Source organism: Nyctereutes procyonoides, unplaced genomic scaffold (assembly GCF_905146905.1).
Source record: "Nyctereutes procyonoides isolate TBG_1078 unplaced genomic scaffold, NYPRO_anot_genome, whole genome shotgun sequence".
Taxonomy (NCBI): Eukaryota; Metazoa; Chordata; class Mammalia; order Carnivora; family Canidae; genus Nyctereutes; species Nyctereutes procyonoides.
In genome coordinates, this window is record NW_026575155.1 from 8,087,381 (window position 1) to 8,209,276 (window position 121,896).

At 45.6% G+C, this 121,896-nt stretch overlaps 1 protein-coding gene across 3 annotated transcripts; it reads right to left on the minus strand.

Annotated features, from left to right (window-relative positions):
- Nucleotides 1-16,643: 16,643 nt before the first annotated feature.
- RCAN1 (regulator of calcineurin 1) lies at nt 16,644-110,082 on the minus strand. Of its 3 annotated transcripts, none has more exons than XM_055313506.1 (4): nt 109,825-110,082; nt 24,400-24,573; nt 21,270-21,429; nt 16,644-18,439 (listed from the first exon to the last, which is right to left on the minus strand). In XM_055313506.1, exons 1-4 carry the CDS (start codon nt 110,065-110,067, stop codon nt 18,267-18,269), a joined length of 750 nt encoding a protein of 249 aa, XP_055169481.1. In that variant the 5' UTR covers nt 110,068-110,082; the 3' UTR covers nt 16,644-18,266. The 3 variants fall into 3 exon arrangements, with proteins under 3 accessions (XP_055169481.1, XP_055169483.1, XP_055169482.1); XM_055313508.1 differs by lacking the exon at nt 109,825-110,082 and adding an exon at nt 109,298-109,320; XM_055313507.1 differs by lacking the exon at nt 109,825-110,082 and adding an exon at nt 27,375-27,547.
- Between the last annotated feature and the right edge of the window lie 11,814 nt (nt 110,083-121,896).

A 121,896-nucleotide genomic window follows, 5' to 3' on the forward strand; every position in this document is an offset into this window, starting at 1 on the left:
TCTAAAAGAAAGAAAGTGTTAGGTTTTTTCCAAAATGAATGGTGGAGAAATAAAAAAAAAAAAAAAAAAAAAAACAATGGCAGAGCCAGGCAGTAGGTTCGAGAGTGCTTTAATGGGGAGCACTCCTGGGCGAGGTTCCATGACTTGGAGAGGTGGCCCGAGTCAGGTGGCCCGAGTCAGGTTCCATGACTCAGAGATGTGGCCCGAGTCAGGCCTGGGGTTGGGGAGTGTGGGGGTTTTTAAGCCTTATTGGTTCCGGGTCTGGATCCAGTTGAGGATCCAAATTAGGCAAGGGAACACCGTGTCCCTAGGTGATTGGCTGGAGGTGGGGATAGTACAGATGATGGGGAGGTGGTCCCTGGCTAGAAAGTCCTGGATGGAAAGTTTCGGTTTCCCATCTAGGCTTCGATTTACTGGAGATGACGTGGTGGTCATGGCTGCTTTGGGGGGAAGATCAGCCATTTTGACCCAATTTGAGATGTCTGCCATTTTGGGTGCCCCTGTCTCTCAGCCAGGCCGAAAGAAAGAAAGAAAGAAAGAAAGAAAGAAAGAAAGAAAGAAAGATCTTTTGAAAACTTCCCTTTTCCTTACCTCCCCCAACTCCCAAGTATCAGCCACCCCTCACAACCGTGGGGCAGCAGCCATTCCTGCCCACAGATTCTGTCCTCATACTTTAATAAAACCACCATTTTGCACCAAAGATGTCTCAGGAATTCTTTCTTGGCTGTCAGCTCCAGACCTCACCCCACCAAACCTGACTTATGTTCCGAAACTACATGACGCTCTCTCCTGAGAGCTTCTTCTGTATCCTTGCTTAATAAAACTCTTTCGTTTTTCTCCCTCTCCTTCAGCTGCGAGATTCATTCTTCGACTCCCTGAGACAAGAACCTTGCTCCTCCACTTCATCATCATGAATTTGATTTTCTTCTACTTGAGTAATAAAACTGCATTATGAGCATTTGTAAGACCGAGAGTAGATAATAGTTATCCAGAGCCTTTCCTTCCATGGCCCCACTAGAGTGACCTTACACTTGAATTCATCTTGGATGAGTGACAGAAGCAAATGTTTCTGTCCCTTCATGGGGGACATTGCTTCACTTCTTGGTGCAAACACTAGCTTATGTTCTTCTGGAAACTGACTTGAAGACTGCAGGAATCTGAGAGGAAGAAAAAGTGGAAACGGATGACCTTGAGCCATGGTGAGCAAGGTCAGAGGTAGACTCCTTTCACAGACTCTTTCCTTTCTTCCTATCCTGTAGCCCCTGCCCTGGCCTGGCCAGACGGCCCTCACTTGCATCACCAGGTGATCTCCTTGGTCTGCTGGCTGTGGTCTCCCGTCCACCCTCCATGCAACTGCCCAAGTGACATGGGAAACAAAGGCAGAAGAGAAATTATTAAATATCCTTAATACTTGCAGCCCATGGACAAGTCCCTGAGACTGGGCAGAGTGACATTCTTCTAGGGACACAAGTGCATGGATGGTGACACTTTGCTTAGAGCAAAAGGCAATCTTAGCCAGACCCCCAGGATCCTGTGAGTCTACTTTAACATATAAAAATCCCTGGGGTGCCTGGGTGGCTCTGTGGTTGAGCATCCACCTTTGGCTCAAGTCGTGTGCCTGGGGTCCTGGGATCAAGTCCCACATCAGGCTTCCCTCAGAGAGCCTGCATCTCCTACATATGTCCCTGCCTGTCTCTATGTGTGTCTCTCATGAATAAATAAATAAAATCTTTAAAAAATTCCTTTGGAAACTTCTTTTATCTTTAATCCCCTCCCCAAACATACATGTTGGCAATCATCTCCTAAGCATATGACCTACCAATGTACATCTAAAGGTCTCATTGAGGAAGGGACAGGCAGGGTTAAGGAGGGACAGATAGGTAGGAAGGTATGTGATCAGGCTCACAGAAATCCCAGAAATGCTGAGATGTCAGGAAACCAGACATAAAGGAACAAATCAGACCACCCTGCCCTGGGCGTCAGAAGTGGGGTCTTTTTATGGCAGTCACATTGTAACCAGCAAATAACCAGATCTCAAAGAAGAAGCAAGCCATTAAAGGTGCTATCACCAATCCTTACTTGTACCAAGACAACACAAGAATGATAAGGCCACAAGCTCCCTGGTCAGTCCTAAATAAAAGACTTGTCAGTAGAGGCCTATGTGGCCAACCCTGTTGGGTCCCCTCTCACTCCTGAGAACTTTTTCTGTATCCTTGCTTAATAAAACTCTATTGTTTCCTCACTCTCATTTGTCCAAGAGATTCATTCTTTGACTCCATAAGACAAGAACCTCACTCTCCCACTTCAGGAGGATCATTCAAAATCCCCAATCTCACTATCCCTTTTCCCTAACAAGGTTTCAAAGGCCTCCGCTAGTTCAAAGACTCTGATCTGGGCTCCTTAGTGATCTGCAAAAGATCCCTCCACATTCTGCCCCCTGCTGGTGGTTTTCATCCTTAGGTACCCCTGAGAATCCAGGGAAACTTTAATTATGGCCAGGTGGTTCTGGTTTAATCAGACAGGTAGCATGTAGTGGGGGGTGGGTCCCAGGTACCCAGATTTTTGGTTCAGTTCTTCAGGACCTGATGATGCCTCTGTGAACCATTTGCAGATTCTAGTGCCTTCAAAATAAGGAGGCCTTTTGTGGTTCCAAGTTCACCCCACTGCAGCACACAGATTTCAGACAGAGAGATAGGTGGGTTTGTGGGTGGGAATGAGGGAAGGAAATGTGGGAACCTGCATCCCAGAGGTGCCTGTGAGAGCTCAGGAGGCAGCAGCGCCAGGACTGGCCAATGGTAAATCTGTGGAACAGCCAGCCAACAGGGAAACGAGGGCCGGTCCCCGTGGACTGTGTGGGATCTTCTAGCAGTGGGCCTGGGATCATTCTCCCAGGTGGTATAAAGGTGACTACAAGCCAAAAGAAAGAGGATTTTCCCTGGGGTCAAAGGGAAAGAGAAGTCCCTCTCTCCCTTTTCTTTTCTCTTCTTTTCTTTTTTAAAGATTTTATTTATTTATTCATGGGAGACACACAGAAAGGCAGAGACATAGGCAGAGAGAGAAGCAGACTCCCTGTGGGGGGACTGATGTGGGACTCGATCCCAGGACCCCAGGGTCATGCCCTGAGCTGAAGACAAACTCTCAACCCCTGAGCCACCTGGGTGCCCCCTCCCTCCCTTTCCTTGAAGCATTTCCTTTAGAGGTGTAAAACTTTCAAAAAACAGGAAAAAGAAAAAGAATTAGGCCCCTTACCCATTTGGCTTCTCAGGAATGTCTTTCTTGGGGGCCTTGGGGCACCTCTTTGGACCGTGAGCATGGAGTTAGAAGGTGCCCTGTCTGCCTGTTTCTCTGGGAGGTCAGCCTACGTACCCCCTTCAGGTTGTACCCACTCCTCCTTCTTGAAAAGGTAGGAGAAGATTTGTGTTCCTTAAAATTAGGTGCTTTGACTGCCTGCCAACTTCCACTCTGGGGCAGATGAGGGAGGTAAGGTTTTGGGGGAGCATCACCCCAGAGTCAGCCATGCTGCCTGGAAGGCACAAGATTTGTTCTGACCACCACTGCTATTTCCTGGGTTAGCAAAGGCGGGATCAGAGATGCTTGGGTGACTCAGTGATTGATCATCTGCCTTTGGCTCAGGTCATGATCCCGGGGTCCTAGAATGGAGTCCCACATCGGGCTCCCCACAGGGAGTACTTCACCCTTTGCCTGTGTCTCTGCCTCTCTCTGCGTGTCTCTCATGACTAAACTAATAAAATTTTTTTAGAAAGTGGGCTCAAGCATGTGTAAGTGCCAGGAGAGGACCTAGATGACTGCCCAAGAGGCACAAAGGAGCTGATCAGAGGAAGGCCATTCCCAGTCTTGTGGAAGGGGGATTGTGTACAGGTCACAGCAGAGAATAGAACTGGGCAAGCCAAGGCCATCCGCTCTGATTAGTTACTGTCCAGAGAAAAACTGGAAAGTGGGCCCCCACATTCTTGAACACTGAAACAGTCTGCTCCAGGCAGAGGATGAGAGCAACTCGCTGGGTGGTATTTGTCCTGGAGGTAGATACTCAATTGTCTGAGAAAGAATATGACCTCATCTTATTGGTTTCAGGGCCTATAAACAGCATCTCAGGCTCCTGAGGGCAGGGTAGAGGCAAGTGTGAAGGTTGACAGTTTCTGGGTCTCACAGGCATGGTTGGTAAGCTAATGGGAACATTCCAGAACCAGCAGAGCCTGGGAGTGTTAAGGGTTGGTAGACAGAAGAAAGTTTTATGTACTCAGGCCAGTGCTGGTGTCCCAGGAGCCAACCCAGACACAGGAACCCACCCTGAACCACGATCTCTTCCCTAGCAGGCCTCCCAGTCTGCAGCTGGAGTGTCCGTAGCTTCTGTAGGCTAAAGACGGCATCTATTAACCTCTGGTCAAGGCACACTTCTCTTACATTCTAGGCCCCAGAAACAACGAACCCTAAAATAACCCCAGACCTCTGTAAGCCCCAGGGGATTACTTGATCTCAAGGTGGGCTTTGAACTTGGCATCATCACCAACCAGTGGATCTGGAAGTTTCAAGCCTCGGGAAGAGTAGGAATGTTGATGCCCTGGGAACTGGAGACACAAGAGATGGACTCTATTTCTACATGTATTTGCTGTTGTGCCAACCATCTCAAATGCCTTTCCTTTTTTGATTCTTGTGTCAGAATCTTTCTCATCTGTCAAGAATCAACATCAGCATCACAATGCCGAAGGAACCTCTCTTGGGCTGCCTCAGGTAGAAAGGCCCAACCCTTCCTCTCATATTCTGTTCTGGACAAAGATAAAAGATTTTGACTCATCTCTACCTCCAACATTTAGCCTTGTTGGGGGCATCTAGCTGGTACCTAATAACTGTTCAGAGATGAATGAATGAATTCAAGAAGTGAAGAAATTTGGCCTGAGGATGATTTGCATATCTGACCAAGTCACTCAACTTGTTCATTTTTCATCTTTTTGCACCAAATATGAATAAAGGACAATACCCAGATTAGATTTTTTTTTTTTAAATACTGGGGCATGTCCTGTCTTTTTTGTGGTGAACACTTATCTTGGAGTTCTTATTAGTCGCTCCTAATACCCTCTCATGTTTACCTGGATGGAGCTCACCTTGTACTCTGATTGGGAAGGCCCATCCTCACCCACCCTCACCCTATGGCCTCCCACATCTGACTCCACCTGAGGACTTGGCCTACTGATCCCTCCATCTGTCAACAAGAATACATGGAAGGCCCATCGTGGATGGTTCTCTACTGACACATGTGAAGTGCAAACAGATGCTCAGCACACTGCCTGAGACTGGAATTCAGCCAAGACTGGTAATGATGCACGATCAGAGGTCACAATACTCCTTATCAAGCCACAGTAGCTTCCTTTAAGAAGCATGGCTTTCGAACTTCTTTCTGTTTTTTGGCTCTCGAATTTCTGAGCTTCCATACAAATCTCATCATGGCTACCATCAGGCGTGGATGAATTTCTCATCTTCCAAAGGCACTTTCTTCTTCCAAAAACCATATTTTACTTTAAGGGAAGTAGATCTTTACAAAAAGTGGGCTGCTGAGGGGTCCAGAATTTTCAACATATGCCACCAAATCCTTTCCTTCCCTCTGAATTTTTGGAGAAGCTCCTCATCTTGTGAATTTGTAGCACTTTGAAGCAGGAACACATACTTTCAAACCCATGTAAATACTAATAGCTATCCCCTAGGAGGGCCCTCCCATGTGCCAGCACTTATTGTCTAAGCAGCTGGTGTGAGAAGTCTTGCCTTTGTCAGGCAAGCCCACTGTGGCACACCCTGAGCCCCTGTATTGACTGGCACTGGGCCGTCAGAGGAAGGAGAGTGAAAAATGGGGACCTGGCTGTGAGTTTGGGTTGGGTGGGCTTCAGGAGGGTAGAAGATGAGGAGGGGAAGGAGAATGAGACAATGGAATGTTCTGCAAGGTGTAACCCCTCCTCTCAACTCCAAACCAGTGGCCAATTAGGCACAGGAAAGGGTGCTTTACATCACTTATCATAGGCAACTGCAAATGCACAATACAGTGAGACACCACCCCATACCCACTAGGTGATCAGAATGAAAAAGTCAGATAGCAATAAGCATCGGTAAGGAGGTGGAGAAACTGAAGCTCTCATATGCTCCTGGTGGCCATGTAAAGTGGTTCAGCCAGCTTGGAAAACAGTTGGGCAGTTTCTCAAGTGACTGAACGTAGAGTTGCAATTCCGCTTCTAGGTATAGACCCAAGAGAAACAAAAGTGATATATCCGCACAGAAACTTATGCAAATGCTCATAGCAGCATTACTGATAATAGCCAAAAGGAGAAGCTGCCAAAAACCCATCAACTAATCAATGGATAAACAAAATGTGCTAAAGTACACAGTAGAATATTATTCCATCATAAAAAGGAATGAAGTACTGACCCATGATGGAGCATGAATGAACCATATAATAGTTATGATGCATGAAAGCAATGAAGTATAGTCAGAAGAAAAGCAGGCAGGGACCAGAGGCCCCTCACCTTATGAGGAAACCACCCTTAAAAGGATCCTGGAAGGAGCCCTCCACCCTTTCCCCATGGGCCAGGTAGATCACCTGATTGGGTGATAGGTACACGGAGGGTTAATCAGATTAAAACAGCCCCCAAACAAGCCCATAAAACCCCCTAGATCTAATTGCCAAAGAGGCAACCATCTCAGTTCCCCTCCCTTTACAGGAGCTTTATTCTATGGCCCAATAAACTTTGCTTTGCTACCCACCACTCTTCATCTGGTCTGTCTCTTCATTCTTCAAAGTGACCAACAGCTGAGGGCAGTAAAGGCAGAGAAATCCTATTACAAAAGAAGCCACTCACAAAAGATCCCAGAGTATATGACTCCATTCACATGAGAGCCCAGGATGGGGGAATCTAGAATCAAAGTAGATTCATGGTTGCTGAGGGCTGGGCTGGGCTGGGGCTGGGGGATAGGGAAAGGATGGGGAATATGAGCCATATTAGCTAACAGATTTGGGGTTTCTTTGTGAGGAGGCAAAAATGCTCTAAAATGGACAGTGGTGCTGGTTGCACACATCTGTGGATACACCCAAATGCTGAGTTATACACATCAAATGGGTGAATTGTATGTGAATGTATGTCAACAAAGCTATTTAACCTGAAACAAGCTAAATGAAACCAAAGATCTTCTGTCTTTTTGGTTTCTTGTGGACACCAGTGATGGAGACACACTTTGTGGCCTGGATGGTGTGGCCAGAAGACAGGCAGAGGCTGGTGGGGAGAGTGTAAGGAGTCATCACAGGAGGCTTGGGCTTCCCTGAGCTACTGACCTCACCCGGGGCCGAGAGACCCAGCAGGACCCACTGACATTAGGGTCGCACATGAACTTCTCCAAGCCATAGCACAATCCCTAGGAGCTAGGAGCATGTGTGGCTCCCTGTTCTAGCTCTGACCATGTGTCCTGAGTGTCACAGGTATCACCATACAGATTTCTCCATCCTCCGTTACTTGTAAAAAGCACAACCAAGTGAGTGCCAATGCTCTCACTGGCTCCTCCAGCTCCAGGGAGCTCGGACTAAGTCCCCAGAAAAGACCTGGCTTGGGGTGCCTGCTACGGTCACTGCCACCTCTCAGGACACAGAGTGGCCATCTCCAAGTTGCTGGAAATTCCCGTGTATGGAGCTGCTTTGTGAGACAGGAAAGAGGATTCTGAAAAGAAAAAAAAAAAGTTCTTAACTACAGTATTTTTTTTAAGATTTTATTTATTTATTTCTGAGAGAGAATGAAAGAGCACAAGCAGAGCAGGGGGAGGGGTGGAGGGAGAGGGAGAAGCAGACTCCCTCCTGAGCAGGGAGCCTGATGTGAGGCTCGATCCCAGGATGCTAGGATCATGACCTGAGCCAAAGGCAGATGCTCAATCAACTGAGCCACTCAGGTGCCCCCACAGTATTTTTTTTAAAGAAGACATTGTTTAGGGGCCCCTGAGTAGGTGGCTTAATTGGTTAAGTGCCTACCTTTGGCTCAGGTCTCAGGGTTCTGTGATCTCAGATCTCAGGGTTCTGGGATCAAGCCCCAGATTGGGTTCCCTGCTCAGCGGGGAGTCTCCTTCTCCCTCTGCCCCTCTCCTCTGTTGGTGATCTCTTCTCTCTCTGTCAAATAAATAAATAAAATCTTTTAAAAAAATTGTTAAGCAGTGATTTCAACCTACAATCTTTGTTAGTTGAGCTGTGTGAGCACCTGGATGTCAAACGACTTCCATTAGGGGATTGTTTTGTTCTCAGGCCCTATAGGGAATTTCTGACAAATGCATTGTTGCTGTGCCTTCAGAATCAAGCTGCTGTGCTGTTCCACATTGTAGGTCAAGGTCAGCAATTCAGGAATGTCCCCTCTGCCACAGCTCTTGGAGCTGGGCCCTGCAGATCCCAAAGGGACAACCTCTCAGAATACTGTGCTGTGTCCAGTCTATCGTGTCTTTGAAATATTTTCCCATCAATCAACGATTTCTTGCTTTCTAACTCCTCTGGCCAGATAGATGGGGGAAGACAGGGACATGATACGGACACGGCTGGCGGGGCAAGAAGATGAGAACCAGCCCCTCCTGGAAGCACCTGGGGAAAAGCCAAGGCTAAGTTTCCATGTCGGGTGCATTGCTTCCACCGAGAAAATACTCCCTGGGAAATATTTTTGTTCACGCACTTTGCCTGGGACTCCACCACCCACACAGACACTGCAGGCTCAGGAGTGTTGGAGGACAATCTGTATCTTTACGGAGCTCAAGAAAAACGACTCAGGTAGGGTTGGAAGCAACTGATTGGGCACATGTTTATTGAACGACTAGCTCATTCCAAGCATTCTGCAGGGGCTGAGAAATCAGAGACAAATAAATGGAACTCATTGGCAAACTGGTCCAGGGATGGAAAGGAAGCCAATCAGTGTGGTCCAGGCCAGGGTGTGTTCAGACCTGTGCTGGGGGCACGATGGCTTTGCAGGAGCCCAAGGCAGGGACACACTGTCCTGTTTAGGGGGCCTCGTGGGCTTCCCAGACAGCATGATGCTTGAGCAGCATCCTGGAGAATGACGAGAAGATGGAAAGCCAGAGAAAGGCGTTGTGGGTGAAGAAATAGAGGACGGGAGGCATGGCCCAGAGATGTGCAGATGCCCCATTGCGTCCCAGTCTCTGCAGAGCAGAGAAAGAAGTTCCAGAATGGATGGATGTGTGTCAGGACACAGTTTGGGCTGAGCATGAAGGTGAAGAGAAGTATGTAGATCAGACGTGCGCATTAGAAAGCTCACTCTGGCAGTGATGTGACAGTGGACGGGGAGGCTTCCTCAGGGAGCCCCGAGGAAGGCCTGAGAGAGTGAAGCAGGGGACAAGGAGATGGGATGGCTCCCACCGCCCTACCTTGAGTCACTAGGGCAGGGCCCCCCATCATGGAGCTGGGGAAACACGGAGGATACCCAACTGTGGAGTCGCTGGGAGCGGGTTGGGCGGCAGTGGTCTGGACAACAAGGGTCTGGGCCCCCACGAGTGTGTCAAGACTTCTCTCTGATGCCAGAGAAGCTCATCTTTTATGGTGACAGGAACACACATCTGTGAGTCAGCCTTGAGTATCTTTCTTGGGGATGAAAGGAGGGGTGGAGTGTCCAAGGCCTATGTCAGCCATGATGAGAAGCTTTGAGCAGGCCATCAGCGGCCTAACGCAATGCCTGGCTTAAACCTCCACTGTATCATGAGCCCCGTGACAGGCGGGAGGGCCCGCGGTGACCTAGCAGCCAAGGCATGCGGCTGAAACATTTTAATGACACCCACTCTGGCTTTTAGAATATCAGTAAGAACAGGGACTGCGTATAATGACACCACTACTTGGAGTTACGTGTCATCTTTGGAGTCGGACAAACAGCCTAAGCCATTACCTCACGTCAAAGTTAGCTGACCTGTGTAACTCATGCTTTCGGTGTTTCTGGAAGAACATGGGGGAAGGAACTCTCTCGAAAGCCTTCGGAATGACCAAGCATTTTGACAGAATGTGCTTTTTAAAACACGGAAATTGGCAAGCGTGAGGAAGCAGATATTAGACGCCTTTATTAAAAAAAAAAATAATAGTCCGGGGCACCTAGGTGGCTCAATGGTTAAACATCTGTCTTTGGCTCAGATCATGATCCCGGGGTCCTGGGATCGAGTCCCACATTGGGCTCCCTGCAGGGAGCCTGCTTCTCCCTCTGCCTGGGTCTCTGCCTCTCTCTGTGTCCCAAATAAATAAATAAATAAATAAAATCTAAAAAAAGAAAAGAAAAGAAAAGAAAAGAAAAATCCTTGGAAGGGAATAGAAATGATTAAAAAAAAAAAAAAAGCTGTACAACTAGAGGTCTTTCTTCAACCCTTTTGATCAGCCAGTAAGTATATTCACCTTCACCCAAGTGTTCTCACACACATAGAGAGAGTTGGGCCATTTTCTTTACCACGGCACTTGTTTGAGGTATTGATGTTTCACTAATGGTGCAAACTTAGGTACAAAAAGATTTAAATCAGAGTTTTACTTATCTGTTGGGGTAACAAATCACCCCGAAGTCGTGGCTCACAGCCACCACGACTGCACTCTTTCACACTATGCTGTGCATTGACTGGCGTCAGCTGCCACTCTCTCTGCTCTCCGTGAAGCAGGATGAGGCTGCAGCCTCTGAGGGCTCCATTTTGCTAGAACATTCCATGGTGGCTTCTTTGCTTCCATGGCCGATAACTTGGTGCTCCTTCCTGTGGCCTCTCCCTCCGTGGAGGGGTCTCACGCCCCAGGGCCTTGTGACGTCTCCCAATAGGAACTAGTTGGACTCCTCACATGGCTGGTGGATGCCAAGGCGACAGAAGCAGAAGCTGCCAGCTCTTCAGAGGCCCCAGAACAAGTATGGTGCCTCTTTCACCATGTTCTATTGGTTAAATTGAGTCTTAGGGCCAACCCAGACTCAATGTGGGAGGACACATCGCCAGGACCTGTGTGCTGGCGGATGGGGCTCCTTGGGGACCGTCTTGCGTCTTTGCACACAGACTGTCACAACCCACAGTGCGATTGAGGCCGTGTGGTGTGGCAGTTAGAGCAACAGCCCTGGAGTCAAATAGGGCCTGAAATATTGTGTCATCCACCTCCTTGAAATATGATGTAGTATATGATTTTTTTTTAATTAGTACTATCGTACTGTAGTACGAAATATGGCCTTGGGTGTAAGACACAAAACAAGACTCAATGGCATGTGCCACCTTGATGCCTGGTGCAACCCGAGGGATGTGAAGCTGCCACAGGTCCTTGTCTCAGGGCCTTCCTCTCATAACCTGGCAGCTCACCCCTTCCTGCCGGCAGGAGAGCCCTGCTGCGGCTCCTGGTCCACTTTACGGCCTCCCCTGATTAGGTCTGGCCCACCCACCCAGCACAAATTTCCTTTTGATTAACTCAAAGTCCAGGAGTCGGGCCTTGAGCTCCATCCACCTGCAAAATCCCTTTTGCCACATAAAATAATATAATCATGGGAGTGGCATCCCATCATAGGCACAGGACCTGGTCAAGCCAACTCCCTGCTGAGCACAGAACCCAACTTGGGGCTCCATCTCAAGATCTTGAGATTGTGACCTGAGCCAAAATCAAGAGTCGGATGCCTAACCGACTGAGCCACCCAGGCAACCCATGATAAGAGTGAGTGTGTGTGTGTTTTAAAGATTTTATTTATTTATTTATTTATTTATTTATTTATTTATTTATATAAAGTTTTTTTTTAAAGATTTTATTTATTTATTCACGAGAAACACACACAGAGAGAGGCAGAGACACAGGCAGAGGGAGAACCAGGCTCCCTGCAGGGAACCCGATGTGGGACTCGATCCCAGGACCCCCGGATCACACCCTGAGCCAAAGGCAGATGCTCAACTGCTGAGCCACCCAGGCATCCCATATGAGTGTGTCTTAAGAAAATTCTCACTATTCCCCAATCGATACCCCTACAAAGTCCATTTTTTGCTTTTTCAGAAAAGACTTGCTACAGGGACCAAATCTGGAACTATTTTTACCATATACAAATAGTGAATTTAACTCAATTAAAAGAGGATATTTGGCAACTGAGCCTATAATAAAACCACCTAAAAAATACTAGAATTTGGAAGCCATAAATATGTGTATGTGATACAAGCTATTATTTTGTAATGGTTACTGATGATCCTCTGTGGCTTTTCAAAATTATTTCTCCAACATTCATGGTACTTAAATTTCTTTTATTTCTAGGAGAAAAAGAATGATGCACATTTTGCATAATTTGCAAGAAAAATGCTTTAGAAGCTTCAAAAGTAAAAGTGATCTTGCAGAAAAGTGTTTTTTTTTTTTTTTCTTTCTTTTCCCAATAGTTCATTCATTCCAAATGCATCAGGGCAAGTACATTTACTGATCTGATATGTCACTGCTGCCTGAGGTCTCATGAGAGTGTGGGTTGACATTAAAGACACTAAAGTTATTGCCATTTACCACTGATTATAAGGGGGTATGTATTCAAGTATCAAGAATACTTGAATTAGCAACGTGTTGGTTCTGAACATATAAAAAAATTAGTCCTATACAATAAACTTTAAGGAAGTAAATATGATCCAAGTTGATTTTTAAAGTTTTTTTTTTTTTAAGATTTATTTATTTATGATAGAGAGAGAAGCAGAGAGAGGCAGAGAGAGAAGCAGGCTCCAGGCCGGGAGCTTGACGTGGGACTCGATCCTGGGACTCCAGGGTCACACCCTGGGCCAAAGGCAGGTGCTAAACCGCTGAGCCACCCAGGTATCCCCGATTTTTAAAGTTTAATTGCCATGGACACACTGAGTTCTAGAAAGCTATTAGAATGTTCATACTCTAATTTGGGATGCTGCTTTGCCTTGCTGTATAATATTGTTTTAAGAATGTTATTAAAGGGGCACCCGCCTTCAGCTCAGGCCATGATCCCTGGGTCCTGGGATCGAGTCCCGCATCGGGCTCCCTGCAGGGAGCCTGCTTCTCCCTCTGCCTATGTCTCTGCCTCTTTCTCTGTGTCTCTCAGGAATAAATAAATAAAATCGTTAAAAAAAAAAGAACGTTATGGAAGCATTATATACTCGGAAAATATTTGTACTAGGGATATGGAGAAGGAAGGCCTTCCTTCAACTGCTGTCCACTGAACAAGATTTGAAAAAAATTATTATCCTGATTTTTAAAAATTATGTCAACTTTATTGAGGTGAACTTTACATATAACAAAATGCACCCTGTGATGAGTGTGGGGCAAATGCATACTTGCTGGTGCTACTGTGTTGCTCAGTCAAGGCACAGAGCATTTCCACCATCTACAAAGTTCTTTTCTGCCCTTCCCAGTCATTCACCCTTTGGTCAACCACTCTGTTTGAGAAGAGAAATGTAAAAACAAAATTTTTCTTTTCTCACCTCTTGCCCTACTCCAACACGATTATGTCTCTTTTTCTCCGTCTTTTGTTCTTGCTGTCCGAGCAGCCTGGCAATTTGTTGACTTAAAGCACTGAGCTGCCTATGGGCCCTATCCACTAAGAGAGGAAAACATGCCTCCTTATTTTCCTATTCTTTCTCAATGACTTCTCACTCCTCTGTATCTGAAATCTGCATCCATCCATTGATCCATCCATCCATCCATCCATGCATCCATCCAACTTGTGTTGAATGTCTATTCCCAAGGCTGCCACAAATCCTGCCTCCACTTGACTTAGGTTCCAACAGGGAAGACAAACAATTTTAACGATTATGCTAAAAAGTCCATGCATATTACAAAGAGGAAATATGGCACACAATGGGAGACTCAGCAGGAGTGGCTGGGAATGATTCTCAGGGGGGAAGAGACATCGATGATGCAGAACTGTAGGATAAATATCAGTGAGTCAGTTAATTACTTCAGGAATATTTATCGGTTGCCGCAGGCTGGGCACAGTGGTAGCTGCTAGTGATTCGGAGAGGCGGGTAGGAAAGACGTGGGCCTGCTCGCACAGGGTGCCCATCATTATGGAGTGAGCCCAGGCTGGGCTGGGGCAGTGGAATAATGGTCTAGACACAGGGAACACATGTGATGGTGCATAGAAAAGAGACAATATGGTGAGTGAGTTAGAAACATTGAAAATTCCACGTGACCGGAGCTTGAATGTCAGCCAGGAGGGGTCCCTGGACAGAGCTGTGAGCAGAGGCAACCAGCAACCCGTTGGCTCTCATTTGCTGTGTAGAACAGCCACTGAATCCCTAATCAGAATCTTGAAAGCAAAAGAAACATTGAATGTAGACACCACAGTTCAATCACTTTCAAATAATTTCCTTCTGCCTTTCATAAACATAGCTGTGATTAAAATGACCTTTCACGAACAGCACAGAGGCAGTGCTGGAGAAAAAATGAGGTATGGGAGGATAAAATCCATCTACCTGATTGCCATGTAACTTCGGTGAGTCACGAGAGTGGGGGATTTCAGATGCGAATGAAGGATTGCCAAGAGCGCCAAGAGCGTTGGCATACTTGAAAAAAAAAATCCCCACGTGTCTTTAGAATCAGAAGACCAGAGAATTGGGGAAGAAAGGATCTATTTCTTAATGTACATTCTAACTCCTTCCTAAATAATTTTCAAGTTATTTATAGTCTCCATCTGACTTGTGACCTTTAGGTGACTGTTACGTGATAGGCACTTAACATACTGAGGCAAATATTCCACAGGGTTCTGCAAACGTATGACATACATTTTGAGTTTGACATGCCCCAGCTGCTGACTCATTTTGGGCCAGAATATGTCCATACGGTGGTGTATTTAATCTTTTGCAATTTAATATTTGATAAAATCTGTTTACTTTCTAATAAATGCTGTACATTCCACCAAAAACTAAGGCTCTCTGAAAACCCACATCTCCGATGGGTACTAATTCACAGGACATTCTGGAAATATAAAATCCTAAATGCTTGCTGACTGTAAATCAATCTTCAAAACCCAAATATTAATAGCTGCATGAAATGTTACTACTTCTCCATCGATTACCACCCTTCACTGGGATTTACCATACATTTCGGGGGGGGGGGCTGGGTTTCTTTTCTTGGATGACTCTACGCTGGTTATCACCAGATCAGAAATATATTCTATCAACATCTATTTAAGGAACACATTCAATCAATGGCAATAGGATATATTCTGCATGGTTCTGCCCATCTTGTGTCTGCTGCTTTGCGTTTTTTTAAATTTATTTATTTATTTATTTATTTATTTATTTATTTATTTATTTTTTTAATTTTTTTTTGCTGCTTTGCATTTTACAGAGGCCTTTGATGAGAAGGGCCAGACAAAAGATGCCTAAGTCCTGAGCGTGCTTATGAGGCTCTTCGTATCCTCCAGCCTGGTAACCAGCAAATGCAGGATTGAAACCAGTCCTGGTTTCAGGATTCCAGCTCAGGCTGCCACAGGACTACTCATCAGACTTCGTCATCTCGAGTGAAGATGTTCAGTGACTTGTGATTTCTACTCCAGGCTTTGTCATCTTCATGGGCAGTGAGGCCATCTGCTTATATTTTCCCAGGTGTGCGAGGGCACCAAGTGGAAATCTGAGTACACTGACAACACATCTTGATTTTATTCCGGGATTCTTGATGAAAAAGGATCCTGGGCCAGCACCCTGTGTGATTCACCTGTGCTCATTGGTGGGCTCCTTACTAGTCAACATGATGGTAAATGTCAGTCCCCTCCCTTGCTAGGTGGTCAGTGAGTGAGTCTGCTCAATAATCAGATTGAGCCCTCTGATTGAAAAGTGGGTTTTTGAGGCACCTGGGTGGCTCAGTGGTTGAGCATCTGCCTTGGCTCAGGTGGTGGTGATCCCGGGGTCCTGGGATTGAGTCCCACATCAGGCTCCCCTGCTTCTCCCTCTGCCTATGTCCCTGCCTCTCTCTCTGTGTCTCTCATGAATAAATAAATAAATAAATAAATCTTTTTTTTTTAAAGTGGATTTTGCAACATGTTTAAACATCGAGCATCTATGGGTTTAAAATACATCAGTTCTCCTGGACACTACAGGATGAGGCTATTCATAAGAGGAAAAAAAGAAGAGCATGTGAATTTTCATGGAGAAATGCCAAGTGTTAATCTAGATGGAGATGAATGTCATTTGTGAGAGTTTGGCAAATAAACCCTGGGTGGTTCGGGCTTCTGTGGGCTAGCACAGCAGGCTCACCACCCCGTGTAATCAGGGCTCCAGGGAAAGGCCGCTTAGGATTCAAACAGAAGGTGCAGAAACAGACCTTCCGAACATAACCGACCTTTGTGATTTGGTATCTTGCGTGGACATCTTTCCTAACAGGAAAGACAACTCCTCAAATTAACAATCAGAAACACTGTTGTTTGTTTAGCGGGGCTGCTGGTCTTGTTGGTGAGTGGTGTTTTTCTCATGGTATCATCTCAGCACATACTCAGACTCCCGATTCGGTTTTATCTATTGGCCTCTGGTTTTATCTATTCTCCTCTTTACGTTTACCCTCCGCCATCCGCGGCAAAGAACTGGAAGTTTCTAAACAGAAACTCAGGGAGGAATGTGTCTCCTTTTGAGACTGCAGGCTTCAAAGAGTTCCCAGACGGAGCTATAGAAATAAAACGGCACAAACACGAACCTTTCCGTAAAGAGCATATTGTGCTGATTTATTATTATAGACTGCAGTTAAAAAAAATAGTTTGAGGTTAGCCTCTCCAGTTTAAAAGCACTTAACCAGGAACACTTGAACAGCTGGGCAATGATCTCTCCCTCACCTGCCCCCCACCTCACTGAGTACTGTAAACAGGGTTTTGAGAACATTCAGTCAGTTTCTTGATATGAACAATCAAATACGTATTTGCTTCTTAAAGGGAACCATCTTCCAAATTTCCAAAGCATGCACTGGTACTTGGCATTAGGTATTTTCAAAACGATGCATCTTGTTACGGTATCGTAAGGCCAAAATAGGATACCTATTTACCAGACAGACACGTTACAACTAGAAAAAAAAATTACAGACTTTAACCGACTGTAACGATTCCATCGGGAATGAATGGGGAAAGGCACTGCATCTCTTGCATTCCACCACACGTGTACGATATCCACTTCACATGCTTTGAATTCAAGTCCTGTCCAACGTTTAACAGCGTTTTCTACGACATACAAGTCACAGGTAGGGTAATAATCTGACACCACTCTTCCACTGCCATATTTTTCACCCAAGTGTACAATAGGTATGAATATATGCTATCAGCTTTATTTACAAGTTTATCTTGATGTTTTAGTGGAGTAAAAAAAAAAATCAACTATCTCAGCCAACAGCTCCCCAAAAAGGTTTCTTTTTGGGCTATGATTCATGTGGATAAACCACCACGTAAAAGAAATCAATGGAACAGATGTCTGACCCAATACACCTAAACTAAAATTTCTCACCCATTGAAAGTTGGCAGTGACACTGCTATTCTCTGAATTTTATAAAGCGAAACTCTACGCAGGAATTTGAGCTCGACTTCTCTTGCCAAAGCACAGGGTGGATGTTGCGGGGGGTTAGGATGCGGGGCGGCCGTGTGGCCGGTGAGATTCCCCGCGTGACTGCAGTTGCGAAAAGAGTCAGGAATCTGGAAAGGTGATGACAGATCTTTCAAATGCTCTCCCGTCTTCCCAAAAGATGTAAAACTAACAGTGGCGTAACTCTATACACGAACAAAGGTTAGTTCTGAAAATCAGTAAGTATACATGCACAAACATTAGAACATGAGGGGGGAGAAAATGAAACACTACAAATCCCACATTGCCTCGTTCTCGTTTTCACAACGTTTCTGCCCCAGACACTTGGTGGCACCGCGGTGCCTCTGCCTAACAGGAGAGAGAGCCTACCCCTCAGGCTGGCTGGAAACAGAAGGCTCTCCCCACACCCAGGGATGAAGCTGCCCTTGACGAAAACAGAACCTACTGGAAAAGAACAAGTAGGGAACGCTACCATTATCAGTCTTCCCGAGATGTGCCCAAATGTCCTTGTGCGATCACCTCAAACTCAGTGATGGGCTCAGGACATTCCCGGAAGCCACGGACACCGGCAGAGGCGCAGCATCAGGACCATGAGACGGAGCCCCGATTCTCTTCTGAGCAACGTGAACTGGAGTTTCTGCCACCGGGATCACGGCTGTCACCTCCCGGGTCGTGAGCGGCCACTTCCACAGTACAAGATTCCTCCCCGTGGGTGTGATTCAGAATACTTCTTCCCCCCTGGGGGAAGGGCCAGTTCAGCTTAAGTGGAGAGGCGCGTACTCCGGCCTTCTGGTCTGGATGATTTTGGGCTTGGGTCTCTTCATCCTCTCTGCCTCGTCGTCTTCTTCGTTCTCCTGATCGCTCTCGCAGACGTGGACCACCACGCTGGGGGTGGTGTCGGTCGCTGCGTGCAATTCATACTTTTCCCCTGGGGGAGGAGGACAAATGACAGGGTAAGGAAGGCAGGGGCCTGAGGGTCAGAGGGCATGAGCAAAATGGGGAAAAAAGCATGGAGGGGTCTGACTGGCCAAGATGCTGCGGCTATTCAGTGGGGATTGAGGAACACGGCCAGATCCACTCTGGATTGGCATTCCTTAGGTGGCTTTAGCAGAAAAAAAAAAAAAATATATATATATATATACATATATATGTACATATATATATATACATATATATGTAGATAGATACACACAAATATAATATAAAAATTTATATATATAAATATAATAAATTTTAAATAGATATAGATATAGTCACCATTACGTAGTACTCTGCTTTTAAACACTGTGAACAGAGGTGTATGGAAAGGGGCGCCTGGGTGGCTCAGCGGTTGAGCATCTGCCTTGGGCTCAGGTCGTGATCTTGGAGACCCGGGATCGAGTCCCACATCGGGCTCCCTGCATGGAGCCTGCTTCTCCCTCTACCTCTCTCTCTGTGTCTCTCATGAATAAATAAATAAAATATTTTCTAAAAAAGGGGAGTATGGAAAGAGTGTATTTTATTTATTTATCTATTTATTTGAATGTGAGAGGCAGGCAGAGAGAAAGGAAGAAACAGAATCCCAAGCAGGCTCCACGCCCAGCATGGAGCCCAACTTGGGGCTCATCTCCCCATCCTGAGACAGTGACCTGGGTGGAAGTCAAGAGTCAGACACTTAGCTGATTGAGCCACTCAAGTGCTCCAAGGGCTGTATTTTTAATTACACTTAACCTGTTCACCTGGCCTCCTAAAATTATCCAGATGACTCCCCAGCGAGGTGCGAGGAGTGAGCATTCAGGCAAAGACAGTGCATGGATAAAACACGTTAGGAAGGGCCACCTCAAGCCTCCCCCTCTCAAGGCTCCGGGGGGGCAGCACACACTGGGGACAGGAGGTGTAATTATGGCTGGTCTGAACCAGGCACTCCGAAAACATTTCTGACTGCAGTATCCCTTCTCAGAGGACAACTTTCACCCCCGGGAGCCGGGAGTGTCCTGCAGTTCTGTGTCAGCCTGAGTTTGGCCAGGTTTGGTCCAGTTCAGGCCGCTCTGGCCCAGCAAGGGTGGGACGGAGGAGTCTTCTGTAACTAACTGAGAAGCAATCTATGGTGCGGGTCTGGCTGCATCTTAAGGGCTGAGGGAGGCAGTTGGCCAACCTGTGGGCTGTGAGCACTCAGGAGCCGGAGCCCATGGGCACACTCTTTCATATCCCCGTGACCTTCCGATGATGGTGACTCTGACCTCACCAAGTTGATTACCTGAGTGCAAGGCAAGTTATTGACCTAGTGCACAGGACATAGGCCCGACGAGTGTCACCTAGTTTTACTAATGTTTACAAATAGAGCGGGGATCATTACTGGTGGGAAGTTGGGTGTAGTAGAAATGCTATGATTTAAACAGGTAGGGGGACGAGGGTTTGCTTCAGTTGGCTCTACCCCCCCTGGGGGTGCTGGGGTGGGTTTACCTCCAGCCCGATTCTGGACCTGCCTCATGCTACTCTGGGGACTCTTGGGAGCACGCAAAGTTTTTTCTCTGTCTGGAATATCAGTGCAAGTGGCTTTGAAAAGGTGGGCGAGTCTCAGCTCTCTCAGAGAGGGAATGAAGGTGGAGGGTCACAAGATCACGTTGGTCAGGATCCTTATCTACCTACGAACTGGCCACAATCCAGAAAGCTTTGGCATCGGGCCACATTCGCAAAATCGTTGCCAAGTACAGCCAAATAAGAATGTGGTTCTAGCTCACCGTTAAGCAAATGAAGGGTGAGTGGGTTTTATTATGTCTAGTTTCTGAAGAGGCTTCTCAAATTAGCCTTCTGTAAAGGAGTGGTAGATTCTGGAATGTGAAGAATTGTCCCTAGCAGCACTTCTTGGCTCTGGAGCAGTTTGTCATCTCCCCAGGTGGAGGTCCCATTTCTTCTCTCTAGAATCCAGGTGGACTCCACCCGTCAGCTCTGCTAATGTGCCTGAGCCAGGAGCTGCTGGGAGGAGCTCCCGTTTCCTCAGATTGGCCATCCTGACCCTGACCTTCACGCCACTATTACCAGTAAGTAACGTGATTCTTGCTCACTCCCACAGAGGGAATTTCCGCCGGGGCAGTGTGTTCAGAAATGTAATCTTTTCAACATGAAACTGCTGATGGTCCAAGAAATAAAACCCTCAATCCAACATGCTCAGATTGCCGGTCAAGGAGAAAGAAGCTGATGGCCTCAGCATTTATTACATTTGCTCTATGGATAGGGCAGGAGGGTGCGCTCGAACCACCTGACGCCCCTCGCATCTGCCCACTCACCCACACCCTAGCAGGTAAGACAGGAACCACCCACATTTTATTGCTTCCAAAAATCATGTACTGGGCACTGCCCATGGGCCAGGCACTGTTTGAAGTGCTTTCTACCTCTACTGCTCACCACTCCACTGGGTAATACCCATTCTGTGGAGAAGACTGAGGCCAGGGCACCTGTTATCTCCCTGAATACTCACACCTGATGTCGCATCAGAGGACTGGAACCTCTACTTTTCTCTGGCAAGTCAGCAGGGGAGCACCCCAATGGGGCCAAGTGGGGGCATGCATGACCAGGGCTCTTCTCTCCTCTCTATGGTTCTCTTGAACATTTAAAAGGGCCGGTGAGAATCAGATCAATGGATGAAACCACCTTGACCAGAAATGAAATTCCTAGCCACGAGGATATGGCTGCTCCCTGCGGCAGGTGAGCATCTGTCTCGGCGCTCCAGCAGTTTCCCACCATCTCCTTCCCTGCTCCCACCCAAGGGCACAGCTTACCTGGCCCTAGCTTGGAGATAGCGTATAACAGATCATAATTTATGACGGGAGTGGCATCTTCCACTTGTTTCCAACCAACTGGCGGCGAGGCAGGAGGAGAGATCAGAAACTGCTTGTCTGGATTTGGGGGAGCCAGGTGGGAACTTCCTATGTGTAAAGTCTGAGGAGAGAAAGAAACACAGGTGGATGTTTCTTGAGGAAAGAACCCAAGCGATGCAACGGCACCTAGGGATACCTTGTGGAGGGCAGGTGAGAAAGGACAAGCCCAAGTCTGGGCAGCAGAACGTGTGCCCAGGACGTGTGCTCAAGGATGGCTCGTGATACGGTCTATATGGAGAAGGTGACGGGTTATGGTGCTAACCTGATTAGAGCCCCCTCCCAGGACTGGGACCCACAGGCACAGGGGTGGCAAGGGATTACCACTGACCCAGACTGATGGAAAAATAGTACAGTTTTAGTAGAAATGGAAAAATAAAGCACTGTTGTTGAGGTCAGAGGGATTTCAGAATCCATTTCTTCCAGCTCCTCATATCAGAGACATAACAGAAGCTCCAAAAAGCTAAGCAACAGCCCCAAGATAATAGAGTTTCTCAGGGACATCAGGGTGGCTCAGTCGGTTAAACATCTGCTTTTGGCTCGGGTCATGATCTCAGGGTCCTAGAATCGAGCCCTGTGTCAGGCTCCCTGCTCAGTGAGGAGTCAGCTTGTCTCTCTCCTTCTGTCCTTCCTCCCTGGCTCGTGCTCTCACTCTCTCAAATAAATAAAATCTTAAAAAAAAAAAAAAAGAGTTTCTCGGGGGCCAAAGCAGGAATGGGGACCCCTGGACTCCTGCCCATCCAGTGGTACACCACAATTCCTTCCCTCTGGGCTTCCAAATCAGATGCCATAACGAGGAAGGGGAAAAAAGATCCACCTTCCAGGAGATTAAAAAAAAAATAAAAATAACATGAAACAATAACCCATGATGCTAGTTTGGGCTTAGAAGTTCTATCAGTGGTTAGAGGGGAATCCAGAAAGGTACTACATCTTTCTTACCAGTTGGGGTTTTCTTTGTATTTTAATTTTCACGAGGAGCATGCATTCACTTGAGTAAATCAGAAAAAGCTGCGGAGGGACTAAGTAATTATCCAGAACCTGACCAAATGCAGAAAGGGGTGTACTCACAAGGAAGAATCCGAGGTCAGAACCCGTGCCTCCCATAGGCCACCAGGGGGCAGCGCATCCCAGCTCTAATTTACCCCTCAGGGAGCCAGGGAGCCGTCCTCCTCCCAGTCAGGAAGCCTCCCTACCAGGTCTGTTCCTACACAGGCCGGGGAGCTCAGAACCCCAACGGGCAGCTTTAATCAGAAAGCAGCATCCAAGAGGCTCCTTCCCCTTGGACCCTGGATCACCGTTCTATCATCCTACAGGACTTTGTGAGCTGCCTTGACAATGGGTCACCTATCATTGAAGATTGGAGGGAGGGGCCTGGGTGGCTCAGTGGTTGAGCATCTATCTGGCTTTGGCTCAGGGCGTGATCCCGGGTCCTGGGATGAAGTCTCTCATCGGGCTCCCCGCAGGAAGCCTGTTTCTTTGCCTCTCTGTGAAGAAAGAAAGAAAGAAAGAAAGAAAGAAAGAAAGAAAGAAAGAAAGAAAGAAAGAAAGAAAAGAAAAGAAAGAAAGAAAGAAAGAAAGAAAGAAAGAAAGAAAGAAAGAAGGAAGGGTTGGAAGGAGGAGGACAAGTGAGGGGAGAGCTGGACATGTGGCGAGCAAGAGAAAAAAAACCCTTCACAGCCCTTGAGGGCCCTGGGGCCAGGACTCCTGCTACCAGGAGGATCTCTTAGCCTATGCTCCCTGTCTGGTTAACTCATTTTTTCCTTTCCAGCCAGGCCTGGCAGCCTGCGCTGAAGCACATGCCCCCACTTGCAAACTGCTGATTCTCCACGGAGCGGAGCTCGGCGCTGCTCAGAACCTGTACAGAGTGGGGACCCACTCAGGTCTGCTCTCCGTCTGGGACATGTCATTAGCCCCGACCCTTGAGCAAATCCCTGGGAACCTGCTGCACAGGATCTTGGAGTGCTAGAGTCTCCAGGCCCACAGCCTTGCACACCACCAACCACCTTCTGGATGAGCAGGAAAGGTTCACCCAGTGTTACTCAGACCAAGGTCAGGGACCATTTCTGAGGTCGCTTGCTTTCAACCATATGCTGATGTTTTCTTAAGATAGGGGAGGCACTGAAGATTTAGAGTATGAACTTAGCCTTTTTCAAAATGAATTCTTCGAGTTTTAAATCAATGCATGAGGGCAGCCCTGGTGGCTGAGCGGTTTAGCGCCACCTTCAGCCCAGGGTGTGATCCTGGAGACCCGTTATCGAGTCCCACGTCAGGCTCCCTGCATGGAGCCTGTTTCTCCCTCTGCCTGTGTCTCTGCCTCCCTCTCTCTCTCTATCTCGCTCATGAATAAATAAATTAAAAAAAATAAATCAATGCATGAGGTACACATTGACTGGGAAGGTTGTCCATCATACGTGGCTACGTAAAAGAGAAGGCTGTAGTAACCCCACTGTTTTGTGCAAGAAAATGAACTACTCTGTGTGTTTGCATATGTGAAGGAGAAAGTGTGCAAGGGTTCACACTAGATTTTCAAAAGTGGTTACATTAGGGGGCAGGCTTTGGAGGGAGGGTGGGGAAATGTTATTTATTTAACTTTAGGGACTTTTGTGTTATACTTGGGTTGTTTCAATATCTCGTGTTGCTTTTGTCACTCAAATGACAACATAGACATGCTTTAAAAAAGGGAGTAGAAGAGTGTTCGTTGCAGCATTACCTGTGACAGTGAAAAATTGGAAAACAAGATAAACGTCTAGTAAAGACTGGCTAAATGTGTCCTGAAGTATCTACATGGGAGACTATTATGTGCCTGTTATAAGGATCTTTTTTTAAAAAATTTTAATGTTGCAGTAAAATGATCATGAATGACGATACATGGTGAAAAAAAAGAACGAATGGAATAGGAGATGCTTTGTAATTTCAATATTGCAGCCAAAATGCATATCGTAAAAAGGTCAATGTTATAACATAATCGATGTATAAAAGCTACATTTCAAAGGGGGGAGAGGGAGAAGCATGCGTGTCCATGGATCCAACTCACCTGGGCAAAATATAATTTCATTTCCTTTCCGAGAAATTCAGTCTTATGCAGCTGGAGCCTGGCATCTGCTGCAGATAAGGGGTTGCTGAAGTTTATTCGGACTCGTTTGAAGCTCTTAAAATACTGAAAGGTGATATCCTTGTCGTATGTCCTAAAGAGGGATTCAAATTTGGCCTGAAAAGTAAAAGCAAAAATAAAAGGAGTTAGAACATCCCGGCGTAGGAGTCTTGTCGACTCCCATTACATTTCTTCTTGAGGAAGTGGACTGCTATCATTTCGAGAACACTCCCCAAGTTCTTTCTTAGAGAAATCAGAGACCCAGCCTTTCCCCTCTGAGGAAGATTTGCTCTTTCTGCCCTTTTAATTCCAGGATGGGTGATTTCAGAAGAAAGTAAGAATGTATGATTCATTAAATTCATTTAATCAGCAGAACAAGTACCAATACTTAAACACCTCTTAGAGTCACAGAAACAGTCTTTTTAAAGCAGAGACAAGACGAAAATAAATAAAATAAAATAATAAAATAAAATAAATAAAAAAAGTAGAGACAGATGACATTCCAGGGAAGTCGGCTTGGTGATTTGTCACCTCCCACCCCCATCTCGGGGCCGGCAGTTCCTAATGTCCGACAACCTTCCCCAGCCCCGTGAATTCCCATCCCACTGCTCTGTTTGGGGTGTTGCAGTGTGCATTGGATATTCTTTAGGGCTTAAGAACACTGAAGGCTCATTTGCAAACGAAAAATTCTATTGCACTGGGAAACAGTGAAGTTAATAAGAAACCTTGTGTTTCTTCATGTACAGGAAGAGGTTTAAGAAGAAATCTCCCTATTGTTTTCCCACTTGGTCTGTTACTTTTTAACCCACTAAAATAATACTAGCTTAAAAAATTTAAAAAAAAATTTTTTTTACTAGCTTAAAAATTAAGGTTCTGCAAATGGACCCATTTCTGCAGGCTGGCTTTCACATGTGTTCGTTTCTAGCTCCAGTGTTACAAAGGCCAGTGAAAATCATGAAACAGCGTGAGCTCTCAGAATGGAAATGCCCAAGTTCAAGGGTGTCAGGCTTTGATTCAGGAGGGAGCTCAGTAGCCTTCTGGGAAAAGCTCTTTGGAGAGCCCCCTGCCGTGCTGGGTCCTGGGAGGGGGTGTCAGCAGGAGGCGGTGGGGGGAGCTGGGAGGGAGTTGACAGGCTGTCGAAACTTCCAGAGAGACTGTATGGGCTTGGAGGCATTGTGCTTTCTGAGTCTCTTTTTCCAGACTGAGGACAGGTTGTGGGAACTCTGTGAAAGGCAGAAAGGGCTGGCTGAGGGTCCGCTGGGAGCAGCGTGCCTTCTACAAAGGGAATCCACGCAGAAGAGGAGGTGGATGGGGCCCATCAAGTTCTCTGCAAACCTGTGGAAAGCACGGTGTCTGCAGAGGGGCCAGAGGATGGCTTATAAGAGGGGAGAACATTTTCAAGAATATTCAGTGCTAGAGAGAGGTGAGGGAATGGGATCTCCAGGTGCCAGCCGTTGCACAGGCAGGACAGGACCTGGGCTCCAGCCTGTCTCCACTGGGCAGGTTGGGGGGGGGGGCGGGAACAACTCACAGACTTCCCCTCTTTGGATTCCACGGCTTTTCTTTAGTTTATGAGAATTTCCGAGGGGTTTTGCAGAGGGGCGAAGAATGGGAACAATGCGCAGCAGATGCTTCGCGGAGGATTTTATCTGGCTGCATGTGACTTTTTCTCCACCTCTCCCGAGCATGAGGACGGGCAAGTTTCTGGCACAGAGTATGGGCATAAATTTGGAATTTTGCATGACCTCATCAATAGGCATTGTGACCAACTGCTTCGTTTTGAAGTTATGATTCAGAATTTAGGGGGGATGACTTTGAGGAATATTTTTAGAATACAAGTCAGGGCTCAGGACCAGAACACAAGGCAAGGCACAGTATCTGCTAAATCCGTATTACTGTGATACTGTTCTCCTATAACATAATCATATTTGTTCCAATAACCGATACCTGGTTATTACAGTTGTTGGATGGTATCGCTCTTTGATTAATTAAATAAATAATGAGTTTTGACTCACACAAGGCTAATATGAAATACATGGGCTCTGTAGGCTTTTCATACCTACAGTGTGCTCTGATATCTAGTTCAAACACCACAGTCCCAGCTCACAGGCGTCATACACAATTATGGAATTAGATTTAACTTAAAAAAAAAACCAGCAACAATGACACAAAACCTTCACAGGCTTCAATATGGTGCTGAGTATAAAGCATGGAACACGAAGACCATCCCCAAACAGAACACAAAGAATTCATTCATATACGATACTGTTAAAGATCAATTAGACAGCTGGGTAGCTACTGATGGAAATCTTACATCTTAATCAAATGAAGAAGAAAAGCATAGTAATTAAAACGACTAATTATACTAATTACCATCAATGGGAGCTGCTTCCCAGGAGGTACACTTATCCCCGCACTTAAGTTATTTATCCAGTTTTATTATTTGCTATGGCTGCATTTTCTCTGCGAAAGACTTGAAAACTTGAGGACAGGCCCTTGTAATTACTACAAACATACAAACATCTTTATGCTACTTACTTCCTAAGATAAAACTAAATTATTCTGATCTCTGGATGTCAAAGTGAACCGCTCTATCCGCTGTCAGAAAAAGCTTCCCTCCAAAAGTTTACTTACAGCCTACGGAGGATGAAAAACGCAGCATTAGGACTAGTTGCATTACTAGTCGATCAAGGGACCTGGATGTTTTCAAATATTGAGAGCTTTAAAAATTCCTTCGCAGTTAATTCCTCAGGCAACAGCTTTTGACTGATAAAGCTCCAAGTATTCTGGACTTATCTCCAAACCCCCAAACCCACAAGACAGCCACATCACACCCCTGCAAATATTTCAGTTAATAGTCTCAATTAACAGAAGGCTTTGCAAACCCTCAAAAATCACATTAGATTTAGAAGCCTTACCCTGGTTTCACTTTCGCTGAAGATATCACTGTTTGCAACACAGGCAATCAGAGAACTAAAACTGTAGTTAAAATTTCTAAAGTGCATCTTGCTTTCCTACAATGAAAGCGCTAAGCGGTTCAGGCAGTCAAGCCCCAAGTGAGGTTCCTTTGCAAGAGGCTGTAAGTTCTTTCTCCAGCCAGCCCTTATAAAAGCACCGAAAGTCCAGCCCCCTGGGATTCAAAAAAAAAAAAAAAAAAGGCACAGCTTTCAGAGCATCCTGTTTGGACAGCAAATTCCTGAGTCAAGTCCTGCATGCTTTCAGGCAGACAGAGACAGAGTCTAAGTTTCTACTGGAAAGAGGTGACGTCAACACCTTAGTCATTTTCCCTATGCTAATTAACTTTGCTTGGGGAGGGGATGGAAAAAACAGCCAAGGTTTGCCTTGCAGCTGCTTTATCAACCCCTCTTGGAGCATAGTTTCCATTGGTAGTAATTCCATTCAGCCACTCAGACACCATGCTCCTCAGCTGAATGGGACGATCCTTCTTAAGATGGAAAATGTTACAGAAGAAAAATGAGGAAGGTCCCAGCAGTAAACAGTCATTAGCCTCTAGGGGAGTTTCGGGCCTTTGGGAGACCTGGAAACCCAAGTCCTGACTAGTTGTTTGATCCCTATAATTCCCTAAAACCTCAAAGTTTCATGTTGGGGTATTAGGGAAAACATTTTGAAATCTTTCTTGGTCAGTGAACCCTGTTTTTAAAGAAAAAGTGGAATTCATTTTGAAATATGGCTTTTTTTTTTTTCCTTTTTTCCTAATTGAACTTTACTGGATGAATGTCCCAATTCCCGCTTGTATTCCGCGGTGGGAATGTGGGAAGAGATCCTCAAGCAATCCTGGGATTTTTTTCACTGGAAAAACCTTATTATTGTAATTTGGGAACTAGGAATAGGCAATGCTTTGATCATTTTTCTAACAGCTATAGGATTCAGAAAAAGATACAAAAGCATTTTAGAGAATCTAGGCTGTGAAGCTGAGAAAAGAAACATTGCGGGTAGTTGTCTTGCTTTGAGACACATAGACAAAGTTTTGCTGTTGTTGCTGTTGTTGTTGTCCTTGTTGTTTAATAGGAAAGGAAGAAGAAATGGAGAGAATGTATGCTATGTTGAAAAGTTAGTTCAGGGGTGCCTGGGTGGCTCAGTGGTAAAGTGTCTGACTTGAGCTCAGGTCATGATCTTGGGGTCCTGGGATGGAACCCTGAGGTTCCATGCTCACCAGGGAGACTGCTTCTCCCTCTGCCTGCTGCTCCCACCCTGCTTCTGCTCTGTGTGAAAGAAAGAAAGAAAGAAAGAAAGAAAGAAAGAAAGAAAGAAAGAAAATCTAAGTAAGTAAATAAATAAATAAAGTTCAGCTGGCCACTTTTTCAGGTAAGATGTCCAGCGTGGAGAAGCATACTGGGATGGCACGATGCCAGTTCTTTCCAAAGGCTGGAACTCTGAAGTTCTAAGCACTTTCTCAGTTTAGATCCCTTGGCAGCCTGTGTCCTATGTCCTTTCCAATCTCCCCAATTTCATTATCACCTAAAGGCACTCAATTTACTTACAAAAGCACTCTCCAGTCTAGAGGCACACAGAGACACCTCGTAAGCTTCCCAAAGTTAAACAGAACCCGGCCATTCACATGTAAAAATGAACTTCAGAGGATCATTAAAGTCAGCCAATAATAAAAAGAATATACACGATGGAGAAAAAACAAACCAGAGCATTTATCCCTCCAAAAAAGGAAAAGCAAAGTCTTCTCGGATGAATGAGTGTTGCTTAATTTCAATGCACGCTGCCTTGCTGCCAACTGCAGTTATGTAAGAAACCAGTTATGGTGTTTGCTTTGCCAAATTACCCATAACGCCCAACCTGAAAAGATCTAAATGCAAAAATTCTAAAAAAGTTTGGGACACTGTGAATAGTACCGGTATGCATCAAACATCGAGGGGAAGTGGTCACGTGAGCTGGTGCTTGTGCTCGGGTGTGCTGCTTGTTCAGCGTGGTCTGCAATGGGCCTCATGACACCTACGGGCTCTGGTGGTGGTAGTGTGGGTATGCCAGGTGTCGGTGGAGGGTGGGGGTGCTGAGTGGAAAGAGAGAGGGGGGGAGGTAGGAGACACAGAACCACCTTCCCCTCCTCCAGAGAGGCTGGGGATGGCTCTGAAGTGCACCTTCCCCCAGCACCCCGCCAGCTCCAACCCCTGGCCTCTCCTTTTCTCTTTCTCCGGGAGTCCTTCGCAAATAGAGTTACAATGTGATCAGAGGAGGAAGAAGAGGCTAATTTCTCCGTCTTCATCATCATTTTCTTATTTATTTATTTATTTATTTATTTATTTATTTATTTATTTATTTAGATTTTATTTATTTATTCATGAGAGACAGAGAGAGAGAGAGAGAGAGAGGCAGAGACACAGGCAGAGGGAGAAGCAGGCTCCATGTAGGGAGCCCGATGTGGGACTCGATCCCGGGACTCCAGGATCATGCTCTGGGCCGAAGGCAGGCACCAAACCGCTGAGCCACCCAGGGATCCCATCTTCTTTTTTTAAAATCATGAGATGAGGTTCCAGATCAGTTTGTGTGGGCAGATCTGAAACATTTGTATTCCTCTGAGACCAGAGTCCTGTGCTCCCCGGATATATAATTTTTGTTTCATTATATGGATGAAAACAACAACAACAAAAGAATAGTGTTGAAGACTGTTCATCTGTCTTTGCTCAAAGCAATAGACGATCCATGATCGATCTTTCAGTAGGCTGCCCCACCAGAAGCCTCATAAAATGTGTAATTCCGTATCTGCCTTTGAATTGATTTCAAGCTCATTTGAACCCAATTTTGAACCCGAGGGCTCCCATTTTTACATCAAGAAGGGGAGCTCAAAATGGTGGCCAACTGTCTGGAGGTTGAAAAGAATGCTCTCTGGCAAAACTCACCGGGTCACAAGAGTGACCAGGGCATTGGACCAGGAGAAGGGCGCCTAGGGCCCACCAGCACAGGCTTCCTGGGCTCCAGCCTTGGCTGGCCAAGTGGAGAGACACCTGTCGCTGCCCCCAGAGGTAACACTGCTGCAAGCTCATCTCGGTTTCCCTTCCTCTGCTAATCTGACAGCTCTCCTTAGGAATGTCTGCCCTTCTACTGCGTGTCTATTATACGTGAACTTGGATTTCTGGATGTCCTATGCCAAAGAATTACGTTGTCAATAGTGATTTTCCTCATGGAGGATAAAAATTCTTCCAAAACAAGTATTAAAAGGGTTGACTTTTTTCCCAAATGTACCTCCCTTGCCATTTGGGAGACAAGTACATTCTTGATTCTTGTTTGCTAGTCGGATATAAGTGATTTGAAGACAGCAGTGCCTAATGTCTCATTAGAGCTCTTGAAAAGCATACTAAAACTTGCACTTAAAATAGTAACACTGACACCAGAAGTTAAAGAAGAAATGAAATGCTTTAGTCAACTGAAAGCCTTAGATGGTTTGCATTTCTTCCATTCGTATCATAAAAATCCTAAATGAATCTATTTAACTTGCATTTGCTTGCTCTGGCTCCACGCACTTAGAGCATATTTTCACTAAGAAGTTTTCTATTTTCAGTGGGGGAAAAATGGAGATTTATGTTGAATTCCACTACTCCTATTGCAGCATTCCTCAGGCAAGAGTTAGGATGACCTCAGCCCGTCCTTATAAACCCCAAGGAGTTTACAACTATGCCAAGAATGTGCCACCGGGGAAACTTTCTACAAACCGACCAGCAAGGGAAACTGAGTTTGGACTTTGATGTGCAAACCAAAGCAGAGCAAAGAATGAGGCAATCTGCGAAAGATTGAGGGGTGGGGTGGGGGGTGTGGGGAATGACACACCTGGCTGAGATAAAAGGTGTCATTTTAAAGAGCATTTATCTTGAATGCTAGTAGAACTTGCGGTTTAGCTGACTTTTTAGCTTCTGAGATAATGGAATTCTTTGTCACTTTATATTGGTAGCCCTTCTCTCTATAATGTGGAGCTTTGTTCTTCCAACGTACGCTACTATACAATGGAAAAACACAGGGGCTCACTCTGATCCCTCTGTATCATTTTCCGGCCTAAAAGATGTTATTAACTAAGGGGAGTGTCCTTGTCCTCAGCTTGTAAACCGCATTAATATCAAATTCAGTGTTGTGGTAGGATCAAACAATGTGATGTAAGGCGGAGTGCCTAGCACAGCGCCTGAAACACAACTGGTAGTTGTGTGTTAGCTGTAATTCTATTTCCTACTTCACCTCTAATGATGCTGAGGTTGAGAAGGGCACACTTTAAGACGGGCCAGGACTCACCCTGGTCTTTTGATTGCAGATTCCAGGCTTGTTCTGTGGAACCAAAGAACCATGCCCACCTAGCTGCAGTGCCTTCTGGTATCGTGGCTCATTTTCCCCTCTCTTTTCTCTCGGTCCCTCTGGATGGACTGTCTAGGGCATTTTAGGATGTCTTCCTCTTCTAAGTGTCCCACTTGCACGTTGGTGGAGAGTTCTGTGGATTCTCTGTGCCAACCTCCACTTTGCACTCCCAGCACACCACTTCAGACAGCTCCTGCAGTTGCAATACCTTTCAACTGGCCTCGCTCCAATATTGTATGTGATTCCCACTAAACATAAAATTTCCTGAAGCTGAGCTTGATGACATTCCTCTCCCATTGGAAAAACTTCAGTGATTTCCCATTGTTCCTTTGGTTGTAGATGAAGATTTTCACTTAGTATTCGTCCATGTACTCATCTATGCACACATGCATCCATCTATCCATTCTACCTATCCACCCATGCATCCAATCATGCATCCATCTTTCCATCCATCCATCCACTCATCTAACCATGCATCCATCCATGCACGCATCCATCTGTTCGTCTGTCTGTCCACCCATCCATGCATCCATCCACCCATCCAACCATGCATTCATCCATGCATGCATCCATCTGTCAGTCCATCTGTCCATCCATGCATCCATGCATCCATCCATCCACCCATCCATGAATCTGTTCTTTCACCCAAGGAGTTTTAAGTGTTGGGGATTCAAGGGCGAACAAAACAGACAAAACACTCTGCCTTCATGGAGCTTACATTCTAGACAGGAAGAAAAGAAAAAGGAGAGAAACAAGATAAATGGGTAAAATACGCAGTGTTTTTAGACAGTGCTATGTGCTGGGGGAAAGGCACAGAGGAGAGATAGGAAGTCCTGGGAAAAGGAGATGTTGAGTGAGAGACTAGCCAGGAAAGGCATCCCTGAGAAGATGACATGTGAACGCATCAGATCTGAAGGAAGTAGAGGAGTGAACCACGGGATGTTGGGGAATAATATTCCAGTTCTGGGAACAGAATACACAAAGGCGCCAAAGCACTGTGGCACATTAAAGGCCCAGGAGGAAGCTTCAAGTGGCTGCAGGAGGGAGACATAGAGAAAGTGGTTGGGAACAAGGCCATGTGAGCCTTTTAGTCCTGAAAGAACTCTGGTTTATATTCTGTCTATGATGGCAGCCAGGGTCTGGAACATGACCTGACTTCCTTTTTTTTTTTTTTAAATTTTTTTTTTTAAATTTTTATTTATTTATGATAGTCACAGAGAGAGAGAGAGGCAGAGACACAGGCAGAGGGAGAAGCAGGCTCCATGCACTGGAAGCCCGACGTGGGATTTGATCCTGGGTCTCCAGGATCGCGCCCTGGGCCAAAGGCAGGCGCCAAACCACTGCGCCACCCAGGGATCCCATGACCTGACTTCCATACAACAGAGCCCATCCAGTACCTTAGTTCAGAATCAAGCAAACAGCAGAGTGGAAGCAAGATGCCCAGGGAGGCATGAGGCCTTCCCCAGCCATGGAGCTCACAGCTCTTAGGTACACCCTCGGCCATGCTTGCTCTCCTCACTTCCCTCAGCCAGAGACTCTCTTTGTCTCTCCTCTGCCCATCAAACCTCTATTCACCCTTTAAAGCCCACCACAGACACTGCTTCTCCAGGAGATGCCCCTCCTGACTAAATGTCCTCTCCCTCCTTTAACCCCGGCGACCCCCCTGGGCTCTCATGGTTGTCTGCCTGGCATCCCAGTTCTGTTCTTCTCTGGCGCTCTCCTGATTGCAGTGTAAGCCACGCGGGGGCCATGCCACTCATCCTGCGCTTCCTGGAGATGCAGATAACTGTTTGTGACATTCAGAGATGCCCTAGGGTGGGCCCATCTGAGGCAGGTAAATTGCATCAAAGAGCATCCACAGGGCATCAAAGGGCCATGGCCCTCAGTGCTCCTGACTGAGGGGTGTCCCGTGTCTTTGTTTTGAGCAAAGGCCACGCTCTTCCTTTCCATCACAGGACACAGTGGGACACCCATAAAGGCACATGTGTGTTCAGAGCATGCCGGCCCGTTCCTGAGTGTACCTTCTCTGTTCTCGTTCTGGGTGACCCCACAGGACACCCAGGCACCGGGGACTGAGTCATCAACCCTAGACTCAGATGTCCCACCCATGGGACACTACTAGAATCCAGTGATTCTTATGGCCACAGCAGTAGTCTCAACAATCCTCTACATGTGGGAAGAACATATTCAACTTAATACACTTCCACCTCTTTCAATGCTTTTTTATATCTTTTTAAAATACCTATTTTTATGGTATGTTCTATAAGGTACCCAGTGTGGGACTAAAGTTGTGTAGAATTTACGAAGAAGAATGTTTTTACTGGTAGATGGACTCAAAAATCTTTTGCCAATGAGATTCATGATCAACACCCATGGAGCCCATTTGTCTACACAGTAGTGTGATTAAATTCCCCATTGTCTTTGAGCTTTGCCATAACCATCAAGCGTAAGAAAGAGAGCAGGAAAAATGTTCTTTTTGCTCTGCAAAGGAATTTCCATTCTTGTTCTTTTAGGAGTAATCAGGGAACCGGCTCTGAGAGGCCAGATTTGGGTTCAGGAATTTATTGCTTTTAGCATGGCTTTATTACTGGTAAAATCTGCTTGGTCATAGGGAGAGGCCTCCATTTCAATGAAAATGTAAAACAAAGCAGGTCACCTTTCTGCGGATGGGCTTTGAGATTCCAACTAGAACCCCCTAGAAAAAAAACGGGCAAGTGGTGGTTCTCCCATGACAGGGGATGATGCCTAAAAAGAAAACCATCTTAAATGAAGATCACCTTTATGTTTAAGAAGCATTAATCTTCTGGATCTATAGGATAATACAGAAGAAATGATATTAATACTAAACTTCCGCCTGGCACATTTCTGATAATTTGAAAAATAGAAGAGCCTGAAGGATCTGATGCCTTGCTTGCATGGATTCGTACAAGACAGTGTACACATAGTTTGTATTTCTGGGATAATACAGAACCGTAAAAGGCTTAAATAAATAATATGGGTGGCTTATTGATGCCAGTGCCAAAAAGGATGGATACAATGTTGAAACTGCTAGGGGCACCTGGGTGGCTAAGTCAGTTAAGTGGCTGCCTTCAGCTCAGGTCATGATCCCTTGGGGTCCTGGGATCGAGTCCTGCTTAGGGTTCTGCACTCGGCGGGGGGGGGGTTTGCTTCTCCCTCTCCCCCCATCCTTCCCTCTGCTCATGCTCTCCCTCTCAAATAAATAAAATCTTAAAAAAAAAAAAAAAAAAAAAAACCAACCCAGTGGTGAGGCTGCTGACCACGTATTTAAGCAGAAGGGCAAGCATGCTTTTTTAAAACTTACAGTGGAGATTTTTTTTTTAAATTGCGATCATAAAAAAAAAAAGAAAAGAAATAAAGTGAAATAATCAGTTGATTAGGAAAAAGTAGGGAGAAGAGCATGTTCAAATTTCTACCTTAAAAAAAGGGGTCAGAGTTCATACAAGATTTCACCTTGGTTGTTAAATTCCACATGTGCTCAAAATCCCATTAACTTTTGTTTCCGGATTACCTCACTCTTTCCTTAGTACATAAAGGTTAACCACCCCTCTGTAACTTCTTGGAAACGCACTGCTTACAGGGTTTAAGATGGAGAAACAGCCATAGGCAAATCAGAACTTTACTTAATGAATGACCTGGAGACCAGCAGACAGGGATTAAGGGAGGTAACGTTTATTTAGAGATGACTGGGGCCCAAGCCACCCTAATTAATCATCCCTTATTTGCTCTCTGTAATCTCTGCCTTTCCAGACCCACCTTGCTTTAATTACAGATTTTAACTTCTGCCTTGATGCCTCCCTCAGCAAAGGCATGATCCTGCAGGGAGAAATCTCCGGAGGGAGGAAGTGTATGGGGCAGGAAGTATATGGGAGCCGGCTGGCCACAGTCTGTGCCCTTGCTCACTCCCCAGGACCTGGTCATCTCTCATTCCAGCGTGCAACAGCTTTCCAGGACCTGCACTCATTCATTCCCATCAAGTAAATCCCTTACCCCTTAAAGTATGATCTCTCCTTCCTAGTGTGAGCACTGACTTGGAAGAGCTCTGATCCTTTCGTTGCTATATTCCACACTCATCTGGGAAGAATTTACACAACTGAACCCTGGCCAGGATGTGTGCTGCCGGGAGGCAGAGGCCAGGTGTCCTTCCAGTAGCTTCTCCCAGGGAACCTGGCACAGTGCTGGGGCCCTGCAACACCCTATCGATCCCCAGGGGAACAGCTGGCTACATTAGTAGAAGATGGGAAGGGGAGAAGGTTTTGGAAGACAGGGGAGAGCGGGAAGCAAGATCAAAATCCGTCAATCTGTAAAACCGAATGTAAAACACAGTTTTCCAGAACTTGGCTATGCAGAGTTCATAGCCACGCCCACCCGAAAAACTCAGGAGTCAGCTCAGAAACAGTTTTTCACCAAATGCAGGAGAAAAGTGTGTCATGTGTGTGCTTTCCTGCTATTTCCATCCCCACCCCCAGGCCCCTGTTTCCGTGTCTGTAGCTGAGAAGTTACCAGAGCATATGCTGTCTTTTCATACTGATGTTGCCTTCTTTGCTGATTATTTAAAAGTCTGATAATAAGTTGCAGGAGGAAGTGTATCCTGTCTTCATGAGGATGACGTGAAGATTTAAAATACACTTAAAAAAATAAAGTAGCAACACAGAATAAACAAGACCCACTGCCACCACCACCACAACTTGGGTATCAGCACTCATCACCAAAAAAGAGAACAACCAAGCCAACTTTGTTCATTAGGGAAATTTGGGTGTTCTCGTCAGGTGACTAGAAGTTGGCCACACACACCTTTGCACCACAGTGTCTGGGATGGAAGAGCTGTCCCTTCGGAACAGGGGAACTGGCAGGTCAGTTTGCTGGTTGTGATTTGGCAGCTCCCCAACATTTAAGAAAAAAATTAGTTGTCAATATTTAAAAGCTGGGAGGTTTCATATAGAAGTAGAATACCTGGCTTCTTTGGAGGTAAAGAAGATATACCAATTTAGGGCCCAGAAGGCCACAGGGCTATGGCTGGAGTGACGGCTAAACTCTGTGCCTCTCCAGCAATGTCCCCATTGCTCCCGACCCCAAAGGCATCTGAGCTTTTGGCCTCTGGCTTAATTTAGTAGTCATCAAAAATAGATTAGTCCGTTGCTGTGAGCCAGACATTGAGGGCTAGGGGTACACATGAAGCTGCTCACCCGGCCCATCCCCATGGCTCAGAATGTTCTATGTCACATAATCTCCTTCAAATAATATACTTAGGGAGCATGCCTGTCACTCCTCACATGGCAATTCTTTATTTTATTTTTTTCTGGCCGTTCGCAGGCGCAACACATTGTCATAAGTGACTCCCTGGACATTTGCTGAATGTTTTCTTCCATCCCTGTAATTATACAGTAACGCCAGTGAATGGCAGAGACATTATTATAGGTTATTATAGATTATGCTCAAACATCTACAAACTACAGTTGGTTTCTTTAGAAATTGTTAGTAAGATGTGACTGGGTCATACCAGAGAGGCAGACAGAGTGGCTAAGAATAAGAACCTTAACACACTTAGAGATTTCTACAGAACTAGCTTATGATTGATGGTGGGAGAAAGGTTTTGTCATGAGTGCCTTAGAAGATGGGGTTAGAGACGATCTGAAAGTAGAGTCCAGGTATTTTCAGAGTAAGGCTTTTAAGACAGTTCTTTAAAAGACCATTCAAAGGGCCCCTGGGTGGCTCAGTTGGTTAAGCGTCTGCCTTTGGCTCAGGTCATGATCTCAGGGTCCTGGGATGGAGCCTGCGTGGGGCTCCCTGCTCAGCAGGGAATCTGCTTCTCTCTCTCCCTCTGCCCCTCTCCTTGTTCTTGCTCTCTCTCTCTCCCTAATAATAAGTAAAAAAAAAAAAAAAAAAAAAATCTTAAAAAAAAAAGACCATTTAAGCTGCCTTTGTAAAAATCTAGGATACAGTTTGATCAATTTTCTTATGTTGAAATACCTCCTAGGAAGATTGTGCCTGACTTCATCCTTTAAAGAAACCCTCCCCAAGAGTCTAAGCTGCCCTGGCTATTTCATGCTGAAGGAGATCATGATGGTACTACTATCCTCTGTAGAGGTGAATACGTAGCATATACAGTAATCAATCACTGGGGTCTGCTGAGCCCCCACCCCCCACAACCCCTCAAACCAACCAATAAATTTAACAGGCTGCTTCTAGAGTCTGAGACAGATGTTCTTGTGCAGGAGGTTTATTTGGGGGGTGCTCCTGGGCTCAATACCCAGGGAAAGGAGGGTGGGGGGGGGACAGGGAGAAACAGAGACTGAGCAGAGGAAGACTAAAATTACAATGTCGCAATGGGATCCTTGGTGATCCTGTGGGGAGTTCTGAAGATGGCACAACCCCAGCTGAGAAGAGCTACCCCAAGGGGGCAATTGCCCAGGGCAGCTGGGGTGGGGGGGCTCAATTCCTTTATTACTGAAGGGTCTTGGAGTGTATTACTATGTCCACCAACCGACCAAACAACCAACCAACCAACTACCCATCACTTCCAAGATCAAGGAACCAACAAGTTCCAAGGTCAAAGAGTTGTACACTAAGTTAATCATCTGAAATATCTCACAAATAGGACAAACTTTGAACAGAACAGCATGAGAATACTACAGGTTCCCTTCCAAATCATTAGCTCATCTATCCATGTTAAGGAACTTAAAAAAAAAATATATATATATATATGGTTAAAAAAAAGCAGTAAACTCAACAGTTTTAGACTTTTAGTATTAACCACATCAATTGAAAACCCAACAAGTTTACTCATATGAATTCATTCTGAGGAAATCCATATAGCTGTGGGTAAAAGAGTCAGATGCAAACATATTTCCAGCAATGCTGCTTATGCAAATAACATACCCCAAGCAACCTCAAGATTCAATCAGTGACCAGCTAAGTAATATGCCAAATCCATTCCATAGACTACAGAGCCTCCCATACTACGGAGGTGAAAACTAACCAATGACACCATAAAGATGTTCACAACTTGCTGTTAAGAGAAAAAAAGCAGGTTACAAAGCAATGTCTACTGCTGTGATCCATTTTGGTGAAAAGAAAAAAATACATGTGTTAGTATAAGATTGTGATGTTTTCCTTTTTTGCCTATTTGAACTTAATTGTATTTCACAGTGAACATTTATATAACTTTTGTAAAAACCAAAAGGCTTCTCTCCCCCCCTCACCCAAGCCCCCATTATCTGTTGTATATCAATGGTCTCAGAAACCGTGGTTAACAGATAAGCTATTCAAGGTTAAACGTTAGGGAGAGGAAATCTGCCTCTTTTTTGTTTTTTTTTTAGGCATAATAGTATGGTATGTGGCTTGAATTTGTCTGCGCGGTGAGTATTTGTTACACACAATTCCCAAACCTGGTGTTTTTAACCCCTTAATATTTGGGGGTGCCAACTGTTGAAACAATTTCACTTCTTACCTAAATATCTTTAAAAAGGAGGGATTTCACCGGAAAATATTTTTTTCTTTGGTAACCTCTCTTGCCAACCACTTTTATCTGGTGAGGTGCCCAACGAATCAGCTGTGTTGCCTGGGTCATTCTCGCTAGAGCCAGGGCCACTACTGCCTGCCAGGGGACAGTGATGTGGCTGTCCTGCTCCCCAGTGCTGAGCTCCGCATGAGTGTGCACAAGTCTCCTGTGCCACACTCTGCAGGCTCCAGGCTGTGGCTGGCAGAAAACATGGGATTCTGGAAAATCTCCTCTGTAGGCCTTGCAGAGGACCCCCAGCACGATGCCTTCTCTGAGCAAGAACTATCAAATTCTTTTTTGTCACTGCCATGTCCCCACACCTACCCCCTCCTCATTTGCGCTTTCTCTACTCTTCTTGCTGTCCCAGAATCACATCCAGATCTCTCTTTCTCCTTGGGACGGCCCTGCCCGCTGCATCGTCCTTCTAACAAGACTGGAAGTTTACCTAATGAATTCTCTCTCTTTTTTTTTTTTCTCATTACAGCATTAATGATGACAGCTGTCCAAGTATAAGACCTCCCAGGGAAGATGTATTTAATCAGCAAATTATGGAGCTCAAAGTCTCATCCCCAAAGGAATAAACACATTGCTAAGAGGAAAATTCTAGGCAGCAAATCAGTTATGGGGGTTACACTCCCCTAGACAGGTGGGCTTTTCTGGGGCTGGGTTCTATCTACCTGGAGGTGAAGCACATACATTTGGAGCACCTACATTGAGCAACTCTTTTTTTTTTTTTTAAAGGTTTTACTTATTTTTTTTTAAGATTGTATTTATTTATTCATGAGAGACACACACAGAGAGAGGGACAGAGGCACAGGCTGAGGGAGAAGCAGGCTCCATGCAGGAAGCCCGACATGGGACTCAATCCCAGGTCTCCAGGATTATGCCCTGGGTGGAAGGCGGCGCTAAACCACTAAGCCACCCCAGGCTGCCCAAGGTTTTACTTATTTATTCATGAGAGACACAGAGAGAGGGGCAGAGACACAGGCAGAGGGAGAAGCAGGCTCCAGGACTCGATCCCAGGACCCCGGGATCATGACTTGAGCCACAGGCAGATGCTCAACCACTGAGCCACCCAGCTGCCCCATCACTTCTAGCTTTTTCTGACTAGTGTGAGCATGGTTTATCTTTCTCTGCCCATTTATTTTTAATCTCTATGTGCCTTTATATTGATTTTTAAAAAGACTTTATTTAAGAGAGAGACAGAGAGAGAGCATAGGAAGAGGGAGAAGTGTCTTTATATTTACAATGGGTTTCCTGTTGATGACATCTGATGGGGGTCTCGTTTTTTTGATCCCCTCTGACAATCTCTGTCAGATCTAAATGGGTGCATTTAGATCACTGACATTCAAGGTGATCTCACTTAGGTGGATTTCATAGCTACCATATTTGTTACAGCTTCTGACTCTTTTTTAAAATCCCTGCCTGTTTCTTTTCCCCTTCCTCCTTTCCATCTCTCTGGCTCATTCCTGGGTGGTTGTGGGTACCATTCCATAGGCTTAGGGCAGGCCTGTTTATAGGAACAGACATCTGGAAGCCTGCACCTGGGTCTCTGCAGGCTACTTGACAGCAACAGGACCTGGCACTCAGGGCGGAAGACATGTCTTGGGAGCATTCTGTGCCTCAGATCATGATCCCAGGATCCTGGGATCAAGTCTTGCATCAGGCTCCCTGGCTCCCCAGAGGGAGCCTGCTTCTCCCTCTGCCTATGTCTCTGCCTCTCTCTCTGTCTCTCATGAATAAATAAACCAAATCTTTAAGATAGATAGATAGATAAATAAATACTTAAAAAAAACCCACTTGTAAATTTCCATCATCTAGCACTCCTTTCTCTATTCACTCAACAAACATTATCTGAGCATCCACACCAACCCCTGTGAGATCAGGGCATTGTGACATGGCCCTGCTCTCAGGAAGCACCCACCCAGGTCGGAGTAAAGGGCCTGGATACAGACCTGTCCTTCAAGCCTTAGCAAGCACTGGTAGGAGCCATGCTCGTCAAAGAACAGGGAGCGATGAGTGCCACTGAGGGCAGAGCCACAGGTCAGGAAGCAGTCAGATAGATGGAGGTATTCTATATGTGACTTTATGTTGACAAAACTGAACAGAATTCTCTGGTCCCACCGGACCAGCTGCTGGGACAGCCCCTCCTGAGCCCCATGCCTGCAATTGGGGCTGGGGCGGGGGCGGGGGGGGGGCGCGGAAGGCTGGGCTGGCCTTCTTGGTTCAACAGCTGTACATGCTGCTCAGTGGTTCGCATGATCCCTCAGAGAAACCAGATCAGAAAGCAAAAGCCAAGCAAAGTCAAAAAAGTAGCAACACTTGCCCCCCACCCCAGCCTTGTTTCAAGGTCATCACCTCAAGTGTGCGCCTTGCCCATGTGGGAGATAAAAGCATTGCACCTGCAGGTCGGCACGTGTTACCCAGGCTTCCAGAACCCAGCCAGAGGACAATCTCAACACTGCCTGGTATTTCCTCACGAAAGCTTGTGTTGGTGGAGTCCTTGAGCAATGGTTCCCCCCCACAGAAACGTGATGGGAGCCATGACCAAAAAAGTCACTTTACAAATGAGGAAGTAGATCTCGAGCTCCTTGTGGCTTCTGATGAAAACTGCAGCAATGTGGGGCAGAGGTAAAAGGAAACCCTAAAAAAAGCAGATGTGTTTGCTCTTGTGGAGAATGAGGGAGATGAGCCCTGTGTGGGAGGCTATTTCTCCCAGCACTTCCCAGCACTTACACATCAAGTTTTAGATGAAATCACATTTCCTCATGTGGCCCTGTGCTTTGCATTCTAGACTATCACCCCTTGGGTCCCCACCACCACCCTCACCCCAAGTGCCAGCAGCTGTCCCGCCACTGCTGTACCCCCCCATGTCTCCTCTGGCTTTTCAACCACCCCTGGGAGGTCAACCCTGGGATCTAAGATGAACCAGGTTTCTTCTAACCTGCTAAAAATAGCCCCAGCACACCAACACATCCACACATTCATTTAATTTCTTGGTCAAAAGGAAAGGATGGCCTCTTTTCATACAGGGCTCCTTTAAGACGTGTCCTTTCAAATGGGTCCAAAGAAGATATCATCTGAATCTCAACTGCTTGGCTGAAAAACACGTGCAGAAACGCTGAACAATTTCAGAGGATCCTGAATAAAATGAAATTCCTCAGAGACACAGCATGCTCTTTGATCATCCGAAGGACGGCAGAAGAAAGTGATTTACAGAAATATAATGGCTAACAGCAAATGTTTCAGTGACTCAGAAAATGGTTAGCAATCACATGAGGCGAAAGTTCATTTTTTTCCATGAAAAAAACCCCAAAAATCAAAATACTGCCTATTAGCAATCTCCTGCTCCAAACATTTACCAGCAGACTTACTCAACATTGGCTCTAAGAACTTTTACAATTTACTGAATGTTGGCTCTAAGAAATGACATAAAAATACTGACTCCACGTACTTGTTCGCTGTTTCTTCCTTATCATTAATATTTTTTTAATGTAGAAACCGTTTTCTTTGTTTCAAAATAAAGAGCTTTTAACTCAAAGCCACTGACAGGTATAATTGAGCATTAAGTTATTTGAAAATTGTAGCTGAAGAGCAAAACTGTCTTTGTAGTTTGCAGATAAGCACGGCACTTGCACATAAGTCATGACAGCCCTTCAGATCAGAAAGTAGAAGTCACAAGGCCTGGCAACAGCGCAACATCCACCGTAGCAGGAACTGAAGAATAGGAGGAAGCAAGCTGAGAATAGCGATGGGTTTCCCCTGAGATGTATATTTTACAAGAAACATTCAATTCCATTTGAGATATGGAAAGACAGTATGTTTTTTCCCATGAAAGGGGGAAACAGGAAAGGTATAAGTAGCTTGACCCATTACTATGTCGTATTTGGAAAATGGAAAAGGTTGAGAAAATGATTAGTCATAAGTACATGACTTGTTAAAAATGACTTTCTGGGTAGTAGGGACATATCTACACGGATGAACACTTCTCAAAAGCTCTATCTTGGGGTCCATGCTTTTCAAAGTTTTACACAGTTAACAAGATAGTGGATTTTGGGGGGAGGGTGTTTTCTTTAGAACCCAAAGGGTCACAGAAAGATTCTCAAAGGCTGCAGCCATGTTGCCCCCACAATCAAGGAGCAGTGGGGTCAGGGAATGCCCCTAGCACCCAGGAGCATCAGGAGCCTGAGCCAAGCACAGGGGACCCCCTCACCCCAACACACTCCAGACAGAGGGGCATTTCCAGGGGAGTCAAGAGGAGAGCTTTCATGGGCAACCAAGTGGTCACTCAGGCCTACTGCTCTGGATATGGATATGTCACACATCCCCTTCTCCGTATCCCCTAATCTACTCCTGCCATGTAGGCAAACCACCCCTCAGAGGTAGAGAATTTGGAAAAAATACAACAGAAAAAGAAAGGCCAAGAAAATGAGATAAATTAAGTATCTTGCCCACTGCTTTGGACTGAATTGTCTTCCCCACATTCATATGGTGAAGCTCAAACTCCCACTGTGGTGGCCTTAGGAGGTGGGGTGTTTGGGAGGTAATTAGGTTTAGATGAGGTCCTGAGGGTGGGACCCTCACGATGGGATTGGTGTTCTTACAATGAGAGGAGGAGAGGCCAGGGCTCGCTCACTTGCTGCCACATGAGTACACAGAGAGAAGGCAGCCATCCTCAAGCTTCACTAAAAAGGTGCAAATGGTTCTCACCAGAACCAACCATGCCGGCACCCTGATCTCAGACCTCGGGGAATCTAGACCTTGAGAAGCCACCCAGTCTATACAGAATTTTGTTACAGCAGCCCAAACTAATACACCTCCTTACCACTCAAGCTTTAGAAACAGGATTTTGAACCGGAGGCTATGGATTCTCAGCCCACGTCCTCAAGAACTGCGCTTTACTGCTTTTTAGAAGCCCTAAATCAAGACACTCAGTGTACTTTTGGCCTTCAAAGCTACATACGGAATTTGCTTTATTTTTATTTATTTACTTTTTAAGGATTATTTATTTATTCATGAGAGACATACAAAAAGAGGCAGAGACACAGAGGGAGAAGCAGGCTCCATGCAGGGAGCCTGATGCGGGACTTGATCCTAGGACCCCGGGATCATGACCTGAGCCCAAGGCAGATACTCAACCACTGAGGCACCCAGGTGTCCCTCAAATTTGTTTTATATGCTTAAGTATGTACTCAATGATTAAGAATTTGGAAATTAGCATAGCAATGCTTTAGAGGTTAATAGGTACAAATGTCAAGTCATAAAATAAATTAAGTCACAGAGACATAAAGTACAGGATAGGGAGTAGAGCCAAAAATGTCATAATAGCTATGTATGGTGACAGGTGGTACTGGGAACATTTGTGCTGTATGTAAATGTGGATTCACTATGTTGTACACCTGAAACTATGAAGATTGTATGCCAACTATACTTCAATTACAAATTTTTTAAAGGGGGATCCCTGGGTGGCTCAGCGGTTTAGCGCCTGCCTTCGGCCAAGGGCGTGATCCTGGAGTCCTTGGATCGAGTCCCACATCGGGCTCCTTGCATGGAGCCTGCTTCTCCCTCTGCCTGTGTCTCTGCCTCTCTCTCTCTCTCTGTGACTATCATAAATAAATAAAAATTTTAAAAAAATTAAAAAATTTTTTTAAATAATCAAATTAGTTCTCTTAATAAAATGACATATCTTTGATATCTGCAAAAGCTCCCTGACCATCTCTTAAACTGGAGAAGCTGGGTTTTCAGATTTAAATGGGGAAAGCATGGGTGCCTGGGTGGCCCAGTCTGTTAAGCGTGATCTCTTGATTCAGCTCAGGTCGTGATCTCAGGGTCTTGAGATTGAGCCCTGCAATGTCAATGGGCTCTGCGCTCAAAGTGGAGTCTGCTTCAGATTCTCTCTCTCCCACTTCTCCTGCCCCCTGCCTCCCATACTTTCTTGCTAAACAAACAAACAAACAGGGAAAATAGGGTTTTCAAAAGGGTAAAAATGATTTAAAAAAAATGTCAAGTCAGTACATGCTTAGGATTTAAATTCTCTACAATATCAAAATTTTTCAAATATGAGTATGGTACTTTTTAAATAGCCTTTTTTGATACATAATTTAAATATCATCAAAATACTTTGAAAACCTGTCTTTAAATTGTGATAAACCGATATTTTGCTTAACATCATAAGAAATATTGGTATAGCTGAAAAACATTGCTCATGATCACTTCAAGAGCTATTATTAACTTCTATATCTACCAGTAAATCTACTAACATCTGGTGCCAAACATGCTGGCAGGAGAATATTGAATTTTGTCTTAACACCATCTAAATAAAATGTTATTTCTTCTAGGTTGTATTGCAAACCCATGTGAAGGACTATAACAGTATAGTTAATTATATATATTATATTATATTATATTATATTAAAGTATTATGTAAAGTAATTACAAAGAAATGTATGTGTGTTTGTTTCTTATTTTGTGTAGTTTGGATGATTTTGCTAAATTGTGCCACCAACAAACTGGCCTGTCACCCACTCATGAGGAATGGTGAAGGCTTTGTTTGCTGGATGCTGAGATATGACCAGTCATATCTGAAGTTCTCCTTCATCTGACTGCTGTTACTCCTGTTCTCTGTTGTCTCCATCCCCTGTGAAGATGGGACGCTGTCTGTACCTGGGATGGAGTCCTGTGGGGAGCCTGCTTCTCCCTCTGCCTGTGTCTCTGCCTCTCTGTGTCTCTCATGAATAATAACATCTTTAAAAAAAATAAAATATAAAATGGGACTGCACCATACCTGCCTTGTTTCTATATGTAAAGCAAATGGGGTTTAACTTCACCAGTGGCATCTACCCCAGAGGTCCCTCCCTAAAGGACTACGCAGGAAGAATGAGGATAAGGGACTTGGCAAGGGGGCCATAGCCTCCACGGCTGGGCCACATGCAGGTGGGTGTGAATCAGTTTGCTGATGACATCAATTCATTCCTTTGCTCAGTTCATCTACCATTTATTACGTACTACAGGCCAGGCACTGGCTGTGCCAGGTGCAAAGGCCCAGAAGAGACTCCATCAGGGCTCTCTGAAGAGCCCATGTGCCCACAGGGGACATCTGGCCACCCAAACTGAACCCAGGAGCTCCTGAACACAGAATCCAGGTGTCACCCTGAGCGTGTCCCTCATCCCAATGTTCCTACAGGTGGTAGCAGCTGCAGGACAGCACTTTGAGAGTAAGGAGGAGCAAGTCAAAATAGAAGGAGCACAACCAAGACTCCTAAGTGGCCAAGGTATACCCTGTTGTCTGCAGAACACCCAGCTGTACTTCTACAGAAGTCTTCTCACAGAGTAAAGCCATCTCCAGTGGCCTAAACTACCATGTAAAGATGTATGTGACTGTTGTTGCAATTCTCACTTTTTAAAAAAATATTTTATTTATTTATTCATGAGAGACACAGAGAGAGACAGAGGCAGAGACACAGGCAGAGGGAGAAGCAGGCTCCATGCAGGGAGCCTGATGTGGGACTCGATCCCGGGTCTCCAGGATCATGCCCTGGGCTGAAGGCAGCGCTAAACCACTGAGCCACCCAGGCTGCCCCAATCTCACTTTTTTTTTTTTTAAGTAGGTTCCACACCCAGCGTGGAGCCCATTGGGGGGCTCGAACTCAAACCCTTGAGATCAAGACCTGAGCTGAGATCAAGAGTCAGATGCTTAACCCACTGAGCCCCCCAGGCGTCCTGCAATTCTTACTTCTGTGCTATGATTCCAGACCCACACACACAGAGGAAAGGCCACATGACGATGCAGTGAGAGAGCAGAGAAAGCAGTCCTTCCCAAGCCAGGGAGAGAGGGGCCTCAGAAGAAACCAACGCTGCCGACACCCTGAACTTGGACTTACAGCCTCCTGAACTGTGAGAGAATAAATGTCTACTGTTTAAGACCCTCATGGGAAACCTTAAGAGTATGTGACCATATAAAGCGCACCCATCTCGATTTACCACTCTTCCGACAGCATAATCATATAGGGTACTCTGCAGAGCACAGATTCCTGCCTACAGTTTGCCTCAATGGTTTCAAGGAAAGCTCCCTGAAAGAAAATGATTAGGTAGGAATGTAAGGAGAGCTCCAGTCCAGCACCGGAACACAGGCACAGCTGCCTCCATGCAGGTTCAGGTGGTGGTGGGTGCAGAGCTTTATCTTGCATCTGCTGGGATTTGCATCCTGCCTTTTCATCCAACAGCCAGTTGTAAGCCAGTTCTTCAAATGTGCAAAACCACAACTCAGATGTTGATAAAGACAAGCCACTCTATGACAATGATTAAACTCACCTTTTCAAATGCCACATTCTTGGCAATCATGGGGCCTTTCTCCCTGCCTCTAAACAAAGAAAACAGTGGAAAGGCTTTTGGAGGCACCCACCACACTATGGGAAACCATCAAGGATGTGTGCAGGCCAGTGGTAACTATTTTTACTCCTCCATTCTGAACACTGTTTCTTTTCAACTAGAGTTTACGAAAGGTTGACCGGCCAGCTTCTAACTGGAAAAGTCACAGAAATTTACCCTCGCAGAAAATATCTATACCAGTTTCTTCCTTGGAAAAACGAATGACGAATCCTGAATCATATTTCCTAGGATCTTAAAATAATGATGTCGATCTGCTGGTTTATTTGAAAATTCCATGGTAATAAAATAACCAGTTAAAGATTTAACCTACTTCCATCAGGGCAGTTGGGGAAAAAAGGCAGCGGAAATCAGTTCTGTCACTTTGGCTTAAGGATTCTTCAGCCGGTCCAAACCCGCCTTCTGACTATGGGTGGCTCTGACATCCAGCATCAGCTCAAATTTCTGGGCTGGGATACTCCCCTTGTGAACATTCTTTCTTGAATCTTTCTTTAAATCAGCCTTAAGGAATTCATAAACCTCTCAGACCTTTTTCACAGGATGTCTAGCATTGCTCCTGCGGTCAGTGAAGCTGAAATCCCTTATTGTCTTTCTGAACTTTCTGAGCCCTTTCTCTGCATGACAGAGGATAAAAGCAAGGGGTGTGTCACAAATGTTTAGAATGAAAGCTTAAGAGTAGGTCTCCGTGGGTCCCACAAGGAGAGTTGGGTGACCAATAGTCGTAGAAACTATCCCTTACTGAGAAAGAGACTAACCAATGGAGAAAGGGAGGAGATTACCAGAACTTTCCAAGGCTTTGGCAGAGTTTGGGGCACACAGCCATGTGCTCAGAGGATGCAATAGGTTTGAGATGCTGGGTGGGAAGGCCAGAAGGGGACTCATGCCATGTGCCTCTGAAGGTTCCTCCATCCTGGAGAGTTTCCTGCGGGCAGTGGTGTTAGTGTGATGTAAAGGGAACTGAGGTTGAGGTTGCCAGCACACAAGGGCTCTGAACACATTAGCCTCAGGCAGCCAGCTTCACCCTTTAGGGTTTGGTTTCTTGCTGACTCTGCAGACCTAGCTCATTTATACAGCATATGGTGGCCCTGAGCCAGCAGCACTGGCAATACCTGAGCTTGTGAGAAATGCAGAGCCTTGGCCTCACCTGAGATCTACCAAAGTACAGTTAGCATTTTAACAAGATTCCCAGGTCACCTACGCACCCTATCTGGTGGCTAATAAACAACAGACGTTTATTTTGTACAGCTCTGGAGGCTGGGAAGCCCAAGATCAAGGTACTAGCAGATCTAGTATCTGGTGGGGTGCAGATGGCTGTCTTCTTACCGTGTTGTCACATGGTGGAACGGGACAGGTAACTTTCCGGGGTCTCTTAAATAGGTCACGAATTCCATTCATGAGGTCTCTGTCCTCTTAACTTAATTACCTCCCAAAGGCCCTGCCTCCTAGTACCATCACCCTGGGGGCTAGGATTTCTTTCTTTCATTTTTTTTTTTAAGGATTTAATTTATTTATTCATGAGAGACACACAGAAAGAGGCAGAGACACAGGCAGAGGGAGAAGTAGGGGCTCTGTGCGGGGAGCCCAATGCAGGACTCGAACCCAGGACCCCAGGATCACAGCCTGAGCCAAAAGCAGATGTTCAACCACTGAGCCACCCACGTGTTTTGGGGCTAGGATTTGAACACGTGAATTTCGGGGCAACACAAACATTTCATCCATGGCACATGGTAGGGTTTGAGAAGCACTGGCCTAGGATAGAAGGGGAGGACGATTTTGCTGATTACCGTCTGATTGCTAAGTGATACCGTGTGACAAGAACATCAAACCATCCTCAGACAACTTGTAGACCAATAATCCTCCATAGGAATCTTGCCAGAGTACCACATCTGGCAAACAAGGCAAACCTGGTTTACTGGATTCTTTCCAGGAGAATGTTTACTGGGTTGCCAAGGACATCACAGTCAACTAGAATGTGATCGATGCTGAATGGGGAGTGTGAACGCTCACAGAGGAGGCCACTCTTAATTGAATTATCACATTAGCTATGCTCTTAAAAAAAAAAAAATATATATATATGTATATACACACATATATATAAATATCAAATCTATCTCCCAAACTATCATGATCGAATGCTCTATTTACCTATCAAGCATAACAGATAGGGAAGACGTGACTCGATTACTTGACTTGCGTTTTCAATAAAACTCAACGTCCTCACCTCTGTACGCAGTTTTAAGGGGTAACCATATATTTTCAGCATTTTCCTCTTGCGTTTACAGCGTTACGTGACTCAGACTTTTAACCCACCACATTTCCACAAGGTTTTCTTTTCTCTTTAGTGGGATGACAGAAGAGTGGATGGAACACATTGCAATATTCTGAATTTCAGAGTGCCTTTTCTGAAGGCACAGACGATGCAGGGAGAAGCAACCCTGTTGCAGACTATAAACCACGTAGTTGTATAAGGTGTGAGACCTGGGGTTTGCAAGAAGGTACTAGAAACAAAAGGAAGAGACATGTTGCTCCCTTTGTAAAAAATGAGTCTGTCGAGGTCAATCGCCTTTTCGCACTTGACCCAACAACCCCAAAGGGCTGTGGGGGTTAATGTCCTTCTGCCCCCTGGAGCGGGAATGGGTGGAAATCCACTCAAGTTGACAGCAGGGATGGCCAATTACTGAAAGGAATGTGGCGCTCCCTAGGACTTTCCAATTTTATCTCAAAAATTATGATTGAAAAAGGAAAAAAAAAAAAGACTCCAGGTGTCTGGAGCATTATGCCACATGATTTACAGTACATAAAATCATGGAAAGTCACGCCACTTCCTGATAGCACACAGCTCATGCTGGCCACTGAAACCCTTCTTCTGACTAATTAATTCCATGCTGTAGCTTTCCAGGTCTGACTCATGACCGTATCCTACTTTTCTCATTTCCTGAAATGATTCCGATGAAGGTTATTCCACATAAAAAGTGGAAGGATATATAAAAACCAAGAAACCTAGGTATGATTTTAAAGTCTTGAGCATAGGTCCCAAATAAACTTTTGGCCATAAATTCATAAGATGGACCAATATTTCTGGATTCCAAAGGATGTCATATATTCCAGTAGATGAGCCTGGAGCACAGTGCTGGGCTCATGATCAAATCTTAGTAAATTCAGCTCCAGAATCAGGTCTACTTATGACACACAACAAACTGTATCTCTTTTTTATTTAAGATTTTATTTATTGGGATCCCTGGGTGGCGCAGCGGTTTAGCGCCTGCCTTTGGCCAGGGCGCGATCCTGGAGACCCGGGATCGAATCCCACGTCAGGCTCCCGGTGCATGGAGCCTGCTTCTCCCTCTGCCTGTGTCTCTGCCTCTCTCTCTCTCTCTCTGTGTGTGTGACTATCATAAATAAATAAAAAAATTAAAAAAAAACTAAAAAAAAAAAGATTTTATTTTTTTATTTATTTATTTATGAGAGACAGAGAGAGAGAGAGAGAGAGAGAGAGAGAGAGAGAGGCAGAGACACAGGCAGAGGGAGAAGCAGGCTCCCTGCAGGGAGCCCGAGTGGGACTCGATGTGGGACTCGAACCCAGGGTCTCCAGGATCACGCCCTGGGCCAAAGGTGGCGCTAAACCACTGAGCCACCCAGGGATCCCCACAACAAACTGTAAAGTAAAAGTCTTTTCAGACCAAAGGGAAGTCTGAAATCAGGAATATGATTAGCATACAAAGGGGATTAGAAGCAGTATAGACACACCTGCTCTGTGAGATGGTTCATCATTATGCTTTATTTAAAGGGGCATTTCAATATTTAACCACTTTCTTTTCTTCTTCTTCTCCTTCTTCTTTTACATTATTAGCAAAAGGAATGTGGAGCACTTTAAATTGCCTTGAATTGTTTGTGTTTTAAGGGGGAAAAATGCTTTAAAATCCCTGTGTTGTCTTAAAAAACATTCTTGGAAACAATGCACATTTCAAATCTTCAGGCGGGATTTATGAGAAGGGAGTACAGAGGCCAAACCATGACTAATTACTTCTCATACCTATCTTCTTTTCTTTGAGAGTTAGAATTATTTTTACTTTTCTAGTTAGAATCCTGAAAAGTGCCTGTTTCTATATAAAAATGTGAAAACATTTTGAATCGTGCTATTGCCTGAATGAATGAATTCACCTGAAAATCATGATTTCATTAGAAATCACTCAGTATTTCTAAGACCCTCTCAGGAATTTTGGAAAAAAAAAATCTTTCAAAATGAGTTATGCACTGGATGCTGAAACCATCAGATGAAGAGCTGATGAGGAATTGTATCAACTGGATCAGAATGACCACCCCTAATCCAGGGAAGGATCAACCTGACACTTAAAAGGAGAGAATCAATCATCATGCACCCCTTGGCATATAGCAGTATCAATAACAGGACATCTTACGTAAAAAACGTCACAAACAAAAACACTCCCTGCTGAGCAGAGAGACCCACACCAGGCTCCATCTCAGGACCCTGATCATGACCTGAACTGAAGGGAGATGCTTAACCGACTGAGTCACCCAGGCGCCACTGATAAGAAGTTCCATACTGACACTAAAAGTATATAACAGACTTCTCTTGGACTTGGTTTCTTTTCATCATTATTGGCAATACAGTCAGTAGGGAAAATTTTGACTTTTCAAAATGCTGGAAACAGGAGCAAGGGAACATCTCAGCCCACCTTTCAGAGGAGGACCAACTATTATGGAATTTTTTTTTTAACTTCTTCTTTAAAGATTTTATTTATTTATTTATTTATTTATTTATTTATTTATTTATTTATTTATGAGACACACACACACAGAGAGAGAGAGGCAGAGACACAGGCAGAGGGAGGAGAAGCAGGCTCCATGCAAGGAGCCCAACGTGGGACTCGATTCTGGGATCCAGGATCATGCCCTGGGCTGAAGGCAGATCTCAACCTCTGAGCCACCCAAGCATCCCATTAGGGAAGTTTTTGTTTCTCACTGTTGATGAAATACTGAGACACTTTATGCAATTTAACATAAAGCTGTGAAGACCATAGCAGTGCCACAGAAAGGCAATGCCCATTGGACCAGATGCTTCGTGCATGTAAGGCTCGTTCTGGTCACCTGTTTCAGAAGCAGCAGCTCCTGACTCCCTCAACAACCCACCCAGGTGTGGAGGGGGTGACCTGTGTGTTCTCATTTCAGCTATGAAAAGACTGGTGCAGATTACATAAAGGTTCGAGGCAGGGAGAGACTCAAGAGGAAGGCCAGGGATAAAACCCAACCCAATACAGCGAAATCCCTGTACCATTCCAACCATCACAGTGTACTCTTCTCAGGCCCCTGGGGAGATGCAAGGCTGAATGACATAAGATGCATGCTAGTGAGTACACGTGGCGGGTTTTCAAATTTCCAGAAAATTCAAAACAGTAACAGACGCTGAAAAAACTTTCTCTTTTATTTTAATTTTTTAAGACCTTATTTATTTATTCCTGAGAGACACAAAGAGAGAGGTAGAGACCCAGGCAGAGGGAGAAGCAGACTCCCTGGTGAGCCTGGAGCCCGACGTGGGACTTGATCCCAGGACCCCGCGATCACGACCTGAGCCAAAGGCAGACGCTCAACCACTGAGCCACCCAGGTGCCCCCAACTTTCACCTTTAACCATACTAAAAAAGATGAGGAATGTAGTATCCATTTTTCACATGAGACCCTACAAGGCAGAGCAGCAAATAATGACAATGACAGTGATACAGATGACGGCACGCAGCAGCTATCATAATGTGACAGTTCACTGTCTCCCAGGTTCTAGGGCAGGCACTCTGCATACACTCCCTCTCTTCATCCTCAGCCTAGTCGGTGAGATAGGCACTATTTCTTTTCTACAGATGGGGAACTAAGGCTACCCATCATGCTTAATTCTCTCGGATGTTTGACTCAGAATCAGAATCTGAAGCAAGGCGACAATGAAACTATACCCAGCCTAACACAAATTCTTAAAATAGTGAAGAATGATCCATCATACCCAGTGGCAAACTATGTTGACAAGTTCAAGCTGTCAAGGAGGTTCCTATGGTCCCATGTTCAACTGGTGGAAAAGGCACAGGTCTCTTATTGCTGCTGACAATTTGCAAGACATTTGGCCACTCTATGGAAGTGTCCGCCCTGCGTAGGTGTCCTGTGCGGACAAACCAACAAAGTGACACAGCGGAGAAAAGCAAAGATCGAGAGGTTTGCAAGGCCAGCTGCCTTTTCTAAGAAAGCAGGCCTCAGGGTCAGGGCCAGGCCCAGACTGTTTTTCACCCTATATACCACACCACCACCGCCTCTAGCAATACACGGTGACTGAGGCTTAGGGTGATTGAGGACCTGGAATGATCTAGGAAAGGCATCCTCAAGAATTTCCAAAAAAAGGGGCATCTGGGTGGCCCAGTGATTGAGCCTCTGCCTTGGGCTCAGGTCATGATCCTGGGGTGCTGGGATCGAGTCCTACATCGGGCTCCCTACAGGGACCCTGCTTATCCCTCTGCCTATGTCTCTGCCTCTCTCTCTGTGTCTCTCATGAATGAAAAAATAAAATCTTAAAAAAAAATTTACCAAGGAAAGATATTGTCAAGGAAAAGCCTTTCCCCTATGTAAAAAGGCAGGTCTAAACTGTTCGTTTTATTTTATTTTTTTAATAGTATTTTTTTTTCTTTACATTCTATTTATTTATGATAGTCACACAGAGAGAGAGAGAGAGAGAGAGAGAGAGAGAGAGAGAGGCAGAGACACAGGCAGAGGGAGAAGCAGGCTCCACGCACCGGGAGCCTGATGTGGGATTCGATCCCGGGTCTCCAGGATTGTGCCCTGGGTCAAAGGCAGGCGCCAAACCGCTGCGCCACCCAGGGATCCCTAAACTGTTCGTTTTAGACGCTGATCTCAAAATGGCCAAATGTTAAACTTCTAACAATCAAACTGTTATATACCCTTCTCTACAGAAAACCTGGCTGTTTAAGAATTTTTGAATAACAGAGGTCCTACTCTGGATCTCCAAGGAGCCAGGGCATCTTAGAAAGGACACTGGTCCAGGCGTCAGGTTTGGTCTCTAACCTCAGCTTTACTCAAAACAAACTGACCTACACTGGGTGGAACATTCCACCTCCCGGGATCAGGTGGTCAGTCCCATTTGTTGCAAAGCCAGTGGTAAAGGATCCTTCAGCTCCAACTCTCTGAATCCAGAGCATCCAAAAGGACAACAGCAGAGAGGGGAAAGATTATAATCCCAAAGAATATGATTCAGTTTATATAATGGAATGAAGTTCGGGAAAGCAGGCAAGGATAGTAACACTCAAATGTATTTACTATCTATGCTAATGGAGCATTATAAAGCGACATAAAGATATTTCTCCTGAACACCAAAAACAGGCTTCCAAGTAATAATAATAATAACAACCACAATAATAATAATAATATCATAAATCGCTGTCAACCCAGCTGCATGAAACTCCCATCCGAGTCACTGGAAATTGTGAGAAGGCAAAGATGGATAAATGTAGCCTACTTATTCCAGGAATCGTTGGAAAATTCTGAACAAGGCCAGGGCTGGGGAAAAAAAAAAAGAGAGAAACTTGTCTGACAAATTAAGTAGTGTCAGGAAGTTTAATACCCACTGTGTTTGATTCACGGCACAGGATTCCTTCTGTAAGAACTTTCATTAAACCCTGTTTGTTCTGGATAAAGACGGACACGCTCATAAATGAGTTCAGACAAGCACAAGCTCCATGATGAATCCTATTATGTAGGTGTTTCTCTAAGTTTCACAGGCAAGCAAGAAGATAAAGGACTTGTTTGTGAGGTGCACAAATGTCCTGCTGGTAATGATCTAATCAGCCTAATGCTTTAAATGCCAGGCTCTCAAATATCCCCTTGTTCCAGTGGATTAAGTCCTTAGAAATATACGGAACTGGGTCCCACAGAGGGTCCTGATGTTCTTCTGAGAATGTGCTTCGTGTTTTCCAGTTTATTATGCAGGCTTTGACTAATAATTCTGGGTTACATTCAACCTACTTTCTGCAGTGTACCAGGTCTTTTCAAATGCGTGAACTCATCTGAGTTTCCTGAAACCCTTGAGAGGACAAAGGGACAGCATTCTTATCTTTCTTTACGTTAGCAGAAATGAGGCTTGGCGAGCTCAGATTACTTGCTCAAGCAAGGTCATGTAGCTGGTGCAGACAAGCACACGGGTGCCTTCTCACTGTGACCCAGGACTGTACCCAAATAGGCCTTCTTGTAAATCCCCAAGATAGTACCGAAAAAGAGACAGTTTGGGTACATGGATGTGCCCTCAAGATAATGGTGGTGAGTCAGTAAAATACTACTTAAAGGGAACACTGGTGAGTTCATTCAGGTCTCAGGCTCTCAAGTGAGATGGGGTTAAGAGCACTGAAAAAAACTTTTCCCCCAGATTTATCTTTTAATACAAGAAGCCAGATTCTAGGTTTTTAAAAAAGTTTTTAAATTTAAATTTTTTTTTAATTATTTATTTATGATAGTCACACAGAGAGAGAGAGAGAGGCAGAGACACAGGCAGAGGGAGAAGCAGGCTCCATGCACCGGGAGCCCGACGTGGGATTCGATCCCGGGTCTCCAGGATCGCGCCCTGGGCCAAAGGCAGGCGCCAAACCGCTGCGCCACCCAGGGATCCCAGTTTTTAAATTTAAAATCGACTAAAAAAATTTAAAATTGACTTAGCTAATATACAGTGTATTATTAGTTTCAGGGGTAGAATTTAGGGACTCATCAGTCACTTATAACATATAACACCCAGTACTCATTACATCATGCGTCCTCCTTAACGCCCATCACCAGTTACCCCATCCACCCACTCTCCTCCCCTCCAGCAACCCTGTTTGTTTCCTACAGTTAAGAGTCTCTTATGGTTTGCCTCCCTGTTTTTATTTTACCATATTTTTTTCCCTTTCCCTATGTTTCATCTGTTGTTTTTTAAATTCCGTCTATGAGTGAAATCATCTGAAACTTGTCTTTCTCTGACTGACTTATTTTACTTAGCATAATACCCTCTAGTTCCATCCACGTCATTGCAAATGGCAAGATTTCATTTTTTTTGGATGGCTGAGTAATAGCCTATTGTCTGTATATATATATATATATACCACCTCTTTATCCATTCATCTGTTGATGGACATTGAGGCTCTTTCCATAATTTGGCTATTGTGGACACTGCTGCTATAAACACTGGGGTGCAGGTGCCCTTTTGGATCACTACATTTGTATCTTTTGGATAAATACCTAGTAGTGTAACTGTTGGGTCATAGGGTAGCTCTATTTTTGACTTTTGAGGAACCTCCTCCATACTGTTTTCCAGAGTGGCTGCACCAGTTTGCATTCCCACCAACAGTGTAAGAGGGTTTCCCTTTCTCTGCATCCTTGCCAACATCTGCTGTTTCCTGAGTTGTTCATGTTAGCCATTCTGACTGATATGAGGTGGTTTTGATTTGTATTTCCCTGATGCTGAGTGACGTGGAGCATTTTTTCATGTGTCTTTTGGCCATTTGTATATCTTCTTTGGAGAAATGTCTGTTCGTGTCCTCCACGCATTTCTTGACTGGATTATTTGTTTTTTGGGTGTTGAGTTTGATAAGTTCTTTATAGATCTTGAATACTAGCCCTTTATCTGATATGTCGTTTTCAAATATCTTCTTCCATTCTGTAGGTTGCCTTTTGGTTTTGTTGGGTGTTTCCTTTGCTGTGCAGAAGCTTTTTATTCTGATGGAGTCCCAATAGTTCATTTCCGCTTTTGTTTTGCTTGCCTTTGGAGATGTGTCTATCAAGGGGTTGCTGCGGTTGAGGTCAAAGAGGTTGCTACCTGTGTGCTCTAGGATTTTGATGGATTCCTGACCCACATTTAGGTCTTTCATCCATTTTGAGTTTATCTTTGTGCATCGTGTAAGAAAGTGGTCCAGTTTCATTCTTCTGCATCTGACTGTCCAATTTCCCCAATATCATTTGTCGAAGAGACCGTCTTTTTTCCATTGGATATTCTTTCTTGCTTTGTTGTGCACTCTGATACAAAGTAAGTAATAGGGGTTGTATGATTTATGACTCTAACAAGCTTTGCTCTAGTCTGAACCTGTGGCTGGCCAAAGGCATATTTTGGCACAGATGCGAGCAATCCATGAAGGTGCCAGTGAGGAAGAGCTTACTTACATTGGAAAAGGCTGTAAGTTTCTGTGAGATGGCAAATTTTAAAACTCCTCCTGTGAACTGCTCCACATCAGGTGACCCACCTCGACTTCTGTAAGAATTTAAAAGCAGGATCTCCCTATATCATTTCTCCATATTCTACACGTATAACAAACAGGTAATGGAGAATAAGAACGAGAATTGAGGAAAAAGAACAGAAGCAAATGATGAATATCCGGACTGATACTCATCTCAAGGTTATGGACTTTTACGAGACATCTAGTTACTGGAAAATATCGTTACAAGAGGATTGTTGTAAAGTTTTAAATGATGAAAATAGGGTTTTTATAATGGAAACTATTTTGCAATTCTTTAATAATTTTAATACTTAGTAGAATAACTTGAAATGTGCCAGAAGAACATTTGGTTGAAGTGGCAACAAAAAGAAAATAATGTGTTAAAAACTGGAAATATTGACATGATTTCACAAAGACATCAGAAGAATGATACATGTTTGGGAAATGCAGTGAGAGCCTGGGGGAAGCTAAATGGAGACTTGGTGGTGAAATAAAAGAACGAAGAAGAGTAATGCTGGGCAAAGCGGTTCTGGCAATACAGGTATACCCCACTTTTTGAAAGTTCTCATTATGGTCCTTGGTTTTAACTGAAGGCCTGTATTAGTACCCATTTTTTCTTAACTGAAGGAAATCCAAAGAGGACTTTTGCTCCTATGAAAAAAGGGCAAAAAGAGAAAATAGTATTCGGTGTTGGTTTTTCAGTGAGTTATGGGGAGTGTGCAGCCCAGCAGCAAGGGTGGTACCCCCCTGAGCCTTCCCCAGGAACTACATTCAGCATCTCTGCAACCAGCCCCCCTTTGAACTGTGTTGTGAGCACCTGGGCTCCATCTTGATTGATTTTGTTCATCTTTTAGCAAGATGCAGTCTAAGAAAAGCCCAAGAAGAGTGACTTTGGGGGTCTGGAAACACTCACAAATTTTTTTCATATAAATTAATGATGATTGCTTTTTCACTTTACACCATTTCGGCTGATGAAAGTTTTCATGGGAACACTCTACTTTTCGATAGTGGGGGAAACCTGCCCTTACAAATTAATGCTGTGTTGAAATCATGATCAGTGTAAATACAGGATAAAAGTTCCCAATCTATGCCCTTTTCTCCAGCATCAAGAAACTCTTTTTGGCAAGTGGCTATTTTAAAACTTTTATTTTTAGTACAAAGAAAAATAATCCCCAGAGGACATTTGTAAGGCTTGGTTGGACTATTTGCAATGTCAGAAATAGTGATCTGCCTGCCTACCCTGTTTATTTTAAATACTGTTCTAATGCTCTGTATGTGACCAAAAATACATTTGAATAGTTTTATCTTCCTCCAAGAGTTAAAAATATTGTTGTTAGTTTTACTTGGCTGGTTTGGATACTTGAAAGTAGGATTGCAAGAACTAGCACTTTCTGGAGAATGTTTAGCTCTTTCTGAATTATTTTACCTAGGAGTTGGTTACCCGGGTAATCTGTTTATGAAAGGAAGAGAAGCTAATACACAGTGTCCATGCCAATAAAATCTGAATCGCAACACGGCAATATTCTGTCAATATTGGCTCCATGTCAAGGGGCCACAGTAGTCCTACTGTTCAGAATAGTTGAAGCACACAGAGTCAGCTCCTGCTTGACTGCATTTTCCATGGGCACATAGGATTCGGGGATTTGGCTCCTTAAAAGGCCCAAGATCCTATCTTTTCCAATGTAGGAATCTGCCCAGAAAATTCCAGGTTGTTTATCACTCCAGTGTCTTAGTGCTGCACTCAACTACATTTTCTTTAATGCGAGTGCATTGACTGAAGTGGGGCACTCCTCGATCAGCCTCATATTTTCTGTGAGGTCATGCAGAACAAGCACTTCAAGGAAATCTGACCGAATGTTTTGTGAATTCCATTATGAAAGCACATAAAACAATCATCTTTCTCCAGGTCCCTCAGGGGTAATCTCTTAAAGTCATATTTTGGCTGAAAATCAATAAAGACTTTATGGAGCGCTGATTTACTCTAGAGTGACATCACCTGGGGTACATTCTTATGCTCCTGGAAAGTCAAATTCCTCTATATTCCCGAATTTCCCCCAAGTGTCCTGCTTCACTCGGTCCTCATGGGTTGCATACCTACTATGTGCCAGACATTCCTAAGAACGTATATTTCTAGGAGGGGGTCAGACCCACAGTGGCACGTGAAGTCACATGACAAGTGCCCTGGGGAGTAACTTCCAAAGGGCCTGCAGGGTTACACCTGAGGGAGAGCAGAAGGGAAGGGTAGTGGCACCAGGTGAGCCTACCTGAAATGTCTAGGACACTCACCAAAGAACGCTCTTGCAAAACAACTTAACACTACTGAACTGTCCACTTAAAAATGGTTAAGATGGTAAATTTATGTCATAAAAAGATGCACAATTAAAAAAAAAAAAGATGCACAATCTCCATCTAATCATGGGGAAACATTAGACAAACCCAGACTGAAAGGCATTCTACCAAATGATGGGCCTGTAGCCCTCAAAAAGTGTCCAGGTGAGGAGAATGCAGGAAAGACCAGCGTTGTTCTAGGCTGAAGGACACTCAAGAGATAAGACACCCATTGCAACATGCAAACCTCAACTGGATCCTTTCATTACAGTTCTCCCTGAGACAAATGGGGAACTCTAAATGGAGCCTCGGGGTTGCAAGGCAGTATTATATCAGTGTTAACATCTGGATCCTCATAGTCTTATTGTGATCATCTAGAAGCATGTCCTCGATTTGAGGAGATATTCTATTGGATTCAGGCATCAGGTTGGTAACTACTTGCAGATGGCCCAGAAAAAAGTTATTTGTATTGAATTTGCAACTTCTCTTTAGTAATAATAACCATCACAATAACAACTGCCAAAATGGACACTGAAAAGTGGCTCAACCTTTCTGGAAGACAAGTTGGCATCATGTAACAATGTTTATATAGGGTCCATAATCTTGGACTTTCTAACTGCATTCAGGGGAAATAATTCCTATGTTTAAAAAAAAGGTTGTAGAAAAGTGTTTTAAGTCGGTGCTGTTCTAGAAAACTATCTGGAGAAATGCAGCAAAATGTGGAGTTCTCCAGCAGAACAAACAGCTTCCGTTCACTGAGTGCTGGTGCAGAGGGTGGTTTATTGATGCCCCAGGCAGGGAGGCATGAAAAGGCAGGAACCTTCCAGAATGGCATGGAGCTCAGTGGCTGATGCACACGGTGTAGGGTGGGAAGGGTCACAGCAGAGGAAATCAATAAGAAATGAAGCTGGAGAGGCAAGTGGGGGGCCAGGTCAGGCCATGGAGGAACACAGACATCATCCTATAAGGTGTGAAATGCTGGAAGGAAGGGCTCTGGAAGACACCCGGGCACCTCAGAGGGCTTTCCCTGAACGGGAAACAGAGGTGAGAGGGGAGAACAGTGTGCAAGCTGGGACAGCCACCAGGTGACCAGGTGGCAGGTGACAAGGCTGGGACCCCGGAAGGGGCTCTCTGGATGTAGGTGTGAGAAAAGGGCCAGTGAGTAAAAGCAGAATAGAAACAAGCCTAAGGACTATAGCTACGTAAAATGTGTGCTTGTTAACCTGAAAAGATTTAAAAACAGATGAAGAGTAATGCAAATTGAACATGATGTGCATTGATTTTTTTCCCTGAAAATTTCATGAAAGCGTCATCATCAGAAACATACATTTTTATACTTTTAAATCCAAGCTTTGACCTCTGCTCATCATTTAGGATAGTCCTGCCCAAGTATGGTCTGTGATGGGGGCTGGTCTGCCAGGTCAGAAGAGAAATAGGGAGGAAGGCATTTAAACTTCGAAAGCAATTTATCAGAAAAACTGCATGTCTGTTGCATCTAATAAGAAGTTAAGGCTTGTGTGTTGTACATCTTCCTGTTCCACTTTATTCTTCTCGTAATTTACTTTTATTATGTTGTATTTATTCGTTGGCAAGAGGTTGGAAATTGAAACAAAGCAGGTCATCCCCACAGACAGTTTGGGAGGCAGTGATGGAAGGCCCCGCAGAGCGGCCGCGCTCCGCCAGGCTCGGTCCACACAGAAACACCTGCTCCTGCAGGTGGGGCTCTGTGGACGCGGCGGACACATGCGTGCTTAGCGCCAAGCAGGTGCACAGAATGAGCGCTCCCACCTCGCCTTTGAACGGCACGTGAATTTAAGGCCATTTCCCACACCCCTTCTCCTGCACTCCAGGCGGGTTGCTGTGCCCACTCGGGAACACTTTCGCCTCCCTGCCTCAACTGCCAGCTTTTTGGACGGTACTAGACGATGCCACAGTGGAAATGGGGATACTTTTGGCTGCAGAGAAGAAGGAAATATTTCAGAGCCATATAAGGATGGAATGGGTGGCTTGGGGACGGATGAAGGTGCCCTTTCCTGAGGCAGAGGGAGGGAAACCGCGTGGCAGGTGTGCATGTGCAAGGCGAGGCACCCCCTCCCCCGGCCTCCCCGATCCCTTGCTCCCCCCAGCCCCCAACACACACTGAGGCCCTCTGGGCCTGAAAAGTCTGTTCCCAACCCCGGGTCTCCAATTCCTGTGTGGAGGGGTCCACGCCCACTCACTAGCACAGCACTGGGGTTTATAGCCGGCCGCCTTTCACGAACAAATGCAGGTCTGCCTATCCTGTACCTAAATGGTTAAAAATATACATCAGTAATGAGTTTAAAATAAAATATGTTCTATCTTCCTACCTTGAGAAAAAAAAAAAAGATAGTTACTGTAATAGACTGAATGTATCCTGCCCTTTGTCTCCCAAATTCATATGTGGAAGTCCTAATTGCCCACTGTGGTGGTACCTGGAGGTGGGGCCTTTAGGAGGCAACTAGGTCTTGAGGGTGGACCCTTCTAGAATGGGTGGGTATTTTTACAAGAAGAGGGACTAGAGCTCCCCCACTCTTTCAGCCATGTGAGGAGAGGAGAGGTTGGCCATGTGCATGCCAGAAGAGGGCTCTCTCCAAACCCCAAGCATGTTGACACCCGATCTCAAGACTTCCAGCCTCCAGAACTGTAAGAAACACATTTCTGTTGTTTAGAAGCCACCCAGTCTGTGGTACTTTGTCAAAGCACCTCAAGCTGACAGACACTCATAGCGACCTGCAAGGCCAGGCACAACTTTAGGATTCTCAGACTCCCTGGAGTCCCTCACTGGAGTGTGACAAGAGAATAGGGAACTAACCTCTTCTCTTCCTACCCCTACTCTGGGGTCACACATGTAGGTACGAAACATAGATGCGGCCCAATCACTTGCTCCCCAGGTCACATGGAGTGGGGCTGACCCCTGAAGACACACAGGACCTGTAAGGCTCAAACCTTACCCGAAGAGGGGGCCAATGGTAGGTCAGATTCATGCTTATCACCTTCACTTCAATGTTGTTTCACCTGATGGCTTTCAACGAAATATCTGATCCATGGTATTGCTTTGTCTTCCACCCACCCCCACACCCCCAAAGCCCATTATGGTTCTAAATGTTTCTGTAGTTCCAGGCTGTGTAGGCACCACCTAAATGCTTTCAAGTAAGAAAGGTGCAGATCATTTCCACTAAAATAGAAACTTGGAATATTCGAGCTCTAAGAGGCATCCCTCTGTTAGTTAGCAAAAGGAGGTAACAAACCATTTAGATTTTCAAATCAACTTCAAAACTTACAACTTCGGCCTAGTTACGGACAGGAAAAATGCTTGGGGGAAGTCTTTGTAAGGTTTAATGAACAACCAAGGAATTCTCTAGCAAGTCTGGGCTTCATTAGAATTTCCTACTTGGGATGCCTGGGTGGCTCAGTGGTTGAGCATCTGCCTCTGGCTCAGGTCGTAATCCTGGGGTCCTGGGATCGAGTCCCACATCAGGCTTCCTGTCTCTGCCCCTCTCTCTGTGTCTCTCATGAATAAATAAATAAAATCTTAAAAAAAAAAAAAGAGTTTCTTACTTGTTGCTGCTGGTGTAATGAAATAGGAATGTAAGAGGAAAAATGGGAAGGGACCATGTGCTTCTCTTTTTTCCAGTTATAGTCCCGAGTTCTATCTGCTGCTACGTGGACAGAAGATAATCAGAGTGAAACAGATATTGTCCTATATCTCTGATGCCTTTGGTTGGTTGTTCTCACAGTCAGGACCAAATTCCACTTGATGGACAGCTACATGGAAGAGCTTAGCTCTGAGAACAGTGGACGTGTTGGCAGATTCGGGTGGCACTGCACTTGAAGCAGCTTCCAGGGGGACGTTAGCCCTCTGCTCACAACCTGAGCTCCAGCTTTGAAAGCCCACCATGGTCCCATTACTAGGAAGTTCAATGTGCCCACTGAAAGCCAACCTCCTGCTTCAGCGCTTCAGCTGGCTACTGAAGGCTTGGCTGGTGCCTCATCGGCCCCTCAAGCCAGAATTCCACCTGGGAATCTAGACACTTTTTTGCAGTCACATTGGGTGGGAGAAAGGGCAAACTAAAGACATTCTTTATTTGATGCGATGCTTTCCCCCTCAAAAGACCTTGCTAATATAATTTGATTGGCTGTTAAGAGCTTGACCTCCAATGTACGTGTGTGTGTGTGTGTGTGTGTTTAAAGATTTTATTCATTTGTTTGAAAGAGAGAGATTATGTGCAGTGGGAAGGGGCAGAAGGGGAGAGTGAGAAGTAGATTCTGCTGAGCTGGGAGCCCCACGTGGGACTTGATCCCAGGACCCTGAGATCATGACCTGAGCTGAAGGCAGACACTTAACTGATGGAGCAACCCAGGCACCCCTTAAATGTGTTCTAACCTTTTGGTTAACTTTGAGAATTCAGGTTTCCAGCTTCGCAATAATGTGAAGCTGTAACTGAGTCTAAAAAGTGTGTTTGCTGGTGAGAGACGACAATGCTGCTGGGGAGCCAAGGTGAGTGGGGGCCTATTGGTTCCTTGACATTTATAGTAGATTGGCTCCTTCGGGGGTCTCCTTACATCAATGAGGGTGTTCTCTGTGGATCATATGTTAAGGACAGGGGCTCTAAGAGAGTTTTGTTTCTCTAAGTTTCTGTACTCAGGGACAACTGGGGCAGAACCAGCAAAAAAGGATACATTTAGACCTGCCTTTTCACCTGCCTTTCAGTATTAAATGGCAGCTCACGGGGAGATTTTGTGGAATAAATCTTATTGTTGAAGTTGGGGGAACTGCTGTGCAGAAGCTGCCAAAAAATCCTGAAAGACCGAGCCATTTCCTTTCAGGTATTTAAAATAATGTAATAAGAATTCTAACGAATGAATGGTATCTTCCTTCTATGGTGATTCTTTCCATGTTAGCATGTCTTAGTTTAGAGACCCATTTTTGACTGTTATCCAATGGGAAAGACTGTCCAGAGCTGCAGACAGAAGGCAGGAGCCTCTCCATCCTGGAAAGCACTGTGGAGCTTGCGGGGCTCAGGTGGAAAAGCCGGGGCAGAGCTTCCAGAATGGAGGGGTGAGGGGTGGGTATGGAGAGATAACTGGACAGAGATAACTGGAGCCAGAGGTCACTGGGCTCAGGGCAAGATTTAAGGAGCCTCGGGGCACCTGGGTGTCTCAGTGGTTGAGCAACTGCCTTTGGCTCAGGGCATGACCTCTGGGTCCTGGGATCGAGTCCTGCATCGGGCTGCCCACAGGAGCCTGCTTCTCCCTCTGCCTGTGTCTCTGTCACTCTCGCTGTGTCTCTCATGAATAAATAAATAAATAAAATCTTAAAAAAAAGAAAAAGGATTTAAGGAACCTCAGGAGGACAGAGGCCCTCGGGGCTGGGGGAGAGGAAAGAAGTGGAGGTGAACACGGAGGCATTCCCATTGCTTCTCCTGGAAGTCCAACCACAGACTGGAGTGGAGGGGCAGAGGACAGGGAAGGGGGGGGCACTGAAGCCCATGGCTGCCAGCACCCTGTACGAGGAGCCCAGGCCCCTGAGTTGAATTTTCAATAGTGTGATGCCTGTAGACACTTTTAAAGAAAACCAGTCAATTTTCAGCAATGAAAAATGCCCTTTCTAAAAATTCAGAGTAAAAAATAACAAAAAAAAATTGTTGCAGTTAAAATATACTCCAGAGAAAATAAGAGAAATCAAGTAAGGAAACAATAATTGTAAAAAGAATAAAGGTGAGGGGCTCCTGGGTGGCTCCGTTGGTTAAGCGTCCGACTCTTGATTTTGGCTCAGGTCACAATCTCAGGGTCATGAGATCAAGCCCTCGAGTAGGGCCCTGTGCTGGGCACGGAGCCTGCTTGAGACTCTCTCTCTCTCCCTCTGCCTCTGCCCCCCCTCTGCTCACACACATGCTCGCTTGCGCTCTCTGAACAAACAAATAAATAAATAATAAAATCTTTACTTCTCAAAAAAGACATATTATGTCAAAACATGAATGTCCTTTTAAATAATGAAATTAAATTTCCCTAATAATGCCAATCAATTCATTTAAAATTAAAATGCTATAGACAATAGGGATAAAAAATTTAAATGACTTCACAGTTAATTATGAAGACTTGGTAAATTACTGCAAACCGCTTTTATTTGCTTGCCTCTCAGAGAAGTAATTTAATTATCACTAACATTAATAGGTGACCAAGACAAGGCAGAGAATGGGCATCCCAGTGCAAGAAGGGCCCTGTTCATTGCTAGGGAGGCACAGTGCACAGCGATGCCAAGGATGTAGGCTGGGAAATCTACAGAATCCACCTGCACTTTGTCTGGAGGGCTCACATGCATCTGTGGGACTAGAACATGAGCAGTTAGCTCCCTTATGAGATCCTGAGGGATTTCATAAGAGCCAAAGGTAAAAAAAAGAAGAGAAAAAAAGCCTCAGATTAAAACTCTCCTGAGACAGCTCCTTTCTTCCCTGTGAGGAGCTAGAATGTCACAGTCTGGCTTCATAAACAGCCCTTCCCTGTCCAGGATCCGCTGCCTCTTGGTGGCAGCAAGAAGAGCACAGCAAACAGAACACATGGAGCCAGAGTATAGTTCTGACCCCGCCTGCCCTCATCTGGACTCTGTGTCATCGATTATGAAAGAAGGGGAAATCCTAGGAGCGTGTGGAAGTGAAGGGGAACTCTGTGTGGGGCTCCAGGGCAGACCGCTACTCCACAACGGGGGAGTGACTCTTTGCCTCACTTATGTGTTGGGTTCAGTGGAAGAGTTCATTTTAGAACAGTATTTATTTCATTAAAAACAACAAAATCCCAAAATGAGACCGTTTCGAAACCACTTGGCTTGATCTCTGAGGTCCCTTTCAGTTTCGACATTCTCAAGTCAATGAAAGTGAGTGAACTTGGCTTATCTGGTAATCTGCTCCTAGATCCCAGCCAATGTCAGCTGGAAATTCTGGTGCAAGATGAAATTACTCTCTTGGGTGAGACTTTGCTTTTACGATGGCAATCCAAGGATAATGTCTGAGGGCAGACCCGATGTATATGGAAAGACGTAAGCAGAGACCCTCAAATTTGGGGGACTGAATGCTTCCGATTCCTTTTTGTCTCAATTCTTCCTGGGACAAACGTTGGCATGGTGATGGACACTGAGGGAGCAGCGAGGGACACAGGGAAAACATTAAATCACAGACTGGGATAAAGTCAAGATTATGTAGCTAATCTCTCATACAAACACCACTGATGAGAATATTTTGCCTTGGTTGAGTTCCTTTGTCAATATCCTGTTATCGTGCTTGTCTTGTTCAATTTCCAACCCACTCCTGTTCACAGGTTCCAGGTATTGGACATAAAGCCAACTGGTCAACGGGTCCCCCTACAAATACATCCTATTTAACTTCAGGCTCATCTTCATGGCTTCCAGGTCAGACTCCCACTCACCACTTGCTGCTTCCTCAGGGGTTTCATACCTTCTTATACCCAAGTCTTTGGCCTCAGTCAATGACCTCAATTTCTACTTTTCAAGACTACCAAAGCCAAGAAACTCAAATTAACATCTCCCTTTTAACTATGACATTTTTCTGTATTTCAACTCACTCTTGGCTCCTTCTCTTCTTTGTCAATAAGAACCATCCCTCTTGCCTCCTCTAAGACCTTCCTGTATCTCATAAACACTCCGACTTACAATGTTTGTTATTGTCGTAACAGACATTGCCTCTAGGTTAGTAGAACACTACCAAAATGACTTGTGTCACAAAAACACAGAAAGATAGTAAATACAAGAGATAGAGAGTACCAGTTCAGGAGGCCCAACATTCAGTCAAATACTAAGGTTCCAGAAAGAAGAGAAATAAATGAAAGGGAAGAGATTAGGGATGCTTACAAAAAAAAAATTCTCAGTTCTAATGGAGATGAGTCTTCAGATGGAAATAAGTCATCAAATGAAGACTATAATGAGTAAGACTCATACGTTCACATACCCGCAAAGCATTTCAGAATATAAAAGATGAAGAAAAATGTTTTAAGAGAAAAAAAAAACCCACAAATTACCTACAAAACTGTGTTAGTCAGACTGACATCAGCGTTCACATCAGCCAAACTGGACTCTAGAAGACAAGCTGTCTTCTCTAAAAGCTCTGGGAGAGAACAGCATTTCACTGGAGAGTTCTACATGCAGAGAAAAACCAGCAATTGAGTGGGACGTGTATTTTAAGCTATTTCAAGAAATCAGACAATTCACTTTTCATTCTCTCTTGGGGAAGAGAGGGGAGTTAAAGTGAATGTAGTCCAGCAAAATGAAGGCATGAACCACAAAGGATGAAGACACAGGATCTTGGAAACACTGGATCCAGTTCGGGGAAGGAGTGCAGAGAAGTACCCCGGTGGCAGGAAAGCCTCAGATCTTGAGAAGAGCCAGTCCAGAATGCAAAGATGGAAATAATAGAAAGTTTCCCATCATTGAGAAGATGCAAAAACTTCAGACTATGGTAAAGAGCGTGACACACATAGGAACTCTAAGGAAAATAAAAATGCTATTCAACTAAGTTAAGGTCCAAATATGAAGTAAAGCATAACATGACATGATTTTAAACTGGCAGATTTTGGAGTGTATAAAGGGGTATCCATTTGCCTTTGATCTTAATACATTCTCTTCAAGTGCCTCCTGGGTCATGAAGTTGGACCTACTTCGAAGGAGATATAATCCTAACCAACTGGTTGGCCCAGGTCTAAAAGAATATTTTTACAGCTATAACGGCGTAAACTCTCCTTACCGATATTCAGGTTTTAGAATTAACGTATGAATAAAACATGGGCAACGGTCACAGCACAGAGTGTAAATATTAACCATCTGAATGCAAAAGCATGGCCGCTAGAAGGTGGAACTGGACAGATGGAGAATCAAGAAGAAAAGAGAGGCAAAGAAAGGTGGCCGCTCTCAATGCAAAATTTGAGGGCATCTGCTAAAATGGGTTGCTTTCCATCAAGTGAGTTTTTGAGCAGTGTCATGGGTCCCTCTTTACCAAACCTGGTTCTGGGGCCTTTGCAGAGATATGGTCCGAACGAGCCTGGGAGATCCTCCATGGCCCAGGCCTACCCTTAGGAGGGGTAACGACAGGCCACAGGAAAACACACAGTTCTTTGCCTTGTCCCTGCCTGGAACTACCACGCTTAGCTTGCTAAAGAGATCATTTCCTTCTTCCAGCCTCTCCTCTCCCCTCTCTCCTCCTGACCATGGAGCTTCTTGTGCATGCCCAGCATGATGGCTGAGGTGGTCCTGCTCTTGAGATGAGCCCATCTTAAAGGAAATAAAGCCTAGAGCCTGGGGAATCTATGTCTGGAGGTGACGAAGCAGAAGACGTAGAGTCAAGGTGTTTTCTAAAAGGCATTTAACACAGGAAGATCCGTGATTAGGACTTCCTCAGCAGGAATCCACTAATTGGAAGGACCCATGCAAAAACTCTGCTAACCGGAGCACAGGAGAACAGATGAGGCAGCAGTTTGCAGAGGGACCCCTGTGTGACCCTCAAACACATCATTTAATTTTGTCCCCAGCATAGCTCTTTGAGGTAGGAGTCATTTTACTGATGAGGACACAAACTCAAACAAATTGAGTTGGTCCAACCTGTGCAGAGCCAGAGCCAGAGCCTGGGCTCCTTCCATCACACTGTCCAGGATGGTTAACTCTCGGTCACTCTGAGTGGGTGAGCAAGCCAGGGTCCAATGAAGTCTCCAAAATGCTGCGCCCCAGATATGATGGTCAGTGGAGAAGAAGTACAGCATGAGGGGGAACTTGGGGAAGATTCTGATTTGAGTCCAAGAGCTCAGTGATGTCGCTTACTGGAGATGGTCCCTAGCTCCTCTTCAATGATAAAATTCCACGATTCCCTAACTGGCCTTCTAGTTCTTCCTTCTGTTTTCCGACACCAGGACAGGGGTTTGCACTTTGTCAGATCAGCGCAATCATTGAGGCCGTGAGCTCGATGGGCTCACACACCTGTACCCTCCCAGCCCCAGGGCCTGTGCCCTCTCCCTGACCCATGCTTTCCTGAGAACTGAGGGCTCCCCCAGGACGGGCCTATGGACAGCTTCCAGAGGAGCCTGTGAGTAGGAGAAGAGAGCCCCCGGGACACCATCCAATTCAGACACAGTGAGCTGCTGTGGAGTGGGCGGCCGTTGGGAGTTCCAGGCTTGGAGGAGTCCTCCTCTTACTAGTATGAAATAATCTATGGGTGCCTTGCATGCTCTTAAACTCAACCTCTCTTTTTAAGGAAGGATGATGAATTTTATTAAAAATAAAACCAAAAACCAGCCAGGAAGTAGAGTCTTCAGAAGAAAGGAATTATAGCAGGTTGAGGATAAAGCACAGACACTGCAGAAGTCCATACATTTTGGTAAACAGACAGGATGTTTTAACGATGAAATTGGGCAGATTTCCAGGGGGTCTAATTGCTGCTTGGCAGGAAATCTACTGCAGTCACATGAATTTTATAATACAAATGATCAAGCAGGAGAAGACCCAAAGGTACCCAATGAATCATGCTTTCCCCTTTGGTTCAATTAGGACTTGGTTTTTAAATGTATGGTCAATTCATTCATTCATTCATTCATTCATTCATTCATTCATTCATCAAACACTTATTGACAACATATGACATGACAAGCTTGTAACGTGCTAGAAACCAGTAGGGCAAGACCAAGACAGTTTCTTCATTGGGAGGAGCAGAGGTTAGCTGGGAAGAATCAGCATCTACTAATAAGACTGTCTGGGATCAACAGGCAGTGCACAGAGGACTTTGAGGGCAGTGAAAATACTCCAGATACTGTAATTGTGGATACATGTCATTATACATTTGCCCAGACCCCCGGGAAGTACCACACAATACCAGGAGTGAGTCCTCATGCAAACTATGGACTTTGGGTGATGAGGATGCATCCCCGCAGATCACTAATCTGGTGTGGGATGTGGATAACAGGAAGATTGTGCATGTGGGGGGAGGGTGGAGTAGGGCCATATGGGGAATCTCTGCATCATTCCACAATTTTGCTGTGAACATAAAACTGCTCTAAAACATGAAGTCTCTTTAAAAAACTACTTTAAGAATAGGGGTGCCTGGGTGGCTCAGTTGGTTAAGCATCTGCCTTCAGCTCACTCACAGGTCATGATCTCAGGGTTCTGGGATTGAGCCTCAAGTCAGGCTCCATGTTCACGGGGGAGTCTGCTTCTCCCTCTTCCTCTGCCCTTACCCCTACTCGTTCTCTCTCTTTCTCTCTCTCTCAAATAAATAAAAATTTAAACAACATAAAAAAAATCCCCAAAACAATTTTACAAGGTGACCAGAAGGAACAGCAGGGGCCAACTGGATGCAGGACTGGGGTGAGGCATCCCAGGCAGAACTACTGCCAGCTTTACCACCCAAGAAGCCTGCACCTTGCGGATCCTGGCGGGTCCCCATCCCTGTACTAATGAGCCATGCTAGGGAAAGGCAGGGGGAGGGGAGCAGAGATGAGAGCTGGTGCCAAACAAAAGGCCTGATTTGCCAAGTAAAGATTTTGAACTTTATCTTATAGACAGTGGATAAGTGGGAAATTGTTCAAAGCAGAGCAGTAAGATGATTGAATAGATCTTTGGAAAGATCCTGCAGGGAGCAGGCTGGAGGTGGATCAGAGGCTGCCAGGGAGGACAGCAAAGCTAGGTAGCGGGGCGGCTGCAGTCACCTAGGTAAGGGACAGTCTCAGAGACAGTGTCTAGTGAGGACAAGGAAGTGGAAACTGAGGGAAAGCGTGTTTAGATGTGAAATCTACAAAACTTTTTTGCTGAATCAATGAGGATGAGAGAGACGGTGGCAACACCATCTCTCCTGTTTCTGGCCCCAACAACTCTGTGGATGGGAGAGAACAAAAGAGGGGTGGTGAGTTCAGGAGCAGAGCCCGTGGCCCAGGTTTGGACACACACAGCTTGAGAGGCCTGTGAGCATTCGAGCAGAAGTCCCACTGAATAGGTAGGTGGCTGGCCCGATGTGGAGTCTGCACATAAGTCTGAATGTCAGTCTGCAGACTACTGCAAGGGGTTGAATAGGACAAGGTCGAGCCTGCTAAGGTCAGAGCCTAGGGGGCCACCAATCTGGAGGTGCTGATTCAAACGTGTGAAAGGGTAAGATGAATGCAGTGGAAACATAAGACGCTGTATTGTCCTAGACCCTTGTATCTGTCTGACTACTTACCTCATGATTTTTACCCCCAGAATATATAATTTGGGTAAGCAAATGAGGACATCCTGCTGGACTCCATGTTAAATAAGTACCAAGGATGAGCACAATCTAGAAAATGAATTTCTACTTATCTGATCCGGAAAGAAGTTAGAATATTACACTGAAAAACTCCAGGAAGGGGTGATATAGAATAAAAGATATCAGGATCATCTTGCAGGAGGAAATTAAGAGAAGTATTATATCAAAGGTCAGTAGTCTCCTGCTGTGAGTGGCAATTAACAGAACCCCTAGAAATCTGAGACAGACCAAAGTACATATTCTCACCATCTCTCCACTGAGCCAAGTGATAACTAGGGTGCATCCAAAGCCTAGTGGGCAATCACTTTTATTTTTTTAGTTTTTAAAGATTTTACTTATTTATTTGAGAGAGAGAGGGAGGGAGAGAGCACAAGCTGGGAAGCAGCAGGCAGAGGCAGAGGGAGAAGCTGACTCCCCACTGAGCAGAGAGCCCGATGTGGGACTCGATCCCAGGACCCTGGAATCATGACCTGATAGGAAGGCAGATGCTCAACTGACTGGGCCACCCAGGCGCCCCAGACAATCATTTTTAAATGGGCCATTTGGCTGAAGCCATCCATGGCAGACATTCATTGTCACAGACAAGCAAACCGGTTGCCTAAGGTAGGCAGGATTCCTAAGCAGGCTGCTGTCACAGGGCAGCAGGTAGACTGGACAGACTGGCTCTATTCTGGGGCCAAGCCCAGCATCTGCCCTGGTCCTGGTGGTCCCCTCTCTGGATCCTAGGGAGTGGGAGAGAAGACTTTGTAGACAGCCCTAAAAGTAACCCTTCCTAAGGGTTGGAGAAGAATTTGCTGAACTTAGTGGGTCCTCTGAGTGCTGCCTCGTGGCCAGAGCGACTTCGCAGGGGCCTCGGTCACACTACAGAATATCACCACGAGGGGTCTGTGTGGCTCTGCATACAGTGCATTGGCCACCAGCCTCTGCTGGCCACCCTGTCGGGCTCTGATCACACCGAAGCCCCGGGAAGAGCAGGCCTGGGTTGCCAGTCCCAAGTCAACACTCATGAGTTGTATGACCCCTGGCAAGGTCACCCAGCATCTCAGCCACTCACCTGAAGAACAAGAAAAGCAAGCAAACGAACAGAACAAAACAAAACAAAAAACTCAAGGAAATGAAAAAAGGATTTGGACTCTGTGATTTCCAAATGTGGACCCCTTAGAGCTGTTTAGGCTGGCTGTTTAGGAACTGCCCCCGGGGAGCTTGCTAAAATCACAGTGCTGAAGATAGAGTCCAGATCGTTGACCCTGGGCCTGGGGTAAAGACCAGGACATCTGAATTTTTAATAAGCCCTCTAGGTGATTCCGATAAACAGCCAGATTTGGGAGCCGCTGGATACAATGATAACCGAAGCCCCTCCCAGCTTTAATAATTCACGAGTCAATGCATGTACTTGATAAATGCTCAGGACGGATTCAGTAATCATGACACCCCTGATCCCGACACAGTGGAGTCGCATCGCTCAGACGTTACTTCTCCCTGCTGATGAATAATGCTCTTTGCTTTACAGAAAACAGAATAAAATGAATTAGCCAAGGGTCCTAAAATAGACCCATCTCTCATTTCCCTGGAATGAGTTTTCTAAAACTGAAACCGAGTGTCAGCAACGTCCCAGGGCTCGGGGAAGGGAGCTGGTGGGTTGGCAGGTTTCGGGGCCACGGGCTCCAACTCCAATTCCATCTGGGCCACCGGTTTTCAGTAATGACCCTGAGCAGAAGAATTTTGTTTTGTTTTCTTTGAAATCGCCTATCCATTCTATCAAATAGAAATACACCCCCCCACCCCCGTCCAATCTCTCTCCCAGGGAAGAATTCACACGGGATTTGCTATCAATCTGATTCTTTACAATTTACAGGAGGCATCAGGGAACAGGGTCGGGGGAGATGCCACACTGCATTAATTTCAGACCCAAAGGCTCGGCCCTGCACTTACTTCAGTGGCTCAAAATACAAGTGAATTGGCCACAGCCTCCCAAGCAGGGAGGAGGTGGCCTGTCCGTCTTGCTTTCCCAGGTAAGGTGAGTCCAGCGTGAGAATGCCCAGAGTCATCTTATCTACCCTCACGTGTGCTGGAAACGGAAGCCGGCCTGCGCAGCCTGGTCAGCACTTGGCAGCCTCCTCGAGCTAAACGTGCTGGCACTCAGGCCTGATAGCGAGCCGGGTCAGCCCGAATGGAAAGAATGACTGTCCTTCCATCTTCCTGAGGCTCTGGCTGATATGGAAACCGGCTGGCGCAGGCAGCAGTGGAAAGTATGAATCCATTCTTGCCTGGGGTTGAATGACCGAAGAATAATCAGATCGGGGCTCATGTTCAAAGATCACTGTGGCTCACTTGACAGGCCATTATGCTGTCACGTCCTTGGGGCTGCAGGGATTGTGTGCTGCAACCTGAAGCTGCTGGAAGACAGTGCTTTGCAAAAGCAGGCACTGGATGGGCTCCTGGGAACGAGGAGGGGAGCAGGGTGGGGGGCAGGGGCGGTGGAGAGGATGAGAAATGGGTGTGGTGATTGCCCTGGGGGCCCTGATGGTTTTCTTAGGCCTCTTACCTCCGGGGCGGCCTTGGGTTCCAAGAGGCACCACGCAGTATCCATCCCACTTTATGGAGGAGGGAATCCAACCCCAGAGAGGTTGCCTGACTTGCCTGAGGTTGCACAGAGCAGGGATCCAAACCCTAGGAGCTGTGAGTCTAAGACCCAAGACCTGCAAGCCTCCCTGGGCTCATGTCCCCAGACAGATGCATAAAGAAGCTGGTCGCCAGTCAAGAAAAAACACAAGATGGCAAGCACCGCAGACAATGTTTGTGAACCAGACTGGTGAGGAGGAGGGAGGGGGGGGATCAGGCCAAAAAGCTTCAAAAATATCTTTTTGACAAGCACTAGAAAATTAGCCAAAAAGCAAAAACACGCTGAGCAGTGAGTCAGAGTTCCAGGTCCTTCTAGAGATGGGCCCAGTTGCCTCAGAGAAGTGTTAGGCTTGGGTGGGAAAGACCCTTTGGAAATACCTTCAAGCTGCAAAGTGTAAATAACCAACAGCGTTTCTCGTGATTTTTTTTTCCAAAGATTATCTTACAGTTCAAATACCAATTCTAACATTTCATCCAAATGAAATGTGGTTTCTAAGACCCTGACTGCCTTGCTCAAAAAGCTCCAGGACTGGGCACAGTAAGGATAACTAGGAGTCAAGTCCTTAGTAAAGCCCAGGACAGGGGTGCCTGGAGGGCTCAGTCTGTTGAGCATCTGCCTTCAGCTCAGGTCATGATCCTGGGGTCCTGGGATCACATCAGGCTCTCCACTCAGTGGGGAGTCTGCTTCTGCCTCTCCCTCTGCCCCTCCCCTCTGCCCATGTTCTCTCTCTCTCTCTCAAATAAATAAATAATTTTTTTTTTTTAAAGGAACAAAACAAGGATGCCTCTCTGCTTCAGGCAGAAGAGCACACGGACTCTTGATCTCAGGGTTGTGAGTTCGAGCCCCACGTTGAGTGTAGAGATTACTAAAATAAATAAATAAGTAAATAACCTTAGAAAAGAAAAAGAAAAAGAAAAAGAAAAAGAAAAGAAAAGAAAAAAGAAAAACAACAACAGGAAACAAAGGTGAACATCTCTGAGGGTCAAAAAATGGGTTGACAGTGCCCCTTAACGATCTTTTCAATCTGAGAAAGTATTACTCATACCCTCTCTTTCCTCTTACTTGAAAAGTTTCCTCAGATGGAAGAAGAGGAGGAAGAGGAAGTTCCCACCCTTCCCAACCCCCCTGGCCTCTCCATTCTCCGTTTGCTAAATTCTGATCATGGAGAAGGAGGAGCCCAAAGAGAAACAGCAGCCATTCTCGGATGGAGGCAGTGCCATTAACGAACGAAAGACAAATCACACGGAATGAAAAGTCTCTATTGTTTACAGCCCTAAAAAAGTATTCAGCACCAGCAGGACACCTAGCATGACAGTTTCAACAGAGTATTAATGAGAAGAAAAATCTAAAAATAAAAAACTAGGAAGAGCAGGAGATGGCTTGATGTCCAGGGAGAGTGCATGGCAAGGGCGCCTCCCAGGGGGTATGCCACATTCCTGCAAAGCAGGTGTCTTGCTATTTAGGTCGCAGAATTAGAGTGGCCTCTTCAGTGACCTCCCAGCTGGGCTCGGAATTTGTTATCAAAAGGCCAACAGGGCGGCTCCCTTTCAGGCCAGATGAGGCATTTGCTCTAGAACCAGGGCTGGCTGTGGCTGCCAGATGGAGGTTGGTGCCATTTTAAAGAGTATCCATGAGACTGTGATTTATAAGCAACATGTATTTCGGGGGCACCTGGGTGGCTCAGTGACTCAGCTCAGGGCGTGATACTAGGATCCTGGGATCCAGTCCTGCATGGAGCTCCCACAGGGTACCCGCTTCTCCCTCTGCCTGTGTCTGTGCCTCTCTCTGTGTCTTTCATGAATAAATAAATAACATCCTAAAAGGAAAAAGAAAAAGGAAAGAAATACATATCTGGTCCTTGTCCTCATTTCTGGCACAGAACTCCTAAATCCATTGGAATTTTGGAAGTGATGAGGGCATAAAGGTGTCTTTGTTATGTTAACGAGGTGAATTTGGATCACCCCTAAGAATGGGAGCTGGTTGCTGGGGAGCCAACCTTGTGATAAGAGGGTGGGAAATTTCAGCCCCAACCTTTGACCTCTGGGGCCGGGAGGGGGCCCGGGAGGCCAATGATTTCATCAATCATGCCTATGTAATGAAGCCTCCATAAAAACCCAAAAGGACAGCCTTCAGAGAGCTTCCTGGTTGGTGGACACACAGATCTGGAAAGGGGATCCAGAAGCTCCAGGCCCTTTCCCCATACTTTGCCTTATGCCTCCCTTCTATCTGGCTGTTCCTGAGTGATAACCTCTTATAATAAACCAGTAGTCTAGTAAGTAAAATGTTCCTCTGAGCTCTGGGAGCTGCTCTAGCAAATGAATCAAACCCAAGGAGGGAGCTCTTCCCACCTCTGGTTGGTCAGATGCACAGGTAACCACCTGGACTTGTGACTGGCATCTGAAGAGTATGGGTGTGGACATGGGAGTGGGGGGGGGGCATCTAGTGGGACACAGCCCTCAACCTGTGCGATTGGATGCCACCTCCAGGTAGACAGTGTCCGAATTGAGTTGAATTGTTCGACATTCAGTTGGCGTCTCAGAATTGGTGTGGGGCGAAATCCTCCACACACATGTTGGAGTTGGGTCCAGAGTCATTAGTTTCAAACAGAGAACAACGTGATACTTGTTTTAGGAACAAGAGTGCTAATAAATTCCTACAGATATTTTTCTCCCCCACCCACCCAGTTCTATTGATTGATAAAAATCTGATATATTCAGGGTGTAGGATATGATGAATTTATATAGATAGATCCGGTGAAATGATTCTTACAATCAAGCTTATTAACATAACAATCATTATCCTTTTTTCTGTGTGTCTGGTGAGGACACTTAAGATCTACTTACTCAAAAAAAAAAAAAAAAAGATCTACTGACTCGCTTAGCAAATTTCAACTATACAATACAACTAACTCTAGTCACCATGCTCTCTATATTAGAACCCCAGGACTTACTTCTCTTAAATCAAAAGAGTGTACCCTTGACCAACATCTCCCCATTTTGCCCACACCCCCTAGGCCCTGGTAACCAAAAGACTAATAGCCTTCTGGGTTAAATTGTGCCCCGCCCCACTAAATTCCTATATTGAAGGGCTCTCAGTACCTGAGAATGTGACTCTATTTGGAGGTAGGGCCTTTAGGAAGGTAATTAAATTAAAATACGGCTCTTAAGGGTGAGTCCTAATCCGGTCTGACTGGTATCTGCTTACCTAGAGATTAGGAGGGGTGTGTGACTGGCTCAGTTGGTAGAGAATGTGACTCTTGACGTTGGGGTCCTGAGTTCAGGCCCCAGATTGGGCATAGAGCTTACTTTAAAAAAAACAAAAATCATGCCTTCAGTTCAGGACATGATCCTGGGGTCCCAGGATCCAGTCTTGCATTGGACTCTCCACAGGGAGCCTGCTTCTCCTTCTGCCTATGTCTCTCTCTCTCTCTCTCTCTCTCTCTCTCTCTGTGTGTCTCTCATGCATAAATAAATAACATCTTAAAAAAAAAAAATCTGAGGATACACTCAAATAGGTGCACTTGGAGGAAAGACCATACATAGACACAGCAAAGAAGGCAGCCACTCACAAGCCAAGGAGACAGAACTCAGGAGAAGAAGCCAAATCTGTCAGTAGCTTGACCTTGGACTTCAGCCTCTGCCACTGTTGGAAAGTCAATGGTGGGCGATGAGGACACGGTCTCTGTGGTACTCTGATATAGCAGCTCCAGCGGCCCAATACAAAGAGCCTCTATTTTGCTTTGAGTCTCTAGAGGTTGATACACAGAACCACACTTTACAGAGATCCCATGACCGGATCAGGGACTGCAGAGATCTGAAGTCTGACCATTAAAAAAACAAACCACACACACACACACACACACACACACACACACACACACACAGCAAAGTTCATATGGATTATGAAATCTAACCAACAGCTACCTGTTTACTCCTAAATACCTGAGGACAACTTTTCTTTGAACCTCCTGCTGCAGAGCATTGCATCCTCCTGCTTCCTTCTGGGGACAGAGCTGGCCAAAGGCAGCCTGTGAGAGTCACCTGGAAGGCCCCAGCCTACTGGTTGTCCTCAAGCAACAATGTGTTGGCTTAACTTCTACCTGTATACTACAGGCAGGAAAATATCACATTTTATTTCAAGTAATCTCTGTTAAAATCCCTCCCTCACCTTCAGAAGATGTTAAGAATCCAACAGGAAATCGGAAACTCGGTTAGCTAGAAATATCCAAATTGTCTCATTCCGAGTGAATTTGCCAAACAACTTCAAAGAAAGATAATAATGAAAGATAAGCCTTCCAACACCAGAGTATCTCTCTTTCCAAATGCTTCTACCAAATCTAAGAAAATAGACATTACCAAGGGCAAAAAAAAAAAAAAAATCTCCTTTGTAAAAATAAAGCTTTAATTATAGTCTGTTCTTGTGAATAACTCCTCAAGTATATCCTTCTCGAGAACCGGTTTCTTGTACCAGTCGACTCATCGCCGTCGCTGACTGCAGTGGAAAGTTACATTCCCCTATGAAACACAATCCTGTTGACACTAACACCTATTGAGGTTTGCATCAAATTGCTACGTGATGTGGCGTAATTAGGGACAGGTCGGGGGAAGATTACAAAGGATGCAGAGGACACCAGTCCCAAAGAGGTAAATAATGAAAAGATCATAAGTTGCTTTTGACTTTGGGTCAGGTGCTTACAAATTAGAAAGAGCTCATAGGCCAGGCTTCTTCAAACCTTGCAGAGAAGCATGTACCTGCTTGCCTGGTGCCAGAGTCTTTTTGAAAAGAAACCTGTGCATTTTCTACGTCCGACTTCTGCCAGAGGTTTCCTAAGAGCATCTTGAATCCAAATGACAAAATTAAATGCACACTAACTGCTAGTCCCCACAGCTTCATGCAAATGTGTGGCATTAGGAACTAAAAACAAGAATTATCTGTTACCTGAGAGTCATGCTTTGATATGCATCTAACAGACACCCGTTCTATAGACTGAAAGGGCAATGCTCTAAAATTTTATAAAATTGTGTACTTGGATTACTACAAAAATAATTTATAAATAATTATTTTAAATGAATTTTATCTTTTTTTCCGGAAAAATTAGCAGAATTTCAAGAATTGAAAAATTTCTAAAGACTATGTAAGATTCTAGTTTCACTCTTTTGACTCATTTTGGTTATTATTATTATAACATTAACAGCTGTAAGAGGTCTTTAAGAACCTTACTGATACGCATAAAAAAAGAAGCAAATTTACATGCATTTCCAGAATAATACATTAGCTACAGAAGCCACCCATGCTAAGATATTATTTCTACTTTCTAACTCTTATCAGACAGACCTTAATAAGTCAAGGATGCATATTGTACTCCAGAGCAACTACTAAGGAGGAACACTAAGAGAATAGTAAAGGAATGTAAAATAGACAAATTAGGGGAGGGAAGAAAATAATGAAACAATGAAATATTTTTTTAAAAAATAAAAAATATATATATCTTTTATATGAATAAATAAATATATGTATATAAAAATAAATATATATATGGGGGGAGGTGAGGAAAGAGTAGGCATTGGAGAAAAACATCCAAATCATAACTGGAAATTTTTTTAAAAGATTTTATTTATTTATTCATGAGAGACACAGAGAGAGAGAGAGGCAGAGACATAGGCAGAGGGAGAAGTATGCTCCGTGCAGGGAGACTGAAGTGTGACTCCATCCCAGGACTCAGGATTACAACCTGAGCAAAAGAGAGATGCTCAACCCCTGAGCCACCCAGGTGTCCCCATAACTGGAAATTTTAATACACTTCTCTCAGCATCATGAATCCACAACTCAGTAAGGCAATAGATGAACAATGCAAATGACAAGTTTAACCCAATTGACTATACGTTGTTGTTCAGTGCACCTACAAGGTACAAAATATACATTCTTTTCTGGGCATCTGGCTAGCTCAGTTGGTAGAGTGTGTGACTCTTAATCTCAGGGTTGTGAGTTGAAGTCTCATGTGGGTATTGAAGTTACTTAAAAATAAAATAATAAAATCATTAAAAAAGAAAAAACAAAAATCCCCCAAAACCCAAACATTCTTTTCCAGTATACATGAGACTAGCTCTTTGTGGAACCATGAAGCACGTCTGAAAAAAATGTCAAGGGACTGAGACAGTGTTTTCTGATCACATAGTGGAATTATACTGGAAATCAATGACACAAAAGATAACTAGAATATCCCCAAATATTTTTAAACAAAGCAATGTACTTATAAATAATCCACAGGTCAAAGAAGAAATGACAATGGACATCAGAATATACCTGGAAGTGAAAGGTAATAAAGATACGACCTACCAAAACTTGAAAGATGCAACAAAAGCCACTTGTAGAGGGAAATTTATAGCCTTACAGGCATATATTGGAAAAGACTAAAAATCATGATTTCATATATATATAAATATACAGGGGCACTGGGTGGCTTAGTTGTTTAGGTGTATCTGCCTTTGGCTCAGGTCACGATCTCAGGGTTGTGGGATCGAGCCCCACATTGGGCTCTCTGCTCATCAAGGAGTCTGCTTCTCCCTCTCCCTCTGTGCTCTCCTCCACTCTCTCTCAAATAAATAAATAAAATCTTTAAAAAAAAAAAGAAAAGAAATATACAATAGAAAAAAATTAACAGTCTAGTGTTGGCTCTTTAGGAACATTAATAAACCAACTTGGCTGGGTCATGGTGCCCAGATATGTGGTTAGATATTATTCTAAATGCTTCTGTGAGGGTGTTTTTGGATGAGATGAAGATTTAAACTGGTGAGCTTTGAATAAGCAGATTGTTCTCCCTAATGTGGTGAGCTTCATCCAATTAGCTGAAGGCCTGAGTAGAACAAAAACAGTGACCTCCTCCAAGCAAGCATAAATGCTGCAACAAAAGGCTTTTTCAGACTTGAACTGCACCACTGGGTCTCTCTTGAGACTCCAGCCTGATCCTCTTTGGACTTGAACTGTGACATCGGCTCAACCCTGGGTCTGCAGCCTGCCAGCCCACCCTACAGATTTTGGACTTGCCAGTCTCTATAATTGCATGAGCGAATTCCTTAAAGTAAGTCTCTCTCTATATAAATATACACATCCTGTTGATCTGTTTCCCAGGAGGACTCCCATACAACAGGCAGCTTGGGTGACTTTCATAAGCAGAATGTTGAACAAAAGAAACCAGATACAAATAATGAAAAACGTGTTTCCATTTATATAAAACTACAAGCAAAATTAATCTAAGGTAGCTTATGTATTTGTATAAATATATTCATATGCATATCATATACTTATATACTCATATTACATATATAGAAAGGGAATTTGTTTCATATATCTATATATCTACGTATCTCTGCATCTATCCATCTATCTATCCATCCATCCATATATCTCTTACTTGGTTCTGCTTCTCTGGAGAACTCTGATTTTTTTTTTTAAATTTTTTTTATTGGAGTTCAATTTGCCAACATTTAGCATATCACCCAGTGCTCGTCCTGTCAAGTGCCCCCCTGAGAACTCTGATTAATACAGATGTCCAGCAAAGACTTTTTAATACTTACCCATTTCCCCTTTGCTCACTATTGTCTGTTCACACTGGCTTCCTAGGTGAACACTCTTTCTGCCAGAGACCTTTGTACCAGCCCTCACGTCTGCCTGGACCTTATCTGGCTCTTTACAGCTTTCAGACCTCAGTTTATTTTTTAACTTTTAAAAAAATATTTTATTTATTTATTTGAGAGAAAAAGAGAAAGATATTGAGATAGAGCATGAGCGGGGAAGGGGGCGGGGATGGGCAGAGGGAGAAGAAGAAGCAGAGTCCCTGCTGAGCAGGGAGCCCGATGTGGGACGGGATCCCAGGACCCTAGGGATCATGACTTGAGCCAAAGGCACACACTTAACCGACTGAGCCACCCAGGAGCCCCTGGACCTCAGTTTAAATGTCCCCTCCTCCAAGAGACCTTCTGGGGCCCTACTGGGTACCTACTGTTACTGTTTATCAGGCTCCTGTTTGGTTTATTCGTGGCAAGAATCACAATCTATCACTAATACACTTCACAAATATCTGTCTCTCCCATGAAAATGTACATTCCAGGAGGGCAGAGACATTGCTGTGTTTTCTCCTGGGTCTATGTACATTGCCAGGAGATTTTAATAAATATCTGTTGGATAAACAACTGAATGAATAAAGAAAGGAATGCCTAATGAATACACCTCAGAGGGCATTAATGTTAGCAATCTGATCTGGAAGGGAATGAGAACTAGAAACCTAAGAAAAAATGTTCTCAATCCCCTTTCTAAGTCATATCTCTTCAACTGATACTTTCTCCACGTTATCCTGACCCATCTTCCCACGGTCAGGAAGCTCGTGCATCCCAGCACTGGCCAGCACTTAGGAACCTACAAGGTTCCACTGTTCCAGGATGCTGTATTTTAGCCAACATCCCCCCTCCTACGGTGCAGCCAGGTCTCAGAGCTGATCTGTCACGAGCGTGGCAATCCCTGAGTGCAAGGCCACAGAAGGAAGGTCACAAAGACATGAGGAGACATGTTTGAGAAGCCAGGAACTTCACAGAGAAGTAAAACTATGCCCTTGTTGAAAGATAAAGTGTATCTAGCTGATCAAAGCATCAGAACGACTAGATAGATGGCCTAGAAAATTCTGGACACAACAGCATTCTCTGTCTTGATCTGAGGGGCAACATGGATTTTTTGTTTAGTAATAACCCATCAAGCTGTAACTTTACTATTATTTATTTAATTTAATTTATTTATTTGAGAGAGAGGGACCAATATAGCGACCGACATAGCATGATTTGGGAGGAGAGGAGGGAAGCAGGGAGCCTGATGTGGGGCTTGACCCCAGGATGCTGGGATCACAACCTGAGCCGAAGTCAGATACTTAACCGAATGAGCCACCCAAGTGCCTCTAAGCTGTACCTTTATAATCTGTGTCCAGGCAATGCTTGTATAGTGTTCAGAAAAGAAACCTGCCAGGACCCATAAACTATTTCCTTGTGGGGATCCCTGGGTGGCGCAGTGGTTTGGCGCCTGCCTTTGGCCCAGGGCACGATCCTGGAGACCTGGGATCGAATCCCACATCAGGCTCCCGGTGCATGGAGCCTGTTTCTCCCTCTGCCTGTGTCTCTGCCTCTCTCTCTCTCTCTCTCTCTGTGACTATCATAAATAAATAAATTAAAAAAAAAAAACTATTTCCTTGTGAAAAGCATTGGAATCAAGTGAGAATCTGGGTCCAATCCTCACTCCAGAAGGCTCCCCAGCCCACGTCAGTATGAATCTTTGTCAGGAAGGACTCGTTTTCTCATTTGATAAATATTTATTTGGGCACCTCCTGTGTACCAGGCATAGCTCTGGGAACAAAAATGAAACCAACCTCGCCCGCATGCAGTTCGCAGTCTGGAAGGAAGAGGTAGATGATAAATGATAAATAAAAACACAGTGTCCTGTGGGGTGAGAAGTGTCCTGGGGGGATGACAGTGTTGTGCATGGGACAGAAGGTACAGAGGAAGGGGTACACCTGAACTAAGACGGCCAGGGACCATCTCCTTGGGGAGGTGACATCTGAGCCACGGCCCAGGGGAGGTAAGGAAGCCAGCAATGGCCTTCTGGGCAAAAACTATGCCAGGAGGAGGGAAGAGCAAGCAGAAAGGCCTGGGGTAGGACCTTGGGGGACACACACAGGCAGGGGAAGGGGGCTGGCCAGCTACCTGGACACAGCAAACTCCAGGGCCGTGAACCCCTGGGGGGTGTGGATAAAGGGGATGGAAATCAAAGCTTAGCTGCAAACGTGACTATTGCAAGACAAAACCGCCACTAAATTCCAATTTGATTAATTGATGCATCTAAAGGGTTCAAGACCCTCACAAGCCAGGTCCTATCATTGTCAGGCTGATACCAAAATGGCCATCTATCTAGTTGGATCCCATTGTCTCTACCAAATCTTCCTCTGTTTGGGTTTAGACAGATAAAAGAAAAACGATGGGGAGCCAGAAAACCTGAGAAACTACCCCAATTCATCATGCACATCTCAACTTGCATTCCGGGGAGAAGTATTGCTTAGGGGAGTCCAGCCTCACAGTGCCCCTGGGTGTCAGGACCCCCTGTGGCCCCAGTGGCATGTGGCTTTCCTGCTGGGCCCACTCCCACATCATCCCTGCTGCATTATTTCAGGACGATGGCACTCGAACCCACGCCCACACCCTGTTGACACTGTCCTCTGATTGGCTAAAAAAAGATTTGATAAAGCCCAAGGATCAGTGTTTAGGCTGCTGTTCTACCAAATAAAACGCTGGTCAGGAGGTGATTAAGTTCAAGCAGAGGGAGGAAATCCCGTTTTCCCAGCACTAGGATTAGACAGCAAGTCAGTATAATGGGACCACTTGTTCTCTCACACACCCACACAAATCCCTGACCTCCTTTTCCACCCAAGCCACCTTTCTGGGGCCATCCAGATGCCTGCCATTGTTCTACACCAAGATTCAAAGTCTGTAAGAATAGAGGCATTTATCAAGGGCCTGATTTATGCAGCCTTAAAAAGTGAACAGCTGCCAATCATCTGTTATTTGTGTTTTCTGATTCCATGAAAAACAAAACAAAATACAACAAAACACTTCTTGGCTGAGGCCATCTGTCCCTGACCAGATTTTCCTATAGAACTTCTATGTACTCTGGTGATTAATATGGAGACATCAATCTACAATGACAGGAAAGCCACGATGGCTTGATTTAACTGGAGCTCCAGGGGAACGTGGGAATCGATCATAGAGCTGTTTCTCTTAAGTGTACATGGGAACATGATGACACAGAGGATGAGGCCCTGGGCTCTGGGCAGTCAGGAGGGGTTCAGTACACAGAAGACCCATGGGCGCCACTCTACACCAACACTGGGCGGTATCATAAATAAATGTTGGTGGCCTTCACTCTGAAATGAGCTAAATCTTTACTTACATAGATTAAACTAAAATTTGACCCCAGTCTGTATATACTAGGACTTCATATGCTGCTCTCAATCCTGCTTTGGTAATGGAGATGGTCTCAAACGAGAAACCTGATCACAGATGGAGGCATAAGAGTGAAGCACCAAGATCTTTAGGTGAAAAATGCTCAGATACTGGCAATTTCATGTGTTTTGACATGATACTAATCGGCCCTCAAGCCGTCCACCACAAGCTTGCAAAGTGCCTATGACTGCCAGGCAAGGCACAACCTAGTTTTCCCACATGCTAAGCTCACTGTCCCTCAGCTGACCCTCTAAGTGATTGTCACAAATTATAAAATAATTGAATAGTTATAAATAAGATTTGGCTTATGACGTGGGCTGAGGTGTCACCCTGAATCACAAGCTTCTCTTAGAGATGTTTCAAAGGGATACTAACCAAGAGAGTAGGTCTGCTATCTTCTGCATGTACTGAGAACGTAAACGCTCCTGTACGATAAGCCTACCAGGTCTCTCTCTCAGGCCGGGGAGGGAGCATGAGGCAGTCTGAAACGAAACAATCATGCCAGCTTTAGAAATGACACAGAGCCTCCAAGAGATGGGGGCACTGGGTCCTCCTGGGTTATATGGTGGGGCCGAGGAGCCCTCTGGCTGCTGAGCCAAGTACAGACCAAGGATATGCACAGCTACCAGAATAGCAAATAGGTTTAGTAAAATGTCTAGAACACAGAAGAAAACTGTTGTGGGCATTCTCTTCATGAATGTGCTGGGCTAGGTTCTGGCTTCTTGGGTCTCCCTTCCCACCAAATATATGTGAGCGGCCCACTGTCATTCTCTGGACAGACACCGATAGAAGGTTCCTGGACGCCGGGTCTTAGGTTGGGGTACAGGGCGAACCAGGTACTGTCCTGCCTTCAAGGATCAGGTGTACAGACTACAACAGTAGCTTATGCCCTGGGCGACCACTGCCCCAGGCAGACATGCATAGGAAAGACTCTCTAGTTTATGCTTGTTTTTTGTTCTGAGGCTGGAGGGCTGGGTGATGGGTGACATCTGCACTCTTAATGCTCTTATTCAGCACGATGGGCAAACGATTATGTTCACAACTGTTGCATAATAGAAAAGGCACCAAAATGTTACAGATCGATTGATAAGATTAGAGGAATTTCTGCCCTGACCCTAGACCTACCTAAAAATAAACAGTCCGATCACTGAATCAGGCAAAGGATATGAACTGTTCCGAGGAAGCAGGACCAGTAAACAAGCATGTGGAAAGATAGCATGATGTTGCAGTTACAGAGTCTGTGAAAGAAGAGGATGTTTCCTGAAGAGGAGCCTCGAGCCCCCTAAAATCTGTCAGCTGCATTTGACTTGGTGGGTGTAAGGTGAGGGCAGGGGCTGAGGCAGAAGCCAGGGGCTCAGATGGCAATGAGGGATGGGCAGCCGGGTGCACAGGGAACAGTAGTATTTAGAGCCAAGACCCTGGGGGCTGCTTCTGAATCCCAGGCCAGCCACCGGCACACACAGGACCTCTCCAGGGCCTCACGGAACAGCAGTGTGCACCTCACAGGGATGCTGGCATCAGCCTAGATGAGGGACCAGAGTGGAGAGGCAGCAGGGGCCACGGTTAAGCCCTCCTGGCTCTGCAGTAGAACAGCTTGGGCTCAATTCCTGCCTCTCCACGAACTTAGTTGTGCAACACAGAGCCAGTGACTTCCCCTTCGAGTGCCTCAGTTATTACTCCACCGAACAATGGGCACGATAGCAGCTTTTCTCTCACAGGGTCTGCATGAGGGTCAGACAAGGCCACATATTTCTAAGCATGTACAACAGTGCCTGGCACAGAACACTCTAGAAGCATTTACTTAAGCACACACTTGCTGTGGGGACTGGCATGTAGTAGTAGATGCTGAGTGAAAGGCTGGGGGAAAGTCACCATAGCCATGTTCCTTCTTGGGATGTGCTGGGAGGCAGGGAAAGAGGGTCATCAAAGGGGGAGAGGAATTGCCTAGTTTCTAACCTCTCCAAGGCTCTTGTCTGACCATGAGAGAGAGAGAGAGAGAGAGAGAGAGAGAGAGAAAAGGAACAACTGGGGCATAATTCCTTATGAGGCATAATCCTAGTAATTCTGTGTTCTGATCAAGCTGAGTTTGACCTTTTAGCAAATTACTGACTCTGCTAAGAGTGAACACAACTCATCTACTCATCACAAATTCCAGTGTCTGGGGAATGGGTCCTGAAGGCCAGATTCTGCAGGCAGGCCCGGTCATCTCAGCCACTGTGGAAACCTATGTGGAGAAACAGAAATGCTGAGGTTTGCTCACTCCCAAGAGGAGGCTCCCTTTCCTACCTGAGAGCTGACTTCCCAACTGGCACGCAGGTTCAGACAGGCAAGCTCTTTCTCTGGCCGTTGGAATGGCATCACTCCCCAAACCAACAGGTTGCCTGGACCAGATAGGCCTGCAAGCTGGCGTCCTGACAGCTCCAGTGGGATCACGGGTGCTGGACAAGCCATCCCAAGGGTCCAGGGAGCCGGCTGTCAGAAACCAGCTGCCACTCTGCCAAGCCAAGACATGCATGTGATCCAGTCAGGAAAGGGGCCTCCCTGGGGGCCACTGGTGCAGCCATCTGCCCATAAACAGGCCCTGCTCCCAAATACGTCTGCATGGAGAGCTCTCACTGAGAGGTAAGAGGTGAACTGAGCCTGGAGGTCACCTGCCCCCAGAGCAGGGAGAGTGGTCACCTGTGTGAAGAACTATCTCTGTGGAGGGCATACTGGTGAGCCAGGCCTTCTGAGCACTTTCCAGCTACAGACTCAGCCTTACCCACAAGGTGGCCATTTCCAATTTCCAGACCAGCAAGTCGAGGCATAGAGAGGGTGAGCACAGAGAGGGTGAGCGAGCTGCCCAAAATCACACTGCGAGTGAGCAGCTGGCACTCTCACTGCTAAGCTCTGACCAATGACCTTGGTCTTGGTCTTTCCCTTGGTCTTGGTCTTTCCCTTGGCCAGAGAAAGCAGAGTTCTTTGTGGGGTAGGTCACTCAAGCTTCATGCAAATGACTGGCTGGTGGTAAGGGAAAGTCGAGGAGAATGCCATCTGTGGCCCCAAGTAACTGCCCAGGAAAGCCCTGGGATAAGAGGGACAGGGTTGGCGCAAGTAGAAAAGTTCTAAGTGACTCGTGAGCACTGCTGTGGTTTCTTCATTACTGGGAGACCCAACCCTGTGCTTGGAGCCATGGGGTTCCTTTTTTTTTTTTTTTCTTTTTTTAAAGAGCATGAGCAAACAGGGCGAGAGGGAGAAGACTCTGGGGCTCGATCTTACAACCCTGAGATCACAGTCTGATCTAAAATCAAGAGTCAGATGTTTAACCACAGAGCCACCCAGATGCCCTGGCTTTCCTTTCTTTATGTTCTTCCCCAACTCTCCAGCTCACAGGACATGAGTTCCCTTCAGTTCAGATTCAGATTAGTCATGGGGGTAGGAGCAACATCCTGCTGTCTTGCTGGAGGCATAGATGTTTACAATCTCGTAGAAAAAGACTAGAAAAATCCATTTGGATCGAAAGGGCCCAGTACGAGCATCTCCTGTGGATGCTGGAACAGGGTGCCTCGTGGTGCCTTCAGCCCCACCTGCAGAGAGGCCAGGCCCAGGCCCTGGACAGTCAGGGGCCAGGCCCAGGCCCACTGCACTACCCTTCCCCCTTGCACAGCAGAGCAAGGAAACTCAGCTGAAGCTCGCCAACTGCACAGGCCCCTAGGTCAACCCACTTGGTGACAGAGTCAGCGGGGCTCAGGCATGTTTACTGACCGCTTGTTGGTCTGCACACACACTACCGGATGTGGTTGTCACATCAAGGAGGGAAACAGGAAGCGAGGAGGAAAGGGGGGCGAGGGGGTCAGGCATGGTGGGACAGGCTCCAGACCAGAACAAATTGCCTGGCTGGGCATCACATGGTAGTGTAGTCGTGCACTTGCTGTGTGTTTTGGGGCCAATCACAACCTCTCTGAGCACACTGAGGGGCCACCAGATGATTTCTAGAGCTCTGTCCTTTCATGATATGAAGGCAGAACCATGCAGCCTGGATTCTGTGGCCAATAGCCACGTGGGGCTATTTCAATGAAAGTTACTTAAACTTAAAATAAGAAATCCAGTTCCTCAGTAGCACCAGCCACATTTTACGTGCTCAATAGCATGTGACAATTTAAAGTTATTAAAGTGAAATGAAACTAAACACGCAGTTTCTAAGTCATATCCACCAGATTTCAAATACTCAGTGGCTCAGTGGCTGCTATACTGAGCAGCACATATAGGAAACCTTTTCCATCAACACAAAGTTCTGCTGGGTAGTGTCAAGACTGGGCAGACGGTGACATATAGTTCATAGAACATTCTTCAGGTCCCTTCATTAAAAGGAGAATTGAGTGCCCGGTCAGAGTCTACTTGAAAGCCACGAGAGTGCTGGTGGTGTTTTCTGTGTGCAATTAGGTCTAGAACAGGAAAGTATTTATTAAAGACACCTGCAGGGTAAGTTAAAATACCATACTGCCACACCGAGGTGACGGCCAATGGTAAAACATGAGAATATTCCTCTTAAAAGCTGGATCCGAGATAAGGATGCCACCTGGCACCACTGTAAGTATTGTTTGAGTGTCATGTGGCCAAGAGAATAAAACACAAGTGTTGTAAAGAAGATGACAAGCCTCACTATTTACAGATGATATGATTTTACATCTGGCAAATGCAATACAATCCACCGAACGCCTCCTAGAAGCTATGAGGTTTTCGTATGGTGGTTGGTCACAGAGTTCATACACAGAAACAACAATTTCCTTTATGTGAAAGTAAAAAATCAGAATAATAGGAAAAGCGAGCTCATATTTTAATACATTTCTTAAATTTACATAAAAAATATTTATACCCAAGAATCTACAACCTGAATACCAGCTAAAAGCGATAGGATTTGTATAAAGACAATGAAATGTATTGGCGGCATAAAGATGGCCCAAAGAAGTAGAACATCATAGAAGCATAATATTCAAAGATGCCAATATTCCCTTAGTATAAACCCAGAGCAACCAAAATACCAACAGGTTTGGTTGTTGCATTTCTTATTTCATTATTTGTAGGGGGTAGAGGACAGTTTGAAAGTGACAGAATGAATGATTCTAAAGTTCATGAAGAATAAGCAAATGATACTGGCCAGGAAAATACTGAAAGAATGGCAGAGAATTAGACTCATTAATTGTTAAACGAGGGCTACCAGGTAAGACCACCTTCAGTACAGTAGCATGAAACTGGTTCAGAAATGGACAAAAAGGTTAACAGCAGAGCTCTGATTCTAGTATATCTAGCCATCCAGGTGTATTTCAAATCTATAGGATTTGGAACTCATAGGACACATGCAAAAAAGAAAACCAGAAACCTACCTTACACTCCTTATACCAAAATATCCCATGAATTAAAGGCAAACATCAAAAATAAAATGTAAAAGTACTAGGAAAAAAACATGCTGGGCAGCCGGGGTGGCTCAGCGGTTTAGCGCCTGCCTTCAGCCCAGGGCCTGATCCTGGAGACCTGGTATCGAGTCTCACATCGGGCTCCCTGCATGGAGCCTGTTTCTCCCTCTGCCTCTCTCTCTCATTCTCTGTGTGTCTCTCATGAGTAAATAAATAAAAACTTAAAAAAAAATAGTCTTTAAAAAAAAAAGAAAGAAAGAAAAAGAAAAAAACATACTCCTATACATCTTGGCCCAGGAAGGGACTCTGTAGGAATGAGACAAACCCAGAAGACTGAAAGGCAAAACTGCTATATCTCTACTACAAATATAAAGAGTAAACATTTCTTTTTTTTAATATTTTATTTATTTATTCATGAGAGAGAGAGAGAGAGAGAGAGAGAGAGAGACAGGCAGAGAGAGAAGCAGGCTCCATGCAGGGAGCCCAACATGGGACTTGATCCCGGGTCTCCAGGATCAGGCCCTGGGCTGAAGGCTGTGCTAAACCGCTGCGCCACCCGGGCTGCCCAAGAGTAAACATTTCTGTAGGGTAAAAACCACACAGAGTCAAATGGCAAACTGGGGGAAATGTCTGCAATATATGTGATAAAATACCAATTCCTTTAATATACAGGAAATTCTTACAAATTCACTAGTCCAAAAGCTTACCAGAAAAGTAGCAAAAGAGATAAACGATCAATTTACAAGAACAACACCAAAACAATCAACAAATGATCAATAAGCATAAAGATGGTCAGCCTTGATCTAAATCAAAGAAAAACAAATTCAAACAAAAAGATGCTATTTTTCACCTCTGAATGATCTTGGCCAATGATCCAAAAGGATTTATAGTCCCTTTTGTTGGCAAGAATGTGGGGAAAGAGAAAGTTTTATGCAGTGCAGGGGGTAATATATATTAGTATAAACATTTTGGAGAGCAAATTGGCAGTAGCTATCAATATCACTCTGCCCTCTGATCCAGAAATTCTACTCCTAGAAATGTAACTCACATACCTATTAACACAAGTAAACAGAGAGGTATGTATAAGGAACGGCTTGCCGTGTTTATAATGGGGGGAAAAAACCCTAGAAAACAACATGTCTACAATAGGAATTGCTGGCTAAATGTTACCTTATTATAATGCAATGCCAGGTAGTCACCAAAAGAAATGCACAGAGATATTGGAAAGATGTCCAAAATATTTTTAAAAAGGCGGGTGGCAAAAGAGTGTGTAAAGTATGATACTGTATAAATATATTTAGTTGCATTTATCTCTTCATGTACACAACATGCATGTTTATACAGGCATAGAAATGTATGAAATAGTATACATAAAACTTAACTGAGGCTCTAAAAAATAGGTTGAGAGAAGAAGATGGGGAGCTTTTAGTAAATGCTTTTATTCATTTTTACAACCAAGTATTACATTTATTTATTTTAAAAGATTTTTTTTTAAGATTTTATTTATTTATTCATGACAGACACAGAGAAAGAGAGAGAGGCAGAGACACAGGCAGAGGGAGAAGCAGGCTCCATGCAGGGAGCCTGATGTGGGACTCGATTCCGGGTCTCCAGGCGCCCCGGGCAGAAGGTGGCGCCAAACCGCTGGGCCATCAGGGCTGCCCTATTTTAAAAGATTTTATTTATGTATGTGAAAGAGACAGCATAAGAGGGAGGCAGGGGTGTGCAGAGGGAGCCTGACGCAGGGCTTGATCCCAGGACTCCATGAACATGACCTGAGCTGAATGCAGATGCCCAACCAGCTGAGCCACCCAGGCAGCCCCGCCCCCAATATTACTTCTAGAATAAATTACTCTTCAAATCAAACAGCAATCTAGACAAATGTAATAACCCACGGTTGGCACTCAGCAAGTGTACTTATTATGAGTTGTGCTCTTCAGAAAGTTCTCCCTAATGCCATTAAATACCACTACACCAGCACACTGTGGACCTAACACAATGGTGTGTCAACCCTTTGCTAAAACCAACTTATAACGGCAGTGCTCTCTGGCTAGAAAGATAAGGGGTGAGTTATCCTAGACCAAAATCACAGAGATCTGGCTCTAAGACATATGAACCCAGATCCCACAGCGCTAAAGCCCAAGCTAAAGCGCTTCGGTCCCCACTGGTGCTGCCCTGTGATGTAATCATCTGGAATTACTGGATTTGGGGACAGAGTGGTGGGTGACATGCTGCTGCGGGGATAACATAAAGTTTTTAAAGACTGGTTCATTTAATTAAAAGCACAGCAGGCCACTGAGTACTAAGCAGACAGCATGCATTTCATTAAGGAAGGTCATCTTTCCTGGCACGGTCTAATGGAAACCAGGGCAGCCTTCAGAGATAAGATCACGAGCTGATTTTGCCCTGTTAGGGACAAGATCTGGCAAAGAAATGACCAGCCACCTTCTACCAAGGGTGCTAGAGGCTGGCTGGTGCAATAAATGGAGTTAGCAGATGACAGTAAATTTCTGAAAAGATGTGTATGTCTCCTAAAAGGCATTCTAAGAAGAGTGAAAGAAAAGGGAGAGAAAAAGAGAGAAAGGAAAGAAGAGATGGAGGGCAAGAGACAGGGAAAGCCTCCCCAGCAAACGTGTATTTATTTTTCAACTACAGATTTTTTTTTTAATTGTGCCAGGAAGCCTAGGATTTCTTATTAGCAGCATTAATGGTCTTATACTTTAGAGCTAATGGTTTTTATATCCATTATCTTATTTGAGATTTATTTTGACAAAGCATTTAGTTTCTTGTTTTCAGCTTTGTAGCAGAGCTCATTTCATGTTAAAACATGCCTATCTAGAGGCACCTGGGTGGCTCAGTGGTTGAGCGTCTGCTTTTGGCTCAGGTACTGATCCCGGGGTCCTGGGATTGAGTCCCGCATGGGGCTCTTCGGCCTGTTAATTTCATACACGTGCTCACATGTGTGGACAACTCCTGGGAAGAAAAGGCTTAATATTTAATGGACTTCAAAGAGCAATACTTTCATTTTTATGTGACTTATTTCTACTGCTGTGCTTAATATTTATTAGGTGCCTACTACGTGGCAGGCACTGTCCTAGGCACAGGATAAATAGTAAGCAACACTTTAATATTTGCATTTTAATGATTTTAATGAACTTGCTAACAAGTACCAAACATTTACTTGGAGCCTGGTATTATGGTTAGCACTTTATTTTGTGAAAATTAACAAAAAAAGAAAAACTCACTAAGATGGGAAGCCAGAAGTGGGGGAGCTAATATCCTACCTCTTGTCAATTGCAGGGAGAGTGGTACCTTGCACAAGCATATTACTCTAACACCCCATAGGAAGAAGAAGAATTTTCTCCCTGCCCAGCAACAGCTCAGCCAATGAGAGACAGTCACAGCCCAGCCAATGAGAGACAATCGCCACCCAGCCAATGAGAGACAGTCAGAGCCCAGCCAATGAGAGACAATCACCGCCCAGCCAATGAAAGACAATCACTGCTCAGCCAAGGAGCGAGGATCACAGCCCAGACAACGAGAATCCACTACACTTGAACTCCCAGTTCAGGGCAATGGATTTTGTTGTTGTTGTTGTTTACGCATCTCTCTCAACATCCCCTCTCTTCTGGAAACGAGCATTCTTCTGTTTTGTTCTCCAGACTTGCCTGTAATTTTTCCATCCTTGCTTGCCTGGGATTGCAATTCGGTTATTCCTGACCAACCCATTTTTGCTGGTAAAAGAACTAATGGCTTTATTGTACTCTATTTATTTTTAGTTACCTAGAGACTACTGTTTATTTTTTAAATTGAAGTACACTTGACATGTAATACTGACAGTTTTAAGGTTAACAATTTATATGCTCTCCTCTCATCCTTATTTAGGGAAGGAAAAACTCTTCTTTTACCTTTTAAGGTTTTCCAGCTGGACTAAACATTAAGTTGACATGAGATAGATTGATAGGAGAGGGGAAAAAAAACCAAAAAACTCATGAAGTTTTATTATGTGTGCACATAGGCCACATAATGAGATTGAGACCCAAACTAATGACCAAGGCAGACTGTTTTTATACTTGTTAGCCAAAGAGACAATAGATCTGTAAGGAATTGACAAGATAAATAAGATTTGACTTTAGGGGTTTCAATTAGTAAGAAACTCTAATCAGAATTTGGGCTGGGGTAGTAAGTTAGTAAAAAGTAACAGGGTTATTTATATAGCTTCCTTGGCCCTGAATTTATTTCTGGTGATAAGGCTGTCTCTTCACCTCCCGGTACAGGGAGGGTACCTTCCGCAGGGGAGGCTTATTTCCTGCTTTTAGGGGGACAGAGGAGGGTGTGAGGAGTGTCCTTCCTGCACAGGTTGGCTCTTACATAACTTCTGTTTAAAATAATCAGTATGCCAAAGTGGCACATTTTGGGGGTGGCCTGCCCTTGTTCCCCATGGTCACAAACCTGTGAGTTAGGTAGGTACTCTGATTACCCATTTTAAAAACAAAGAGACCAAAGCACAAAAAAGTTACTTGCCCAAGGTCACACAGTCCATTGCTGACAGAGCTGGGATCTGAATTCAGGCTGACTTGGTTTTGGGGCTCCCCCTCCCAGCCCCAACATCTAACACTGTTCACCAGGCACGACTCGAAAGCAAGGTGGGTTATATGCCCATAAAAGAGGGTGAGCACTTAGGGGTATTATGTGCACACAGCCCTGCACATTTCCACCCTCAGCTGAGCCATACAAGTAAGATGAGTAACAAGTAGCTGGGGAAACTGTAATTAGGTGATCCTGCCAAGGTGGCCCCTGTGGTATCTCGTAGAGAAAGTGAAGGAGGAAAATGAAATAAATGAACAAAAATTAAAATGGCAACCCAGGATTGAACATCATCTAATGATACATTCATTGCTGTTAAAACGGGGGCCTTGCTAAAGACTACACACATATTTTGGAATATCTCCTGCCATCAGATACCATCCCAGACACTGCCTCACAGCATCCAGGAAGAGTGAACGCACCGCCCCACCCTCCTTTCCCAGATTGAAGATGAGGCTCAGAATCTCAGCCAGAGCCCTGGAGGTGGCCCGATGGTACAGCTTCATTCCAGGCTGCTAGCCCAGCACGCCAGGCTCCATTCTGTCCTCTGCAGAACAGCCCCTCCAGCAAGGGCAGGGAGTCATCCCTCAGCATGCAGCCTTCCTACCTGTCACCCCACCTCACTCATGCCACGGTCTCCGGCTTGCTTACCATGCTGAGGACCAGGTCATTTCCCCAGCTTGCTCTGCAGAACTGAGATACTCAAAGCATGAAGGTTACGAAGTTATCTTGTTGATTAACGGTATTTCCCAATGTAGGTCAAGAAGAAATACTTGACAGAACAGAGTAAATTAGGGTCAAAATGTTAGTCCCCTGCAAATTTACTGACCACTTCAAAGAAATATATAAATTCAGAACCAATTTTTAAAATGAAAGCATTCTTGGGGCACCTGGGTGGCTCAGTGGTTGAGCATCTACCTTCAGCTCAGGTCACGATCCCGGGATCTTGGGATCGAGCCTGTGTCTCCCTCTGCCTATGTCTCTGCTTCTCTCTCTGTCTCTAATGAGTAAATAAATAAAATCTTAAAAAAAAAAAGAAAACATTTTAGAAATATTGTGTTGGGATAAACAGAGATATTGAGTTGGAAGGCTACACCTTAGATTGAGCTATGCTAGAAAGAGAGCTACAGGTACAAACCAACCCTGATATTGCCGAACATCTGCAAGTATCTTCCAGAGACACTTCATTAACAACCTAGTGAATTTTCTCATGGGTGAAAATGCCCATTTTTAGGGGCTGCAAAGGAGTTTATGAGACTACTGACCCAGGCCTGAGGTGGTCTCCATCACTGTCCAAGACCTGCAGCTTAGGACACAAAGGTGGACGCGTGGGCACGGCCAAACTCTGAGTTCCCAAGAATCCCCACTCCAGCCCAGAACACTTGTCACCACGTAGCCTGAGCAGTAGGTAATTCTGGAACCATCCCAGGACAGGGTCTCCCATGTGAGAGAACACCTCCCACTGTGCAGGTCTGGGGACCTATCTGCTTTACTTTTAAAAGTAGTCTATGTAGGGGCGCCTGCGTGGCTCAGTCAGTTAAGGGCCCAACTCTTGATCTTGCTCGGGTCACGATCTCAGGGTCCTGAGATCGAGCCCTGCATCGGGTCCTGAGCTGGTATTATCTGTCTCTCTCCCCTACTCTCTCTTAAAAAAAAAATTTAAAAAGTAGTCTCAATATCTGAAGCCAGCTCAGAAAACTCCCAACATCTCTGAAATAGTGTTTATGTCAACTGAGTTCCCTTTGTGTATCTTTATGCTAATCATTTGAGTCATAGTCCTACCAAATTGCAAATCTGAGCACAGGGCAGGGGAAGTCACAAACTGGTACCAGGCATGGTTGCAGTAGGAGGACCACTGCTGTAAGTGAACACATGCCCCTGTGCTTCCTGTTCCAAAGGCGGTGGTGTTGCCCAGCAGCAGGGAAGGAGCCGCTCAGGGAGGTGGCTCTCTTACAGCCTTGGTCTTCCAGGGGAAGGGGAGGTGGTGTCTTTCCACCTGAAAGTTTCAACTACTAACTTATCTTTAAATAACTTCTTTTGCAGCACAGGCGTGACTTCTTCCTGCTTGAAAATGCACTGTGTCCTTGCCTGAATTATAGACTAAGTCAACCCTCCGCAGGGGAGGCTCCCACAGAACATACGCGAAGTTACTTCCCCCTGGTGGCCAGAGCTGGTATGATCAGCAGCGCCCAATTAGCTCGGGGCAAAGCTCGCTCTGCCTCTCCAACCAGAGGAGGGCCCCAGATGCCCTTCTCTTTGTCAGCCCCCTAAGTTAAGCCTGTCCTGGCTGATGACTCCAGCTGTCCTCCTCATTATTTTTCTGCTCTGGGTTCTTTTAGGTGGAGCAAGGGTGGAAGAGGAAAGGACATTTTAAAACAGAGAATTAAATGAGCACTATAAACACCAGTAGGCAGGGGGCAGGGAGACCTGTTCTAGTTCTCGCCAATATCCAGGGAGCACCCCTAGGGAAACATCATCCCCTCTCTGAGCCTTGATTCCTCCTTGGAGAAATGCAAGGTATGTGCCTGAGGGCCCTTCCTGCCCTGGTTCTGGGAGAGTGCCCACAGTCAGCTGCCCAGTTGCTGTGGAGCCTATGGGCTCCGTTTTGCAAAGGCGGAAGAAAGGCTTCTTCTTCTATAAAATAGGCAAATATAGTATTTATCTTAGAAGGTTGTAAGAAGGGTTAAATAATGTACATACGATAAGTGGCACAAATGGGGCCAAATAAATGGGATGCTAATCATTAATCTTATAAGTAATGACTCTATCCTTTATCATCCAAACTTAAGAGTCAGAGGGGGTACTACTACTGACTTTCCCGGGATGACAGGCATAAATCAGACATGCAAATGGGGCATATTGTCACCTTATTCATAAGTAATAACCATCAGAGGATTTGAAAAAGTCCCCACTAAATAAGAGGCTTAAAAAATTTTCATATACATGTTCTGGCTTTGTGAGGCTGTGTTTGGCAAACCCTCAAATGTTAACTGGACAAAATCGATGCTGGAGTCAGTGAGACGCTCTGGCTACAAACTAGCAGACAGGCCTCCTGCTGACCAGGGCAGGACAGGAGGCAGGAGTATGGGTGTGAAGGAACCAGAATCTATCACCCCCAAACATCCCCTTTGACATAAAGGTTATTTTGAGTTGAAGGCAATTAAGGGCACAGGCAGGAAAAAATGATCTTCTCCCCCCTTTTCTGCCTAAAGGCAGGACATAAATTCTCCTTCTGCTGGAGAGGACTCCAGACCCTGATCAGCCCAGAGAAGGCACCAGAGGAGTCTGCAAACAACCTTACCCCATTACCTTCCTCCCACATAGTTACCTTTCCTGTAGTTTGCTGCCCTGGGAAGCCTGAGATGGCTTTTCTCTGCCCTGTCATTCCTCTGCTGGTCTTTGTTCAAGAGGACTTACAAGCCAGTTACATTTCGCTGAGGTTTCTCCCTTGTGACGTGCACTGCACACATAACTGTCTTCCTCTTGGTCATCTGTCTTTTTGTCAGAGAGTCACAGCTGAAAACCTAGGATGGGTTGAGGTCAAGCTCTGTCTTCTTTACAGGAGGAAGGCTGGAAAGCTGGGTAGAAGAGAACTGATTCATACTAGAGAAATTCTCTTCTTGGGCAACTTGCTACTTGGAAAAGTCTGATTTGCCACGTGGGGGTGCCCAGGAGCCTGGGGCAAATGGGCTGGGCTCTACTGACTGAACGGTGCAGAGCCAAACGGTGGTGAGAGCCAGAGATGACCTTACAGAGATTATTCAATTCACCTGCTCACTTTAGAGACAAAGCAACTGACATTTGGCTGAATAACTGGCCCAAGGACGTGTTGGGTTTTTTTTTGTTTTGTTTTTGTTTTTTTTTAGTCCTAAGCACTATGGTTATATTTACCATAACACACAGAATTTAAAATTTTATTTTCGTGTCTTTGCTGCTAGCCTGTGAGCCCCGTGAAGGGAGGGATGGTGTGTGTCACTCGTTGTGAGTCCCCTCAGGCTGACTTCACCGTGGCTGTGGGGTAGGGTGGTTACTGTCTTCATTCTGCAGCTGAGGACGCCAGGCCTAGGGAGGGGGACAGACTCACCTGGGATCCCGTGGCTGGTCCCGCAACCAGCACAGTACTCAGAACAGGCACTCAGTAAATATTTGTTGAGTGAATGAATGAATGAATGAATGACCAAGTGAGTGAGTGAGTGAGTGAAGCGATGGAGCCAGGATTCCAATCCAGGGCTCCCTGGCTCCAGTGCCCAGGCCTGTCTTCTGCTTGAGCACAAGAATATCACTAGGGCTGTCACTGATGTACCGCAGGCACTCAGACACATCCGTTAAGTACAAATAAATGGCTGAAAGAAGAATAGAGCTGTAACTCATCTGAACCTCAGTTTCCTGTAGATAAAAATACTTTCTTCATAGAGCTGCCCTGGGGTTTCAATAAGATGTGAAAGATATGAAAAATTCATGTGCATTGCCGCACCGCACGCTGCAAGATGATTCCAGCATAGGCTCTGAGGTTGGCTAAAATGAAATCACGGGACCTGCACGCTTCCTGGCTCTCTGACCTGGGACAGGCAGCTTGCCTCTGCTGGCCCGTTTCCACATCTGTGGAATGGGGATGGTAACAGCACCTACTGCATACAGTTCTCGTAAGAAGATGAAAAGCAGCAGATTACACATAAGGAGGCACTTCACGTTAATGAATGGGAACTACTTTATTATCTTTGAAAAAAAGAAAGTTTTACAAGAGGTATTAAGGTGGGAAGGAAAACAAGCTACTGTTGTGTTGAGTGAAAACAAAAAAACCCCAGACTTGGCTCTTTGAATGAAGTCACATTTTCGCCTCTTCAATCTGAATTCAGGCCAGCCTCAAATACTTGTTCTCTGGTGTTGATTAGGACCTCACATGGGAGTTGCATACTGCACCTGCTGAAATTAGTACCGAAAGGAAAAATACGGACTCTTCCCGATGTAAATGGATCTAGCTTCCCAAGCTCTTCTTTCAGAAACACGGTGGCTAACAGCTTTTGATACGTTAGGAACTCAATAACCTAGCTATGATCCTATCAATGAAGTATTTGATGTTCAGTGGTGCAGTCTCAAACTGCGGAGAATATAACTTCTCTTTTCTAGGGTTGAAGCTAAAAAAAAGTCAGGTTAGAAAATACCGTAATGAACACTTCTGAATGTTAGCTGCCCCAAGAAGTCAAAAAGTTTATAAGAAAAAAAGGGAACTAATAGCTTGTGTGGCAGGCAGCCTGAGATGGCCCCAGTGACCACCTCCCTGGAGTCCCTGCCCTGGTGCATGCCCCCTGTTCCTTGCAGGTGGTCAGCCTTACTGCCTCACTTCTCATGATCAGAACAAAGCAAATGTGGTGGGATTTCACTCTCAGATCAGGATACCAAAAGACTCTGAATCCCATGCCTCTCACATGTCCTTCTTCACTTGCTCTGACGGAAGCTAGCTGCCAGGTCAGGAGCTGCCCTACAGAGAGGTCCATGTGGCAAGGAAACGAGGGAAGTCTCTAGCCAGTGGCCACCACGGAAGGGAGGTCCTCAGCCCGACAACCCCCCCAGAAATGCAGTCCTGCTGCCGGCCATGTGAGTGAGCCTGGAAGCACGCACTCCACCAGTGCAGCCTTCAGACGAGGCTGCAGCTGATACTTCACTGCAGACTAAGAGACGGGGAGAGAGAGAGAGGGGGGGGGGAGGCAGGCCAGGCTAAGCCATCCCTGGATTCCTGATCCTTGGATGCTGTGAGATAATAAAATTTACTATTTTCAACTGCTAAGTTTTGAGTCAGTCTGGCGCACAGCAGTAGATAAAAAACACATTAGCGGACGTTGCATGACAGTGAGAAGCTCTTTATGTGCATCGTAACATGTACGTGCTATATTATCACCCCCACTTTGCAGGTAGGGAAACTAAGGCACGAAGGGGCAGGTGGAGCGACATAGCTTCTTCAGACTCACGTGTGTAAGCGTGTAGGGCAGGTATGCTGAAGATCCATACCTTAGCTATCAGACGGCACTGCCCCTTCACATACACACTTGGGTGGGGAACGCGAGCATATCAACCCAATTAAATCTTTGGATGTTGGGGATCCCTGGGTGACTCAGCCGTTTAGCGCCTTTCTTCGGCCCAGGGCATGATCCTGGAGACCCGGGATCGAGGCCCGCATCGGGATCCCTGCATGGAGCCCGCTTCTCCCTCTGCCTGTGTCTCTGCCTCTCTCCGTGTGTCTCTAATGAATAAGTAAATAAAATCTTAAAAAAAAAAATCTTTGGATGTTAAAAATCAATACATTAATTAAAACACTCTATGCCAACTAAATCAAATCCAGCAAAGGATTGCTACAGTGACTGACATGTACACGTGAAGGCAACCCTTTTCCCAACATCAGACTTTTGAGTTGAGGGACTTAGTATGTTCCTACTGGTTATGTTTTGAAAGTGTATCTGCTTTGCCCAACGAGGGCAGGAGAGCTATTTTTACTTCCCATTGCCGAGGTAGAGCCTGTCAATGCTCAGAGAACACAATACCGTCATTTACTGTCAGCATCTCCACGTTTGGGTGGTGATTAGTACTTACAAAAGAAAAAAAAATACCTCTCTCACCACTGAATTGTATTTCAAATGACTGGCACTCCTACCAATGGTGCATAGAAGATGCGTACGAGGGGGTCTGAGGCCGTCACCCTCCACACACGCAGGTGTGTGCTCGGCCCTGCTGTGTGTGCCAGCCGGCTACGACTGACCAGGCGTGATGCAGTCACAGACCAGGGAAACAGGCCCCCTCCAATGACACAGATGCAAGGAGTGCATTCTACCGTTTGATTACAATTTTTTAAAAGGAGGAAGAGGGCATTTGGGTGGCTCAGCTGGTGAAGCATCTGCCTTCAGCTCAGATCGTGATCCCAGGGTCCTGAGATCGAGCCCCGCATTGGGGTCTGCTCAGCAAGGAATCTGCTTCTCCCTCTGCCCCTGCTTGCGTTCTCTTTTCTCTCCCTCTCTCTCTCTCTCTCTTTCTCAAATAAAATCTTAAAAAAAAAAAAAAAGGAAAAAGAGGATACAGCTTAAAATATAAACACAGGAATTGGAATCTAGCAGCCTCTGCGTTAGCTATTCTGTTCTATCACAAAGCCGATTTGTCTTTTGTTCCCTTATGTAATGTCTTGGGGCTCGGAACGCTGTAGTTACGGGCAATGACATTTGAAGCTACTGCTGCCGAGGAAAAATGCTTTGAGCAATGTGTGGTGGTGGCGGATTGAGCTGAAAGGCAACCACACACTTGCTCGCAGTGATGGGCAGGGATCAAAGGAACTTCTCGGATATAAAAAAAAATCATTTGATTTATGTAAGAATCAGAAATTCTAAAATTGGGGAAATAGTGAATAAAATTCTGAAATAAACTTTGCACATACATAACACCTAGGTTTTGGTTTTGTTTCTGAACATGGGACATTCTGCACGCTTCCAAATAAATTAAACCAGATCGTACTGGCTTACTGTCCTTCTGCTCTCCAGCGGGCTTCAGGGGGCAATTTTAGGCATAGTTTAAGTTTGAGGAACCAAGTGCCTGAGACACTAGGGTGAAAGGTGAAAACGGCCCGCAAGCGCCTGGAGTTTACACGGTAGTGGAACCCGACTGCTACTGTCCTGCTGGGATGTCACATTTTCCAGCACGCTGCCACAGGAGGACTTGGCAGGCACAAACACCACCACGTACCTTGTGAGCAGCAGCTACGCATACCAGCCATGCTACCCTGGACCTCAAGAACATCTCAGTCAACAACGACTATTGCACGGTGTCTTATCTGCCAAAACACCAGTTTGGGGAGCACAAGTCCAGGATCTGCCGTTTGGCAGCAGCAGAAGGGGATGCACCCAGAGGCCACGGGAGGCAACCCCGTGTTCAAGTACATGCTCTTATCTCACGGGTCACCTCCCAAAGGCTTGGGCTCCAGGGCTGACAGCCAATCATCCAGCTTTCCAGCTACAAGGTCAAACACCACTCAGAGAAGGGAGGCGCCAGACCAAGGGCCTGACTCCTATTTTAGACTCAAGGAAATCAAGGCACAGATGTGGCTCAAAATGGAACCCAAAGGGGACTCCTGGGTGGCTTGGCAGTTGAGCGTCTGCCTTTGGCTCATGAGGGTCCTGATCCTGGGATCTGGGATTGAGTCGTGCATTGGGCTCCTTTTGGGGAGCCTGCTTCTCCCTTTGCCTGTGTCTCTGCCTCTCTCTGTCTCTCATGAATAAATAAAATCTTTAAAAAAAAAATGGAACCCAATGGTTCCCATTCAATGATATTTTCATGGCACAAAAACACCTCTAGTCAAGCAAAACCCCTTCCAGGTAGGACGGTGGTCTTCAACCTTGCCTCGCAATGAGGGGGACTTTTTGCCTAAAAAAGGTGGTTCCCAGTGGTTTCCAGCCCAAGATTGGAGTTGGTCAGGGTGGCCCCCAGCCTGGCTGATATTTATTTATTTATTTATTTATTTATTTATTTATTTATTTATTTATTTAATCCCCCCACCCCCCTGGCTGATTTTTAAATGTCTCCAGGGACTCTCCTGTGCAGCTAAAGTACAATCTGCTTGGGGTCTTCCCTAATATAAAGAATTTAAGGCCACCACTCAAGCTCCTTTTATGGCTCTCCGAGTATTTCCCGTTTTTCAAAGAAAGGCATGTCAGTATCACAAATCTTAAGTGGGCATTTGTTTTAAGGGAGGGGAGTTTATTCACTAGAGAAGAGTAAATTCTCTTATGATTAATATTTTCTGACTTAGCCTTCGGGCAAAGCTCGATCAATCAAACATGCATTCATGTTTCAGGCAACAAGAAAAATGGTATTCGTTTCTGTTGCCATATGGAACTATACTCGCTGCCCGGAAACTCACCGATTATTATCTGAGAACTTCTAAGTTTCTGGTGAGCTTGATGAGGACTGAATAAATGGTCTTATTTGAGGAAACCAACAGACCAGCACCAACAAGCCAAAGCACCTGCAATTCTTGGTTCAAATCACTGCTGTGCTTTCTCAGTGGAAAAAAAAAAAAAAGGTTTGCAAAAAGAGAACAGTAATGGGATATGCTAGGCTAATATTTGTACAAGAGAGGATAGAGAGGATAATCTTTTTTTTTTTTTTTAAGAGAGGAGAAAGAGGGGCAGAGGGAGAAGGAGAGAATCCGAGAACCTTAAGTAGGCTCCATACCCTGCACAGAGCCCAACACAGGGCCTGATCTCATGACCCTGAAGTCATGATGGGCCGAAATCAAGAGTCAGATGCTTCACCGACTGAGCCACCCAGGCGCCCTGAAAACAATCTTTTAATAAAAATTTCCACTCGTTCGTAATGGCATGAATCTCTCTAGTAATATTACTTGAAATTAATGATGATACAATTTCAGTTGTTTCTTAGATAAGCATTTAATGAACACATTTATTATAAATTATTTACAGCACTGATGATGAACCGGCTAACAAAAACAAACTATCAGACCTAACTGTTTATGGTCAGAAATTCCCAAGTGCTCTGGTGGTTCAGATGGATTTCTCACTATCAAGACTATGGTTAGAGAATAATATGAACATAGGTAAAGGAGTCTGGCCTGGTCTTTTTCCTTCACACCGTCTACCATGTATGGATGTTTATATTCCCCCTAAATTCTTACATTGACATCCTAACCCCTGGAGGTGATGGTATGAGGAGGGGAGGCCTGTAGGGGGTGTTAGGTCATGAGGTGAGGCCAGGGGATGGGACCAGGGCTTATGAGAAAGTCCTGCACCCCCAGTTCCCTCATCCCTCTACCACAGAAGGGCAGTGAGAGGTCTGCAACCCAGAAAGAGGACATGCTGGCCTCCAGAACAGTGAGAAATAAATATCTGCTGCTTATAAGTCACCCAGTCTGTGGTGTCTCTTTCTAGCAGCCCTAACAGACTAACCGCCACTCATCCAGCTGACCCTCCAAGAGACTGGTTCCCAGGGGACAGCCAGATCCCCAGCACAGGGACTGGTCAGCAACGCAGTGATGGCTGGATCTGCCCACTTCGGGGTCAGCCCACTTGGGGGTCAGACAATACCGAACTGACCTGATGTAGAAGGACATTTTCATTACACCACCCAAGCTGTGATCACGCGGGCTTCCAGGAGAACGGCCTTTAAAATAATAAGGCCGCCGGAAGCCACTCCTTCCCACCTAGAGGGATGGTTTTAGCGGAATGAGAAATTCTTTTTACTGGAAGGCTCACCAAAGGCCCCCCACAGTGATCTCTGCTCTCACTGCCTAGTTTTGCAGAGTTATTTGCCTTCAGGGCCTGGGACTCCCTTAGCCCAGTGAATTTTGTGTCTGCACCAATAGTTTGACATCTTACAGGAGCCTATGGATGTGCAACCAACACTGCACAAAGCTTCCCGCCCCCCCATTCTGAAGCTCTTGACCCTAGAAAGGAGAAGACAGGCTCAAGCGGAGGCTCTGTTCTTTGCTCCAACACCTCCTCCCAAATCCAAACACCTTCATAGCTCCCACAGACAAGGAAAGGCAAGAGCTGCCAAGGGGTCTCCTGGCTTCCTCTCTTGACCACCCATCCTCCTTCCCCAAGAGACATTCTCCACTCAGCCTCTGCTGTTAAGAGTAACATCCGGGGCAGCCGGGGTGGCTCAGTGGTTTAGCGCCACCTTCGGCCCAGGGTGTGATCCTGGAGACCTGGGATCGGGCCCCCCTTGGGCTCCCTGCATGGTGGCTGCTTCTCCCTCTGCCTGTGTCTCTGCCTCTCTCTCTCTCTGTGCCTCTCATGAATAAATAAATAAAATCTTAAAAAAAAAAAAAACCAAGTAACATCTGAACCCCTCCCATGGCTGCCAAGTCCCCCCCCCCCCCCCCCCATGGAACCATTCCTCGTCTCTGGCCACCTTCAGCCACCCCCTACTCTCACTCGGCCACAATGGTCCCTTCATGTCCTCTGGATACGGTTAGTTCACCAGGGCCCTGGAACTTCTGTATCTGCTCTTCCCTTTGCCTGGACGCTGGCCATGCAAAATCTACACAAGGAGCTTCTTCCTGCCAGCATGTCCAAGCTGTGTGGAGAGATCTTCTGGGGCCATTCCATCTAAAGTGGCCCCACGCTGACCCCTCTCTGCATGTCCTCTTTGCCTGCACTGTCCCCGGGGCCTCGCTCTGCCATCCCTACCCTGCTTTGGGCTCTGGAAGGCTGACCCCACCTATGGACCCTATTGCTGGGGCTCCCTGGCCTCCTGGCTGCCAGCTGGGTTCCACCAAAGAGATCAGAAAGCCAGGGCAAGTGTGGGTATTTCCTCCTTGCCACTCTGCTTTAGCATCTCAATCCCACCCCCTGACACCTGGCTCCTGCCAGGCAGCCGCTCTCCTAGGGCTGTGGCAGCTACTTCTACCCCTCAACCCAACACCCCTGGTGGACTCCCCCCATCCTGCCCCGATTAACCTGTTCTTTACTAACTTGAACCACCACAGTGGACCTGTTAGGACTGATACGACTCCGCCCTTGTCCCCTCCTTGGTCATTCCCTAGCATATTATCCTATTTTACTCTCTCAACTGTACTTGTCACTCTCTGAAATTACCTGATTCACTTACTTTTCTCAATTATCTGACCCCTCCTCACTCACTAGAGCATAAGAAGGAGGCTCATCGTGTTTAACACTCTACCCAGCGGGCTTACACCACTGCCGAGAACATAGTAAGCGTTCAATAAATAGCAAAAGAATAAATAAAGGTCTGGATGCTAGCCCACTGTCTCCGCTCAAAATACCACCTTGTTAGCAAGCGCTTCCCTGATCATCTTATATAAAACATCATCCTCCCTTCCTTCCCAGATCTCCACTCCCTCCTCCCTATCTTCTCCCCCCACCTTTTTTTTAAAGATTGAATTTATTTATTCATGAGAGACACAGAGAGAGAGAGAGGCAGAGGCACAGGCAGAGGGAGAAGCAGGGAACCCGACGTGGGACTCGATCTCTGGTCTCTAGGATCATGCCCTGAGCCAAAGGCAGGCGCTAAACCGCTGAGCCACCCGGGCTGCCCTATCTTCTCCCTCTTACTTTTTTCCTATAGCACTCTCACCTCCTGACACATGTCATATTTGTTTACAGTCTGTTGCCCCCAACAAAAAGGTGAGCCCCAAAGACAAGGTTGCCATTCCATTCACTGCTCTCCCCCTCAGAGCCTAGAACAGTGCCTGGCCCAAGTGGAGTCTCCAACACTTGTTAAAATGTATAGCCTGCAAAGTGGACAAAATTTCATGCAAAGCAATTTCGGGAATGTCCCCAACACTTATCGGGAAGACTGTAAAACCATGAAAATGCTACACACCCAAGCGAATAGGCACAGTCTTACATGACCTGACCCTGCTCCATCAGAAAGACAGCCTGGGACCCCCCTGGGAAAGAGACCTGATAACGCAGGCTAGACCTTGCCCTCAGGAAGAGAAAAGGTCTTAGAATAAGAAGAGTGGGACCCTGTGTTTATTACGACGATTGTTGCTTTAGGAAGCATGCACAGGAGCTTACCTAAGCACACGGCCACTCTAAATCCTTCCTGAAAGTGGATGGGCACCTAAATCACAAATAAATGGGACGCGAGCACGCATTCTCTGTTCTACAGTGGTGTTCCTCTTGGCAGCGGCGTTCAACTACAAGTTCATTGACAGTATACGCAGACCCAGAGCCAAGCATGGAAAGCATCACTTTTTTTTTTTTTTTTGACAGCTGCTCTCCTCCTGAGGCATATCTCTCAAAGACAGGCTTTATTCTGCAATGCCTACGTTGTCCAAATTCTATTGTGCACGCTAATTGCAGATCTGAAATAAATTCCTCCTCCCCGCCACGCCACCACCATTGATTACTCATACCTGCCCCCTCACCCTCCTAAGTTTCTAAACTGGGTAGCTATTTAAAATAATAATAATAATTAAAATATGAGCTCCTCATGCACTGAGTGTCCCGATGGTGGCATGTCACCCCTTCACGTAGCAAGATTCCTGACTATTGTAAAGGCCTAGAGAATGGGTCCCTTCCCCCTCCCCATGCCCCCCCAGCCCTCCCCAACACTGTTCCACCAAAACTGGCCAGCCACAGGATAATGAGCAACCACAGATCCTCACCCAAACATTGGCTTTTCTTCCAAGAGTGCAGATTGAGAATGCAGAGACGTTGTCCTATTTATGAACAGTGAGTCACGTCGCCGCTCCACGTCTGTTCCCTGCTCCCGATGAATGAGGGGAGGCCCCTTCCCCAAATGAGTTAATAAGCGCAGAGCGACGGTGCAAGTGTCCCCGGGGGCGGCAGTGCGCGCTCCCGGCCCCCCCCCCCAGCCCCGGGGCTGGTTCACGCCCCCCCACCCCGGGGCACCCGCGTCTCCGGGAGGCGAGGACCAGCCGCGGTCCACGGCGCGGCGCCCGGAGCCCCGCCTCGGGGTGCGCGCGCGGCCCGGCAGGTGCTCGGGGACCCGGGAGCCCCGGGAGCCCCGAGGAGCGCGCCCCCGCCCCCGCCCCCGCCCCCGCCCGCCCGGGAGCGGACCGCGCGCGGCGACCCGCGCTGCACCGGCTGCCCCGGGCCCCCGCCTCCGGGCAACAAGTGTCCGCCCTCCGCCCTCCGCCCTCCGCCCTCCGCCCGACGGCCCGGCCCTCACCCGGCACAGGCCGTCCACGAACACGCGCGGGTCCAGGTGGCAGGCGATGGTGGCGCTCGGCAGGTCCTGCAGGTCCACCTCCTCCATCTCGCAGTCGATGAAGCTCCAGTCGCCGCCGCCCTCGTCGGCCTCGGCCGCCCCCGAGAACGGCGCGAAGGGCCGCAGCGTCCCCCCGGGCTGCGCTCGCGCCTCGGCCGCCTCGGCCGCCGCCCGGAGCCGGGGCCCGGCCACGGCGTCCTCCATCCCCGCGCCCCAGCCCGCGCGCCCCCGTGCGCCCCCGTCGGCCGAGCCGGGCTCGCGCGCGCGCCCCTCGCGCTCTCCCGCCCGCCGACTCGGCGGTTAACCCCCTCCGGCTCCCGTCGCTGCCGGCGGCGCTCACCGGGGCTCCCCCGCCCCGCTCCCGACGCGGCCTCCGCGCGCAGGCCCCGCCCAGCCCCGGGGGCGGAGCTCGGGAGGGCTTAGCGGCGGGCCCTTTAAGGCCGCCCCGCCCCGCGGTCGACGGTGCCCCGCCCTTCCAGGAGAGAAAGCCAATAAGGGAACGGGGTTGTCCTCACGTGACCCTCATGCTACCGCCCTCAACCCGAAGCCTCGGGGTGGCCATACTGGTTAGGGGCAAAGGCCTGTTCGGCCAGTTCCTCTTTGCGCGCGGCTGGTGTCGGCTGCGCGGCGCCAGGCAGCGTCTTGGGCGCCGGATGGTATCTGGAGCCGCAGCGCTTCTCTGGTTCCCCAGGCGGTGACGTTTGGAGGCACGCAGGCCAACTCTGGGGGGATTTAAGCGAGATTCAGTTTTGGCTGTGGCTCCGCGGCTGTCGGCCAGCGGTTAGATGCTCACCGTATATGATCGCCTATAGACGCGGCGAGCGTTATTATATTATATAGCCTTATTTTTATGTCAGCTTATCTATCTTTGTTCAAAGCGTATATGATCAGAAGTGAGTTTTTGGGTTACCAGTAAGTGCTATGTACAAGAGGAGGGAGATAATGAAAGGAGCGAAACATCGGTCCCCACCCTTGGGGAGTTTATAGAGGGAAGGCGAGCGGCTAGTGCTTACCGTATATGATCGCATATAGACGCAGCGAGCGTTGCGCTAGGCTGTTGACGGCAATACGTTATTTTTGTATTTCAGCTTATTAGTCATTCTAGCATTGTTCAAAATTCACATAATCAGAAGTAAACTTTTGAGTTGCCACTAAGTGCTATGTACAAGAGGAGGGAGATAATGAAAGGAACAAAACATCGGCCCCTACCATTGGGGAAGTTTATAGAGGGAAGGCACAAGTTCTCGAAAAAGCTTCTCTCTCTCTCTCTCTCTCTCCCTCCCCTCCGGCAGGCAGAATAGATGGGATTCCTTCGACGTGAAAGACGACGTGATGCAGTGAAAACCGAGGTCTGAATTTCAGCTTTGCTCTTAATTACTGGGACGAGTAACTTGAGTCTTAGTTTCCTGATCTGAAAAGTGGGGTCATAGATGGTAAGAGTCGAGGAAGGGCCCAGTACATGGTAACCCTGTTTATGTGTATAGGGTCCCTTGGAAGGTGTAAAATCAGAGCTGTATTTTCTCCTAAGGTAGGCTTTCCCTATTTAGTTATGAATTGTAAGCAATTATAATAGAAAGTATATCTGGGACTCCTGGGTGGCTCGGTGGTTTAGCGTCTGCCTTTGGCTCTCTGGGCGTGATCCTGGAGTCCAGGATCAAGTCCCTCACTGGGCTCCCTGCAGGGAGCCTGCTGCTTCTTCTACCTATATCTCTGCCTCTCTCTCTGTGTCTCTCATGGATAAATAAATAAAATATTTAAAAAACATATGTCCAGCTAATAACTGAGATTTATTCAGAACATGATGTGTGCTATGATTGACATCGTGGCAATCTCACAGCGATGTGTGGCCACCAGGAGCTTAAATCCAAGTGGGGTAGTAATATGCATGCAGAGATAATTGATGAAATAGAATGTGATCTAAGGATTAAGAAATGGAGGAGCCATCCTACATTGCTGATGGGAATGTAAAATGGTGCAGCCACTTTGGAAAAACAGTCTGGCAGGTCCTGAAAAAGTTAAACATAGAGTTACTCTTGGACTCAGCAATTCCTTTCTAGGTATGAACCCAAGAGAAATGAAAATATACATCCACACAAAACCAATAGTCCAAGGTTCATAGTATTGTTATTAAAAGTAGTCCCGTTGAGCTGAATGTGGAGCCTGCCTAGGATTCTCTCTCTCTGCCCCTACTCTGCCCTTCCCCACTGGTGCTCTCTCTTTCTCTCTCTCTCAAAAATAAATAAAATAAAATAAAAATAGCCCCAAAGTGGAAACAGCCCAAAGGTTCACCAACAGATGAATGGGCAAGCCAGATGTACAGCTATACAATGAAATATTATTCAACCATAAAGAGGGATGAGATTCAGCTTTACACAGTATAACATGATACACAGTATAACATGATGAACCTTGAAAAACATTAAGCTAAGTGAAAGAAGCCAGTCACAAAAAGCCATATACTATATTATTCCATTTATATGCAATGTCCAAGAGAGGCAAATCCACAGAGATAGAAAGTAGATTAGTGGTTGTCAGGGGCTGGGAGAGGAGAGAAGATATAGTAAGTGCTGAAGGGTATTTTCTTTAAAATTTTTATCATTTATTTGAGATAGAGAGAGAGCGCAAGGAGGCAGAGCAGCAAGCAGAGGGAGAGGGAAAATCAGGCTCCCTCCCTGAGGTGGGGCTCGATCCCAGGACCCCTTGATCATGACCTGAGCCAAAAGCAGATGCTTAACTGACTGAGCTACCGAGGCGCCCGTAAAGATTTTTTTTTTTTTGGAGAGAGGTAAAGAAAATGTTCTAAAATTGGATTGTGGTGATATTTGCACAATTCTCTAAAAATACTAAAAGTCACTGAATAGTACTTCAAAGAGTTAATTTTATGGTATGTGAATTCTATCTCAATAAAGCTGGTGTTTACCAAAAGGAACATGTGCTAAAGGCCACAGGGGATCAGATGAATTGTGGCACAGTGGGTGACATTGCAGAGCTGAAAACTCTCTGTAAACTCGGCCAGACATTCTGAAAAGGGTAACAAAGGGGATGTGGCACCAGTTTTGGAAAAACAACACCCAGCCAACCTGTTGCTGGGTGGGTCTCTGTTGTCATCACCCTTAGGACAGGACGCTCTTTCAATCCTGGCTTACCCTAAGCTGCTTAGAGCAAGCAGAGAGGACCTGTGGACAATGCTCGTGAGCGGGGAAATGCACCAGGAGAAAGAAACCCGAAATGCATGCACAGCCAGCCATCGCAGCTGGCCAGCTGCTGAGCTGAGAGAGAAAGGCACAAGTTCAAGCTCAGGCGAGTGGGAAAGACAAAGTCACCTGTCCCTGACTTTGGAATGCTGTTAGCCAGCACTGAGACGCAGACACAATCACGTATTCCTCCTGTGACTTTGGATTCCCACCACTATCTCTCTCCTTTCCCTCTCCAGGCAGCAAATCAGAGACAGTGACATTTTTTTCCTAGTTGTTTGGGTGATCCCAATGATAATACCGATTTCTTTTGGGTAGCTTTTAATTAATGGGTGTAGACATAAACTAGCTCACATAATCCTCACAATCGAGTATTATGACTCCCAGTTCTTTGAACTGAGGCTCAGAGAGAGGGAATGACCCTTCCACAGGCAAACGGGCAGCAAATGGCAAAGCAGAACACCACCCCTGCTCTCATCCTGCCCTGCCTCTGCCCCTTGGAACTCAAGGACACAGAAGAAATGGGAAGGAACCAAAGAAAAACTGGGGAAAAGAAGAGGAGAGGGAAAGAAATGAAGGGATGGGAGAGGAATTTGAGAGCGAAAGTAGAAGGTGCTTGGAGTTAAAATGCAGGCCAAAGTGATGATCCTAAGGAAGGACCCGCCCTCAGGTCTCAAGGCCAGGACTGGGCATGATGGTGAGAGATGGAGAGCTCTTGCAATATCAGAGCAAAACGACGGAATCTCTCAATAATTAGGATTAACGTCACGTCTTCTGCATCTAGAGGTGTGCCTGGGTTCTTGCCCTGTTGCAGGCAGCATACTTGGTAATAAAATGTCAGATTCTTCCTTCCACTTAGAAAATAAACTTCTATAGGGATGCCTGGGTGGCTCAGGGGTTGAGCATCTTCACCTTTGGCTCAGGGCGTGATCCCGGGATCCTGGGATCGAGTCCCACATCGGGCTCCCCGCAGGGAGCCTGCTTCTCCCTCTGCCTGTGTCTCTGCCGCTCTCTCTGGGTCTCTCATGAATAAATAAATAAAATCTTTTAAAAACAAAAAACAATCTCAACAAAGAAGAAAATAAACTTTTATAGTAATTGCCATCTTCGTCATGCCTTATAAATGGAAGACAATCAGACGCCTATGTCTATGCTTTCACCGACCCTAACGCCAACGATCAGTGTGGCCTCTCCCAAGGAAGAAAAAAACAGAAAATATGCTGTCAACAGCACAGGTGGAAAGTAAGCAAAAAATGCCGCTTAACTTTGATCGCAGACGTTTCTAAGGTTGAAATGCATCAAAATTGGAGGCAATATTTTAAGAGCTGTTGTACCATCAGACAGGTACAGAATTGCTGACGTGTCCTTTGGGAACTGTTAGCTGGTCGTCTTTTTCCACCTGTGGTGATAGAATCCAAGACCTACCCCTGCTTCCCGGGAGGGCATCTAATAAAGAGCCTTCCCTTCTCCTTGGCTCGCAGGAGCAGATTCGATCCAGATGTTCAGAAACCCCGATGGGAAAAGATCAACATGGGCAAAGAGCTGCTCTCAGAGCTTCTTTTTTTTTTTTTTTTTTTTTTTTTTTTGAAATGAGGGAAGGGACACACGTTTTCACGAACATATCCTCCCATTTCCCCAGTGCATTTTCCTCCCCTAGCCCCTTCCTGCACATCAGCCCTTGTGATGACCGGATAGAAGAGAAGAGACGCTCAGAAAGCCACGGTTGGTTATTTCTGTTCTTAGCATCTGTCTCTTACATTTAGTGCAGCCCAGTTATGCAAACATGCCTGTGCCCGGATAAGCCAGCCTATTCATTTGCCAGGTGGGATAGTTTCACTGGATGACACTTTCGATTGCTTTCTATTCTGTTCTGGAAATTGAAGGGGGCCATGTGCTGTAGGCACTCGCTGAATGCTTATTAAATGAACCAACGGCATTTCTGCACGCTCGAGAAATTATAGACATTTAAACATTTTATTTAAGAGAGAAGGCAAATAGCTGACTTTCTGAGTGTCTGCTGTTACAAAGGATGAAGTGCTCCAAAGGCTGCTCAAATGAGTAAACACCTCAAACACCTCATTTGAAAATTTGGTTTTGTTACCTCCCGTAAAATGAATAAAAATATATACTGGTTTGTTGTTGTTGTTATTTTGGACTTTTTTCCCCTTTTTTTAGGGAAAGGAGCCTTCCCCCTGATCAAGCCTAATTCAGTTTCACTCTCAAAATGCACTTGTAAAATCCCTGTTATTTTCTATGGTCTTTGGATGTTTCTTAAATCAGAAAGCTAGAGTTTATAAACCAGGTTTTGAGAGAAATATTGGAATTTGATCCCTTTGCCTTTCCACATTTAGAAAGTTCCCTGGCTTCTATATCACTGTAAGTTCTCTTTCAAGGTAGCTGACACCTGTGTGGTTTTTATGGGAGTTGGGATTCTTCTGGTTGCAAGAAACCAAAACCTCTGGGGCCAGGTTTAAACAGGAGAGAATTTAAATTAAATGTACGGTGCCTTACGGTAGCCAAGGGTAGCCATGCAGCCAGGCCTCAGGAAGGCCCTAGAAACTGGACCTGGGTGGTTATCCAGGGTGCCATTTGGGCCATCTTGAGGTCATCGTGAGGTCTTCCTTTGTATTGAGCTAAAATCATGAGTCCTGTCATAGTGTTATGCAATCTCCTGTGTGGCTTCATAAGCCAGGTATATCCCTGGTCTAAGTTTCAGTTCTGTCCGTTAGTTAAATCTCTGTGGTCAAGGGGGAATCACCCACCGTCTTTGACTGCTCCTCAAATCCTCTTGTATAGAAAGGTGATGTAAATAGCTTCCTGTCAGAAGTGTTGAGGAGCCAGAAACAGTGTCCAACCTCTGTCTGGCACAGAAGAGAGGCTCAGAAGGGAAGATTATAATTATACTCCTGGCCCTGGGTCTCCCACTTGGAGACCCCCTTCTCTCTTTGGTGTTAAAGTCCTTTAACAATGAGATGACAGGTAAATAGACCTTCCCCTCTGGCCAGCTTCCAGGGAATGAATACCAGGGCAGGGTCTCCACCTGTGGGGTATGGTTATTGAAAAGACATGACTGCCAACTCACCTGTGATTGGACCCAGCCACTTGGAAGCTCCTCACTACCTCCTTTGTCTTTGGAATGTGGATTCCACTGGCATTCCGGCTCCCGGAGGTGGAGAGACACAACCTGGAGATGGTGATAGGGTGTTGGGAACACCAGTGCGGTACACGTGGCTGAACCCGGTTAGGGCCACTTTATCAACTTTTAAGATTTGGTGTTAGGGTGCAGGGACCCATTTATATGCAAGTTCTCTTGCTTATTAAACCCGCCACCTACCAGCTGTGAGTGGCCTGCCTCTTTCTTTGGTATATCCTGACCCTCTGTGTAGAGGGGCCAGTTTTAGATTACACCTGGGAAGTTCCCAAGCAGGTTGCGAACCAACAAGGTCTAGGGACCAGTGAGCTCTTATACTTATGAGCTTTTCTGTTCTTTTTTTTTTTTTTTTTTTTTTTTTTTGAGCTTTTCTCTTCTGATTGCAAGATGGATGAGACATTAACAACTGGTCCCACCTCATACCCAGTCTACTGACAGCCTGTCCTTGGTGGGCACCTATTTGTGCTGTGCCAGCCTGTCCTGAGGTCTAGCTGAAGGCATTGTCATCCTTCCAACAGGAGATATTTCCTTTTAGGGAGTGGAGTAGGACATTAGTGGTACCTCTCCCATTGCCCTTCCTCAGGGGTGGTTTTTAAGCTCTGTCATGGATTCCTTCTTTGATTTTACCCTATAGCATAGGAAAATCACATCTCATTTGCCTGTGATTTACAGCAGTGCCTGGTGTGTTAAATAATGATGATCTAATGCCCATGAATGCACATGGAACAGGGCTCAAGTGACAACACTAAGCCAGCTTCATTCAGGCCTGACCCTACCAGGGCTCTGGGGACTCTCATTCTCATTTGGAAGCTAGGAATATGGTGATCCATTAAACAGACAAAAATTCCTGTTCTCATGAACTATACTTTCTAGTGGTAGTAGTGGAAGGGGGGGCCATAAATAAGATGAATACAACATTTACATGTTGATCATAAATATAAAAAGTGTGATGATTAATACTAAGGAGCAAAAAGTAAAGAGGGCAAGAGCAACTGGGAATGTGTGTGTGTGTGTGTGTGTGTGTGTGCGCACATGCGCATGTGTGTGTGTGTACAGGAAGGGAAAGGATTTTAGCTAGGTTGGCCGGGAAAGATAATGTAAAGAGTAAAGACCTGAGTAAAGTAGAAAGAGTAAAGATAACGTAAGAGTAAAGACCTGAGGAAGGTAGAAAGCACCATACCCACTTCTAGGAAAGAACATTCCAGTCAGGGGAGCAAATGCAAAGACTCTGAGGCAGCGGCTGCCTCACCTGTTGAAGGAATAATTCAAAGGCCAGTGTGGCTGGGGTGAGTGATCAGGGCAGTGAGGAGTGTCAAGTCAGAGAGATGATAGGGTCAGGTCCTACAGGGCTTTGTAGAGCACAATGAGGACTTTGGTTTTCACCCCCATTGAGACAGGGGCCAGTGGAGAGTTTGAACAGAAATCTACTAACATGACCTGACTTTCTTATAACTATTAGGAAGGCTCACTCAGGAGCTTTCTGCACAGTACACTGTGTGGGGACAGAAGCTAGAAACCAGTCAGGAGGCTATTGTAATAACCCACGTGAGAAATGATGGGGACTTGGATCGGTATGGAAGACCCGAAATGGAGAAAAAGTGGTAAGATTCTCTATATTCTGAAGGTTCAGCCAATGGGATTTCCTTCATGCATTATTTTCCTATTGATATTACAAAATAGGATGAGCTCAGTGGCTAAAAGGACACAAAAAGTTACAGTTCTAAAGATCAGAAGTCTAGAATGGGGCAGCAGAGCTGTGTTGTTTTTGTAGAGTCTAGAAGAAAATTCATGTTCTTGTCTTTTTTTTTAAGATTTTATTTATTTATTCATAAGAGACACAGAGAGAGAGGCAGGCAGAGACATAGGCAGAGGGAGAAGCAGGCTCCATGTAGGGAGCCCGATGTGGGATTCGATCCCAGGACCGTGGGATCACGCCCTGAGCTGAAGACAGATGCTCAACCGCTGAATCACCCAGGCGTCCCTGTTCTTGCCTTTTCTTCAGGTTCTAGAAGCTACTGCATTCCTTGGCTCATGGCCCCACATCACTCCAATCCCTGCTTTCACCATCACATCTCCTTCTCTGACTCTGACCCTTCTGCCTCTCTCTTATAAAGACCTTTATGATTACGTTGGACCCACCAGAATATTCCAGAGGAATCTACCCATCTTTAGGTTCTTATCTTAATCACATCTGCAAAGATAACATACTCACAGGTTCCGGGTTTTAGCATATGGAAATCTTTGTAGGGGAGGGCGCATTATTGTATCTACCATACTTAAAGAAAGAGAGAGGACAAGGCTGATTCTGAGGCTTTGGTCTGCGTAGTCACAGGGAAGGAGCCACCTCTTACCTAAAGACTGAGAGGAGCAGGTTGGGGAGAGGGCATTATCAGGAGCTCACTTTGGGGCAGTTTAGGCTCAAGAGACCACTTAGGCTTGCAAGTAGAGCCATCCAGGAGGCAGTTAGGTAGAGAATCTGGAGTTTAGGGGAGAAGGCTGGAGGCATACATGTGGGAGATGTAGGTCTAGATAGAATGTAAAGTCATGAGGCTGTCCAGATCCCCTTTGGAGTGAGGGGAGGGGCATGAGCTCAGACATTAGTCAGCGGTGGTGCTTGGGAAGGTGGGCTGAGTGACCAGGGAAACACTGGGCAGGGGTGGTGTCCTGGAAACCGGAGACAGAGAGCTTCACGGAGGACAGAGGGGTCTTCCAAGTCCAATGCTGCCAGAAGGTTGGCTTCGAGGAGGATTGGGAACTGAGTTTTGGATTTCACACCATGGAAGTCATTACTGGTCTTGGCAAGAGAAATTTTGAAGAAATGGTGGGAGAGAAATGCCCAGTTGGGGAAAGAAGAATTGACTTCAATGAGTCTGTCTAAGTAACTGTAAAAAAGAGGCTGTGCTATAAGGGGTGGACAGAGAAAGGGATGGAAGCTGGAAGAAATCAGAGTAAGGAAAGGACTTTGCTTGTATTTACGATGGGAGGAGAAATCCAGGTCTGTGTGCTAATGGAGATGACCCAGTAGACAAAGAGAGCTTGATGACTGGGCTGAGGAGGGGGATTTCTGGAGCCATCTTTGCATATGGGAGGGAGGGCACTGGTACAAGAGTGGAGAGGTGGGTCCAGATGGGAGAATGGGATCTATTTATTGCCATTGAGAGTAGGTAGCAAGCTCAGTACAGGTGCAGGTGGGGATGGTGAAAGTTCCCTGTGGTTGCTCCCGTCTTCGCAGTGAAATAGGAAGTGACACCATCATCTGAGGGTGAGGATGAGGAGTGTGGCATTGAGAGTTTAAAGGCAAGAGAAGAAAATTTGAAGTAGTCTTCCAGGAATGTGGAAGAGTGACTACACTAGGGAAAGGTAGGAGGATAACAAATGTAGCATGGTATAATATATGCACACAGTATGTACATATATGTGCACGATTATAATATATACATATGCATCAATAGATGTCAACAAATATATTTATATATAATATGTATAATATATACTACAAAATAATCACAATCAACAGTATCAAATATATGCGATATGTAATATTACCAGTTATCAATATAAGTTCATCTGTTGTCTATGAATATAGAAATATATCCAGATAATATATGTAATAACATACTAATAAACTACATTATATAATTAAAAACATTTATTTGTATATTATGCCTCCACTCTATTCATAAGTACACATGATGCTTTTTATAAAACATACATAGAAATGGATATATTGAAAGTGTAAGAGAAATAAATACAAATTTAAATGTTTATTTTATTTATTTTTAAAGATTTTATTTATTTATTTGAGAGAGAGAGACAGAGAGAGCAGGAAACCCAGGGGAAGAGGCAGAGGGAGAGTCAGACTCCCTTCTGAGCAGGGAGCCCTATTTGGGCTCAATCCCAGGACCCTGGGATCATGACCTGAGCCTAAGGCAGATGCTTAACTGACTGAGTCACCCAGGTCACCCTATTTTATTTTATTTTATTTTATTTTTTTAGCCCCAACATGGGGCTTGAACTCACAACCTGGAGATCAATAGTCACATGCCCCACTGACTGAGCCAGCCAGATGCCCCTTATGCTTATTTTTACCCTCATCTTTTCTAACTTGGAGGATCAAAAGAGCCAAGTCTTTATCAACCATCGAAAATATTCTGTTTTCTCAAAACTCTTCTGTAACTCTGTTACCTATTAACGATGTCTTATTGAGAGTGATGTGATTAAAAGTGCTTCATCCTTTTGGGAAATCATAATGAGCCACATGGTGGGTATTATGTACTCCGCTTACTAAATCAGGATATTCATGTTTGAATCCCATCTGCCAAACATGCCAGGGTTTGTTATTATTTATTATTACTATTACGTGATGCAATTAGTAATTTTCCGTGCTCCTTGATGTCAGTGAGTTGCCCTTGCAAATTAATTGGAAGTTACTCATTTTTATATGTTTCACAAATGCGTTTTGAAATGCACAGAATCCCTTGGAAGCTTTTTAACAGGTTAGGAAATGGTGTTTCCAAGTTTTAAAGTGTGAGCTGTGAGAGCTCTGATAGATGTCACACATCGTTTGTTGGCAGTAAAATCACTAATGATAGAAACCTTTCCAAACTACTGTTTTCAAAATGTTCTCCCCATAGTGCATGTTTCTGGCGAAAAGTGGTTCTTTTCTCATTCACTATTAAAAGTCGCCTTGACCCTGAAGGGCCAGGTTAAGTTTATATATTTATTTTAAACGAGTGACAAGGTGCAAAGTCCATCAGTTGGTTGGCCGTTGCTCCCACCCCGGGGTGAAGTGCCGGCTCTGGCCCTTTGTCTCTGCCCACCAAGCATACCATTGTCTAGCAGGCATCTTTATAGGGCACTTGTCCATTTTCATGAGGATTAGTTTGGTTAAAAATCTGCAAATTCTCTTCATGGGAACTTGGGATCTGCAGGAACAGCAAAATTTGGAAAGCAGAGAAGGTGTGAAGAGCTGTGTCAACCCACGCCACCTGGAGCTCCAGCTGCCCCCTTCAGGGTGCCTTGAGCATCCTCATGGCACCTGCCAGTCTGGCTCCTGCAGCGAGAATGTGTACCAGGGTTAATCCACATGGCAAAGCAGCACAACATTCCTTCCTCCCTTTTCTTTCTTTCTTTCTTTCTTTCTTTCTTTCTTTCTTTCTTTCTTTCTTTCTTTCTTTTTCTCTTTCTTCCTTTTCTTTTAAAGATGGAAACCAATATAAACAAAAGTCCCAGTATTTTTCACTCATCCCAATGAGTGACCTTGACCTAGTAGGGCAAATAGAATGCATGAAACTCCATCAGGGACTGCTTCTTCCACCTGGATTGTCTCACTCTGACCTGGGATTGTGATTTCTGACTGTGGGTTGTATGGGGCTTTAGAAAACTCTGCCCCTTCCACCTCCCCAGCTCATGACTGGCGTCTGACATAAAGGCTAATTTCCAAGGAACACATCAGATCAAAAGGCCAACATGAAAGTCATCATCTTTCCCAACAAACCCGCTCATCCCACTGTGTTCTGTTTCAATTCACATTCTGCCATCTGCCCAGTCACCAGGGAAGAAAGCAGTTCTGGAAACTGTTCCCTCCACCTTACACCCTCCTCCCCCATTCCCCACTCCAGGTGACCCGTCACGACATTCTGTCCACGCTTCCTGTGGAATACTACTGGCTGAGTTTACCCCATTGTC

Excerpts from the sequence above, each read along its gene's own strand:
- RCAN1 (XM_055313506.1), bottom strand. The coding sequence starts at position 110,067 with ATGGAGGACGCCGTGGCCGGGCCCCGGCTCCGGGCGGCGGCCGAGGCG. Across the intron at positions 24,574-109,824 it reads TCGTGGACGGCCTGTGCCGG|GCCAAATTTGAATCCCTCTT; the intron begins GTGAGGGCCGGG and ends TTTACTTTTCAG. Across the intron at positions 21,430-24,399 it reads TGAAATTATATTTTGCCCAG|ACTTTACACATAGGAAGTTC; the intron begins GTGAGTTGGATC and ends TTCTCTCCTCAG.